This window comes from Pinus tabuliformis, chromosome 3_2 (genome assembly GCF_031772625.1).
Source record: "Pinus tabuliformis cultivar Carrire ecotype Pingquan chromosome 3_2, CPIR1, whole genome shotgun sequence".
In the NCBI taxonomy this organism is placed as follows: Eukaryota; Viridiplantae; Streptophyta; class Pinopsida; order Pinales; family Pinaceae; genus Pinus; species Pinus tabuliformis.
Window position 1 is genome coordinate 897,309,018 of NC_142302.1, and position 144,179 is coordinate 897,453,196.

The window sequence follows — 144,179 nt, forward strand, 5'->3', positions numbered from 1 at the left end:
TGCCACGTCACCGCCATACTGGGACCCACCTGCTGATGTCATGCTGATGTCACCATCAAAAAGTGCGAAAGGCGCAAATCGCAGCCTAGGAAGCCCGGAATCAGAATCTGAGGCAGTTTTTCATGCGCGATTAGCGCCTAATCGCGCATGGCTACGGGAAATAGGCTGAAATGGAAAGCCCCTTCGTGACTCGGCCTCCAGCAGGCCCAAAAGGCACAAAATGACCAAAATTTCTTCGCGAAGCATTCAGAAAGGGGCAAACACAGTTTTTAAAGCAACAGAGGGCCGAGCAGCTGCCATGAAAGGTCGATGGGACAGTCTAAACCACTCAGAAGACATTAAGGAGGCCAGGTTCAGCGCCAAAGAGTATCAGAGGAAAGATGAAGCGTCAAAGAGTATCAGTTCAACAACATCAAAGCAGGTGAAAATTAAAAACCTCCATCAAATTTACAAAAAATATTTTTCGGCGAAGATCACATGAGACATCATTTGTCGATGCGTTTCGAACCAACTAGTGTGGTTCATCGTCAAGACAAGTTGAAGAAACAGATCTAGCTTAGCATGTTAAATAGACCGTGCAGAGCCTCCAACGGCTAATTTGACCAACCGCTAATATTGACTATTGGACCGGGATCAAAACTTTTTTAATAATAAAAAAAGAGATAAGTTATACAGGGGACCAATCCCTTAATAAATAAATAAAATAATTTAAATTAGTGATAATAGTTAGTTAAAAGTTATTAATAAATAGTTAAAAATTATAAGTTAATTATTATTTAAAAGGAAATTAGTTGTAAAGGACCTCGCCTATGAATAAATTAATTGTGAATACAAGTTAAAATATATATATATATATATATATATATATATAAAAATAAAAATAAAAATAAAAATAATAATAATAATAATAATAATAATAATAATAATAATAACAACAGAAATAACAATAAAATAAATAAATAAATAATAATAATAATAATAAGAATTAAAAATAAAATAAATAACAATAAAAATAAACAATAAATAGATAAATAAATAAAGATATTATTATTATTATTATTTTAATTATTTATTTATTTATATTGTTATTTAATTTATTTTTATTATTATTATTATTAATAAAAATGAGTAAAAAATTTTAAATAAATAAATAATTAATTAAATTAAATAAATAATAAAAAAAAAAAACGAGGATTAGGACGAGAGTGCTGGGACCCAACATCGACTGATTTTCCAGCCATCATCTCTATTGAGATTACACGGCCTCTTTTCAATCTCAAGCGCCTCCCTAAATTTCCGATGATGGAAGTGCGAAACTTTAGCAATAACACTAGCTTCCTCAATACAAACATGATGATTGGTTTTCTCGGCGTGCTCAGCCAAAGCGGAAGACTTAGTACGCCTATGCTTAAGATCAGCAGCATGCTCACTAATCCTCTGGTTAATGGAGCGACCAGTTTCCCCAATGTAGGGGGTCCCACAAGAACAGGGGATCAAGTACACACCTTTCATATCTTTAGGGTCGATAGGATCCTTTGCTGATCTGAGGGACATGCGAATGGTGTTCAGGGGCCTAAAGGTCACAGGAACATCATGCGACCTGAGAATCCTACCAATCTTATCAGTAGTCCCCTGAACATAAGGAAGAAGGACACCAGGAACTCGCTCCTTCGGTTCTCGATGAGATAGCGAATTCTTCGAAGCTTTAACGAAAGCCCTCTGACCCAAGAATCTACTATAACCGTTCTCAACAAAGACATCAAGGAGATGGGATTTTTCATTCTCTAAACTCTCCTTATCCGAGATCCTTAGGGCCCGAGTAGCCAGGGTATTGAGAACACCCAACTTTTGAGCCGGGAAATGATGGGAACTGGCATGAAGATACTGCTCAGTATGCGTTTTCTTCCGAAAAACTCAGTGGCCGAGGGAACCATCACTATTCTTAGAAATAAGAATATCGAGGAACGGAAGGCAACCATCGACCTCTTGCTCCATGGTGAACTTAATGGCAGAGGATTGATTATTGAGATGAATGAAGAAGAGATTTAATTCCTCTTGGCCGTGAGGCCAGATAACATTGGTGTCATCCACATATCTTCTCCAAAGCTTCGGCAAGAGCCTGGAAGAGTTTAGAGCCTTGGACTCAAAATCTTCCATGAAAAGATTAGCAACAACAGGGGAAAGGAGTGAGCCCATGGCAACCCCGCAGGTTTGCTCAAAGAACTCTCCCTCAAAATAGAAAAACGTAGAGGTGAGACAGATCTCAACTAACTTGGCAGTGTCAGGATCTGTTAGGCGGTTGATCGCCTCCATGGCCTCACTAATAGGGATGCAAGTGAAGAGGGAAACAACATCAAAACTGACAAGAATGTCCCCAGGGTCAAGCTTAATGCCCTTGAGCTCCTTAATGTAGGAAGCCGAGTCCTTTACGAAGGACTCCGAACGACCAACCAAGGACTTAAGCTTTAACGCAAGGAACTTAGCAAGAAGGTAGGTGGGACCACCAATGGTGTTGACAATGGGCCTCAAGGGAGCCCCATCCCTGTGAATCTTGGGGAGACCATATATTCTAGGCGTGATAGGGTTGCTTTCAATGAGTTTATGGTGCAGGGAACTCAATGAGCTAATGGATTTAATGGCAAGCGCCACCTTCTTAGCAACCTTCTTTAATGGATTCTTAGGAAGCTTTTTGTAGCTACCACTATTATGAAGATGATCCAACATCTTGCTACGGTAATTAGCTTTGTTCAGAATAACGGCAACGCCACCCTTGTCTGCTTTTAAAACAATGATATCCTTGTTCTGGTTCAAGGATCTGAGAGTGACAGATTCTTCCTTGCTAAGGTTGCTCTTAGGGGGTTTAGCCTTTCTCAAGACAACCGCACAATCTTGCCTGATGGTGTCCTTGACTCTATCAGGTAAATTCCGGATCCCAAACTCGATGTCACAAATAATATCATCTACCGGGATTCTCTTTGGAGCCAAGGCAAAATTTAAACCTTTGCCCAAAACTTTAAAAACAGAAGGGGGAAAAGAGAAACTGGAAAGATTTAAAACCTTATTAGAACGAGAAGGAAAGCACTGATTAACAGCCTCATTCTCCAAGCTAGACGAATTAGCCTTAAAAGATGAAAACTTATTATGCGAATTCTTATTATGACTGAATCTATTACCATTATATTTATTAATAAATTTATTATTATTGTTAATATTCTTATTATGAATATTAATATTATAAGTATTCTTATTATCCATAATAATATTATTAATAATATTATCATAACCATTACTAATATTACAATTATTACTCTTCTCAATACTATTATTAATACTATTATTTATATCACTAATGATATTATTATTATCATTACTAACCTTAATATTATTAGTATTCTTATTATCCATAATAATATTATTAATAATATTATCATAACCATTACTAATATTATAATTATTACTCTTTTCAATACTATTATTAATACTATAATTCATATCATTAATGATATTAATATTATCATAACTAACCTTAACTATATCGTTGTTATTATAATGAGAATTATATTCATCGCTTCTATTTAACATGCCAAGCTAGATCTGTTTCTTCAACTTGTCCTGACGATGAACCACACTGGTTGGTTCGAAACGCGTCGACAAATGATGTCTCATGTGATCTTTGCTGAAAAATATTTTTTGTAAACTTGATATGGATCACAGAAGCATAAACTCTACAACCTCCATCAAAGTCAGCAAAACAGTTAAGGCCATTTAAAAACTTATTTGGTCGGGATTAGTGCACATTAATGGCACCGAACAGCAGCAGAATCAAGTTAGAGGTGGAGATAAAAGACAAATCACAGTTATTACAGAAAGACTGCAGCAAGCCACCCCGGACAGACATTAACTCAGTTTGATATGGCTGCCCTCAGTGCAACTCAAAGATATTTTCATGCATTTATTTCTGGATAAGATTAGGTTAAAGTAATCATTTTCTTTCAGACCCGTTTAGGTCGGCTATAATAGATTAATTTTTGGATAATTTTCCCTATTTATACTGACCCTCTGTATTGTTTAAAGGGTTGGTTGGTTGATAATCTTCATTAGAGACTCGCACTGGATATCTGAGATGTTTTACTTAATCAAAGATTGTTGAAAAGCTTTGGAGGAATGACTGTCTGCTCTGTGTCTAATGGTTTGAAGAATTGAATGCGGAATTCTTGTGCTGCAATATGAATCAATAAGTGTTCCTTACCTCTGTTATTTCGATTTCACATATGCTCAAGCCACAGAACAAAGGATTGGTTTAGAATTTGCTTAGCTGCACTCTATGCTCAGTTTTTGTGGTTTCTTAATGTTTTCCTCTTGAATTAGGCATAAATATGAATTCTGTTATGGCTCATGTTTGACCTATTTCACATATGAATGACTGTTATCTAGGAATTCTTAACTGCTCCCAGATAGGGCTCATTTATCTTCTTTCTGCTAACCTGAATGAGAGATTCTTAATTGCCCCTCATTCCTTAGCCTTTAATCCATCTCTTTTACCTTGAATGATTGTTTCATAGGCAACTAGCTTGCTCCATATTCCTTCTTATGACCAAGAAAACGCACCAGCAGTCCTACTCCTTGACTCCACGCCCAATGGTTCTAAAACTTTCATGCTATCCCTGCCTCTTTACTTGAAAGCATCATCCTTCCCACCAAAAATCAAAACCAAACCCCTTGAACTCAATAACTAGCCTAAAAACCTTATCAACAAAGCTAAATCTAAAAGAGAGAGCCCTCTCTGATTGCAGGTGGGCTAGAACCTGCAGTCCAAAGATTGGTCTATGGTTACCTCAGCCGTATCCTTTTGGGCCGACCAGAAGGACAACCTGAGTGATAACATAATGGCGACTCCACTGGGGACCATCCTCAGTTAATTTCACAAATCAAGTTGGAAAACTCCATAGGAACAAAAATCAGTGTTGTCTATTCCTTAAAACTACAGATGAAGTCTGAATGTCGGCCAGGAAGCCTTTGAAACTGTTCTTGCTTTGCATTTACAGGAGTAAATAAATGCTGCTTCAGTCAATCTTCATGCTAGTTTTAAACTACAGATAGCTGTTCCAAAAATTTGATCAGTTCCTTGCTAATTCTAAAACAAATTAGAATCTGGCTCCCAAAAAGAATTCTCGTTATACTAGGTCAAATCCAGACCCAAATCCCCCAGCTGCTTTTGAAAATCCGAACTTAATCCCAAAGATCCTTAGGAAGCAAGAACAAAGAGAAGATTTTACTGATAATAGTCCTGAAGCAGTTCACCCAAGCAGTATTCCAACCCCTGTCAAATTTTTATTCCGTTCAACCCCTGCTTCCCCTTGTTCATCATCTACTTCCCAAAACACTCCTTCCACACCTCCATTCACTGCACATACTCCCATTACCACTACTGTTGTTACAGCTGTTCCAGTTGTCCCTGTGAATATGGCTAATAGATATGCACCCCTGCAATTACCTGCAAATCCTGGGGCTATGCCTCAGGATTATCAAACTAAAGTCACATATTTTGATGGAACTGGTACTTGCACAGCCCTTCAGCATACCAAAAAGATGCAAGACTATTTTGAGAACTACGAAATAGATGATGATAGTGTGAGAATGAAAATCTTTGTTCAAAGTTTAACAGGTGATGTAAGAACTTGGTTCAGATCACTTGCTGCAAATTCTATAACCACTCTGGATGAGCTTTATCAATCCTTTACCAACAGATGGGAGAAAAAGAAAGACCCCTTCCACATACTAGCTTAATATGATACAATAAAAAGAGGCCCTCAAGAGTTTGTCCTAGATTACAGTGCAAGATTCAACAATGTCTATAATGCAATACCACAGAACCTAAGACCTCCACCTGACCTTGCCTTGTATAAATTCCCTGATGGATTTGACCCGGATATGGCATACCAGTTAAAAGAAAGAGCTCCTCAAACCCTTGCAGATATGCAAAATGTTGCTATTAGTGTAGAGGCCAACCTAATTGTCAAAAGAAACAGAGCTAGAATGGAGTGAAGAACCACCTTCAAAGAAGAACCCTCAGCCTTAGATCAGAAACTTGATGCTATTATCAGTGGCATGCAAAGGCTGGGAGACAGAGTAGAAAGTGTTGAGAGGAAGTCTTCATGGGAAGCACAACAACCCAATACCATAAGGAACCCAAATTTCAGGAAAACTCAAAACGCAAATGCTGGCAGGTCTAGCCCAGACCATGACATAAGGCCCCCTTTTCATGAAAATTATGCGGAAGCCTCTACATCTAGTGAACCCCCAGAGGACACTCACATAAACTTGGTGGATTCAAGGGCTGAGCAACAAATTTTCCTAACTCAACAAGACCAAGATGAGCATGACTTTAATCAATTTCAGACTAAGTCTGGTGAGTCTTTTGATTTTAAACAAGGCTATGATACTGCTGTGTATGAGGTCCACAAACAGTATAAACTGAGAACTAGGACCATTGATATTTCTGAACCTAGCAAACCAAAGGATGGCAAACAGCCCAACAAGACTAAAGGCAAGGCCGTCATAATAGAACCAGCTGATATACCTGTCCCAAACCCGCATCAAGTGAGTGTAGAGGACATAACAGAAATGCAGCCTTCTATTGACCAGCCTCTGCCACCTCTTTCCTCGGAAAAGAACTCGAGCAGTGTTCCAAAAAGCCCTCCTAAAGCTGAAAAACTGCAAGCAGTCACTTCCCATAACACTGATAAACAAGACCAAATTGCTGATACTCCAATGGAAAAAGGGAAACCTGCCTCTCACAATACCAAAACCCAATCTGAAAAATCATTTGACTTAGAGGTAGAAATAGGTAAGTTGAAGATATCCATCCCCTTGTCCGAACTTGCTAAACATGATGTGTATAGGCAACAAATTCAAAGATCACTTCAAATGCCGGAGGTTAAGGATGATGTCAATGTTCTTGATGATCAGCCTGAGCTGCTGTTCAGTCCAGAAGTTAATGGAAAATCAACATATGGATCTGTTCTACCTTTTTATGTCAGTTTACATATACATGACAAAGTCTTGCACAATGCCATGTTTGACTCAGGTGCCTCACACAACCTTATGCCCAAAGCTGTAATGGAAAAACTGAACCTTGATGTTACAAGACCCTACAAAGATCTATTCTCCTTTGACTCAAGTCAAGTCAAGTGTTTAGGCCTCATCAAAGACTTGTGTGTCTCCTTAGTCCAATTTCCTAACAAGACAATCCTCATGGATGTGGTGGTTGCTGACATTCCACCAAAGTATGGCATGCTATTGTCAAGATCTTGGGGAGAAAAACTCCAAGGGTCCCTCCAATTAGACCTCTCTTATTCCACTATATCTGTCTTTGGGCAACCAAAGAGACTATATAGAGAAACACTGATGAAGTATGTGGTAACTAGTGAGAGCAAGCTTGAAAATTTTCCCATTTACTCAATCCATTCTGATATGGATTCTTTTATTTTTGAAACAAGTCCTCCCATTGATGGCAAGTCGTTGGCTTTAGAACTGAACACACACATCAATGAAGAATCGGTTGCCCATACTGATGAAACTGTCAAAACAGTTAATGCAACCAACATGCCACAAGAACCTCCCCAAACAGAAAATTCAAATCTGTCCACTGCAAGAATGACTGAAACTCTTGACACTAACCACAAGCAAGAAATCACATGGTATTTAGAGTTTGATGGCTCTGTCAACAAGTTAGGAGTAGGGGCAGGCGTCTGGATTCACAATACACATAACAATCATGCAGAAGGCCATGCCTACAGACTAAATTTCAAATGCACCAATAACATGGCAGAGTATGAGACACTCCTCCTAGGCCTTAAACTGCTCAAAGCTCTAGGAGCTGCAAAAGTGTCCATTTTAGGTGACTCCGATTTAATCATACAACAGATGAAAGGTAACTTTGTTACCAATGACAATAGAATGAGGGCCTATAGGACTGCTACCACTAGTATACTCAATGCATTCACTGAATCCAAGCTTGCCAAGATTTCAAGAGAGCATAACATTCATGCACACAGCCTAGCCACTTTTGCTAGTACATGCAAGCTTCCCTTTGAGCCAAATCACCACTTTACTGCTGAGATAAAACATAGGCCTGCTGTCCCAAATAATGTTAAAGATTGGCAAGTGTTCGAAAATGATGCCCAGATTAACAATTTCCTCACTCTTGAGCATGAGTTTTCAAATATTAACATTGACATGGATGCTATGACGGATAAACAACAGCAAACAAATGAAAGTCAACAGGCTGTAACTGCTGTAACAGCCAAACAAATGTTAAGCCCAACTGTCTTTGATAATACAAACATAGAAAAGCTGAAACAGATGCATTGGGAGGAAATAGCCGAAACAGAGGCCGAAATCATTGATCTGAAAGATAACCTTCTCCCTGCTGGCCTCACTCCCTTAGAAGACATGTTTGATGCTAATGATGTTCCCAAAAAACCAAAAATGCAGCCCTTAAACACTAATATAGAAGAGCACAACATTGGAACAGCAGAGCAGCCCAAAATGATCAAATTATCCAAAAATCTGCCACCTGATCAGAAGCCCAAATATGTTGATTTGTTCAAAGAATTCCAAGATGTATTTGCTTGGAGTTATGAGGACTTGAAGTCCTATGACACCTCAGTGATCCAACACACCATTCCTTTAAAACCAAACCAAAAGCCCTTCAAACAGAAACTGAGGAGAATCAATCCTATGCTTCTCCCTTTGATTGAAAAGGAAGTGAAAAGAATGTTTGAAGCAAGTATCATAGCACCCATCAGATTTTCTGAATGGGTATCCAATCTTGTTCCCACAAGAAAAAAGACAGGTGAGATTAGGCTATGTGTAGACCTAAGAAATTTAAACCAAGTCTCCCTAAAAGACCACTACCCCTTGCCCAAAATGGATCATATTCTGCAGAGAGTAGTGGGGTCATCTAGAATTTCTTTGCTAGATGGCTTTTCAGGTTTCAATCAAATACTGGTTCACCCGGATGACCAAGACAAGACAGCCTTTACCACACCGTGGGGAACATTTAAGTATGTGAAGATGCCTTTCGGACTTAAAAACGCTGGTGCTACCTTTCAAAGAGCAATGGACATTGCATTTTCCAAAGAAATACATGATTTCCTAGTTGTCTACCTCGATGACTTAACCCCTTTCTCCAAATCTGATCAAGAGCACCTAAAACATTTGAGGCAAATATTCATGACATGTAGGAAATATGGCATTTCCTTGAACCCCAAAAAGTCCCTCTTCGGCCTTGAAGAAGGAAATCAAAGGACGAAATTAGAATTGATCCTAAAAGAATCCAAGCCATCCTCCAAATCCCATATCCAAGAAACATAAAAGAGTTGCAAGCATTCCTTGGGAAGATCAACTTCCTAAGGAGATTTATCCCAAATCTAGCTGAGCTGATAAGACTGTTAAGTAACATGTTAAAAAAGGATGCCAAGGTAAGATGGTATCTTGAAACCAAACAAGCCTTTGAGGGCATAAAATCTGCCTTAACCCAAGCCCCTGACCTCACAAGTCTACAATTTGATAGGGACTTTATCATATTTTCTTTTGCATCTGATCACACCATAGCTACTGTCCTTTTGCAAAAGGATGATCAGGGAAATGAAAATCCAATTGCATTTTTCAGCCGAGCCTTAAGAGATGCCCCTTTGAACTACCAAATCATGGAAAAGTAGGCCTATGCCCTTGTTAAAGCCATCAAGGATTTCAGAGTCTACATTTTATATTCACATGTGATTGCCTCTGTCCCAAATGCTGTTGTAAAAGACATATTAACCCAAGAGGGATTAGAAGGCAAAAGAGGCAAATGGATTGCAAACATCCTTGAATATGACATAGAAATAAAACCAACCAAGCTCATAAAGGGACAAGGTTTAGCCAAACTGATGTCCGAAACAAACTTTCAAGCCTTAGACATTAACCAATTGGACAATGAATAGGAGCTGGCGACTCCACAAATTAGTGAAACCTTTTTGCAATCCCCATGGTATGCTGATATATGCTTTGTATTGTTAAACCTGTTTGCTCCCCCAGGATTGTCCAGAACCAAGAAAATATTTTTAAAGATGAAAGCTTCGAAGTTTTGTGTCATAGATGGTGCTTTATTTTGGAGAAATCATGAAGGTATATTACTTAATTGTTTAACCATGAGTGAAACTAACAATGTCATGAAAGAATTCCATACAGGTGACTGTGGAGGACATCTATATTGGAAGTCCACTGCTGATAAAATTTTAAGGGCTGGTTTTTATTGGCCCTCTCTTTTTGCAGATATAAATAAATTTGCCATTTCATGTCACAAATGCCAAATATTTGAGGGCAAAAGAAAGCTATTTCCCCTGCCCCTTAAACCCATCTCAACTGAAAAGCCTTTTCAACAATGGGGTCTTGACTTCATTGGAGAAATCCAACCCTCCTCCTTAGGCCAGCACAAGTGGATTCTAACAGCCACCGACTATTTCACTAAGTGGGTTGAAGCCATCCCATGCAGGCAAGCCAATGACACCATCATTATCCAATTCCTTGAGTGCAATATCCTTTCTAGATTTGGCTGCCCTGAGAAGATCATTACTGACAATGCCACTGCTTTCAAATCCAAAAAGATGATCAACTTTTGCCATAAATTTCACATTACCTTGGGTCACTCTATGGCCTATTACCCTCAAGGTAATGGCTTGGCCGAATCCTCAAATAAAAGTCTCATTAATATTATCAAGAAGATCTTAGAAGAAAACAAGAAGAACTGGCATAAAAAGCTCACAAATGCCCTATGGGCAGACAGACTTTCAACAAAGAAATCCATTGGGATGAGCCCTTATGAGCTAGTATATGGCATGGAGGCCAGGTTTCCTTCATCCTTGGGCCTCCCTACTATCAGACTGTTACGGGAGATCCAGGCTGAACCAAATGACATTCAACGAAGAATCAATCAGACCATTCATCTTTAGCAAACCAGAGAGCAGGTCTATGATAGAGCTCAAATATTGCAGGAAAAGCTCAAAAAGATGTTTGATAAGATAGCTAAGGATGAGGATTTCTACATTGGCGGCAAATTTCTAAGGTGGGATTCACGAAGAGAAGACAAGGGAAAGCATGCAAAATTTGATTTTTTATGGAAAGGGCCATTTGTTATTTCTGTTGTTCAGGGGAATAACACATATTTTCTCAAATCTGTAGAGGGCAGCACTGCTGAAGAAGGCCCTGTTAATGGCCGAATGTTAAAACATTACCATGATCCCTTTTGTGAGCTCTGTACATATTTATTTGTACATTGATATGTGTATATATCAGTACTTTGTTTTTATTTTTTGTATAAGCAGTCTGAGGGTTAGAGAAGCAGCAGCAATGTTTGTGAAGACACAGCCAATGCCAGTGTTCCATTTTTGAGGCTCTATCTCTGCATTAATCTCAACAAAACAGCAAGAGTAGCATTGTCATATCATAGCAATTTATGGTAAAAAGAAACTGTTTGCAGCTTGCAGTCTTCAGTCAAACAGTATCAATAAAAGAGGAGCAATTTTTTGGTTTCACATCAGCAACTATTTCCAGATCAGAGGCTAAGAGAAATACATCAGTTTTGATCCATATTCTGGATCTATTTTCAAAGATAATGCTCAAGCAACAGTGTATATAATATCAAGCACACAGAAGAAAGCAGGCAGTGCTTCATTTTTCATAACAATTCAGTTGAGTAGAGGGTTGTTCATATTTCAAAGTTTCACACTCTAAGCAGCCAGCACAAAGAAGTTTTTTTAATCCACAGCAACAATTGAAAATCAAGGCAGTCTGACCTACTGTTCTTGGCTTTTCACAAGGAAAGCCATCCCCAAGTGGAGCCACTGTTAGCCTCCTGTTGCAACAGGTGTTCATCTTTCATGATTGACAGTTTTACATGCCAAATATGTCATACTTTGCATGCTGCAATACTCCATATTTCCTAAAGAGGTCAAAGAAGAGGCCATGAAAGTGTTCCAGTCTAAATTCCACTGTTGTATTCCAATTTTGATGACTTAACCATTTTTGAAGAATGTTCTGTAAAAGGGAAGGCCAAACAGCTTAATCTTGGCCTCCCTAGGTTTCAATTTCTTGCTTTAGAAATAGAGAATGAATATCTGTCCAAACAGCTTAATCTTGGTAGATTTGTAGATAGGTAGAGAATAAAGGGAGCCCAACTGCTTAATCTGGGCCCTTAGCAGGAATAAGGTTTGATTTAGATAGGAGGGCAGTCAAAAGAAAAATTGTAAAGCTGGGTCTGCAAGTCTAAGTGCACCCACCCAAAAAGAAGAAAAAATGTTAGGAAGGTAGGTTGGGTAGGTAGCTGTGTGGTTGCAGAATCATGGCTTGTGATCCATTTCATGTTGTCAAGTGTCATATTTATTCAGATCACAAGTTGGAGGCAGTTTTCCATTTGGAGGAGCTCAAACTGGACATCTCTAACCTCCCCTTCTTCCTCTTTCCCCAAATCACTTACTAACTTCCCTGAAGAGGTCAAGATCTGCTTGATAACTCTTGAGTTCATCATCTCCCATTATATTTGCCTAAGTAAAGGTCCTCTTTGCTTAGGAGCACTATTGTTTCACTCTGTGAGTCCTGTTCCCCTTCAAATAGCCTAAGGTCTCTCACCTTAGCGCTTTCTTGTCATTTTCACATTAACTCCTAACTCTATTATTTAGCTCCCTAAATCATTTCCCTATCCCCTAATATGTAAAATTATATAAAAAAAATCCCAAAAATAATAATAATACCCCCTTCCCGGCATTATAGCCATATTTTCCTAAGTCCGGGAAATAACAGTCCATCTGGGGCTATTTTTAGCCCATCCGTGTCCTAGCTGGAGTTAGTCTGATATCCAGTCAGACTAACAACCTTTTCCCCTAACCCTAGCCCTACAAAACCCATGTTTCGCCCTTATTCCAAAGTCTCAAATGTAAATATTTAACCCGCTCGCTCATAAATCCATAAAACCCACATTTCCTATGTTTAAACCCCCTGCAGCGCTGTATAAAAATTCGAATATTCGCCACGGGCCCCGTCCATTATCCCTCCGCCACCTCATTTGTTCCACCAGCCGTCCGATCGCTCGCGCCACAGATCTACAGTGGGCGGGTGTTTTCATGCCCCGACGTGTCGAAGGTTAGCGTCCGGGAGATCGGCAGTTTTCTCGCCGTACACCCGCCACGCGTTGCCCTCTCGGCTGTGGCGAAGCCCCCTGTGCTGAAACCACTTCTGCTCAAAGGCGATGCGCCCAAAACCAGATACTGCCTTCCCCCCTCCTGCTTCAGTGCCATGTCATGCTGACGTCACCATCCCGCGTCGGCCTCCCTGCCGCCGTGTCCTTGCCATGTCACTACCACGTCACCTCCTCCGCCGTACCGCCACATCATCCGGCCATACTGCTGACGTCACCCTGCCACATCACCACCGTATTGGGACCCGCCTACTGACATCATGCTGACGTCACCATCAAAAAGTGCGAAAGGCGCAAGTCGCAGCCTAGGAAGCCCGGAATCAAAATCTGAGGCAGTTTTTCATGCGCAATTAGCGCCTAGCGCTAATCGCTCATGGCTATGGAAAATAGGCGAAAATGGAAAGCCCCTTCATGACTCGGCCTCCAGCAGGCCCAAAAGGCGCAAAATGACCAAAATTTCTTTGCGAAGCATTCAAAAAGGGGAAAACACAGTTTTTAAAGCAACAGAGGGCCGAGCAGCTGCCATGAAAGGTCGATGGGACAGTCTAAACCACTCAGAAGACATTAAGGAGGCCAGGTTCAGCGCCAAAGAGTATCAGAGGAAAGATGAAGCATCAAAGAGTATCAGTTCAGCAACATCAAAGCAGGTGAAAATTAAAAACCTCCATCAAAGTCAGCAAAATAGTTAAGGCCATTTAAAAACTTATCTGGTCAGGATTAGTGCACATTAATGGCACCGAACAGCAGCAGAATCAAGTTAGAGGTGGAGATAAAAGACAAATCACAGTTATTACAGAAAGACTGCAGCAAGCCACCCCAGACAAACATTAACTCAGTTTGATATGGCTGCCCTCAGCGCAGCTCAAAGATATTTTCATGCATTTATTTCTGGATAATATTAGGTTAAAGTAATCATTTTCTTTCAGACCCGTTTAGGTCGGCTGTAATAGATTAATTTTTGGATAATTTTCCCTATTTATACCGACCCTCTGTATTATTTAAAGGGTTGGTTGGTTGATAATCTTCATTAGAGACTCGCACTGGATATCTGAGATGTTTTACTTAATCAAAGATTGCTGAAAGGCTTTGTAGGAATGACTGTCTGCTCTGTGTATAATGGTTTGAAGAATTGAATGCGGAATTCTTGTGCTGCAATATGAATCAATAAGTGTTCCTTACCTCTGTTATTTCGATTTCACATATGCTCAAGCCACAGAACAAAGGATTGGTTTAGAATTTGCTTAGCTGCACTCTATGCTCAGTTTCTGTGGTTTCTTAATGTTTTCCTCTTGAATTAGGCATAAATATGAATTCTTTTATGGCTCATGTTTGACCTATTTCACATATGAATGACTGTTATCTAGGAATTCTTAACTGCTCCCAGATAAGGCTCATTTATCTTCTTTCTACTAACCTGAATGAGAGATTCTTAATTGCCCCTCATTCCTTAGCCTTTAATCCATCTCTTTTACCTCGAATGATTGTTTCATAGGCAACTAGCTTGCTCCATATTCCTTCTTATGACCAAGAAAATGCACCAACAGTCCTACTCCTTGACTCCACACCCAATGGTTCTAAAACTTTCATGCTATCCCTGCCTCTTTACTTGAAAGCATCATCCTTCCCACCAAAAATCAAAACCAAACCCCTTGAACTCAATAACTAGCCTAAAAACCTTATCAACAAAGCTAAATCAGAAAGAGAGAGCCCTCTCTGATTGCAGGTGGGCTAGAACCTGCAGTCCAAAGATTGGTCTGTGGTTACCTCGGCCGTATCCTTTTGAGCCGACCAGAAGGACAACCTGAGTGATAACAGATTCTAGCCTATATCCTCTAGGTATTGTTACTATACACGAGCCTCATCCACCGATATAGGTTTGAACAACATAATTTGCTTGCTTAGATGGCTAAGTAGGCCCCCCAGGTACTTGAGGAGTACATTTGGGTTCTTTAGGGAGATACCAAACATTATGGCCTTCTTTATAAACTTTGTGGTGTACAAATATACACTCTACCCCTGCTTCTACTTGATAGGTAAAATTGTGAATTTATGAGGGTTTTGAAATCCTACCACATAGTCGCTAGAGGACCTCCCTCTAGCCACAAAGTATCCATGTGGATTTCCCACAAGGTCAAGGCATGACCCTCTAATTTTAACCAAGAAAATGAAATATATTATTCTTCCTCTATATGATGAACATTAAAGTAAAATTTTGATTGCTACAAATAGTGATTTAGCTTCAAAGCATCAATATCACCTTAATACAACTTCTTGTCTTCCAATTTGAATAGAGAATGTGAATAATTCATGGCACTCAAATTCGGTTGATGTTTCTTGGGTTGTTTCTTTGGGTCCTTCTCTTTTTCTTCTCAATCTCTAAATCTACCATCTTCTCTGAATAGCCTAAACTTGTTGGTCTTGGTTGCCATGAGGAGGATCACATTACAATTTATATTTTCAACTTATGCGTCCATCCATGGAAAATTCTCCTCTACAAGATCATGCATATTAATCACAAATTCATCAATCATGACTGGGGTTTTGCAACTTTTTCATTGATTGGTTTGGATTCCCTAAAAATCCCCACAATATACCTAAAGAAACCTTCTATGATACCAATATGATATGTAACCATCATGGATATTCCAGTGGACATTTTGTCACAAGATATCTGGTAAAATTATGACTAAAATGTGAAATGTACTCTACGAGGGTTTATTTCTCCTTAGATTTATGGATCTATAAATTATTATTTATTGCTTATTCATGCAAATTATAATTATGAAAAAAATAGAGAAAAATGAAACAAAAACTGACAAACCACAATTGATACAAGATATATCCTAGGAAACCCCTTTAGGAGAAAACCCAATTGGAAGGTGAGGCCACTCTAGTTTCTTCCTCTAAATGGAAAATGGGTGAAAGTACAAATAAATGAGGCTTGTGGCCCATGGGTTGCTATAGTGCACAAATCCTCTTTGTTTTCTCTCTTTCTTTAAATGGAAAATGGATGCAATTACAAATAAGTGAGGTTTTTTTCCCATGGGATATTGTAGCGCACAAATCCTCTCTATTTTCTCTCTCCATATCCAATCTTGGCTATCCTACTCATCTATGGAACAAAATTCACTCGAATAAAATGGAAACTCTTTCCCTCCTAGTGGCCTCGTTATAACACAACCTTATAACCTACTAGTGGTTACCTTTGAATCCTTCAACTTGAAGCTAGAGTTATAATATGGTTAGGTAAAATAAAAAAGTTTTAACCCCAAAAATTTTCATTTTATGCGTTAAACTACTCATTGAAGGTTTTAGACCCCAATTTTCCAAACTAGGTCTTGTCGGTAAAAATGGTCCTTTGAGTTGATTTCTCCACTTTTCCACTTTGTAATCACTGATATGGATGACAAACATTATAATGATCCAATCCATATCACCACCAATGAGGAAAATGGAACCCAAGATATTACAGAAATCCTAATGTGTGATAATGTAAGTTGACACTAAACATAAGGGAAAACATTCATTCAATAACCAATGACGAGAAATCACTTCTAGATACAAGGTTAATTATCAATGATGGAAATAAGGCCAAGATGCTACTATATCTCCACTCTGAGAGTAATTTCTCATAGTCCATAATAGTAGACCCATCAACAAGATGTCAATGGGGACCTCGTATATAGACACGACTAGATGATACATATGCTTTTGATATTGAAAATGAGTTGATAACGAGGAATATATAACATAATGAGTCAAGAGACAACTTTAGAATGGCCAAGAAAAAGCTAATTTCCATTAAAAATAAGAATGATATAATGAGGACTTGGGTAGCAAAGACTCAAGAATGAATAATGATATAAGTTTACAACATAGGACGAATCAATAGAATCTCCAAGTGATTGGAAGAGTAACCAAATGGAGGAGAAAAAGATCAAAAACAAAGTTTGGTTTCTTAAGTCCATACTAAAACCCAACTTGTTGAGGACACGATTCATAACTTGGTGCATTGTTTGAGGGTGGCATGACTTAATACTGCTACTAAATAAACGAATAAAACCCATTATCCCATTCCATATTTTTTTAATATTTGTTTTTTTTCCTTTTTCATATTATAAATAAATTAATAAAAATAAAAGAAACAATTTTAATACAATGGATGGAATGAGTGTCATGAAAAAACAAACTAGTTTCAATGCTTCAAACATTCATGTACTTAATGGAGGAAAAGTGTGTATGATATGGGCACTTGAGGAATTTTCTTTCTAGGGATAAGGGCATCAAGTTGAAAAGGAAATGATTCAAGGCTAATACTTAAAAGAATTCTTATGAAATATTCTTATAAGGGAGAAATTTGGAACCAAAATTAGGCTCAAGAAGCGCAAGTGATCATATGAAATGCAATAATACAACTCAACAATTTCGGAGTCCTTTAGGTAATATTGAGAACACAATTTGAGAATAAATATGAGGCTTCATAGAAAGTCATGGTGGGACTAAATATAGTTTCCAAACATAATATTATAAAGCAACATGAGCACCAAATGGCTGGTGATTTACTAACTAGGGTTCCCATGTAAAGGGAGGCTCTACCATAAAGTTATGACATAAAACAATGAGTGAAGGTGGTGTCACAAAGTAGTGGGATCGATCCTATGGAAAAATTTTATAGACAAGATCATAATACATGGTGAAAAGGATGGAAAATCAAAACCTATATGAAATATTTTTGAAAACATCACTACCACAATTGATCTATTATGCATAAAATGTAGAAAAATGTCTACAAGTTACAAAAACGTTGCTAGAATCCTAAAGAAACAATGGGAAAACCATTCAAAGATAGATTAAAAGTTAGCCCAATATGTAAATAGGTGAAGTAATAATAGAGATCTATAGAAAAGTGGGTTTAAAAACTTGAATATAATGGTTAAAAATTCATCTTTACCACACCTTTTCACATTTTACCCCTTTAGAGTGCAATCTAGAGAAAAGGTATGCCAACTTCCAACATTAAATTTGAGATATCTAGGACACCAAATCACAAATCATTTGGACCAAGTTATTATAGACTCTTTTTACTTTCATTTTATCTAATGAGATTAGAATTTTATGGAATTTTGAATTAGAATTTTTTAAGTTAAAAAGAGACATGCGCATATGCAGGTCCTGTTAAGAAAGATCATGTATGTCTAGCCTTATACGCAAGTTACTAAAAGTATAATTACATAAATATGTAGTTATCCATATTAAAAATCATGTATGCATAAACCCTCTTTGAAAAAATGACATGTAACTCAAATTTTTTTATTTGCAATGTAGGATGCCCACACATTGCATTTGACAGTGATGGGTTAGAGGATTAGGAAGAAATGGATTCCCTCCAAGACTATGGATTACTCAAATTCTTCTTAATTCCAAATATGGATTCCAAAAGGTCATTACTATAGACCTTAATCAATTTTTGGGGCCTCAATAATGTGTCATGTTGGATAAGATGCCCTCTGGATTGAGGTGGAGGACATCTACTTCATAATATTTATCTCCTAATGAGGATAGGTAGTGAACCTAAAGATGATGACTAGAAGAGGATTATCCATATAGGTCTACATTGATGTGTATTTCATTGAGGGAAAAGATAAAATGGGGACCCAAATCTTAATCCAAAACATCGAGGACCTAGCGCTTAATATTATTTGTTAAGTTTAGGTATGTTCTATGCTAAAGAAATTTATTTCAATTTTCACAGTTAGCAATCACATCAGCATTAAGATAAACTGCAGATAGAATATAGATATAAATCACAGAAGACAAGCCAAGACAAGAGGACACAAGATGTGGCGTGAGCCAGGGACAAACCCCACAATGTGTGGGGAAACCCTTTGATCAAATCTTCTTTTATCTTCAAATTTTAGCAGAGAAAGAGAGAGAGAGTACATTTACAACAGAAGTCAACACTTTGACTTATCTAGATCTAGCATAAATCATTTCGTATAACGATGAGATCAGTTGAAGACATTCTGATTCAACTGATTCTCAAGGTGACTCCTTCACCTATCATCATGTTGCATTTGGTCCTCTAGTTGCACCACTGCATACTGCACCATACTGTACTAATCATGATTATCATCATGATGCCCATGTCCATGATCTTATCCATCATCATGCTGCTCAAACTAATGTGCATCATCATCATGTTGCTGCCTCTGCTCCATGTATTATTGTGTTGCCCATGCACATGATCTCATACATCATGCTACTCATAATGTTGCCCATGCTATCTTTCTTTTGCTTCATTATGGAGTTCATATACATATCAGCCTTAGCTACTTGCTATGGCTTGCAACCTAGCAAATCAGCTTACGCAATACTCCATGCAGTCCCATTGTTTTCCGAATAGGGTTAGCTGTGTGAATCAGGGATATGACTGTCTATATGACTGCATTCCATACACAACATATATATATATATATATATATATATATATATATATATATATATATATATATATATATATATATATATATATATATATATATATATATATATATATATATATATATATATATATATATATATAACTGCGTTCCATCATGAGCCTTATATATGTGACTGCATTCCATTTAAATGACTGTGTTCCATACATATGACTGCATTCCTTTGATATGACTGCGTTCCATACATATACATATGGTTGCGTTCCTTCTGCGTTCCATACATATACATATGGCTGCGTTCCTTCTGCGTTCCATACCCCATATATATGACTGTCTGGTACTGCATTCCAATATATTTATTGCGCATATGATTGCGTGGTATATTATATGACTGCATGTATAGAATTGCTGCGTATGACAGCGTTTAATTGCAACGTATTCCATGTATGACCTGTGTTGCTGCGTACATATTTCATGTATCTCTACCACGCTGCCAGATCTAGGGCCTGCGTGTATATGAGTCTACAGGACAGCATATAAGGTTTGAGTGTTGCTGTTAAGTTTTCTGCCATGACTGCGTTCCTTCTGCGTGACTGTGTGTACCTTGTATGGATTGCAAGGTGTGGTCCTTCATTACAGCGTTGAGTTTCCACTGCAGCTACCCTTCACGTTACTACGGCTACCCTTTGATGTTACTGCGGCTACCCTTCACGTTAGTGCGGGTTATATAAGACTGCGTTACAAACAGCAGGTTCTATATATGACAATGTTCATTCCACGAGCAGCGTATCTTTGCATGAACTGTGTATATAACTCAGGAATGAACAACGCGTGACTGCAGCTCCATGCATAGACTTCAGCTATCATGCATTAACTACGGCTATACCTCAGGAATGAATAGCATGTGACTGCAGCTCCAAGCATTGACTGTGGCTATCATGCATTGAATCATTCATCACAGCATTTAGGGCTTCATGTGCCTGGGATCTTCTCCCCTCATCTACATCTAGACTTCTTCATGATTGTTGCTCCTGCATTTTAGATCTAGGGAATTATTTGTACAAAGGCCAATGTATCCTGTATGTGTTTTTCCTTCTCCAAAAACCCAAGACGTGGAGAGGAGATCACACATGAAGAGGATGTGTCTTCAAATGACTTCAAATCCTCTTCTATTTATACTAAAATGTGGATGATGAATAGACATGTCCATTCGGCTACTTGAGCCTATGTAAGAGCTGGTTGGCTTGATAATAATTACATAATCAAAATAAATTCATATCTCCATAAATACTTATCGGAATTGGATGATGTTTGGATCAATCCTACACCTCTTAATGAGAGGGATCCAATAAAAATATTAGCTTCCATAAATAAGCTAACCCACATGGATTTTGGCCCTAGTTGCAAATTTAACACTCCCTCCCAACTAAGGAGAACTCCATCCATTTATCTATATGTCTGACTGTACTATCTCTGTCATCAGTGCTCTACTCTACTCAGCTTTGCTGGCTCTGCTCAGGTCTGCTGGCTCTGCTCTGCTCAGCTCTGCTGGCTCTGCTCTTCTCAACTCTGCTGGCTCTGCTCTGCTCAGCTCTGCTGGCTCTGCTCTGCTCTGCTTTGTTGGCTTTGCTCTGCTATGCTCAGCTTTGTTGGCTTTGCTTTTCTCTACTCAGCTCTGTTGTCTTTGCTTTTCTCTGCTTAGCTTTGTTGGCTTTGCTCTGCTCTGCTCAGCTTTGCTGGCTTTGCTCTACTCTGCTCAGCTCTGCTGGCTCTGCTCTGCTCAACTTAGCTCTGTTGAACTTTGAAGAAGAAGAATTCATTGTGAATGTCTCATACCATTTTCTACTGACCCGAAGTTAGTCTCAAAGTGTGTACCACTGGTCCCAGACCAGTCTCAACCGACCCAAAGTCAGCATCATAATGAGTACCACTCCTACCACTGGTCCCAGAGCAGTATCGCAGGCTCAGAGAGTGTACCATTGGTTTGAGACCAGTCTTAACCGACCTGAAGTCAGCATCATAGTATGTACCACTCTCACTGGTCCCAGACCAGTCCTGCACTAACACGAGGTCAGTCTCAGAGTATGTACCACTGGTTCCAAACCATTTTCAACCGACCCAAATTCAGCGTCATATTATGCTACAACTCCTACCACTGGTCCCAGACTAGTATCACAAGCTCAGAGAGTGTACCACTGGTCCTAGACCAGTCTTGCACTGACACGAGGTTAGTCTCAGAGTATGTACTACTGGTTCTTGACCAGTATCAATTGACCTGAAGTCAACGTCATAGTATGGTACAACTCCTACCACTGGTCCCAGACCAATATCATTGATCCCAGATCAATGGAGGTCATCCTAGCGTAGGGAGTACGGTAGATACAATGATGCGTCCATCGGTACTACTTGGTCCCTAACTTCATTTCCCTGCACATTGATCAGATGAGAGGTACTTCCCATGAGTCCCAGACTACATGGGTGTTACACTAAAAAATGTCACCTTGACTACTTACAGTTAGTATGGCTCAAATCAACAGTCATGCTACCCTCTTAGGCAAGTCTCATGCCTCTGTTATCCATCTCAAACTCAAAGAAGAGAGAAAGTCTTGTAAAAATCATGTTTATCTCTGGGGTCGCAGGTTCTCTCTAGTCTTACCTGCGGGGACGCGGACCTTGTTCACAAAATCTGCGTCCATGGACGCTCTGTATGTTAAGGGACAGGTGCGTCCCTCTGTAAAAGGCAAAATGCGCGAGTTTTATCTTGAAAAAGTTACTTGTGGTTACTTCTAGAACATTCTAGAGGTCGGTTTGATGAAATGGATGCGCCTCCAGTTGGTTCATGTATCTCTATTAAGAGGGAACTTATCCCATCAATAAGGGAGCTATCCCACCCAAAGAGGGGGATGATCCCATTGATAGTGGACCTGAATAACCTCTTTACAGCACTATAAATAAAGGCATTGAGCCAGAAGGAGAGGAGGTTGGAGCTATACATTTTCTTTGGGTAAATGCTGCAGGATTTAGGTCTTCCATTAGAGCCTTTGTGAGGAGAGATTGTCTTCACTTGATTCTACTTGGGAGAGGGTGAGCTTTGTCAAAGTAGAGGAAAACCCTTGATGGACCCTGGGAGGAACTTGCACAACACCAAGGCCAGGTTGTAAGAGTTTCTTTGTTTCGTTATTAATACAAACTGGTTTATTTTTCTCAATAGCTTGTGTTAATGAGTTATTTCATGTGTTCCTTGGTCTGCATGTTGAATATATGTTTTATTATATGAAATGCAAGTGCTTGGTAATTGTTTGATTGTTTGTGGTTGCAGGAATTGACTTGAAGGAGGAGCTCATCCGGATCGTCAAGAACGGACTTCAACAACAGCGTTTTGGAATAAGGTAAGCCTAAACACTTGTAGTTTTCATGTTGTAAAAGGTGTATTTAGAGAAAGATCACTCCATTTTGTCTTGTTTGTCATTAGAATGTCTTAGACTTCTAGGAAGGTCAGTCGTGTCCGCACCCTTGACAGATTCCGTGTGACAAATTGGCGACTCCGCTGGGGAATCCATTAATGAGAGAGTCTTTTCCTTTATATGAACTTTGCTTTGAGAAAATCATTTTTATTTTCTGGTTTTTGACTGTGAGAATTAGTATTTGGGTGGCTTAGCTTTAGATTTAGTTGGCTTTAGTTTTTCTTCCTTTTTCCAGAAGGACGCAGTCTCTGTGTGCTGCACAGTGCGTCCTTGGACGCGCTGTTGTCGACTGCACAGTGCGGGGCCGCACCTGTGACAACGGGTGGCCTGCGTCTTCCTGTAAAAGTTAAGAAAATTCCATTTTTGCTTTAAATTACTTTTAGATTTTGTTTTTCTTTAGTGTTTTCTGCCCAGATCCTTTAGTACCCTGTCAAGAATTCTCACCTGAACTAGTTTTGTGAGCTTTGAGTGTTTTAGTGGTTTTCAACGAAGTTTAGACCTAGGGTTTGATTTTTGGAAAGGCTTTGTAGTGACTTTGATAGTAGAAAGTTGTCCAGCCTTAGATATCTCTGGTTAGTCAACCTTCTTAGAAGTTGAGCCTGTCGTAAAGTCTCCTTGTTTGAGCAACTTGTCATTTGAGTTGTTTTGGGTCAAATTTCGCTTTGCTTGTTTTTAAAGTATTGATTTCCATTTTACAAAAAGAACAAAAAGATTAGAGTTTTGTTTTGGCTAGTTTTTGATTCTGCAATAAGCTAGTCCTTGATTTGATTGTGATCAAGTAAAACACCTTAGAAATAATCATTGTTAGTTTTGGCCTCGTTAAGATTGCTTAGAGTAAATTTGCCTTTAGTTTGCTTATGAGTGCATTTTCATAGATTTTAAGAGTTGTTAAGATTGATTTTTGGTTATATTAGATTTATTTGTTTATTAAAAGAAAAATACAAAAACATCTTCTTAAAAAGTCTTGTTTCAAGTAGCTTTTTGTTTTCAAAAGAAGAAAAGAGTTTTTTCGTGCATGTAAAGAGAAGTTATGTTTTTATGCTTGGAAAAGAAAAACGAATTGTTTCTTTGATTGTCTTCAATTAAGAAGTTGCTTTTATAAAGATTGCATTCTCTCAACTTTTTAGTTAAGCAATTCATCGAAAAAGTAAAGTAGTGGATAAATCATTTTAGGTGCATTTTGTAGTGGTTTCGAGTCGAGTCAACACACCACTAGTTTCACTTCCATCACCTTTTGACTTAAGAAACAACCTTAAAAGTAACGCTTAAATTAAAATCAATCTAGTAATCTTTATTTTTCTAGGGCTCTGAAGCACCAACATAGCTTAGGCTAGGGTCTTGGAGTAGGTGAGTACTTAACTCTCCAAGACTACAAAACCAAACAGATAGTCTATCTTGAGTAGAACAAATCCAATTGTTTCAGTTACATTCTGGGAAAGCTCCTCTTAAAGGAGAAACACGAGCTCGTGTCCGAACCAGTGAGGGGATCATTCCTCCCTCGTTGGGAACGACGCCAGGCAGTACGTATTACAAACGGTAAACCTCGGATTAACCATTGTCGAGGAGCCAGGGGTCACTTATCGGTAAACCTTGGATTGTTGTCAAGGAGCCGGTAAGGGGATTGGAGCTTGCTACTCTGCCCTTGCGTGCTGTCGGAGTTTAGACTGTTCCCCCAGGTGTAATTGTTGTGATTGGTAACCTTAGTGGCCATAATATCTAGGATTCTACCCAAGGTGACGGTGGAGGGAAGGTCCCACTGTACCTGGAGCAGACGTCGGTTATACTCACTTGGATTTTCTGGGGGGTTCGCTTCACTTCGAGACGGTTAAAGTGGAGGAACTTGGTCCAGTCTATTCATTAAGCAGGTTGCCGGGGTAACTGTTCCACCCACTATTTCTGTACTGAATCCTGCGAGGTTGGGCCTAATCACCAACTAGCGCTTTTGGTCCGGAAGACTACTGTTTGTGTGTGGTTTGACGCTCTAGATTATTTAGGCGTGTGCTTCAAATTTGATTGGTTCTTTAGAAGACTTTAGGTGGTTTGATTTGAAATTTTTTACTTTGATTTCGTGTGTTGTAGTTAAAATCTTTAATTGTGGCGGAATTACCGAGAAGGTCCCGTCGCATTGCGGGCCAGTCTCCTGAAGTTGTTTCTGTGGCCGAATTGTTGAGAAGATCCCGTGAACTTAGGGGTTCACCTCCTCGAGACGACCCCAGTTATTTAGAGGGTTTAAAGGTCCTTGTAACTCCTCCTAGTGGCAGTAGAGTAGGTTCACCTGAAGAAGGAGAATCTTCTTTGGTAGTCCATCCAGATTACCAAAGATTAGAAACAGGTTACAATCCCGAAGCTGTTACAGTTTCCGAGCTTGCTGGTAGTTTTTCATCTGCCAGTGAAACAGGCGAAGAACCTGAAATTTCAGAACCTGTTACTCCAACTCCTAGTGTTCCTGATTCACCAAGAATAGAAAGAATTATCACCGAAAATCTTCCTGTTGGATTAATTGCTATAGAAGAACTTGTTCCAGAGGAAGAAATAGGCGTTTCTGATTCTGAAGATCTAATTACCCTTGATCTAAGGGAGCGTGAATCCATCTTTTACAGTCCTCCTAGAAGTGAATCTTGGTACCTTGCATTAACCAATTTTTTAGACAACTCAGTAGGTTTTTCTACACCTCGTACTCCGGTTCCACCTAGAGGAATTCATTCTCCTGTAAATATGTCTGGTCAGTCATCTGTGTTTTCACAAAGTCCTGAATCATTTTTACATGGCGGTCCTTCTGTTCCTACTGGGTATCAATCACTTTCTGGTACCTTTGCGGGAGCATCTCCTCAACCTGTTGATCATGGGTTATTAGTTGGAAACAGTGGTAATGTACCATTGAGTATAGGTGAAGTTTATATGATGTCAGGTTCAACTCCCATTAACCAACCTCAAGGTACTTCATTTGTGACTGGGGGGCAACCTCAAGGGTATCAACCCCAAGGGTATCAACCCCAGCCTCAATATGTACCCCAAAGTCAACCTCAGTATCAGTATCAACCTCAAGGATGGCAACCTCAAGGATGGCAACCCCAAGGGTATCAACCCCAAGGGTATCAACCTCAAGGATACCAACCTCAAGGTCAAGGTCAACCCCAGTATTCGTATTTACCTCAAGGTTATCAACCTACGGGTCAATACCCTGGTCAAGGTTATCAACCACCTCAAGGGCAATCATATGGGACTACACCTTACAGTTATCAACCCTATCCTCAATACGGCTATGGATCTCAGTATCCTCAACCTGTTACGAGTCAATACCCTGGAATGTTAACATGGGATCCGTCACAGGGTCAACAGATGTCGCAACCAAGTATACAGTCGGTACCTCAAGCAGGACAACCTGCAGTTCCTGGTCCACCCCAGCAACCGCAACCTGTCCAGTCAAGTGTTCAGACCCCTGTAACTTCTGTAGTTACTCAGCCGCCAATTGCACCGAGTACTCCTCCTCACACGGCTGCAGCAACTACCGCTTCATCTACCATGCTTACTTCTGGAGTATCGGCAGCTCCGGTTTCTACTGTCCCTGTAACCGCTCCTCAGACATCTGTACCGTTGTCTGGACCCACGGTTCAAACCACAGTCCAGATGCCTGCAGGTCAACCTGGTACAAGTACGGTTGTTACTACTCAACCTCAATTTGTTCAACCTCCGTACCAGGGACAGTATCAACCTGGGCAAGCTGCCCAACAACCGGTTTACCAGTATCAACCGTATCCTGGGTACACTTATCAACCACCTCAGCAACCCCAGTACGGTCCGGTTAATCCTGGTTTTCCAGGAGGATATAATATCCCCAATGCGAATCCTGTTCCTAGTTATCCTGGATATCCTCCTCCTGGGGCTGGTATTGTGACTCAGAGTTTCAGAGATCCTAACCGGCAGTTACCGTTTATTGCGACTTTAGATTTACCCGACTTGACGCGCCTAACGAACGATCCAATTCAATATCTTCCGTTCTGGCCGCCAATGCCAAATAAGTTGCCCAGCGATATACCCAAGTTCGAAGGTAAGTCTGGAGAGGATCCGTCTAATCACGTGATGACTTACCACCTCTGGTGTGCATCAAATTCCATCTCAGATGATTCTATCCGCTTACGTCTTTTCCAGCGTACACTCATTGGTCTCGCAGCCAAGTGGTACATTGAGTTGCCACGGGCTTCTTTTTACAACTTTAGCCAGTTAGCTACTTCATTCTTAACTCATTTTCAGTTACCAGTCAGATACGATAATGGTACGGAATTATTAACTTCGCTAAAACAATCGACATCCACGTACATTTCTGATCACATCCATGAGTGGAGACGTCGAAGAAGATTAGTGAAAGTTTTTATCCCGGACCAAATTTTAGCTGAATGGTTTGTAAAATCATTATTACCAAGAATTACTGAAGATGTAGCTAAGGCCGGCGTAGTTACTGAGGAGCAAGTCATTGCTCAGGCACAATACCTTGACTTAGTTTACACTCAGTCGGGTACGTTACACGAGAAAATTCCGGATCTTCCAAAGTCAAACCAAATCGCTGCTGCTCCTTCGGGATCTCATGCCGCTGATGGTATGATCGGTATCGTGACTACGAAGAGTAAGAAGAAGTCTTCCAAGACCTCCAATACTCCAATTATCACTTTGCCTGATTCTCCGACAGGAGAGTCTTCTCCTCCTGAACTTACCGCCGACATTCACGCTGTAGAGTCATCTACGGCCAAATCCAAAAACGGTGGAAAGAAGAAAGGAAAGAAGAAGGCTAAAGCAGACAAGGCTCCAAAGGAGAAAACGGAAAAGTCGGAAACCAATGACGAAAAGCGCAAACCTCGTTATCCTTGTCTCATTTGTGAAGAAGATCATTTTACGAGAGACTGCCCTCATCGGGCCGAGGTAGTGAAAATAGTTAAAGGTTCTCCCACTCCTGCTGTGTTAAAGAATCCATTCCCCGAGCAGGAAAATAAGATGATAGGTTCTTCTTCGAATGCCAGTGAAGAACCCATTTTGATGATGTCTCATGTCAGGATTGCGACTCGATCGCAAGATTATGGTAGTAAGGCTCCTGTTGATGGTAAAGAAGCAGAATCTTCTCACTCTAACCCATCAACCTCAGCTCCTGGTTCCGATCCACTACAGATCGAAAAACCTAACCCAGACTTAGTGATTAAGCCGCCCGCCAAGGGTGTACTTCGAAGGTCTGCTTTCAATCCACATGCGAGAGCAGCCCAGAATTACAACATTGTTGAAGACTTAGCTGTTTCACCTTCAGCAATGTCGGCACTCGAAGTGCTGCAATCATGTCCAGCGCAACGAAAATTGCTTTTGTCGGCTATTGGAGCTGTCGATGTTCAGGACCCGAACCTAATGATCTTTGATCTAGAAAGTAGTACACCGCGTCTCCCCCATCAAATGGCTTTCCAAATTCCAGTGATAGTCAAAAACAGGCCTATTCATCGGACTGTGATTGATGAGGGAGCTTCTACGTGTATTATGTCGATTCAATGTTGGAGATCGCTTGGTTCTCCTTCGTTGAACCAATCCCCCACCATCCTTAAGGCCTTTGATGGCCGTGGGTTCCGTCCGTTTGGTATTCTACAAGAATTGCCTATAGGGGTCGAAGGTAAAACCGTTAGTCTGGATGTGGAAGTGGTTGATGCCCCTCTAGACTACAACCTTCTTTTGGGTCGAAGTTGGTCATATGCTATGACAGCGGTCGTTTCATCGGTCTTCAGAGTCATTAAGTTTCCACATAACGGTAAGATCGTGACTATTGATCAGCTGACATACTTTTCATCCGACCCAACCTCTTTAGAAACTATCCAGCATGTTGGTAAAACGACAATCCCTTATAGGGACATTGGTGTAGGTTTAGTTAAGGATTCCGGTTTACTGGGAACTTTTCCTCTCCCTCCACTCAATGCAGACCCTTCGTTCGCAACAATTCATATGATCACGTCAGAAAACATTATTTATGATGATCCTTGGTATGTTCCCTCTGACTCTGAGCTAGACTCACTCGGTGATGTTATGCCGTTGAGTCCGTATGAGATTGCTTATGAAGCTCTTATGTCTTTTACCGACTTTCATTCAACCGACCAAATGAATGTGGTCAGTGAAGAGTCACTTTTCACCTCACCCTTAGAACGGATAACGTTTCCCGAAGAAGTGTCATCTGACGAACAACTTCGCGAAATCCTAAGTGTAGATGATCTACCATGGGAAGATCTCCATCACAGATCTTCGTTTTTACCTAAGGATGATGCATTTGAAAATGATTTTTCATCTATCTTTACCGCTGAATATGTCAAAGACGCTCAGGATCCAACGAAACATTCTGATTCAGAGCTGAATTTAGGGAATATTTCTCGTACTATTCCCATTGATATTTCAGTGAAGCCCGGAATCGAGGAGAACATTCATATAGGTGCCGCATGTACTGACGAAGAAATTGAAACTTACAAGGCCCTATTCCAAGAATTCCGCGACGTGTTTGCCTGGTCCTACGAAGAAATGCCAGGAATCGATCCTGCCATTGTTGTTCATGAAATCAAAACCTACCCGGATGCTAAACCCATTCGGCAACGGTTGCGTCAGATTCACCCTCGAAAAGCAGCTGCAATCAAAGCCGAAGTCGAAAAGCTGTTGAAAGCAGGTTTCATTTATCCGATCCCGTTAACGGATTGGGTATCGAATATTGTTCCCGTCAATAAAAAACAAGGAACAATAAGAATCTGTATCGATTATAGGGATATCAATCGAGCTTGTCCAAAAGACAACTATCCTACGCCTTATATCGATCAAATTATTGATGATTGTGCCGGAAGTGAGATGTTTTCCTTCATGGATGGTTTCTCAGGTTATAATCAAATCAATATTCTACCTGCCGATCAACCAAAAACGGCATTCATTTGTCCATGGGGGACATTTGCTTATTGCAAATTACCTTTTGGCCTTAAGAATGCCGGTGCTACTTTTCAACGGGCCATGTCTTATGCATTTCATGACATCAAGCACATTGTGCAACCCTATCTCGATGATTTGCCTGCTCATTCTTTACACCGAGCTGATCACCTTGTCCATTTACGAGCAATCTTTATGAGGTGTAGGCATTATCGAATTCGGTTGAATCCCCACAAGTGTGTTTTCTGTATAGAAACAGGTCGATTGCTGGGATTTGTTGTTTCCAAAACCGGCATTCGCGTCGATCCCTCGAAAGTCGAGGCTATCATCCAATTGCCTCCTCCTTCGAGTTTGCGCCAACTCCAAAGTTTGCAAGGGAAAGCGAACTTTTTACGCCGATTCATCCCTAACTACGCCGAGGTCACTAAAGGTTTTACACGGTTGTTGAAACAGAACGTACAATTCTTTTGGGACGAGATTGCTCAACAATCTTTTGATGCACTGAAACACGCGTTGACCCATGCACCGTTATTGCATCCTCCCAACTACAACCAGGACTACTTCTTATACCTCGCAGCTTCGCATTCCACCATTGGAATGGTGTTAGTTCAAGAAGATGAATTCAAGGCAGAGCATGTGATATATTACCTTAGCAGAACCTTAAATCCAACTGAGTTAAAATATTCACATGTGGAGAAATTGGCCCTGGCAGCCGTTCAAGCTGTCCAGCGTTTTCGTCACTACATTCTTCTCCGCAAAACTACTGTTATTTCGGATTGCAACCCTATGATTTATATCTTGACAAAACAACTGCTAGGGGGCAAGTACTCTAAATGGATCGTCATCCTGCAAGAGTTCGACTTGGAGTTTGAGAAGTCCAAGTCTAAGAAATCTTTAGTCTTCGCGGAATTGATGTGTGATTTCCCGAGTGCTGACACAGAGACTGTGGCAGAGGAGTCCATTGCGGACGAATCTTTGTTTCTTATTAGCACTGTAGATCCGTGGTATGGGGATATAATCATCTATCTCCAAACCCAAACCTTTCGGCCTGAAGCTTCCAAGGAAAACCGTCGAAAAATTCGGTTTCAATCCCAGCAATACAGAATTATTGGAGATACACTTTATCGCCTGGGGGCAGACTTAGTTTTTCGACGTTGTTTAACTCACGATGAGGCTGAGAGAGTTTTGAATGATTGTCACTCTGGAGCATGTGGCGGTCATATGTCTGGGTATGCCACAGCTCAGAAGGTGTTGCGCGCTGGCTATTTCTGGCCGTCTATGTTTAAAGATTGTATCCTTGCCGTCAGAAAATGCCACAACTGTCAAGTGTTTGATCGCAAGATGCGCGCTCCACCTGCTCCTCTCCACCCTATAATTGCCGCTGGTCCATTCGCCAAATGGGGCATTGACTTTATTACTTGTAACCCTCACTCGGCCGGGGGGCATGCGTATATCATCCTTGCGGTTGATTATTTTACTAAGTGGGCCGAGGCGATGCCTACATTCGACGCAAGCGGCAAGACAGCTGCACTTTTCGTATTCAATCATATCATAACTAGGTTTGGTGTCCCACAAGCAATCATTACGGACCATGGAAGCCATTTTCGAAATGTCATGATGACTGAACTTACAAGCCAGCTTGGTTTGCGCCACGATAGCTCTACACCTTATTATCCGCAAGCCAACGGTTTGGTTGAGTCAATCAACAAAGTTCTAGTCGTCATGATTCGACGGATCATTGGTATCCATCGAACGAATTGGCATAACATGTTATTTTCGGCGCTATGGGCATATCGAACTTCAGTGAAAAATTCAACAGGTTTCACCCCTTTTCAGCTAGTTTATGGCTTAGAAGCTGTGTTACCTATTGAGTGCGAAATCCCATCACTTCAAATGGCTGTCGAATTACTTCCAGCTACTTCCGAAGAGGAGAAACGGTTGTTATACTTAGCTAAATTAGATGAGACTCGACGTGACGCTACTTTAGCTATCGAGACTCACGCGAAACGAATGAAAGCTCAGTACGATAAAAATGTAACCCCTCGAAGTTTTTCGGAAGGAGACCTAGTACTATTATATGATCAAGCTAACGATAAGCTAGGTGCCGGAAAATTCGTTCCCATGTGGCATGGGCCCTACATTGTAAAGCGAAAGCTAGCAAAAGGGGCTTATGAGTTAGTTGATTTTGATGGGGACTCTTTGGGCAAACCCAGAAATGGACTTTACCTAAAGAGGTATTATGCTTAAAATGATGGATGGAGAAATTTTTAGATAGGTTAGATTTCCTTTCTAGCTAGCAAGTGTGTTAGTTTAGTCAGTGTGCTTAGCTTAGCAAGTGTGGTTTTTCGTCATTATTTTGGCTCATCTTGGTTTTACTCTTGATATTGTAGATGTCGACGCCTCTCCAAACATACATTGGATTTGCTGATGGTGCTTGTCGTAGTACACGGAATATCTCTTCCGCAGCTTGGGTTATCTATTCGCCCTCTGACGAGTTAGTTTCTATGCATGGGGTAAGCCTCGGTCAAACAACGAATAACATTGCAGAATACAGTGCAGTGGTTGAATTATTATCCGAATCTATTTCATTTGGAATTCGACGTTTGATAGTGAGGTTAGATTCTGAACTTGTTGTATTACAGCTTAATAGAGTTTATGCCATTAGAAATCCTGTGTTATTAAGGTTGTTTTTGAGAGTGCGTCTCTTGGAACGTGAATTTGATTACATTGAATATCAACATATTCCAAGGTCTTTGAATACATTAGCAGATGCAATTGCTTCTCGAGTGTTGGACAGACATTTATAATAATCATGCAAGTAAATTTAAAGACATTTCATCATACATGTTAAACAAGATAAGCCGGTAATAGTGATATATAGATATAGATAGAAGTGTGTCCAAAAATATATACATCGTCTTCGATCATAGGTTTAACACACCTTATGATCGGCAAAATGATAGTGCAAAAAGTCAAAAATGTCACATGTGACTACAAAAGTGACTAGTCAATCACTGGTGGTGCTCTCTGTACGACACCACTGCGCGGGCTATCTTGCGCAGAAATCTCCTAAACGGTCCAGGGACCGCGACCACGAAGCGCTGAAGCCTCATTGGAATATCATCCATAGTAGTCTCAGGTATATCTGCCGTGAGACGCTCTAGATCATGCTCCAAATCGGCTAGTACTTCTGCTGTCGCATCCTGTAGGGCCGGTGCCGGTGCAGCTGGATGTCGTCTGTCGTAAGGCCGGAGATTGGCTGGACGCTGTGGTCCAACATCTGCATTTTTAAAATTTTACTGTTACTTTGAGACGATATATATAAAAAATAAAAAAATACATAATTAGAAAACTTGTGAAAATGAAAGTACCTCTGTCATCCCATTGTTCTCCCTGTGGAAGAACCATGTCCGGATCACCTCTGAAATCCATTCCGGCATATGGAAAGTCTTGTATCACAAAAAGCTGGCCCTCTAGCCAGTCGAAGTAACTGTCTGAGAATCGAACCACTGCAGCACCCTCGTCAGGATGCCGGGCCATCACCGCAACCCATCGAACAAGCTTTGGCTCCCGAGGACCCAAGTCATCAACAGTGAGTTGCTGAGGGATCAGCATAGGAACTCTCTCCAAGGCAAAGCTCACGACTAGAGGCCCATATCCAAAAGTCTTTAGTCGTCCGTTCTTTGCCTTGGTTAGTTGGCTCTTCATATGAGCCGACACAGCTTCGCACCAGTTGAAGATGGTGCCTTGGTAACAGTCAACTGCCATCCGCATTTGGGATCCGGAGGCAATGTGCAAGGCGGCCGCGCCACAAATCCTAGTGACCGTAAATGCAATAACTCTAAGTTCCGCCAGAGCGATGTGCTTTATCTCCACGCCTTTTTTATGGCGAGTCCCTGGTCTGCACCACTCCTCGCGGAGATCATCAAGGGATTGGCCACCCGGCCTGGTCCCCGCAAGGTTGAGTTGCTCACCTCTGTTTGGCAAGCCAGTGAGAAAGTATACATCCGAGGGCTCTATCTCGAGCTGGTGCCCTCCAATGTAAAAACATTGATCTTGAACGTTCCATCGCTCAACCAGCCATTCCAAAAATCTTACCTGGCCCCTCATGCCCGGTATGGTCCAATATTTGTACAATCCACATGTTCTTAAGGCATCCAGAGAGGGTTGGTGGTTAATCGCAGCTTCATCGTCCTCTACGTGCTCTCTCTCTCTCCAGTCTAACATGTTTTAGGCCCTGCACATCAAAAGAGTCAATTAGAAATTAATTTGAGAAAATTTGGTGGTTTTTTGAGAGAGTTAGGGTTTTGAAATGCGCCCTTTGCGGAAGACGCACCCCGGCTTTGTAGCACAGGGCGTCCGGACGCAGCTCGCCTGAAGGCGGACTGCGTCCCCCGACCTTTTTCCCGTGTGAGAAAAAGTCGGGGGACGCAGGTCACCCGAAGGGCACCTGCGTCCGCCGAGGGGCGCATTTTGAACCCAAAACCCCCCCAAAAAATGAAACAGAGACCGAAAACAAAAAACTAAACGGATAAAAATGAAGAGTGGGATGTGTAAAATACCTCGGTGAAGCGGCGTTCGATTCCGACGGTCAGATTTTCCGCAGCAACCACGGGAAGTTTCTTGTCAAAAGCTCCTTTTTCAACCTCAACAGTGAAACGGTAAAAATGACATGGTAAAAGGTCTTTTTATAGGTTTTTTGGATGAATTAGTTCATTTTTTACCATGAAAAGATGTTTTCAAATGTATTTTTGCCTATTTTAAACAGGTATGAGTAATGTGTCGCTTTTGTGCAGGACGAAGGGATTTCGAGGGAAATTGTAATTTTTCACAAACAAAATTTTAGAGTCATCTTTTAAGCCCTTTTCTGACTCCTAAAACATGAAAAGATCGCCGAGTGTTTCTTTTTCACTCGTTAAAACGGAATTAAAAGACGGTCCCCTTTTAGCTCTTTTCTGACCGCAAAATCAGGAAAAGATTGCCGGGTTTTTGTCGTTTCAAACTCGATAAGGAAATAAAACGACGTGTCTTTGATCGCTTTTTACTTTTCAGGTCAACGACACTATTATGAAAGTACTCCTTGGTCGCAAGATCAAGCGGTTCCCCCAGGTATTATTTTATACTTTTTCGGGCTTGAGGGACACAAATATACGAAAAAGTTCAACGTGGAGTTTCCTTAAGTTTTTCAGACTCTCTAAAAATGAAAAACGCCGAGTTTCTCCTATACTGGGCTCGTTAAACTTTTACAGTAAAGGACCTGTTCAATTACAAACAGGAACGAACCACTCCTTCCTAGGGTTCGAATTTAAACTAGGTTGGACTCGTCCGAAGGATGAGCTTATAATCAAGCATATGTTATCCTCCTCAAGCTTGTTAAAAATAAAGAGGTACTTGCCAGAAATGGTGGGGGAAAAAAGAGAAGAATGAACCTATTTGTCACCTTTTGCCTCAGAAGAAACTTTATTACCGCTCTTGAACACGACACTTTTCATTCACCTGGGTTGGGAAATCTTTTACCTCACAGTTGACTAAATCACTTTGAAAATCTTTAACCGGGTTCAGGGATCAACTTTGAGTTATTCGTCACCAAACCATCTGTTGTGTCGTTATGTGTTCAAGAGGTCTGCAAGCAAAACTTTCATCTGCAAAATACTTGTCATCCATTTGACCATCCCTGAGTCAGTCCTTACAGCAACATTTCTTCAACTTGAACAATGATTTCGTGTTGCGGGCTTGCCTGCAACGGGTCGCTTTCTATCGACATCGACACATTATCTAGAAAGATGACTTAGGAATCGACAGTACCTTGAAGTCTGCATGCATCAATGGCAGGTTTCTCGCCTTTGACGTCAGTTTACATCATTGACTTTCGATCAGAGGATTCCGTGAAGTGTTCGACATCAAAACATCTATTCACATTTCACGGGTTGTGCTTGGTACTTTGAGGACCATTGACATTACTGGTGGTTTCTCTCACGCTTGTTAACAGTTTACATCATTGACTGGTAATCAAGTGGTTTCTACCATGTTCGACATCGAATCATTTAATCACATGGCTAGAATCGTACCAATTCGGGAAGTAGAAGTGAAGACCCTGGATCTAGTTTCTACCATCCAGGCTGCGAGGAGTTTTGTATTCATTGTCTATGTAGACTTATCATAAACAGATGGCTGCGTCCATACTGTGTCTACAAAAGTCTATAAAAATAATGTACTGCAAGATCATTCCTGTATCAGAATAGTTAGTCCATTAGTTAAAGTTTTGAATCTGAGTATGGGAATGCCTACCTCAGTGATGATATAATCTTATCCATGTATTTTGTGTTGAAAATTGCAGGTTCCAACCAGGCCATCCACAAGGCAATCCTTGAAATGATAAAGCGCTTCACCCTTCCTAGAATTACAAAACCCTATTCTATTCCAGGCTTCGCACTTTAGGGGGCAATCTGTTACACTAAAAAATGTCACCTTGACTACTTACAGTTAGTATGGCTCAAATCAACAGTCATGCTACCCTCTTAGGCAAGTCTCATGCCTCTGTTATCCATCTCAAACTCAAAGAAGAGAGAAAGTCTTGTAAAAATCATGTTTATCTCTGGGGTCGCAGGTTCTCTCTAGTCTTACCTGCGGGGACGCGGACCTTGTTCACAAAATCTGCGTCCATGGACGCTCTGTATGTTAAGGGACAGGTGCGTCCCTCTGTAAAAGGCAAAATGCGCGAGTTTTATCTTGAAAAAGTTACTTGTGGTTACTTCTAGAACATTCTAGAGGTCGGTTTGATGAAATGGATGCGCCTCCAGTTGGTTCATGTATCTCTATTAAGAGGGAACTTATCCCATCAATAAGGGAGCTATCCCACCCAAAGAGGGGGATGATCCCATTGATAGTGGACCTGAATAACCTCTTTACAGCACTATAAATAAAGGCATTGAGCCAGAAGGAGAGGAGGTTGGAGCTATACATTTTCTTTGGGTAAATGCTGCAGGATTTAGGTCTTCCATTAGAGCCTTTGTGAGGAGAGATTGTCTTCACTTGATTCTACTTGGGAGAGGGTGAGCTTTGTCAAAGTAGAGGAAAACCCTTGATGGACCCTGGGAGGAACTTGCACAACACCAAGGCCAGGTTGTAAGAGTTTCTTTGTTTCGTTATTAATACAAACTGGTTTATTTTTCTCAATAGCTTGTGTTAATGAGTTATTTCATGTGTTCCTTGGTCTGCATGTTGAATATATGTTTTATTATATGAAATGCAAGTGCTTGGTAATTGTTTGATTGTTTGTGGTTGCAGGAATTGACTTGAAGGAGGAGCTCATCCGGATCGTCAAGAACGGACTTCAACAACAGCGTTTTGGAATAAGGTAAGCCTAAACACTTGTAGTTTTCATGTTGTAAAAGGTGTATTTAGAGAAAGATCACTCCATTTTGTCTTGTTTGTCATTAGAATGTCTTAGACTTCTAGGAAGGTCAGTCGTGTCCGCACCCTTGACAGATTCCGTGTGACAATGGGTAGGATGCCTCAATAGGAGAACTAATCAATCCTTTCCACATAGGAGAACACATCAATCCTGCTACAATCGCCATGGAGAACACATCAATCTAGGCCTCACAGGAGAACACATCAATCCTACTACAATCGCCATGGAGAACACATCAATCCAGGCCTCACAAGAGAACACATCAATCTTGTTACAATCACCATGGAGGACACATCAATCCAGGCCTCATAGGAGAACACATCAATCCTGCTACAATCGCCATGGAGAACACATCAATCTAGGCCTCACAGGAGAACACATAAATCCTGCTACAATCGCCATGGAGAAAACATCAATCCAGGCCTCATAGGAGAACACATCAATCCTGCTACAATCACCATGGAGAACACATCAATCCAGGCCTCACAGGAGAACACATCAATCCTACTACAATCGCCATGGAGAACACATCAATCCAGGCCTCACAGGAGAACACATCAATCTTGCTACAATCGCCATCGAGAACACATCAATCCTGCTACACAGGAGAGCGAATCATCCTATTCCACAAGAGAGTGAATCATCTTGTCCCACAAGAGAGCGAATCATCTTTTTCCAGGTGTGCACCACCAGGGGAGGGTGAGTCACCCTGTGGTCGTATGATGCTCCAGTAAGAACCACAAGCCCCCAGAGCTCCATGTATGCAACATGCAGGACCCTTGTACAAGGGTCTCTTGACGACTCCAAGTCGTTCGGGAAAATCACAGATTTGATCTTTCCCTGGGGCTTTGACAAAGTGTATCGACTTGTACATCATCTTAATGCGATGGAGCCTCCTTGCTCATCGAGTTGCCATATCCCAGATAAGGCAATATCTGATGTATATCTGCTAGAGCAATCGTCAAATACGGGATTCCTCAATAATCGAATCCTACCACTGGTTGTTACAGAGAATCACAGTGGTATTCATTATGTGCACAAACAACTACCTGAAGAGCTTCCCCAACCAAGCAGCTTCATATGAGATCATACTCGTAGATATGTATCCAGTCCCAGCGATGCTTTCAATAACCGACTTCTGCTTCCTGCTCATCCATGATATCGAAGTAGAATCCAAAGAGAAATAGCACTAAGAAGTGCTCCAGTGATCCTCCACACTGTCTGCCCAATCAGCATACGAATAATCATTCATTTTCATATTTTTGGCAGTGTATCTCAATCCATGAGTGATTGTGCCTTGAAGACATTTCAGAATATTCTTGGCACCAATCCAGTGAGGCTCAACCAAATATGAGCTCACCATGCTAACTGCAAAATATATGTCCGGATGGAAGTTCACCAAGAACATCAACGTGATTGAGTTTATGAAACTCAGAGGCATTTCCCAAATCTGGTCTGACATCACTACCATATAGATTCTAAAAGTTAATATCCTTGAGGTAGTCATAGGCTTGTAGTTTATCATTACACATACGGAATCCAACTCCCTATGTCTCCTACAAATGAGAGGGTCTGCACCTGTCAGACATAGGTGTCGGTATGAGAGGTCTGTCATCCACAACCTTCGAATGGTTTGGATCAATTTCGCTCCTAGTGAATCTCAGCTTCATCAGATAGCTACTGATCCTCTCATACCATATAGGGATTTCTATCACCTGCATGCATGAGATTCCCGATCATGAATCAAAACTCCTCGGTTTGTTCCAAACCTATGGACCTGTGGCATGAGGGGGATGGTCCCCTTCTAATATTTTCCTTCGGTACATCTTAGACATGTACCTTCATGCTCTTTTTGAATTCAAGCTTCCTTGTCACCATTTGACTCACAGACCTCTGGTGCTATGTGTCAATGGATTTCCTGTAACTTAATACAACCCTGAACTCAAAAGCATCTTTGAAAATTCTATTTTTAAACACGTGCCTTTCCATCGATGAATTCCACCTTAAAACCTTCAACATCCATTCCTAGGGTTCCTTGCTTCCTTGAAGAGTCGGCTGTGTCCTTGATGAGCTGCATCTCTGCCATTTGGACGCTCCTTCGCATAAGGGCCAAAATTATAACCAAGACATCTGCCTTTCCATCCACCCTTAGATCTGAACTTCCCAATGAAGTGATATTTAAGTATGCCATCAGAAACTTCCGCTGCGTCATTCTGATAACGTTCTCTGCTTCAACTTCACTCTAGGTGAATTATGAGGAACCCATTGATCCTTATGTCTTGTCCCAACTATCTTCGGTGATTTCTCTTTCACTCTTGCCTGGGCATTGTCTTCACCTCAGCTCTGATTCCATGTTAAGTTTAGGTATGTTCTATGCTAAATCAATTTATTTCAACTTTCATAGTTTAAGTTTAGGTATGTTCTATGCTAAAGCAATTTATTTCAACTTTCACAGTTAGCAATCACATCAGCATTAAGATAAACTGCAGATAGAACATAGATATAAATTGCAGAAGACAAGCCAAGACAAGAGGACACAAGATGTGGCGCAAGCCAGGGAAAATCCCCACAATGTGTGGGGAAAACCTTTGATCAAATCTTCTTTTATCTTCAAAGTTCAGCAGAGAAAGAGAGAGAGAGTACATTTACAATAGAAGTCAACACTTTGACTTATCTAGATCTAGCATAGATCATTTCGTATAATGATGAGATCAGTTGAAGACATTCTGCTTCAACTGATTCTCAAGGTGACTCCTTCACCTATCATCGTGCTGCATTTGGTCCTCTAGTTGCACCACTGCATACTGCACCATGCTGTACTAATCATGATTATCATCATGCTGCCCATGTCCATGATCTTATCCATCATCATGCTGCTCAAACTAATGTGCATCATCATCATGTTGCTGCCTCTGCTCCATGTATCGTTGTGCTGCCCATGCACATGATCTCATAGTGCTGCAGATCATGCTGCTGCCCATGCACATTATATCATACATCATGCTGCTCATAATGCTGCCCATGCTATCTTTCTTTTGCTTCATTATGGAGTTCATATACATATCAGCCTTAGCTGCTTGCTATGGCTTGCAACCTAGCAATGTAGCTTACGTAATACTCCATGCAGTCCCATTGTTTTCCAAATAGGGTTAGCTGTGTGAATTAGGGATATGACTGTCTATATGACTATATTCCATACACAACATATATATAAAACTGCATTCCATCATGAGGCGTATATATGTGACTGCATTCCATTTAAATGACTGTGTTCCATACATATGAATGCGTTCCTTTGATATGACTGTGTTCCATATATATACATATGGCTACGTTCCTTCTACGTTCCATATATATACACATGGTTGCATTCCTTCTGCGTTCCATACCCCATATATATGATTGTCTGGCATTCCAATATATTTATTGTGCATATGATTGCATGGTATATTATATGACTATGTGTATAGAATTGCTGCGTATGACAACGTTTAATTGCAATGTATTCCATGTATGACCTGTGTTGCTGCATACATATTTCATGTATCTCTACCACGCTGCCAGATCTAGGGCCTGCATGTATATGAGTCTACAAGATAGTGTATAAGGTTTGAGTGTTGCTGTTAAGTTTGCTGCCATGACTATGTTCCTTCTGCGTGACTATGCATACCTTGTATGGACTGCATGGTGTGGTCCTTCATTACAGCGTTGAGTTTCCACTGCGGCTATCCTGCACGTTACTGCGGCCACCCTTTGATGTTACCACAGCTACCCTTCATGTTACTGCGGGTTATATAAGACTGCGTTCCAAACAGCAGGTTCTATATATGACAGTGTTCATTCCACGAGCAGCATATCTTTGCATGAACTGTGTATATAACTCAGGAATGAACAACGTGTGACTGCAACTCCATGCATAGACTGCGGCTATCATGCATTGACTGCGGCTATACCTCAGGAATGAACAGCGTGTGACTGCAGCTCCATGCATTGACTGCGGCTATCATGCATTGACTAATTCATCACAACATTTAGGGCTTCACGTGCCTGGGATCTTCTCCCCTCATCTACGTCTAGACTTCTTCACGATCGTTGCTCCTGCGTTTTAGATCTAGGGCATTATTTGTACATAGGCCAACGTATCCTTTATGTGTTTTTCCTTCTCCAAAAACCCAAGACGTGGAGAGGAGATCACACATGAAGAGGATGTGTCTTCAAATGACTTCAAATCCTCTTCTATTTATACTAAAACGTGGATGATGAATAGACACGTCTATTGGGCTTCTTGAGCCTACGTAAGAGCTGGTCGGCTTGATAATAATTACATAATCAAAATAAATTCATATCTCCATAAATACTTATCGGAATCGGATGATCTTTGGATCAATCCTACACCTCTCGATGAGAGGGATCCAATAAAAATATCAGCTGCCATAAATAAGCTGACCCACATGGAGTTTGGCCCTAGTTGCCAATTTAACATTATTTTATTCACTATAGCATGAGTAGTTGATCTATTAATGAAAAAGTTATTATAGACTATGTGTGAGTTTGCTTATGTTACTTAGTACAATGGATAAAAAAGATTGCGAATAACATAAACACATAAACAATTTAAAAACACATTCAAACACATCAACATTGCCAAATTTAATAAAGGAGTTCACCAGACTTTCTGGCTACGTGTCCTGGTCCTTTCGCTTCCAGTGTTGACCTCTTTATTTTATCTTCAAATTGTTGTTACAGGTATGAGCTTGAAAACAGAGTCTCAAATAAGAAAATGAACATCACCAATGTGTTCAGCTCAAGATTTTGAGTCAAACGAGTATAAACTTGGCCATATTTGGCCTTTGTCAGCTCCAAACCCCCTGGAATGGTCCAAAACCATAATCCTATTATCTTTCGGTGATATGATATTAATATGCCACATGTAGTTGCAATCTGCGATGAATGTGGGATAATGCAATAACATAAAATCAGAGGACCGGCAGTTGTGGGGTTGACCCCGACGTCTGGCCTTTTTCTGGCAGTAATCCTGATATAACATAAATATAAGTTTATCATATCCATTAAATCTCCACCGTCAATCTGTCCCATCTAATCCAATGGCTATCGTGTCGTCCACTCGCCAACTATCCTGGACGATCTCCACCATTGATGTGACCCATCCAATTGAACGGCTATCGTGCAATCTCGTGCTCCAACTAGCACGATGGTTAATACTCCGAAAGCACGCGAGAAAAGTTGTTTTCCTGTGCTACGTGTCAACCACTAAGGTTAATCGCGTAGAATTTAGAAAAATCGTTTACCACCTTTCGGGTGCACGAGATACCACTTCCCATTTTCCTACTAGAACTCAAAGAATTTAAAATTCTTTTTAATCACCACATCCCGTTCGTTTAGAACGTTAACCTGATTGCATATTATGATGCGATATGTGTTGATCTCCTCTGATCGAACAATCACCACTTCCCTACGATTTCCGTCAATTTTAGCAGAATACCAAATTTCTTTCTTATCTGCCACATTGGGATTTCATGCCAACATTAGGAAAATCCAGGCTACCATGTGTCATCACCGGATTGGCTTGTGTGAACCAATCACAAATTTCCATGTCACCTTCTCTGCTGACATCATCCAAAACCCGTGACTCATTCTCAGGTTGCCACATGTCCTGCTGACGTAGGGATTGACCATTGACCGTTAACCGTTGACTTGGTTCCACTTTCATCTGCATTTGAAGAATTTGATCTGGAGGCAACAATGAATCCATTTTGGATCACTCCTCCCCACTGGAAACTTTTGGTCCACCAAAAGTTGGTTTTAGCTATCGAGTAAGTGAGGATAAAGTTCCCTCACTTTTCCAATCTCTATCCATCATGCTTTACTTGAATTTGTACCTTTGAGTCCAACTTGAAGATACTCAACATTTCCCCGTTGTGAAGTCCTTATCCTCCTATCAAGAATTGTGTCCTCCTGTAGCTCATTGAGATACTCAGGGAAAATATCTTCAATGGAAGGTAACTAACCTTGCTCTTCGAGATCTTCAATCAATGAAAGTTCATACAACCGCAAGTTCTCAAAATTTACGATAGAATAGATTTGCATATAAGTTGGTAGATCTAGGAGGAAATCATTTTCACCAATTTTGTCAAGTATTTTGAAAGGACCATATCTAATTGGTTTCAAATTTTTACCTTCCCCTTGCAGTCTTTCTTTGCTGATGTACAACTAGACTTGATCACCAACTTGAAAACTATGCTCAACTCGATGCTTGTCATGTCGTGGATTATACTTTGATTGGCTTCTTTCTAGCTGTTCCTGTACTTCCTGGTGAATTTCCTGGATTTGTTCAATGAACTTGGTTGCTTTGTCCACATCACTGTGTCCATCAACTGCTATGTCTTTACCAAAGACAAAATCCAAGGGAGACTTTGGTATAAAACCAAAACAAGTCTCAAAAGGAGATCTCTGAGTAGAAGAATCTTTTAGATGGTTGTAAGCATGCTGCACATAACACAAATCCTCGTCCCAAAGTTTTGGATGCTTGCTACAATATCCTCGAAGCAACTGTATCACTGTCCTATTGACCACTTCTGTCTGACCATCTATTTTTGGATGAAATGTTGTGCTCTTCTGTAACTTTGTGTCCATTAACTCCCATAGACTTGACCAAAATTTCCCGACAAATCGAGAATCTCGATAGGATACAATAGAAGTGGGTAACCCAAAATGACCCCATACATTTTGAAAGAACAACTTTGCAGTTTGTTTAGCTTATTGGCATTATGATGTATGTATTGTACTTGATGGCAACCCACTTATAGCAGAACAACTCTCTTGTATATGGTAACTAGATGAATCTACAGAAGAGATATCAAATGTGATGAAATTCAATATAGGAGTGTGTGATGAAACGCATGGCAGCTTCAAGGAATCAGTTCAGAAAGAAACTTACTCAGATGACAGATCACAATACTGCAGGTTAACAACACAGAGTTATAGATTAGACAATCCAAAATGAAGAAAGAGAGGTATACGCAGGTTCACCATTGACCAAGTCGCGTATACATGTGGGTTCACTGTATACAAGTCGCGTATACATACACGCGCACTTTCACAAAAAGAAAAGCGTGTATACCTTGGAAAACTAATTTTTTGGTCCAAAGTATTTGGTCCATGGTATTTTGATCCATGGTATTGGTCCAAGGTATCAGGTCTGAGGTATTGACCCTAGGTATTTGATCCAAGGTATTGGTCCTAAGTGGTTTTGGTCCATGGTATTGAGAAAGACCTAAAACTATAAAAGGAGGAGAAGATCATTAGGCCAAGTGACTCAAGCATTGAATATCTGATGAAGAGTGAGATCTAGAATGTAGGTTATTGGGTTATGGTGCATTGCTGGATTTGAACCAAGGAGGAACCTTAGTGGTTGATGGAGGATAAGATCTAATGATGGATTGGGATCTTAAGGCGTAAAATAAACTATCATTATGTGTTTCTGCTCATGGATATTCTAGATCTGAATACTGACACATCTATTATTCTGTAAATGATAAGATCTGGGTATAATTGAAGTTTGGTATAGCTGCAGAATTATGAATTAATAATTGTAGATGTATACGCTGGTTGGCCTTGAGGAAAGCGCATATACATGCAGGTTCGGCACAAGAAAGTAGCGTATACCTTATAATCTATGTTTTAGTTGTTGTTGTTTGTTGTTGCAGTGTTCTGTGTTTTGGCTTGGGTTCTGGTTACTGTATTCTGGTGATAGCACTCTGAAAGATCAATTTGATGGGTTGTCAAAGTGATTGATTGATTTGGTTGTGGTTGGTTCAATAGGAGATTGGTTGATGCAGATATATTTGATGATTGAATGATGTTGTTGATGGATCCAGTCTAAAAATTTATGAAACGTGGTCCCTGGAACAAAGGAGAAGGTTGTAGCTTTCTGTAGGCCCGCACCTACGTATTAGTAAACATACCAGCTAGTACAAGAGCTAGGGGGGTTGTAGATCCCTTCCAGTAGAAGCTAGAGAACGAGAGAAGGTTGTAGCCTTCTGCAGGTAGAAGCCTGCGTACTGGTATAAGACTGCACCAGTACAAAATTGTAAATAGAATTCTCTTATTATTAAAATAAGATAGAAACGATTACAGCAGGTGGTTTTCACCCACATTGGGTTTCCACCTTATATCTTGGTGTTCATGTGTGTTTCGTATATGTGATGATCTGTTCTGTTTTTTTACTGCACCTGGTTAGTGTTTATATGGTTCTGATGCACTGATTAAAGATCAATATATGATGAATTAACTGAATCATAAGTTTGTTTGATATATGCTAGTTGCTCTAAACATAGTTGAATGTACACGTGAGTTCCCTTAACTGAAATAGCATATATGAATCTGATTATGGAAATAAAAAAAATTATTGTTAGATAATACTAATTCACCCCCCCTCTCAGTATTATTTCCAACAATTGGTATTAGAGTAGGTCCTTCAAAAGAAGCTTGATCGCTTGAAGGAAGATCCATCATCATGAGTAATCAAGAAAGTGGGGGATCCATCAGACCACCAATCTTTGATGGGAGCAACTTTATTTTTTGGAAGGTAGGAACCACAACCTATCTTCAATCTCTTGGAACAGATGTCTGGGAAATCGTGGAAGGATGATATACTTTTCCATCAGTAATTCCTACAAATACAGCAGGTAAAAAGCAATATGAAACCAATGCCAAGGCTGTCAATACATTATTGGGAAGTCTGTCACAATTAGAATTTTTCAAAGTTATGCAGCTCAAATCAGCCAAAGAAATATGGGACAAAATTGTTTTAAGCTACGAAGGAAACTCTCAGGTAAAATGTGCTAAACTACAAACTCTCATAATTCAATATGAAACTCTCAAGAATCACAATGATGAAAGTATAGCTAGTTACTTCTTACGTATAGATGAGATTGTTAATTGCATGAAGAATCTAGGTGAAGAGATAAAGGAAGTTACCTTAGTTGAAAATTTTTTAAGATCCTTATCTACTAAATTTGAATCAAAGGTATCTGCCATAGAAGAAAAGCAGGATCTATAGACTATTACTATGGCACAGCTTCACGGAATCTTAACTACCTTTGAGATGAGAAAAAAAGGTCCATCAGATATGAGAGAAGCTGCATTTAAAGCATCAGCAAAAGGAAAAGAAGAACTTAATGAATCAGGACATATTTCAGAAGAAGAAGAGGAAGCAAACTTTGTTAAGAATCTTTAACGGGGTTCCAGTGGATTCAGAGGTAAACTACCTTTCAAATGTTTTGCCTATGGTAGAGTCGGTCGTTATGCTGCCAAATGTCCTCATAAAGATAAATATGATAAAGGGAAAGAAACTGCAAAATGGAATAGGAAACAAAACTTAAGTAAAAAGAGCTACTATACTCATGAAGATAGCGATGGTTTATCAAATAGTGATGAAGATGAAAATAGTAATGACTATAGACTTATGATGGCTTATGAAGATGATGATTTTTTGGATGCTTTAGATGAAGATGACCTTTATGAAGAAATCTCTAAACAATCTGTTTAGAAGAAAAGAATATGATTATAGATACATTGACATACCAACTTGCTGAAAGAGAAAAACACAATGAAAAGCTAGAATGTGAAATTGTGGGTCTAAGAAAGGATCTTGAGAAAACAAAAGCTCTCAATCTTAGATTTGCTAAAGGATTAGAAACCAACCTTAAATGAAATTATCAAAGTGTAGCGCTCTCCTCTGATAAAGACAAGTCTTGTATATAATGAATAAACATCTCAATCACAGAAGCCATCAACCTCCACTAAAAGCTATCTTGATGCAACAAAGAGCAGTGAATTAGAAACCAACCTTAAATGAAATTATCAAAGTGCAGCGCTCTCCTCTGATAAAAACAAGTCTTGTATATAATGAAGAAACATCTCAATCACAGAAGCCATCAACCTCCACTAAAAGCTATCTTGATGCAGCAAAGAGTAGTGAATAGTTCGACAATCGTCAGCAAAGGCATAAAGCAGATCACCAGGTGAATCAGGCTCAATTTACTTCAAGGATGAACAGAAGCCACGATCAACCTCAAGTAAATCGTACTCAATTTGCTTCAAAGAATATCAATAGAAACTACAATCAATAGGACAGTAGGAGGAACTTCAACTACAATCAACAGGTTAGTAGATTCGATAATCGCAGGAACTTCTTTAATGGTCAATGTTTCTCATGTCATAATTTTGGACACAAAGCTGCTCAATGTGTTGCTTACAAAACTATCATGACTAGAGAAGCACAAAATCAAAGGAATGTGACAAGGATCAAGAAAAGTTCCTATAATAACTTTTCTCTTCTTGAAAATGAAATAGAATTCTCAATCTGTAACAACTTTGGCATTGAAGAATCTGAATGTAGGAGTAAACTTCGGCAAATAGCTCAAAAAGAGAAAACTCCATTAAATCCCAAAATATCGAGAAAGAAAGAACCGCAAACAGAAAGATGTGGTATAGCCTTGTATGCAGAAGGACAAGAAAACCAGTGGTACATCAACAATGGATGCTCAAAACATATGACAGGTGACAGAGAAAAAATACACTCATATAATGCCTTAAAAAAGGAAAAGAGTGTCTCATTTGGAAACGACACTCCTTCTGTCATAAAAGGTAAAGGTTCTATTTTCTTGAAAGAAAAAGTTAAAGCTAGAAATGTTATGTATGTTGATGGCTTAAATCATAATCCGTTGAGTGTGAGTCAAATGTGTGATCATGGATATGAAGTAGTGTTTCGATCAAATGGATGTGTTGTTTGTGAGCTTGATATAGGAGAAACCATGATCAAGGGGACAAGAACTCCAAACAACCTATACATACTCAAGGGAGGACAACAACAGTGTTATCTAAGAAAAAATGATGAAAACTGGCTATGGCACAGAAGATTGGGACATTTGAGCTTTTCTAAAATAAGAAAAGCATGCAGATTACAGGTTGTTCGTGATCTTCCAAATATCAACATTCCTAAAAATACTATATGCAGATCATATCAATTCGATAAGAAAACCAGATCTCAATTCATCGAAAAGGAAGGGTCAGATAGTAAGCCTCTTGAACTTGTTCATACTGATTTATGTGGTCCATCAAGGAAAAATTAACCTCATGGAGCAGAATACTTCATACTGTTCATTGATGATTTTTCCAGAATGTGTTGGATAGGTCTTCTAAAGCATAAAGATGAAGCATTTGAAAAATTCAAAGCCTTCAAAGCTTTGGTTAAAAATGAGTCAAATCGCAAAATCAAATGCCTCAGATTTGATCAAGGAGTGGAATTTACCTCAGACGAATTCTTTGACTTTTGTGAACAACATGGAATAAACAGGCAACTCTCCACTGCAAGGACTCCTCAACAAAATAGAGTAGTAGAAAGGATGAACATAACTATTCAACAAATGGCTCGTGCTATTCTAGATGAATCTGGAACTCCTGCAACCTTCTGGGGTGAAGCTACATTCACTGCCATCACTATTCTCAACCAAGAAAATGTTCGGGTAAACAACACTCAAACTCCACATGAACTTTGGTATGGTAAGACTCCTACTGTAAAATACTTCAAAATTTCTAGAAGCAAATGTTACATCAAAAGGACTGATGAAAAACTTGGTAAGTTTGAACCCAGAGCAGATGAAGGTATTCTACTTGGCTACTCCTCTCGAAGTAAAGGATATAAATGTTACAATAAAAGACTTGGGAAAATTATTGAAAGTATTGATGTTGTGGTTGATGAAGCATGCAAAAATCCAAAACTAATAAAAATCGAAGATTATGACAATGAAGAAGATGAGGATCATTTTCCCACATCAAATCACACTGATTCTGAAGAAGAAACCAATGAAGCACCAGAAGAAGAAATAACGATAGAAGAAAAGACTCCATCTAGGTATGTTCAGAAAAATCATCCAAAAACTCAAATTTTAGGAGAAAAAGGAGCAGGCGTGCAGACTAGAAGAACCATTGCCGAAGTTTCAAGCTATCTAGCATTACTATCTTCCACTGAACCACAAAATGTAAATGAAGCATGTAGAGATGAATGTTGGGTCAAGGCCATGAACGAAGAACTTGAGCAAATTGAAAATAATAATACTTGGGAATTAGTTCCTAGACTTCATGATGGGAATATCATAGGAACTAAATAGATATTCAAAAACAAGTTGAACAAAAATGGAGAAGTTATTAGAAATAAGGCCATACTTGTTTGTAAAGGATATGCTCAACAAGAAGGTATAGATTTTGAAGAAAATTTTGCACTTGTTGCTAGATTTGAAGCCATCAGAATGTTGCTTGCTCTTTCTAGCTTTCAGAAATTCAAAGTATACCAAATGGATGTAAAATCTGCCTTTCTTAATGGAGATTTAGAAGAAGTTTATATTGAACAACCAGAAGGATTAATTCTTGGAAATGATGCAAAACTTGTATGCAAACTCAGAAAATCTCTCTATGGTCTAAAACAGGCTCCAAGGGCATGGTATTACTGTCTTGACAAATATCTCCACCAACAAGGTTTTTCAAAGGGGTCAGTAGATAGCAATCTATATACAAATATGGACACTGATGAATTGCTAATAATTGTTGTGTATGTTGATGATATCATTTTTGGTAGCAATGAAGAATCCATGAGTCAGAATTTTGCTTCAGTAATGCAGCAAGAATTTTAAATGTCCTTGCTTGGTGAGCTTACCTACTTTCTTGGTGTACAAGTGCAACAAAATAAAGATGGTATTTTTCTCTCACAAACCAAATATCTCAAACAGATCCTAAAAACGTATAGCATGGAAGATTCTAAACCAGTATGTACTCTAATGGTAACAGGATGTAGTCTCAGCTCAAATGATGAATCAGCAACGGTACATCAACCAACTTAGAGATCCATGATTGGCAGTCTGCTTTATCTAATAAGTACTCGACTGAACATCGTGCATGCAGTGCGAATAGTTGGAAGATTCCAAGAAAATCCAAAGGAATCACATCTTCAGGCAGTCAAACTAATTTTCAAATATCTTCAAGGAACACAAAACTTTGGTTTAGGGTATCCTAGAGATACAGATCTTACACTTCATGCATATACAGATGTAGATTGGGCAGGAAGTGTTGATGACAGAAAAAGCACTAGTGGTGGTGCATTCTATATGGGTTCCAGGTTAGTGTCTTGTTTCAGCAAGAAACAAAGCTCAATTGCATTATCTACAGCTGAAGCAGAATACGTGGCTGCTACATATTGCTGTACACAATTATTTTGGGTGATGCAAACCTTGCAAGATATTCAGATCACATGTACTCCACCCATCTCCATTCTATGTGATAATACAAGTGCCATCAGTATTTCAAAGAATCCAATGATGCACTCCAAGACCAAGCACATACCCATCAAATATCATTTCCTACGTGAACAAGTGCTTGAACAAAAAGTCAAATTGGATTATGTTCCCTCCAAAGAACAGGTTGTTGATATATTCACTAAAGAACTTCCTAGAGAGACATTTGAATAGCTCAGACAAAAGATGGGAGTAGTTTTTGCATCATCCTGCTGTTAAATCCTATTTTTTTAGAGAAAGGTGGTTATACGCGAGTTTCATGAAGTGTAGTTGCCTACATATATGATTTTCTATGGACACAGTCACGTATATGTTGGTTTGAAGAAAAACAGTGGGCCAAACTTAGAGAAAAAGGGGGTCTGCTATGGGTCTGTCAATTATCTGCTCTATTTGATGATGATTTCAATCTGCTTATATATTGGTCCTCATAGTGTTGTTGATCACTTGATGTATATCTGATTGATGATGATACTTTGATATCTCTTACTAACATATGCAATGATCAGATCTGACAGTGAACAGGTGGCACAGGGTCAGGGGGAGAACATGGTTAACGATATTGATGGACATATACAGGTTGCTTGCCTGGATACTGTTGACAAATGCTATTGATGATCGTTGTTGATGACTATCATGGTCCTGTTTAAGACAATTGATCTCTGTTATATATGTCATGTATATCTTTTAGTGTAACTGCCATGAAAAGACCTAATTTGTAACCCCATTATGCATGGGAGGAATGATGTAATGTTTCTTGTTTTTTACTTGTATAAACATTTGATATATCCCCACTTGGTTGGGTAGATGAGTCAAATTTGATATATCCCCACTTGGTTGGGAGATGGATGCATGTATGAGTCATTGATGATAGGAAGGTCATTTGTGATGTATGTATAGAGTCATGTTCTTCTATAGAACATCTTTTTGCAAACTTTGCTTATGCTCAGGGGGAGCATGGACTTGATCATGGGAGCTCAATCAGTACTTCTATGTATCAGAGAATTTAGCATGCATTTAGGGCGAGCATGACCCTTTGCCCTTGATGTCAAAGGGGAAGAGTGACTTGGTTGTTTCCATCAAGTCCAAAGGGGAAGATTCTTGGCATTGTGATGTATTTATTGTACTTGATGGCAACCAATTTGTAGCAGAACAACTCTCTTGTATATGGTAACTAGATGAATCTACAGAAGAGATATCAGATGTGATGAAATGCAGGACAAGAGTGTGTGATGAAATGCAGGGCAGCTCCAAGGAATCAGTTCAGAAAGAAACTCACTCAGATGACAGATCACAGTACTGTAGGTTAACAGCACAGAGTTACAGATCAGACTACACAGAATGAAGAAAGAGAGGTATACGCAGGTTCACCATTGACCAAGCCGCGTATACACGCGGGTTCACTGTATACAAGTCGCATATACGTACACATGCACTTTCACAAAAAGAAAAGTGCGTATACCTTGGAAAACTAAGTTTTTGGTCTGAAGTATTTGGTCCATGGTATTTTGATCCATGGTATTGGTCCAAGGTATCGGGTCCGAGGTATTGACCCTAGGTATTTGACCCAAGGTATTGGTCTTAAGTGGTTTTGGTCCATGGTATTGAGAAAGGCCTAAAAATATAAAAGGAGGAGAAGATCATTAGGCCAAGTGACTCAAGCATTAAATATCTAATGAAGAGTGAGATCTAGGATGCAGGTTATTGGGTTATGGTGCATTGCTGGATCTGAACCAAGGAGGAACCTTAGCAGTTGATGGAGGATAAGATCTAATGATGGATCAGGATATTAAGGCATAAAGTAAACTATCATTATGTGTTTTTTCTAATGGATATTCTAGATCCGAACACTGACGCATATATTATTCTATAAATGATATGATCTGGGTATAACTGAAGCCTGGTATAGCTACAAAATTATGAATTAATATTTGCAGATGTATATGCTGGTTGGATTTGAGGAAAGTGCGTATACACGCAGGATCGGCACAAGAAAGTAGCGTATACCTTATAATCTACGTTTTAGTTGTTGTTGTTTGTTGTTGCAGTGTTCTGGGTTTTGGCTTGGGTTCTGGTTACTGTATTCTAGTGACAGCACTCTGAAAGATCAGATTGATGGGTTGTCAAAGTGATTGATTGATTTGGTTGTGGTTGGTTCAATAGGAGATTGGTTGATGCAGATATATTTGATGATTGAATGATGTTGTTGATGGATCTAGTCTGAAAATTTATGAAACGTGGTCCCTGGAAGAAAGGAGAAGGTTGTAGCTTTCTATAGGTCGGCACCTACGTACTAGTAAACATATCAGCGAGTACAAGAGCTAGGGAGGTTGTAGATCCCTTCCAGTAGAAGCTAGAGAACAAGAGAAGGTTGTAGCCTTCTGCAGGTAGAATCCTATGTACTACTATAAGACTGCACCAGTACAAAATTGTAAATAGAATTCTCTTATTATTAAAGGAAGAAAAAGATGATTGCAGCAGGTGGTTTTCACCCACATTGGGTTTCCACCTTATATCTTGGTGTTCATGTGTGTTTCATATGTGTGATGATCTGTTCTGTTTTTTTACCGCACCTGGTTATTGTTTATATGGTTCTGATGCACTGATTAAAGATCAATATATGATGAATTAACTTAATCATAAGTTTGTTGGATATACACTAGTTATTCTAAACACAATTGCATGTACATGCGAGTTCCCTTAACTGAAACAGCATATATGAATATGATTATGGAAAAAAAAAAAAATTGTTGTTAGATAATATTGATTCACCCCCCCCTTCAGTATTATTTCCAACACAGCTGTGACATGTTTATTACATGGTGTCAAAATACACATCTTACTGAACCTATCCAAAACTACATATAAATAATCATGACTCTTTCTAGACTTTGGCAATACCCCAACAAAATCCATGGAAACACTTTCCCAAGGAAGAGAAGGAATTGGAAGTGGAGTATATAGGCCTAATTTTCTATTACTTAGCTTGCTTGTAGCACACATAGTACATCCTTTAATATATCTAGAAACTATCTCATTCATTCGTGGCCAATATCAGAATCTTTGTAATTGTGCAACTGTTTTACTTACACCAAAATGACCTGATATGAGAGAAGTATGTGCTTCTCTAATTATATTAACTCTTTCAGTTTTTGGAATGCATAGCTTTCCCAAATGATATAAGAGTTTTTCCTTTATAAAATAATCCAATTCTTCTACCTGCTTGCCATGACTTAAAGTTGCATAAAGATCCTTAAAATTTGTGTCTTGAGCATACTGTTCAATGTAACTTTCATGAATTACTGAGTTATGCTTAAGTATTGTGGATGCATTTATAATTGGTGTTGATAACATGTCTACAACCTTATTATGTATGCCTTTCATGTATATGATAACAAGATGAAATTGTTATAGAAAACCCAGCCACCGATAGTGTCTTTATTGTTGCAATTTAGTTTGTGAGTGTAAATATTTAAGTGGTTGATGATCTATGTGTATGATTGTTTCTTTACCCATTATGTAATGTTTCCACTTTTTAACACTCTAAACTAATGCATATAATTCCTTATCATATGTAGGATAGTTAACTACTATTGATGTGAATGTCTTAGAATGAAATCATATAGGCTTCCTGTGTTGCATCAACACTGTTACCGGGAATAGTGTCTATGCAGAGCTGCTAATCCCACAAAGGTTGGTAGCTAACTTAGAAACAAACAAACTAAAACTAATTTTGTTTTCATTTATGAAAGATAGATGAGAGAAGAATAAAGGAGACCAACCTCTGTCTTGCGCTTGGTTCCTTGTTCGATTCCTCTCCCTTCTGATAGATCTTTTGCTACTCGCTTCCTTGTCCACCCAGCTTCACAGGGTACCTGTAGAATCAAAGTAGCATAATACTATCCAAGAACATAGATCTATTATCATAAACAATATAGGATCAGATGTACATTGACCACACAAATGCATAAAACATTAATCATATAAACATGTGGAGGAAAACTTGAATAGCTTTATTGATAATCAAGAAAGAGCCAAGAGAATTACAACCAATTGTTCTGACCCAGCATCATCCTCTCAGCAAGAAGCCCTTCTTCACCTCATGAAAAGCTTAGATCACCCAACACTATGATATTGCACCAAGAAACCAGCAGCACTTCCTTACAAGATGCAAAATTCCAGCCTCTGGATCTCTGGGATGAGGGATCCATATATAGATGTTTGCAAGGGGGGTGAGTCAGCTTTTGAGATTTGACTAGTGTCTTCTCTCTGATATTTCTTGATTCCACTTGGAGATTAATGATCTCTTACTCATCCCTGGTCGAATTTAGAGAGGCAAGTGTCACATGAGAAGTTTCTGGAAGATTCCATGCTCCTCCACCTTGCAGATTGACCCTGCCATTTGTCCCTTCTCGCCCATCGCACCCCATAGAAGGGATTTTTGACATGCATCGCACCTACTGTGTGTATTCAGGTGGGATGCAACGCACTTTTCCTATGGAGCAGGTGAAATGGTCCAGTTTTGACCAGTTCTGAGTAGTTTTTCATGGAGAACTTCTCGGAGAAGATGTAATCAGTTGACCTTGTTCTTTTAGGGGTCGGAATAACACTTTTAGGGACTTAAGAGCCCTTGGTTTATTGACATTTATGATTGGGGTTGTAGTGCCCAAAAATGTCTATAACAGTTTCCCCCTAAATCATGGGGTCGTTAATTTGTTGATGTCGGGTGAAATGCTTTATCATGAGGATCTGAAGTTCTTTCAAGCTGGAAGGAGACCTGTAATAAGATACAATACAATACATTATCTTCCTAATATTTTCATGATCTAGCTGAGGCGGGCATTCCCATGCTCAACTTTATAAATTCATTTTTCATGTACATGAGATGGACAATCGTCTAAGTGTAGACTGATGATTCTAGTAGAGCCATCATCCCTTAGATTGGATGATTATCTGTGCAGCAATGATGTACATTTGATGTCTTTATTTTCCTGAATATATATCACAGCCCGGATGGATGAAACTAGATCCGGGGTCTTCAATCTCATTTGATCTTCACTCAAAGTACAAGTCGATCCATGTGAGAGATGTTCTGGAGTTGAACATGGAAAGACATCGCTTGATTACCAGCCAATGATGTAAGCCGTTAACAGGCGCGAGAGGAATCACCGATAATGATGATGACCCTCAAGGTACTAAAGTATAATTCATGTGGTGTGAATAAAGGACTTGGCGTCGAACACCACGCAAAATCTTTCGGTCGAAGGCCATTGATGTAAACCTATCACCAGAAGTGAGAAACTTGCCATTGAGGCATGCAAGCTTCAAAGTACTGAAAGGGTTGTTCCTAGATCGACTTCTTGGATAATGTGCTGATGTCGAAAAGAAGGGATCCGTCATAGGAGGGCCTTAGTGAATCCCACATCAATGACACGGAATGGAGCAAATGATTTTAGTGGAGGTGAAAACGATCTGGTGATATAAGGTTCAAGGTGGCGGTCATGAAATAATGGAGCGTAAATGTATTGCAGTGGGTGAGACACAGGTGAATTCTCTGAGCGACTTCTCTTGAACATATCGGCGACACTAACATGATGGATCGGTAGCATTAACCCCAAATGTGGATGGTGTGATGGAACCATGGTGATGTGACCAGTGAATGGAACAACCCAACCCGACTTGGATGCGGAGTGAAAGTGTCATGTCCAAGAGCGACTTGCTACCAACAAAGTTTCTTCAAGTTTTCTTCCCAATTTTTCCCCAGTCATTGTTGACCAGTACCTCTTTATCTTTGTCAAGCTTGAGGAGTATAACATATGCTTGTTCTATAATTTTCCCTTCGGGCAAACCCATCGCTATGTTTTAACGAGCCTAGCGATAGTGAAACTCGTTCTTGTCTGCTATGTACAAGTTTGTCGCTATTAGGTTTTAACGAGTTTAACGACAAAGATAACTCGGTCCTTTTCAATTTTAGAGAGTCTAAAAAGGGACGTAAAGGAAAATCCAAAAATCCTTTTTCGTCATATAATCCCTTAAGTCTGAAAAAGTATAAAATAATACAGAAGGGATGAATTTTCGGTACTTTTAACGAGACGAACAAAACAAGCGCTCGATCTTTTTGTGTAATAATCCCTCAGGTCCAAAAAGATTAAAATCTAAAGGAGGGATAGCACTTCCGGTCACTTTAACGAGCTAGAGAGGCTAATGGCTCGACAATCTTTTCATATTTTATGAGTCAGTTGAAAAGAGCTTAAAGGAGACTCGTCTTTGAGGAACGAGTGATAAATTCGGGTAGAAGCTGATTCCAGGTAAGGTTTGGAATTTTTCAATCATGGCAGTGTTACAAGGATGGCTAGCAGGATCACTCTTCGTAGCTGTTCCTCAAAAGGGGTAAACAATCAAGTGGAGGTGAATGATCGGCCAATACAGAGTGGAGGTGATGATGAGAAAATGACCAAGGCTTTAAAGGCTGAAGTACTACATTCACGACGGTTATTTACCGGAAATTGGTTCATTTTTTAATGAGCTTAAACGCTAGGGGAAACACTTGCTCATTGCTTATGTTTATTTTTTAACGAGCTTGAATTCCACATTAAAACTACTCGATCCAGTCATAAAATAAGAAAGTCTCATCTAAAAACAACATTTTTCAAAGCTTTGCCCCACATCCTTTCTTTATGCAAGTTACGAAACGACCAATCCTACGAGTTTAGAGGGTTAGAGAACCCACAAATTTAAAAAATAAATGGTCGCTCTTCGCTTGCATGCCAAAAGGTTTGCATGCCCCCAGGTATAGTGAAATAGAGTTTCGAGGTTACCCCTTAATTTGCAGACAAAACATTTGTTTTATCGGGAAAGGCCTACCTTTTTAGGTTACCCCTCAATTTGCAGACAAAACATTTGTCTTATCGGGAAAGGCCTACCTTTTTCAAGTTACCAAAGATTGTTCTATCTGTGTTACAAACAAAAACTTCTCCGGCAATGTCTACCGAAATAGACAAAGGTGAGTGGCACAGACACCTCCACTCACATAACTTTGACGAGGGAATCTTATTCTAGTCTAATCCCCATTTTCCTAAATGGACGGGTGTGTCAGACTAGTCATATATCCCTCGTGGAAACCTACCCTATACCTGAAGTTTTTTTGCCGAAGCAGACCAGGGTGCATGCCCCCTGGGTTTCAGTCATGTCCCCTGAATCACTCGCGCTCATCAGGTGGACGGACTGGGGATTGACGAGACATTCCTTGCGTGCAAAGACCATTCAGGGATGGTATATGACTATTTGCTATGCGTGAACCAGGGAATGAAAGCTGGTCTACGAGCTTCACCACTCTTCCTTCGTGCGGAAAACACATTACTCTAAAGAGTGAGGAGACAATGGCTCCCATGCAATAAATATAGTCTCGTCGAAGGAGTAGATTATAATCCATGGGTCCTTGGACTACCATTACGTTCATGTGAACAGTTTTCCCTCTCAATGTTATGGGCCCATCGGGAAGGATCCCTAACGGTCGACTGGTTCCTTTGTCAAAGCCTGTTAGATTTCTCATTTCAGGCAAAAGCGATGGCAAACCAAGCGCTTTCCAAGCAGTTGAGGAAAGGATACTCATAGAAGCCCCTTCATCTATGATGGTACCATCCATGACCATTCTATATACTTGAGCAATAATTCGAAATGGTACACTAGCCGGTAAACGGGGTCTGCCTAGTAGATTCCAGTCAAAGGAAACAACTAGGTTGCTTGGAGGTGGGACCGAATAGACGGCCGGATATGACTCTGAAGAACTTCCTTCCTGTGGTAAAGGAATGGGTAGACTGCCCCCATGTTCATTGGAGTCTGTGTTTATGAAGAGAATTTGAACGGTGTCGTTCTTGTTCTCTTCGGTGATTGTATCATCTGAAGATGGATCCTCTGAAGGCAAGACCGGGTCAACTGCCGCCTCGACCTTTTGACTTCCGTCTGGTATGGATTCAGATGGTTTTTCTTCAATGATAGATGCTTCGGCCAACCACAAGGGCGTGTCAGCCGGATTTTCAACTAGTGACGGACTCGGCAAGAGTTTCTTATATCCAGGAGGGAGCCGTAATGGTGAAACCGGACGGTCGTCCAAAACTCTTTTAGCCTCATCTAAGAAGGGACAACGGTGGACGACGTGATCGCCTTCACACAGTTTACAAGGAAATTTACATTTTCCTTTTTGTCCAGGGGCTTCACTTTCACTAGTTGACGGTGTATTTTCAACATGATCATCAGAGGTTGATGACACCGGGTTGTGCAAACGAGGAGACCAGTCCCTTAAGATCCGAGGGATGCAAGGACAATCTCGATGATAGTGGTCTCCTTTGCAAATGACACATAGCGATTTAGGCCTGGTCGGTGCAGTGTGTGGATTTTCGCTAAACGATGCTTGGTTGCCCCTTTTTGCCTTTGGCTCCTTCTTCTTCTTCTCTTTCTTCTTCTTTTCCTTCTTCTTCTCAGGTACTTGATTTTTGGCTTTACCAGCTTCATCAAGCGAAGAGGAAGGAGGAGAGGAAGAATTGGACGAAGTAGAGGGTTCGGGGGTAACTTTGGAATCGTTTAGTTGCTGACTTGATTGTTCAGGAGTCGCGGTGTTCTGAACGACGGAGGTTGAGAAGAGCCATACGGGCAAGCCAATTGTCAATCCTAGAAGCGACAATGTGGCCATATGGGGTGCACCAACATCTCCCCAAGAGGAGAAGGGACTAGGATTTCCTCCAAGGGGAACTCCTTGGTTGGTGGACTCCATTTTCTTCAAACTAAGACCAACGTAGGAAAGGTGATAATTATTCCGTTTAAAATAAATTTTAGATGCTTTGACACAACTTGTTTTTTCAATTTTTAAGAGTCGAGAAAAAACAAAAGATGACTATAGTCGCCTTCGATTTTTAATGAGCCTGAAGTGACAAGTGCTCAGATGGACCTTTTCCGTTAAGGAGTCTGAAAAAGAACGAAAGGGACTGCTTTGGAAATCTAGACAGAGGGATTACCAAACCAATCGCAAAACTGTAGAATACTTTTTACGGTACGGCAGTCAATCTTCCCGAATGCTGTGTTCAGTGCATTGCGATCGATAGGGCGGCAGACACGGCTTCTTGTGGATAAAGGATTAAGCCTATTGTGGTCTCCCAAAATATACTCGACGGTACATGGGAGCACAAGTCTATACTGGCACTTATCGTCTAAAAATGGAGGAATCACCCAACCAATAGTGAAAACAACAGTTACCAGGCTTTACGACGCCGGAATACGTCTCTAGCCTAGACTTCTAGATGTTGTGCGTTAGGTTCCAAAGCATTTTTAGATTCATTAAATTTATTTTATAGTTGATCTTGCTTAAGAAATTTTCCTTTCAGGTTCACCGTGTGATGTAGATGTACAATTCCTAAAATGCAATCTAAGATGATAAACAGTCGTTTAGTCTTCTTTTTGCAAATGAAAATCCTAGCTACTAAGGAAAGAGAGATGGCGTTCTTTCAACAAAGAGCAAAGAGCACACACTATATGCACTATCCTAAATCAAACCAACAAACAGTCTAAATGCAAATGCACATGCATGTATTTGTTTTCAGCCTTCTTAATGTGTAAATGATAAAAAGAAATCTAAGCTCAAATCTGAATTATTTTTCAAAGTGACAATTACTAACAAGTTTCTTTTCAAGACAAAATGAGGACAATGACAACACTTTGCAATTTGGAATTGAAAAATTGCTTTCGACACTAGAAAAACTACTAATTCAGATCAAATACAAGAGTAACAGTGTAATCGACTATCAAGAACAATTAGATTCTCTTCTATGACTGAAAACGACACTTGCAACACTTTCAAATCAAGAAACGACAGTACAATTACGCTACTTCTTTGTAAAGGAGAACTGAAAATTACTCAAAAAATACATAAAAACATTTACATTTCTTTGCACAATGGAGGAGGAATAACGACAAGGAAAGGGGTTTCAAACAGAGGTGTACTGACTACAGGCAGCAAAACTCCTGAATAGATCTGAAAAGAGTGAACACAGAAACCAAAATTTAGGAACAAGGCCTTGTCTGATCAGCGCACCTGTAACACAGTGAAACTGAAATGCAACGCACCTACTACACTTGGGAAGTGCGCTGCATTTGAAGTTCATAGAACAGATAGTGTGCTGGACCAGGGACGAGACTTGGATTGGGTTTCGGGTCACAGTTTGCAGTTCAGTTCAGGGATTTAGTCCGAGCAAGTGGTAATCAGTAAATCAATCACAGGGGTAGAACTAAAGAGGTTACTAGAGCCACCACGAGGGCAATTATAGAGCTTGTAAATCAATTGTTTAATTCATAAAAAAAACCTGGAGATTGACTGAAGCAGCGTTGATCTACTTTGCACTTGCATAGCAAATGCAGTTCAAAGGCTAGTTGGCTTGACTTCAGGCTCCGTCTGTAAGTTTATAAAGTAAACAAATGTAGATGAATAAACAATCTACTCGCTCCCCAGTGGAGTCGCCATTTTGTTATCGGGAATAGTGTCTATGCAGAGCTGCTAATCCCATTAAGGCTGGTAGCTACCTTAGAAACAAACAAACTAAAACTACTTTCATTTTCCTTTATGAAAGATAGATGAGAGAAGAATAAAGGAGACCAACCTCTGTCTCGCGCTTGGTTCCTTGTTCGATTCCTCTCCCTTCTGATAGATCTTTTGCTACCTACTTCCTTGTCCACCCAGCTTCACAGGGTACCTGTAGAATCAAAGCAGCATAATACTATCCAATAACATAGATCTATTATCATAAACAATATAGGATCAGATGTACATTGACCACACAAATGCATAAAACATTAATCATACAAACATGTGGAGGAAAACTTGAATAGCTTTAATGATAATCAAGAAAGAGCCAAGAGAATTACAACCAATTGTTCTGACCCAGCATCATCCTCTCAGCAAGAAGCCCTTCTTCACCTCATGAAAAGCTTAGATCACCCAACACTATGATATTTCACCAAGAAACCAACAGCACTTCCTTACAAGATGCAAAATTCCAGCCTCTGGATCTCTGGGATGAGGGATCCATATATAGATGTTTGCAAGGGGGGTGAGTCAGCCTTTGAGATTTGATTAGTGTCTTCTCTCTGATAGTTCTTGATTCCACTTGGAGATTTATGATCTCTTACTCATCCCTGGTCGAATTCAGAGAGGCAAGTGTCACAGGAGAAGTTTCTGGAAGATTCCATGCTCCTCCACCTTGCGGATTGACCTTGCCATTTGTCCCTTCTCGCCCATCACACCCCATAGAAGGGATTTTTGACATGCATCGCACCTACTGTGTGTATTCAGGTGGGATGCAATGCACTTTGCCTATGGAGTAGGTGAAATGGTCCAGTTTTGACCAGTTCTGAGTAGTTTTTCATGGAGAACTTCTGGGAGAAGATGTAATCAGTTGACCTTGTTATTTTAGGGGTCGGAACAACACTTTTAGGGACTTAAGAGCCCTTGGTTTATTGACATTTATGATTGGGGTTGCAATGCCCAAAAATGTGTATAACAAACACTACCCCCATGGCATATTCACTTGCATCTGTCTTGATCTCAAATGGATGCTGAAGATCTGTCATTGCTAGTACTGGCATTGTACTAATGCTTTCTTTCAATGTGTCGAAGGCTTTCTACTATTTTCCTCCCCATTGAAACACCTGTTTCACACTTGTCAAAGCATGTAAAGGAGCTGCAACAAAGAAAAGTTAGCAATAAACTTTCTCCAATATTGTGCTGCCCCTAAGAAACTTCTAACTTCTGTAGCAGTATTGGGCTTAGGCAAATTTACAATGACTTCGACCTTAGAGGGATCTATCTTCAGTTGACCACCTCCTGCAATATAACCCAAATAATTCAAAGATGTTCTACTAAATTCACATTTTGACAGTTTTACATAGAGATTTTCTCTTTTCAAAACATCTAAAATCTGCTTTACATGCTTTACATGTTCATCCCATGTTCTATTGAAAACAAGAATATCATCTAAATAGACTATTAAAAAATCATCAATGAATGGTCTAAATACATCATTCATGACTCACATGAATGTAACTGGAGCATTAGTTAAGCCAAAAGGTATAACCATCCATTCATAGAGTCCTTGCTTCGTTTTGAAAGCAGTCTTCCATATATCTTGTTCTACATCTCTGATCTGATGGTAGCTGCTTCGCAAGTCCAATTTATAGAAGTAAACTACATCTTTTAACTGATCTAACAAATCATCAATATGAGGAAGAGGATAATGATTCTTTATTGTGAATTTATTTAATGCTCTAAAATCAATGCACATTCTCCACTAACCATCTTTCTTTCACACTAACATAATAAGTGATCTGCACGGTGATGTGCTTGGTCGAATAAACCCTTGATTGAGAAACTCCTATACCTGCTTCTTTATCTCTGCATTCTCTAGAGTTGATAACCTGTACATTCCAATGTTAGGTAGTGGAGCATCTTGTTGCAAATAAATCTCATGTTCTATCTCTCGCTTGGGTGGAAGCTCTTTAGGATCTTGAAACAAAATATCATAATCGGAAACAACTTTAACTAGATATGCTTTCTATTTAGGATTACATCCTTGGAAAGCATCGGATTTATCAATATCCTTTGCTTTTACAATCATAAGTAAACATTTTTTACTTGAATTTATAATTCTTTCCATCTGTCCTAAATTTATGAGAGAGAAATTATCTTTGAGTTTATGAGCCCTCACAATATATTTAGTTCCATCCTTAGTGAGTTGATACTTATTTTTAGTTCAATAGAAGATAGCATTTATATCGTACAAGTATGGACTTCCTAATACAATTCCACATATGTCCAATGGGACTATGTCTAACTCAACCTCATCTATAAACTTTCACCCAGTAGAAAAACAAAGTTTACATTGTTTCGTAACTTGTAGCTTAGTTTTATCACACACCCAACCTAATGGATATGCCTTTTTATGAGGTTTTGTTTCTAGACCTAACTTCTTTACAATTGCTTCAGAAATCAAATTAACTTGTGACCCACTATCAAATAATGTATCAATTTTAGTATTCTTTGAAATGACTCTAATATGAAATATCTCATTTCTTTTCCTTTCATCATTATCATTATCAACAGAATGTGAAGAAGTAATTGTAGATGCTTTAGAATTTTTACCTTTTATACTTGTCGCTGTAACCATTGTCTCGTCACCTAGATCTAACCCCAAGTCCTTTTGAATAGCAGCATCATTCTTTCGCTCTTTACTCCCGAACTTCTTCGGCTTCAATTCCGGATGCAATGACCAGCAGTGTGCCTCATCATGTCCTTCCTTCTTACAATGAGTGCATGAAGTTTTATCCTTCTTCACAGTGTTTATTTTCCTCTCCTTCCATTTAAGTTTCTTCTTGCATTTATTCTTGCTTTCAATAGGTTTGGATCATTTCCAAACATCTTGGGTTACATTTTTACCTCTAGCTTCTAGATGAGTTTCTTGAACTGATACATCATCTAAGCTAGTTGTATTAAACATAAGTATGGTATGCCTCAAATAACTATGAAGACCACCTATGTATTTCAACAATGTCTCTGGTGAGTCCAATGATATTCCTAATGTTAAAGCTCTCTTATGGAATTCCTGAGTATAACTTTGAACACTTTGACCTTTTAATTAACGTAGTGTTTGCCAACTCATAATTGCTTGTTGCATATAAGACAAAGGATAAAATTTATTTTTAATAGTAGAAACAAATTCATTCCAAGTTGAAATGATTTTACCATGCTTTTGGAGATTTTCTTGTGTCTTGCCTTCCCACCATAAAAGTGCAGTTCCTCCAAGTTGAAGGCTAGCAAGCTAGATCTTCTTCCTTTCTAAAACAACTTTCTACACCCTGCAATATACTTCAATTTTTCTTATCCAATTATCAAGCTTTTCAACATTAAGTTCTCCATCATAAATTGGCAAATCAAATTTTACATCTAATTTGATCAAAGATGATTTCTTCTTTTTCTTTTTAGAAGAACTAGTTTTATGAGAAGAAGACGATGATGACGATGATGGTGATGATGGAGGAGATGGTGGAGGAAGATTTTCCCTTGTCTCTTTATCTGGAGGAACAAAAAGAAAAGGTTCCTTTGTTCCTTTATCTGGTTTAGGTGATGAAGTGCCTTCACCTTTACCCTTTTTAAACTCATTATACATCTCTTCCACCATTGCACGTATCGTCATGAAACTATCCAATAATTGGGATTCTAACCCAAGTGGAGTTTCATCTGCCATCCTTCTTTGTGAAAAGACCCTTCCAATCTCTAGATTTTCCTCAGCAAGTTCATCTTCACCTCGTCCGAGCCTCAACCTAGTAAGCATTCAAATCTCCACACAAACTTGTCAAACCTTTAAGACCTTGCTACTCTAATACCACTTGATTCGTTAATGAAAAAGGTATTATAGACTATGTGTGAGTTTGCTTATGTTACTTAGTGCAACAGATCGAAAATATTGTGAATAACATAAACACATAAACAATTTGAAAACACATTCAAACACATCAACACAGCCAAATTTAATAAAGGAGTTCACCATACTTTCTGGCTACATCTCCTTGTCCTTTCGCTTCCAGTGCTGACCTCTTTATTTTGTCTTCAAATTGTTGCTACAGGTATGAGCTCGAAAAAAAGTCTCAAATAATAAAATGAACATCACCACTATGTTCAGCTCGATATTTCGAGTCAAACAAGTATAAACTTGACCATATTTGGCTTTTGTGACCTCCAGACCCCTTGGAATGGTCCAAAACCATAACCCTATTACCTTTCGGTGATATGGTATTAATATACCACATGCTGTCATGCGGAAAGAGTCAATTTTGCGGACAAAACCGACCTCCCTAGAAAACAAGGCTTTTCTAGTGACAAACAAAACAATCAAGCACTATCTTTCCCTAAATATGCATTTAAAATAAAAGCAACCAGGTGTTTAAGGCTTACCTCTAGTCCAACACTGTTTGTAGCAGCCAAACCTCTCCGATCCAGATGAGATCCTTCTCCTTGAAGCCTGCATTCACTAACAAGCAAACGATTACATAGCACCTGAATAACTCATATAATAAAACATATTCATCATAAAGACCAAGGAGTTTATGAAACAAATTATATATAACAACTTGTTGAGAAAAATGAACTTAATTGTATTAATTGGAAACAAAAGAAACCATTACAACCAGCGCCTTGGTGTTGTGCAGGTCCCTCCCAGGGTCCAGCAAGAGTTCTCCTCTACTTTGATCAGCTCACCCACTTCCAAATGAAGCTAAGAAAGGAATGGAATCTATCCTCTCAAGCTCTATAAGGGAGTCCTAATTTCAACAGCATCTACCCTTAGGAATGTTAAGCTTTCAACCTCCCCTCCCTCTGGCCCAATGCCTGTATTTATAATGCTTTGGAGGAAGTTAAACAGGTCCACCATCAATGGGATAAGCTCCTCTTTCAAAGGGATAGCTCCCCTCTTCATGGGATAAGTTCCTCTTTCATTGGGATGCATGAACCATCTGGAGGCACTCAATCCAAGTCAAACCATCTTCTAGAATGCTCTAGTATCGACCACAAGTAAGTTTTTTGAAGTAAAACTTGCGCCTTTTGACTTTTACAGGGGTACGCACCCACCCCTTTACAGACAGAGCGTACAAGTACGCAGGTATTATGTACTTGAGGTGCGTGCCCGTAGGTAAGAGTAAGAGAAACTGCGTAGCCAGAGTTATATTGATTTTTTAAAGACTTTCTCTCTTTCTTGGAGTTTGACATGAGGAGCAGAGGTATAAGACTTGCCAAGGAGGACAGTATGGTTATTGATGGAGCCATACTGACTACAAATAGTCATGGTGACAAATTTTAGTGTAACAGATTGCCCCCTAAAGTGCGAGGTCTGTAGTAGATTAGGGTTTTATATCATCTAGGAAGGGTGAAGCACTTTATCATTTCGAGGATTATCTCGTGGAGAGCCCAGTCGGAACCTGCAAATATTCAACACAAAATACATATATGAGATCATATTATCGCTGAGGTAGGCATTCCCATACTCAGATCAAAAACTTTAACTAACAAACTAACTACTGCTCTAATATAGGAATGATTTCGCAGTACATCATAATCATAGACACATGTAGACACAGTATGGACGCAACCATCTGTTTATGATTAGTCTACTATATAATGAATACAAAACTCCTCGCAGCCTGGATGGCAGAAACTAGATCCAGGGTCTTCATTTCTACTTCCCGAAATAGTACGATTCTATCCATGCGAATAAATGAGTTGATGTCGAACATGGTAGAAACCACTTGATTACCAGTCAATGATGTAAACTGTTAACAAGTGTGAGAGAGACCACCAGTGATGTCAATGGTTCTCAAAGTACCCAGTACAATCCGTGAGATGTGAATGAATGTGTTGATGTCGAACATGTCACAGAATCCTTCGATCGAAAGTCAATGATGTAAACCGTCGTCAAAGGCGAGAAACCTGCCATTGAGGCATGCAGATTTCAAGGTACTGACGATTCCTAGATCATCTTTCTAGATAATGTGATGATGTCGATAGAAAGCGATCCGTCGCAGGCAAGCCCACAACACGAAATCATAGATCAAGTTGAAGAAATGTAGCTATAAGGACTGACTCAGGGATGGTCAAGATGGATGACAGGTATTCTGCAGATGAATGGTTTATTTGCAGTGACCTCTTGAACACATAACGACACAACAGATGGCTTGGTGACAATTGACCCAAAGTTAATACCCAAAAACCGGCTGAAGACTTTCAATGTGGTTTGGTCAACTATTAGGCAAAGGATTTCCCAACCCAGGTGAATGAAAAGTGTCGTGTTGAAGAGTGGTGATAAGGTTTTTCTGAGACAAAGAATAACAAATAGGCTCATTTTTCTCTCTTTTCCCCCACCATTTCTGGCAAGTACCTCTTTATTTTTTACAAGCTTGAGGAGGATAACATTTGCTTGATTATAAGCTCATCCTTTGGATGAGTCCAACTTAGTTTAGATTCGAACCCTAAGAAGGAGTGGTCTGTTCCTGTTTGTAATCAAACAGGTCCTTTACTGTGAAATTTTAACGAGTCCAGTATAGGAGAAACTCGGCGTTTTTCAATTTTAGAGAGTCTGAAAAACTTAAGAAGACTCCAGGGTTGACCTTTTTCGTAAATTTGTGTCTCCCAAGCCCGAAAAAGTATAAAATAATACTTGACAGAACCGCTTGATCTTTACGACCAAGGAGTACTTTCATGATTAGTGTCTCTGATTTGAAAAGTAAAAAGCGATCAAGGACACGTCGTTTTATTTCTAATATCGAATTTGAAACGACAAAAATCAGGCAATCTTTTCATGTTTTTACGGTCAGAAAAGGGCTGTAAGAGGACCGTCTTTTAATTCCGTTTTAACGAGTGTAAAAGAAACGCTCGGCAATCTTTTCATGTTTTAGGAGTCAGAAAAGGGCTTAAAGATGACTCTGATGTATTTGTTTGTAAAAAATGACAATTTTCCCTGAAAATTCTTTATCCTGCACAAAAACCAACACATTACTCATACCTGTTGAAGATAGATAAAAATACTTTGAAAAATACCTTTTCATGGTGAAAAATAAACAAATTTACCATTTATTTACCCAAAAAACCTATAAAAGGGGCTTTTACCAATTCATTTTTACCATTTTACTGTTGAGGAGAGAAAAAGGGCTTTTGGCAAGAAACTTCCCATGGACATTGTGGAGAATCTGACCGTCGAAATCGAACGTCGTCTCTTCCAGGTAATTTTCAACATCCTCCTCTTCAATTCCATCCGTTTAGAATTCTTTTTTAGGCCCTAGATTTCATTTTTTGGAGGCTTTGGGGTTTCAAAGACCGCCTCTCGGGGTACGCAGGCACCACACTAGGGACCCGCGTACCCCGACATTTTCTCAGTTGGGAAAATGTCAGGGGCACGCACCTTGCCTTCAGGGACCCTACGTACCCATGCTATGTTCCTAAAGGCGGGGTGCGTACTCCGCGCAACAAGTTTTTAAACCCTAAATTCTCCAAAATGGACCAAAATTTTTTGATTTCATGGAATCTAATGGATGTTTTATGGTGTGTAGATTGTTCACCATGCTTGATTGGCGCGAGAGAGAGAACAAAGATGTTGATTTGGCCGCCATTAATCATCAACCGTCAATTGATTCTTTGAAGGCATGCGGCCTTTATAAATACTGGGCCATACCTGGCATGAGGGCCCAAGTGAGCTTTCTAGAGTGGCTGGTAGAAAGATGGAACGTTCAGAACCAGTGTTTTTATATTGGAGGGCACCAGCTCGAGATGGAGCCCGCAGATATCTATTTTCTCACTGGTTTGCCCAAGAGAGGTGAACACTTGACTCTGTTCGGGACTAGGCCGGGTGGCTAGTCCATCGCTAGTCTCCGACTAGAGTGGTGTAACACTCAGTCTCAGGAGAAGGGGATAGAGATCAAAACTATATCCCTTCCTGAACTTAAGGTGATTGCCTTTACAGTTACCAGACTTTGCGGGGCTGCCGCTTTACACATTGCCACTAGATCCCAGATGCGGATGGCGATTGATTGCTATCGAGGTACCATTTTCAACTGGTGTGATGCTGTGTTGGCCAATGTAAAAGGCCAACTGACTAGAGCCAAAAACAGAGAGCTAAAGACCTTTGGGTATGGGGCTTTAGTTGTGAGTTTTGGCTTAGAGAGGGTTCTGATGCTGATCCCACATCAGCTCACTGTTGAGGCTGGGCTTCCTCGAGAGCCCAAATTGATGCGATGGGTTGCGGTTATGGCCCGTCATCCTGATGAGGGAACGAAGGTTGTCTGATTTACTCCGGAGTACTTTCGCTGGTTAGAAGACCAGGTCTTTTCTATACAGGATTTTCCTTATGCCGGAGTTGATTTTCGTGGAGATCCGGACATGGTTCTTCCACCGGGAGAACAATGGGATGACACAGGTAACTTCATTTTCCACAAGTTTTTTAAACTATCTATTTTTTTTTTTTTTTTTATATCGTCTCAAAACTGATAGTAATAATTTTCAAAATGCAGATGTAGGCCCACGATGTCCAGCCAATCTCCAGCCTTACGAGAGGAGACTACCAGTTGCACTGGCATCGGCCCCACAGGACGAGGCCATAGAGACTTTGGCTAAGTTGGAAAGTGACCTAGAGCGTCTTACAGCAGACATACCGGAGACTACCATAGATGATATTCCAATCAGGCTTCAGCGCTATGTAATCGGGGTCCCAGGACCTTTTAGGAGGTTCTTGTGTAGGGTGGCCCATGCAGTGGTGTCATATAGAGATCATCACCAGTGATTGGATGGTCGTTTTGTAGACACATGTGACATTTTGGTTTTTTGTACTTATCATTTTTGCCTATCATGAGGTGTTTTTCAACCTATGATCGAAGACGATGTATTTTTTGACACACTCCTATCTATATATATCATTATTACCGGCTTATCTTGTAAATCATGCTATGGAATGGTTTTAAATTTACATGTATGATTATTGCAAATGTCTATTTAACATTCGAGAAGCAATTGCATCTGCTAATGTATTTAAAGACCTTGGAATATGCTGATATTCAATGTAATCAAACTCACGTTCCAAGAGACGAACACTCAAAAATAACCTTAATAACACTGGATTTCTAATGGCATACACTCTATTAAGCTATAATACCATGAGTTCAGAATCTAACCTCACTATCAAACTCCGAATCCCAAATGAAATAGATTCAGATAATAACTCATTCACTGCACTGTACTCGGAAATGTTGTTTGTTGTTTGACCGAGGCTTACCCCATGCATAGAAACTAACTCGTCCAAGGGTGAATAGATAACCCAAGCTGCGGAAGAGATATTCCATGTACTACGACAAGCACCATCAGCGAAACCAATGTATGTTTGGAGAGGCATCGACATCTGCAATATCAAGAGTAAAACGAAGATAAGCCAGAATAATGACGAAAAACACACTCTCTAAGCTAAGCACACTGTCTAAACTAACAAACACACCAGCTAGAAAGAAAAACTAACCTAACTAAAGAATCTCCATACCCATCTTTTAAGCATAATACCTCTTTAGGTAAAGTCCATTTCTGGGTTTACCCAAAGAGTCCCCGTCAAAGTCTACCAACTCATAGGCCCCTTTTGCTAGCTTTCGCTTGACAATATAGGGCCCATGCCACATAGGAACGAATTTTCCAGCACCTAATTTATCATTAGCTTGATCATATAATAACACTAGGTCTCCTTCCGAAAAATTTCGAGGGGTCACATTTCGATCATACTGAGCTTTCATACGTTTTGCGTGAGTCTCGATCACCAATGCAGCATCACGTCGATTCTCATCTAATTGAGCTAATTATAATAAATGCTTCTCCTCTTCGGAAGTAGTTGGAAGTAACTCGATGGCCATTTGCAGTGACGGGATTTCACATTCAATGGGTAGCACAGCTTCCAAACCATAAACTAGTTGGAAAGGAGTGAACCCTGTTGATGTTTTCACTGAGGTTCGGTACGCCCAAAGCGCTGAAAATAACATGTTGTGCCAATTCGACCGATGAATACCAATGATTCGTCGGATCATGATAACTAAAACTTTGTTGATGGACCCAACCAAACCATTCGCTTGTGGATAATAAGGAGTTGAACTATCGTGATGCAAACCAAGCTGGCCTGTAAGTTCTGTCATCATAACGTTTCGAAAATGGCACCCATGGTCAGTGATTATCGCTTGTGGGACACCAAACCTAGCAATTATATGATTGAACACGAAAATTGCAGCTGTCTTGCCGTCTGCCTCGAATGTAGGCATCGCCTTGGCCCACTTAGTAAAATAATCTACCGCAAGGATGATATACGCATGCCCCCCGGCCGAGTGAGGGTTACATGTAATAAAATCGATACCTCATTTGGCGAAAGGACCAACGGCAATTATAGGGTGGAGAGGAGCAGGTGGAGCGCGCATCTTGCGATCAAACACTTGACAGTTGTGGCATTTTCGGACCGCAGTAATACAATCTTTAAACAAGGACGGCCAGAAGTAGCCAGCGCGCAATATCTTTTGGGCTGTGGCATACCCAGACATATGACCGCCACACGCTCCAGAGTGACAGTCATTTAGAACCCTTTCAGCCTCTTCGTGAGTTAAGCAACGGCGAAAAATAGAGTCCGCCCCACGGCGATAAAGAGTATCTCCAATAATTTTGTATTGTTGGGACTGGAATCGAGTTTTCCGATGTTCGGACTTTGAAACTTCGGGCCGAAAGGATTGGGTCTAGAGATAGACGATGATATCCCCATACCACGGATCTAAAGTGCTGATTAGAAACAAAGATTCGTCCGCAATGGGCTCCTCTGCCACAGTTTCCGTGTCAGCACGCGAGAAGTCACACATTAACTCTGCAAAAACTAAAGATTTCTTAGACTTAGATTTCTCAAACTCCAAGTCGAACTCCTACAGGATAACAATCCATTTAGAGTACTTTCCCCCTAGCAATTGTTTGGTCAAAATGTAGATCATAGGGTTGCAATCCGAAATGATTGTAGTTTTACGGAGTAAAATGTAGTGACGAAAACGTTGGACAGCTTGAACGGCTGCCAATGCCAATTTCTCCACATGTGAGTATTTTAGCTCAGTTGGATTTAACGTCTGACTAAGGTAATATATCACATGTTCCGTACCGAATTCATCTTCCTGAACTAAGACCATTCCAATGGTGGAATGAGCGACGGCGAGGTACAAAAAGTAATCCTGGTTGTAGTTGGGAGGAGGCAACAACGGTGCATGGGTCAACGCGTGTTTGAGTGCATCAAAAGATTTCTGAGCTATCTCATCCCAAGAGAATTGAGTGTTCTGTTTCAACAACCGGGTAAAACCCTTTGTAACCTGGCGTAGTTAGGAATGAATCGTCGTAAAAAGTTTGCTTTCCCCTGCAAACTTTGGAGTTGGCGAAGACTCGAAGGAGGAGGCAATTTGATGATAGCTTCTACCTTCGAGGGATCGACGCGAATGCCAGCTTTCGAAACTACAAATCCTAGCAATCGTCCCGCTTCTATACAGAAGACACATTTGTGTGGGTTCAACCGAATACGATAATGCCTACGCCTCATAAAGATTGCTCGTAAATGGACAAGGTGATCAGCTCGATGTAACGAATGAGCAGGCAAATCATCGAGATACGGTTGCACAATGTGTTTGATGTCATGAAATACATAAGACATCGCCCTTTGAAAAGTTGCTCCGGCATTCTTGAGCCCAAAAGGTAATTTTCAATAAGCAAATGTCCCCCATGGACAAATGAAAGTCGTTTTTGGTTGATCGGCAGGTAGAATATTGATTTGATTGTAACCGGAAAAACCGTCCATAAAGGAAAATATTTCGCTGCCGGCACAATCATCAATGATTTGATCGATATAGGGTGTTGGGTAGTTGTCCTTTGGACAAGCTCGATTAATGTCCCTATAATCGATGCATATTCTTATTTTTCCCTGTTTTTTGTTAACCGGAACAATATTCGATACCCAATCCGTTAACGGGATCGGATAAATGAAACCTGCTTTCAACAGTTTTTCCACTTCTGCTTTAATTGCAGCTGCTTTTCGTGGGTGAATATGACGCAAACATTGCCGGACGGGTTTAGCGTCCGGGTAAGTCTTGATCTCATGAACAACAATCGCGGGATCAATTCCTGGCATTTCCTCATAGGACCAGGCAAACACGTCGCGGAATTCTTGAAATAGGGCCTTGTATGTCTGAATTTCGTCATCTGTACACGAGGCACCTATATGAATGTTCTCAACAATTCCAGGCTTAACCGAAATGTCAATGGGAATAGTTCGAGAGATATTTCCCAAATTCAGCTCTGAATCAGGATGTTTCATGGGATTCTGAGCTTCCTTGACATATTCAGCTGTAAAAATTGATGAGAAATCATTTTCAAAATGATCATCCTCGGGTAAAAACGAAGATCTATGATGGAGATCATCCCATGGTAAATCATCTATACACAGGACTTCACGAAGTTTCTCGTCAGATGAAACAACTTTGGGAAACGCTATTAACTCCGAGGTTGATGTGAAAAGTGATTCCTCACGGACCACATTCATTAGGTCGATTTTGGTTGAAAACGGGTCGGTAAAAGACTGCACAGCTTCATAGGCAATTTCATATGGACTCAAAGGCATAAAATTACCAAATGAGTCTATTTCAGATTCAGAAGGAACGATCCAAGGATCGTCATAAAAAATAGTGTCTGATGTAATCATATGAATGGTTGCAAATGAAGATGATGCGTTGAGTGGAGGAAAAGGAAAAGTTCCTAGTAAACCGGAATCTTTAATTAATCCTACTCCAACATCCTTATATGGGATAGTCGTTTTACCGACATGCTGAATACTCTCTGAAGAGGTTGGGTCAGATGAAAAGTAAGCCAGCTGGTCTATTGTTACGATATTTCCATTATGTGGGAACTTTATGACTCGGAAGACCGATGAAACGACCGCTGTCATAGCGTAAGACCAACTTCGACCCAAGAGAAGGTTGTAGTCTAGAGGGGCTTCAACCACCTTCACATCTAGACTAACGGTTTTTCCTTCAACCCCTATAGGCAAATCCTGTAGAATGCCAAAAGGATGAAACCCACGGCCATCAAAGGCCTTAAGAATTTTCGGGGATTGATTTAGTGAAGGAGAACCAAGCGATCTCCAACACTGTATCGACATAATACACATTGAAGCTCCCTCATCAATTACAGTCCGATGAATAGGCCTGTTTTTTACTATCACTGGGATTTGGAAAGCCATTTGATGAGGCAAATGCGGTGTACTATTTTCTAGATCAAAGATTATTAGGTTCGGGTCCTGAACATCAACAGCTCCTATAGCCGACAAAAGTAATTTTCGTTGTGCTGGGCATGATTGGAGCACTTCCAAAGCCGACATTGCTGAGGGTGAAATAGCTAAGTCCTCAACAATGTTATAATTCTGGGCTGCTCTCGCATGTGGATTGAAAGCAGACTTTCGAAGTATACCCTTGGCGGGCGGTTTGATTACTAAGTCTGGGTTAGGCTTCTCGATCTGTAGTGGATCGGAACCGGGAGCTGAGGTTGATGGATTAGAATGAGAAGATTATGCTTCTTTGCCATCAACAGGACTTTTACTACCATAATCTTGCGATCGAGTCGCAATCCTTACATGGGACATCATCAAAATGGGTTCTTCATTGGCACTCGAGGAAGAACCTATCATTTTGCTATCTTTTGGAAATGGATCCTTCAAGACAGCAGGAGTTTGGGAACCTTTGACGATTTTCGCAACCTCTGCTCGATGAGGGCAGTCTCTTGTAAAGTGTTCTTCTTCACAAATAAGACAAGGATAACGAGGCTTGCGCTTTTCATCATTGGATTCCGACTTTTCAGTTTTCTCCTTTGGAGTTTTGTCTGCTTTATTCTTCTTCTTCCCTTTCTTCTTTCCACCGAATTTTGATTTAGCTGGAGATGACTCTACAGCGTGAATATTGGTGGAAAGTTCAGCGGAAGAATCTCCTGTCGGGGAGTCTGGTAAGGTTATAATAGGAGAAGAATTCTTTGAGGATTTCTTCTTGCTTTTAGTGTTCACCGTACCAATCATGCCATCAGCAGCATGAGATCCCGAAGGAGCTGCAGCGATTTGATTTGACTTGGGAAGATCAGGGATCTTTTCGTGTAACGTACCTGACTGAGTATAAACTAAGTCAAGGTACTACGCTTGAGCAATCACTTGCTCCTCAGTAACTACTCCGGCCTTAGCTACGTCTTCAGTAATCTTCGGTAACAATGATTTAACAAACCATTCAGCTAAGATTTGGTCCGGGATAAAAACTTTCACTAACCGCCTTCGACGTCTCCATTCATGAATATGATCGGAAATATAAGTGGACGTCGATTGCTTTAATGAAGTTAGTAACTCCGTGCCATTATCATATCTAACCGGCAACTAAAAATGAGTTAAAAACGAGGTAGCTAACTGGCTAAAATTATAAAAAGAGGCCCGTGGTAACTCAATATACCACTTGGCCGCAAGACCAATGAGAGTGCGCTGGAAAAGACGTAAGCGGATCGAATCATCCGAGATGGAATTAGAGGCACACCAGAGGTGGTAAGTCATCACATGATTCGACGGGTCCTCTCCAGACTTACCTTCGAACTTGGGAATGTCACTGGGCAACTTATTTGGCATTGGCGGCCAAAACGGAAGATAATTAATTGGATCGTTCGTTAGGCGCGACAAGTCTGGTAAGTCCAAAGTTGTGATAAATGGTAGCTGCCGATTAGGATCGTTAAAACTCTGAGTCATTATACCAGCCCCAGGAGGAGAATATCCAGGATAACTAGGAATGGGAATCGCGTTCGGGATATTGTATCCTCCTGGAAAACCAGGATTAACCGGACCGTACTGGGGTTGCTGTGGTTGTTGATAAGTGTACCCAGGATACGGTTGATACTAGTAAACTGGCTGCTGGACAGCAGGACCGAATTGGTACTGTCCCTGGTACAGTTGATAAGTGAATTGTGGTTGACTTGTGACAACCGTACTTAAACCAGGTTGTCCTACAGGCATCTGAACCGTAGTTTGAATCGTGGATCTAGACGATGGTAAAGATGTCTGAGGAGTAGATACAGGGACAGTAGAAACCGGAGCTGTCGATACTCCAGAAGTAAGTGGGGTAGATTGAACAGATGTTGCGGCAGTTGCAGCAGTCGTTTGAGATGGAGTACGAGGCGAAATAGGCCCAGACTGAGAAACTACCGAAGGTACAGAAGTTTGAATATTAGACTGGACTGGTTGCTGGGGTGAACCAGAAACTAAGGGTTGTCCAGTTTGAGATGACAACTGTACATTTGGCTGCAACACCTGTTGAATTTGCGATGGATCCCACACTATGTTCATTCCGGGGTATTGACCCATAACAGGTTGAGGATATTGAGATCCATAACCGGGTTGAGGGTAGGATTGATAATTGAAAGGTACATTTCCCGTACCTTGAACATAAGATTGACCTTGGGGTGGTTGGAAACCTTGATTCGAGTACTGACCTTGGGGTAGATACCCTTGAGGCATGTACTGATACTGGGGTTGACCTTGAGGTATAAATTGATACTGGGGTTGACCTTGGGGTACATATTGAGTCTGGGGTTGACCTTGAGGAATATATTGTACCGTAGGCACGTACTATCCTTGAGGTTGCCCCCAGATGCAAATTGTGTACCTTGAGGTTGCCCCCCAGGCGTTAATTGAGGCTGCCCCCCAGGCGGTAACTGGCCACCTTGAGGTTGAGAATTGGGAATAGAACCTGACATCATAAGAATGTCTTCTACGCTCAACGGCTTTGCACCATTGCTTCCAGCGAATATTCTTTGTTCAATGGGTTGAGGAGATGCTCCCGAAAAAGTACCAGCAAGTGACTGATACCCAGAGGGAACAAAAGGACCGCCGTACAAAAAAGATTCAGGCGATTGAGTAAACATGGACGACTGACCTGACATATTTACGGGAGTATAAAAACCCCTAGGTGGATAAGGAGCACGAGGTGGTGAAAAACTTAACCCTGAGTTGTCCAAATAATTAGTTAAGAAAGATACCAGGTAGTACTTCTAGGTGGACTGTAAAAAATTGATTCACGCTCCCTTAGATCAATAGTAGGTTGATTTTCAGGGATGGGGATGCCTATTTCTTCTTCCGGAGCAAGTTCTTCAATAGCTATCAAACCAGAAGGAAGATTTTCGGTGATGACTCTTTCTACCCTAGGTGAATTAGGAGCACTAGAAGTTGGAGAGACTAACCCCGATGTTGGAGTAACAGGTTCAGATATCTCAGGTTCTTCGCCTATATCACTAGTAGATTAAAAGCTACCAGCAAGTTCGGAAACCAAAATAGCTTCAGGATTATAACCTGTTTCTAGAGTTTGGTAATCAGGGTGAACAACCAACGAAGACTCTCCTTCTTCAGGTGACCCTACTTTACTGCCACTAGGAGTTACGAGGACTTTCAAACCTTCGTAATGGCCCGGGACGTCTTCAGGAGGTTGGCCCCAAAGTCTACGGGACTTCCTCAACAAATCAGCCACGATTACAACCTCAGGAGACTGGCCCCAAAGTCTACGGGACTGTCTTGGTAATTCAGCCACAGCTAAAAACTTTTAACTACTGCACACGCAAACAAAGTAAAATCTCAAAGCAAACCACCTAAAGTCTCTAAAGAACCAAACAAATTCGAATCACACGCCTAAAGAATCTAGGGCGTCAAACCACACACAAACAGTAACTTTCCGGACCGAAAACACTAGTTGGTGATGAACTCCAACATCGCAGAATTCAGTACAGAAATGGCGGGTAGAACAGTTACCCCGGCAACCTGCTTAATGAATAGACTGGACCAAGTTCCTCCACTTTAACTGTCTCGAGTGAAGTGAACCCCCCAGAAAATCCAAGTGAGTCTAGCCGACGTCTGCTCCAGGTACAGTGGGATCTTCCCTCCATCGTCACCTTAGGAAGAATCCTAAAGATAATAGTCACTAAGGTCACCAACAGCAACAAATATACCTGGGGGAACAGTCTACAATCCGATACCATGCAAGGGCAGAGTAACAAGCTCAATCCCCTTGCCGGCTCCTTGACAATAATCCAAGGTTTACCGACAAGTGACCCCAGGCTCCTCGACAATGGTTAATCCGAGGTTTACCGTTTATAGTACGTGCATATCTGGCGTCGTTCCCAATGAAGGAGGATTGATTCCCTCACTGATTCGGACACGATCTCGTGCTTCTCCTTTAAGAGGAGCTTTCCCAGAGCATAAATGTAACAGTTGGATTTATCCTACCGCAAGATAAGCTACTTGTTTGGTTTTGTTGTCTTGGAGAGTTAATTACTCTCCTACTCCAAGACACTAGCCTGATCTATATTGGTGTATCAGAGCCCTAGTAAATAAAAAGTTACTAAGTTAATTTTACTTTAAGCGTTAATTTTTATGGCTTTTCTTTAGGACAAAAGGTAGCGGAGATGAAACTTATGATGTGTAGACTCGACTCAAATCCACTAAAAAGATGCACCTAGGATGAAAAAACAATCTTTTCTTTTCAATGAATTCCCTAGCTAAGAGAGTTGGAGAATGCAAAATTTATAAAGACAACTTTCTTGGAAATGAAAAACAAAGAAACAATCTCTTTATCTTTTCCAAAGCACACAACACAAGACCACTAATTATTTCACGAAAACTTCCTTTCTCTTTTCAAAGACTTCAAACGCTACTAAAACAAACTTTCCTCAAAAGATATTTTGCATTTTTCCTATTTTAACAAAGCATGTAAAACTACTTAACAAAAATCAATTTTAAGATCTATGAAAATCTAAGAGAAATTTACCTAAAAGCAAATCTAATGAGGTAAAAGCTTACAAAATATAATTCCAGGTTGTTTTACTCAGTTACAATTCAACCAAGGACTAATTCATGCAGAATCATAAACCAGTCAAAAACAAAAATAAAAAGCTTTTGTTATTTTTCTTAAGAATGAAATTCACAGCTTTACAAACAAGCCTTCTCGAAATTCCGCAGAGAGACAACACAACGGTAGGTTTCTCAAACAAAGGTGGATTTTACGAAAGGTCTAACTCCTAAGAAGACTGAAAAGACCAGGGATATCCAAGGTTTTTACAACTTCTAAAGCCAGAGTCACTACAAGACCAATACAAAAATCAAACCTAGGGCTAGAATTTCTATGAACTTCACTAAAACCCTTGATGCTAATGAAACAAGCTTAGATGAAAACTTCTGACAGGTAACCAGTGGATCTGGGCAGCAATAAATAAACTATAAACAAAATCTAATAGGTAAAAAGGAAAAAATTGAAATTTTCTAAACTTTTGACAGGGTACGCAGGCAGCCTGTTTGCACAGGTGCGGCCACGCTCTGTGTACAAAGCAGAAGTGCGTACAGGTACGCACTGTGCTTAACGCAGAGGGTGCGTACTTCTCTCAAAAACAAGAAAAATAAAAAATTAACTCAATCCTAAGCTATTCCACCCAAATTCATAGTCAATCAGTCAAAAACTAGAAAGAAATCAACTTTTCTCAAATCAAAGTATCAATCAAAAGAGAAATCAATCAAATCCATGGATCCCCAGCGGAGTCGCCATTTTGTCATGCGGAAAGAGTCAATTTTGCGGACAAAACCAACCTCCCTAGAAAACAAGGCTTTTCTAGTGACAAACAAAACAATCAAGCACTATCTTTCCCTAAATATGCATTTAAAATAAAAGCAACCAGGTGTTTAAGGCTTACCTCTAGTCCAACGCTATTTGTAGCAGCCAAACCTCTCCGATCCAGATGAGCTCCTTCTCCTTGAAGCCTGCATTCACTAACAAGCAAACGATTACATAGCACCTGAATAACTCATATAATAAAACATATTCATCATAAAGACCAAGGAGTTTATGAAACAAATTATATATAACAACTTGTTGAGAAAAATGAACTTAATTGTATTAATTGGAAACAAAAGAAACCATTACAACCAGCGCCTTGGTGTTGTGCAGGTCCCTCCCAGGGTCCAGCAAGAGTTCTCCTCTACTTTGATCAGCTCACCCACTTCCAAATGAAGCTAAGAAAGGAATGGAATCTATCCTCTCAAGCTCTATAAGGGAGTCCTAATTTCAGCAGCATCTACCCTTAGGAATGTTCAGCTTTCAACCTCCCCTCCCTCTGGCCCAATGCCTGTATTTATAATGCTTTGGAGGAAGTTAAACAGGTCCACCATCAATGGGATAAGCTCCTCTTTCAAAGGGATAGCTCCCCTCTTCATGGGATAAGTTCCTCTTTCATTGGGATGCATGAACCATCTGGAGGCGCTCAATCCACGTCAAACCATCTTCTAGAATGCTCTAGAATCGACCACAAGTAAGTTTTTTGAAGTAAAACTTGCGCCTTTTGACTTTTACAGGGGTACGCACCCACCCCTTTACAGACAGAGCGTACAAGTACGCAGGTATTATGTACTTGAGGTGCGTGCCCGCAGGTAAGAGTAAGAGAAACTGCGTAGCCAGAGTTATATTGATTTTTTAAAGACTTTCTCTCTTTCTTGGAGTTTGACATGAGGAGCAGAGGTATAAGACTTGCCAAGGAGGACAGTATGGTTATTGATGGAGCCATACTGACTGCAAATAGTCATGGTGACAAATTTTAGTGTAACACATGCAGTTGCAATCTGCGATAAATGTGGGATAATGCAATAACATAAAATCAAAGGACCGATGGTCATGGGGTTGACCCTGAAGTCTGGCCTTTTTCTGGTAGTGATCCCGATATAACATAAATACAAGTTTATCATATCCATTAAATCTCCACCATCGATCTATCCCATCTGATCTAACAGCCATCATGTCATCCGCTCGCCAACTAGCCAAGACGATCTCCACCATTGATGTGACCCATCCAATCAAACAGCTATCATGCAATCTCACACTCCAACTAGCATGATGGTTAATACTCTAAAAGCACGTGAGAAAAGTTGTTTTCCCGTGCTATGTGTCAACCGCTGAGGTTAATCGCATAGAATTTAGAAAAATCGTTTACCACCTTTAGGGCGCGCGAGATACCACTTCCCATTTTCCTACTGGAACAAAAAGAAGTTAAAATTCTTTTTAATAACAACATCACGTCCATTTAGAATGTTAACCTGCTTGCATGTTCTGACGTGATATGCGTTGATCTCCTCTAATCGGGCGATCACCACTTCCCTACGATTTCCGTCAATTTTAGCAGTCTGCCAAATTTCTTTCTCATCCACCACATTGGGATTTCATGCCAACATTGGGAAAATCTGGGTTGCCATGTGTCAGCACCAAATTGGCCTATGTGAACCAATCACAAATTGCCACATCACCTTCTCTGCTAACATCATCTAGAACTCGTGACTCATTCCCGGGTTGCCACATGTCCTGCTGACGTAGGCATTGACTGTTGACCATTGACCATTGACTTGGTTCCACTTTCATCTGCATTTGAAGACTTTGATCTAAAGGCAACACTAAATCCATTTTGGATCAGTAGTGGGATTAGTTTCCTTGCGTCAAGCATCCATACCATATATGTTTGTTGCAATGGAGTTCCTGCACCCTATAATTTTTTACTAGTGTACTACATTACCAACTATCCTGAAGAAAAAATGTTGGGTGTGGAGCCTGATTATCTTCTGTATTCAAATGTCTCATCCAAATGTATACCCCAGGAAGACTGTACACCCCTCTACGTGGGGGGGTGTGGGGGGGACTTGTCCCCCCTGCGGGGTTCCGGGGGGGCTAATCCCCCCCCAGATGGGGGGTCCAAGGGCCAACAGTCCCCCGGTGGGGGTTCGGGGGTAGTGCCCCCGAAGCTAAAAATAGATGTAAAATTGCCTTGTAAAATTCTAGTAATTTCTAGTCAATCTGGGCCATTCATTAGGTGGATGATCTGACGGTGGAATTTATGTTTAGTTTAGGGTTTTTTGCTCTAGAAGTCAACCCCTCACTATATACGAGGGAATTGTATTGTGTCTATGTAGATCTATATTCTGAGTGAGGAAGAGAGAGGAGATTGAGAGCGAAGAGGGTGTTACAGTGGATCTGCTATAGGTTGTATCTCTTCAATTTACTGGATAATATAATAAAAGAAGGACTGGTTGTTTCTCTATGGACATAGCCCAAACTAAGTGAACCACGTATATCTGTGTCTCTCTTGTTTTATGTGTGTTCTGTGTTTATATTTCTGAAATATTTTATGTGTTCCATTGCTCTGTAATATATAATTTTCTAACAACTGGTATCAAAGCCAAAGGTCTATTTGGCTGATAAACTCGCAGGAGAGAAGGGTTCCTAGTTCGAGTGGGAGCAATGGCAGAAGATGGTAGGTTTAGGGTCGAAAAATTCAACGGCCAAAACTACCAGCTGTGGAAGATGCAGATGAAAGATTATCTATATTAGAGAGATCTGTACCTACCATTGAGCGGAAAGACAAAGAAGCCAACAAGTATGACATACACAGAATGGGATATTCTTAACAAAAAGGCACTTGGAACAATACAGCTGTGCCTAGCGGCGTCAGTAGCATTCAATATCTCAAAGGAAACGACAACACAGGGTTTAATGTCGGCATTAGCCAAACTATATGAAAAACCCTCGGCGTCAAATAAGGTATTTCTTATGAAGCGTTTATTTAATATGAAGATGTCAGAGGGTGGATCTGTTGCTGATCATTTAAATGATTTTAATACAGTTACAAGTCAGTTAAGTTCTCTAGGGGTAAATTTTGATGATGAAGTTAGGGCTCTATTATTTCTGTGCTCATTGCTAGAAGGTTGGAATGGTTTAGTTATGGCCATTAGTAACTTTGTCTCTGGATCAAGTACTTTAAAGTTTGATGATGTTGTTGGTGCAATCCTTAGCGAGGAAATGCAACAGAAAAGCTCTAGTGAGACATCAGGTAATGCTTTGACTGTAGAGACTAGGGGAAGAAAAATGGAAAGAGGAAAGAGCCCAGGATATCCCAGTAAGTCAAGAAAAGGCAGATCCAAGTCTAGATCGGGGATAGTGTGCTGGAAATGTGGGAAGAAAGGACACCTGAAGAAAGATTGCAAGTCTCGGAAGGGAAAATAAGGAGACACGCAGCAAGAAGCTAATCATGAAGTGAATGTAACAGGTGATGTGTTGCAAGATGATTTGATTCTTTCACTAGAAAATATTATTGATGCCTAGGTGGTAGATTCAGGGGCCTCATTCCATGCCACACCTGATAAGAAACATTTTCATGATTATGTTCAAAGAGATTTTGGACAGGTCCAATTGGGTGATGATAAACCCTATAAAATCATTGGAATGGGTACAGTTTTCATAAAATAGTAGAATGGAATTCAATGGCTATTGAAGGAGGTAAGGCATGTTCCAGATCTGAAGAAAAATTTGATTTCAACAGGGCAGTTGGGAGGCGAAGGTTGTGTAACTACTTTCACAGATAAAACTTGGAAGGTCATTAAAGGATCCCTCATAATAGTGAAAGGAGCAAAGATTGGTACATTGTATTTATGAAATGGTATTTCTAATTCTGTTAATGCTTTAACCTCTACAAGAGAAGATACGGCATTGTGGCATCATAGGCTCGGGCACATGAGTGAGAAGGGGATGCAGATTCTTCACTCAAGAAATTTGTTGCCAGGTTTGAAGCATGTTGATTTAAAATTCTGTGAGAATTGTGTTTATGGAAAACAAAAGAGAGTCAGATTCCTTAGAGTTGGGAAAGAAAAGAAGAGCAAAAAATTAGAGCTTGCGCATACTGATGTATGGGGACCTGCTCAGGTATCATCTCTTGGTGGCTCTCATTATTATGTTACTTTTATTGATGATGCAACCAGAAAAACCTGGATTTATTGTATTCGAAATAAATCTGATGTATTTGATACTTTCAAGAAATGGAAATCTTTGGTTGAAAATGAGACAGGAAAAAGGTTGAAGTGTCTTAGATTAGATAATGGAGGTGAATATTGCAGCAAAGAGTTTGATAGGTACTGTTCAGAGAATGGAATTCGCAGAGAGAAGACAGTTCCAGGAACACCACAAGAAAATGGTGTGTCAGAAAGGATGAACAGGACAATCATGGAGTGTGCAAGGTGCATGAGATTGCATGCAGGATTACCTTTACAATTTTGGGCAGATGCTGTAGATACTATTGTTTATCTAATAAACAAAGGGCCTTCAAGTTCCTTGGATGGTGGTATTCCAGAGGAGGCATGGACAGGTAAAAAGGTAAACTACTCATTTTTAAAGACTTTTGGTTGTGAAGCCTTTGTCCACATTAATAAAGAAAATAGAACAAAACTCGAGGCAAAATCAAAGAAATGTACCTTTATTGGATATGGTGTTAATGATTTTGGTTATCGCTTATATGATTATGAAAATCACAAAATCATTAGGAGCAGAGATGTAATATTCAATGAAAAGGTCTTGTATAAGAATCAGTTGCAGGAAAAGAAACAAGAAAAAGAAAACAGAGAATACATAGTGCTTGATGATATCACAGGAAAAGTGATGGTGCCTGAAAATCATAATGATCAACAGCTAGAACAGAAACCACAATAGCAACAAGCACCTCAAACACCGAAAAGTGGTGTTAGAAGATCTACCAGGATAAGTAGACCCCCTGAACGATACTCTCCTTCATTATATTATGTATTATTGACTGATTCTGGTGAACTAGAATGTTATGAAGAAGTAGTGCAGGTAGAAACCAGGAAGAAGTGGGAGAAAGCCATGAAAGAAGAGATGGACTCCTTAGCACATAACCAAACTTGGGACTTAGTCAGGTTTCCTGTAGGTAAAATAACATTGCAGAATAAATGGGTTTACAGGCTAAAGGAAGAAGATGGAGGAAAACAGAGGTACAAAGCTAGACTTGTGGTGAAGGGGTTTACACAGAAGAAAGGTATTGATTTTGATGAAATATTTTCTCCTGTTGTTAAAATGACTTCAATTAGAACTATTTTAAGTCTAGTAGTAGCTGAAGATTTGCATCTTGAGCAGTTAAATGTAAAGACGACCTTTCTCCATGGGGATTTGGAGGAAGAGATATATATGCAGCAGCCACAAGGATATGAGGTAAAAGGGAAGGAGAAACTAGTGTGAAGGTTGAAGAAGAGCTTGTATGGCTTAAAAAAGGCTCCAAGGTAGTGGTATCTAAAATTTGACAGGTTTATGTCTGAACAAGGCTATACTAGATGTCACTCTGATCATTGTGTTTATCTCAAAAGGCAAAATGATGGCAGCTATATTATATTATTATTGTATGTAGATAACATGCTTGTTGCAGGTTCTAACATGCAGGAACTAAATGTGCTCAAAAGGAAATTGGCAAACACATTTGCAATGGAGGATTTGGGTGCTACAAAACAAATCCTTGGTATGAGAATAACTAGAGACGGGAAGAATCGCAAATTAACATTGTCTCAAAGTGAGTACATAAAAAGGTGTTGAAAAGGTTTAATATGTAGAATGCAAAACCAGTTAGTATACCTTTGGCTAGCCATTTCAAATTAAGTAAGGAGGCATGTCCAAAGACTCAGGAAGAAATGGCTCATATGTCTAAAGTTCCATATACATCAGCAGTTGGAAGCTTAATGTATGAAATGGTCTGCACAAGGCCTGATATTGCACATGCAGTGGGAGTTGTAAGCAGGTACATGAACAATCCAGGAAAAGAACATTGGATGGCAGTGAAGTGGATTCTCAGTTATTTAAGAGGTACCACAAATCAAGCATTATGCTTTGGTGGTTCAAACAATGCTCTATAGGGATATGTTGATGCAGATATGGCAGGTGACAAAGATAACAGGAGGAGCACTACAGGATATGTATTTACTATAGGTTGAACAGCTGTCAGTTGGGTTTCAAAAATCCAAAGTGTTGTTGCACTTTCAACAAGAGAAGCAGAGTATGTTGTTGCTATAGAGGCTAGTAAAGAAATGATTTGGTTACAAAGGTTTCTGGATGAATAGGGTAAGAAGCAGGAGTTGGGCAGGTTATACAGTGACAGCCAGAGTGCCATACATCTTGCAAAGAACTCTGTATTTCACTCCAAGACTAAACATATACAACTCAAGTACCATTTCATACAGTCAGCATTGGAATATGGACAGTTGAAGCTGGAAAAGATACACACTAGCTAGAATCCTGTATATATGCTAACAAAAGTTGTAACCAAGGAGAAACTGAGAATCTGCTCAGTTTCAATTGGTCTTCAAGTATGATGAAGAAGGTGAGAAACAACCACTATCTAGCAAATGAAGCAGTGGTGGAATTGCTATAATCAGTATCCAAGTGGGAGATTGTTGGGTGTGGAGCCTGATTATCTTCTGTATTCAAATGTCTCAGCCAGATGTATACCCCAAGAAGACTGTACACCCCTCCGCATGGGGGGGTGTGGGGGGGGACTTGTCCCCCCTGCGGGGGTCTGGGGGGGGGGGCTAATCCCCCCCATCTGGGGGGTCCGGGGGCCAGCGATCCCCCGACAAGGGTTTGGGGGCAGCGCCTTTGAAGCTAAAAATAGATGTAAAATTGCCTTGTAAAAGTCTAGTAATTTCTAGTCAATCTGGGCCGTTCATTAGGTGGATGATCTGACGGTGGAAGTTATGTTTAGTTTAGGGTTTTTTTCCCTAGAAAGCAACCCCTCACTATATATGAGGGAATTGTATTACATCTATGTAGATCTATATTCTGAGTGAGGAAGAGAGAGGAGATTGAGAGCGAAGAGGGTGTTACAGCGGATCTGTTGTAGGTTGTATCTCTTAAGTTTGCTGGATAATATAATAAAAGAAGGACTGGTTGTTTCTCCATGGATGTAGCCCAAACTGGGTGAACCACGTATATTTGTGTCTCTCTTGTTTTATGTGTTTTCTATGTTTATATTTCTGCAATATTTTATGTGTTCCATTGCTCTGTAATATATAATTTTCTAACAAAAAACTCATATATTATCGATTATGGAAGACAAATAAGTTTGGATATAGGATCATCGTGTGCTCCTTCTTCCTTTAGAGGATTCCAACACTTCAACCATGAGTAGATATATGAATCTTACACTCGAGAGAACCTTTGATGGTGAGATGGGTAGACTTGGAGGAGGTTGAGTCACATTATCCACATTTGATGATGAGTTCTCTTGTTGGTGAGAGTTATAGGTCATTGTGATTGAAAATTATCCTAATGCAAGGTTGGACTTCTGAGGAGATCCAGATATTTCCCTCCCCCCTTTTGCGACAACTTTATTCTTTAGATTTATTTCATTTTTAAGCATTTTTAAATTTATTAATTCACTCGAGAAGGATTGAAATATTTTTGATGTGAAAAAAGGTTATGATAAATATACTTGATCATGCATATATTGGACCAATTTTATGAGAGGTGTTGGTTGTGTGTTATATTATTTCCATGACTAGGACCCTATATTAGGTGGGTGGACCTATCTATGGTTTTGTGCATGGGTTTTTGACATGGTTTTGGCATGATGGTTTTCTTCCCATGGTATCTTGTAGATACGATCAAGGGAACTATGGTTACGTTCTAATCCAGGGATAATGGATTTGGGTTTATAAATGCTTCAGCTTGTATATATATGTTGTATCATTGGAAGGGATATAATGAAAAATCAATCTGGGGTCCCAGTTTTGGGATCTAGGGGAAAATCTCTTTGTATTTGTTTTGTGTTTCTAGCCATTGCATATTTTCTATTTTTAAGAATTCATTTATAGGTAATTGTTGTATAGGGTTAAAACCTAAAAGAGGGCTTTCCAAGTCACATATTAGGGTAGAGGAGAGGGGAAAGCCCGTTGAGATGTAAAGAGGGTTCTTCAATCATTACAGAGGAAATTGGAGGGATGTACCTAATAGATTCCCATGGATCATATCAAGAATCCCCCTTAGGGTACCAAATATTGAGTAGTACGAGTACCACAAGAGTGGGTACAGTTATTATGATGGGTAGAAAATTCCATTGTATGCTACCATGACACTCATAAGGACCTTAGATCTTGAGACTAAATTATAGTTATATAATTGCAATGTTTAGCTAGAATAGAGACTAAATTTTAGCTACTAGAAATATTTTTCCATTAGGAAATAAATCCACATCAAAATATTTCTCATTCCCCCTGGGGAGTTCCTAAATTAACTTTGCAAACACTAAAGACTTCTTGGATTTTATTGATGTAAACTCAAGATCAAATTCTTGTAATAACAATCCATTTGTTGAATTTTCCAACAACCACTTGTCTATTCAGGAAGTATTGAAATGGATTGAAGCTAACAACAATTATGGTTTTCTTTAGAAAATATAATTCTAGAGTCTCTACAAAACATTTACTACTACCAAAGCTATCCTCCCCACATGCATATACTTATGTTTAGGACACACAAGACCATGATTTAGGTAATATATTTACTCATTAAGCTTTTCATCTTCTTGAACCATAACCATAGTGATGATCAGTTCTTCCATAGCAAGATTCAAAAGGATATCTCTACTATATTCTAGAGGGCTAAGTAGTGGGGCAGAGACCAAGCCCTTTTTTGAGGCATCAAAATACCTCTATGAAAAAACATGCCAAATGAAAGGGACTGCTTTAATCAAGCACATAAATCCCTTTATAATATAATTTGGTATAATTCATGATAAAATTTTGTAATAGGTTCACTTTCCTCTATAAACTTTGACATTGATTGATATTATGTTGTGGAGGAAACCGAATTATTACATCAACCTTTAATGAATCAACCATGATCTACTTGTCTGAAACTATGAAACCTAGAAACCACCTAGATACCACAAAATATACATTTGTGTGGGTTCAACCAAATTTTATAATGAAGACATCAATTAAAAATTAAACATTTGTGTTTTATGTGATCAATCCTCTTTTGAATTTGAGCAGTAAGATCTTCTAGATAGGCATCCACAGTATGTTTGATGTCATGGAAGGCATATTTCATGGCCCACTAGAATGTGGCTACAACATTTTTGAGGCCAAAATGCATCTCAGAGTATGCAAATGTAACCCAAGGGAAAACGAAAACAATTTTGGTTTAATCCTCAAGTTGGAATTATATATAGTTATAGCCTAAAATTCCATCCATAAATGAGAAAATATCACTCGCAACAAAGTCATCGATAATATGGTCAATAAAAGGTGTCAGGAAATTATCTTTTAGATAAGACTTATTAAAATATATATACCCTAATATTTTCTTGCTTCTTATCAATTGGAATAAGGTTAGAAACCCATTCCTTTCAAGGAACTAGTAAGATAAAACTTTCATCAAGCAATTTTTCTACTTCAACCTTATTGCCACAAATTCCTAGGATTGACTAGTCAAAGCTTTTGTCCATATGATTCAACATTATTGCGTGTTTTAATCGCATAATAAACTATCCTAGTGTCATGCTAGGAATATCCTCATACAACCAAGAAAATAAATCGCTAAAATATTTAGGGCGATCAATATAGATATGGACCTTTTTCAGTAGAAAAATATTCTATAATAAAAACATTTTCAATGATGTGAGAATTCTTAGAAATGTTAACGGTATGGTTTTGGAAATATTTTCCATGTTTCCTTCAATGTGTATATAAGGTAATGCAAAATGGTTAATGGGAAAATATTCATTTTCAAACATGATCAAATGAAATTTGTCATTTTATACTCTATTTTAATTATGGAAGTAACTAATTGGGATTAAATAAGAGTGATAATGAATGTCCTCCCATGGTCTCTTAGGAAAATCACTTCTTCAAGGATTTCCTTATCAAATGGTGAAACAATATCTAGGAAATCCATTAAAATGGTAGAATTAATTTTTGAAATTCAAATTCAAGGTGTAATTTCTTAACATGATAACTACTTGTGACTTGTTTAATTAAATTTTTCTTTTAGAAATCTCTTCTTCTTTTTTGCTTGGCAGGATCCTTCATTTTTTATTAATAAATAGAAAGTTTACACCACTTATGTGAGATAGGTGGCCTCAACTTGCTCGGTGGGAAACCAAGTCTGTTGGCCACCTATCCTCATTAAAATCCATCCAAAAAAAGTAAAGTATCAGCCTTTTTCACCAAGCTAAATATGTTTCAGTATCATGGTAAGACGCTATATGTCTATCTATCATAAGCATGCATATTCTAAAGTAAATTATACCCGCAAAAACAAAAAGATACCAGATTAACTAACTATTCCTGATGGTCTTCTGAGGTTGACTTGACTGGTGTCGGGTCCTTGACAGATTCACCTGGAATCTCAGATAATTCAATGATGCAAGGGATGTGCCTTTAGATTCTATCCAGGTGGATGTCCTGCTTATGAAGCTTGAATTGAATTCGCTACAAATCCTTTTTGTAATTGGGCATATCTTGGAGGGTCAGAGCCATTCCTACCAAAATTTGTTCCATCGCATTCCCCATCAGGCTTTTCATAAGCCAATAGAGATATAGGGTCTGCTTAAACTGAGTTATTTTGCCTCTAGTAATCTTGGGGTCTAGGATTAAGGTCCTCCAATCGTCCATCTCCTCCTCGGTCTCACTATGCTTCTTAATTTCTCCCTCACATTCTTCCAACAACTTACAGATACCTACATTTGTTCCCTCCCTGTAAGCCACGAAAGCTTCACTAATGAGGTGTTCAACAGGTTTTCTTCCTCTTCACGGTTCTGAAGTGCTTGGGTCTTTTGCCCTTGTAGGCTCCCTCCCACGTTTTCCATGCCCTCTTCCTCGTGCAGGCCGAGCCATCTCCACTTTGTACACACCTTGTTCTAGGCATGATGTGTTAACTTCTGACATTGAGTTTCATTGCCAATGTTAACCTTACTCCTTTTACTATCCCAATTTCTCTTCGAGAAATACACAGGTTGGGTGACAGCCTGTTCTGGAACTAAGGCTAGTTTCCTTGTCCTGGAACACTTCTCTCTGCTCCCTTCCTATTGCCACTCATACCCAGGTTGGTTGATAGTCCCCTCTCTCAGCCAAGCAGGGGTTCCCATACACAAGTGAGCCTTCCCATTCCCCTTTGCCCAGTCAAGTTGTGCCGCTCCTCTATAATCCTTAAAGCCTACCATATCCCAATGCATGGATTCTCCCATTCCACCTCAATAATCTTGTGGGTTCACACTTCTATTCGCAAGAGGGGCTTCCCAACCACTGACCAAGCCAACACTCAGGAAACTTGTAGCCAAGACACTAAACTAGATAATAGCCATACCTTCCCTGCAACGTTTTCCCCAACTAGCACCCCAATTCCCCTCCCAGGTTTCTCCCAAACCCTCTAGCCATAAAAAAACCATGTCAATGTAATACAAAGGGGCACCACCTGAATTGCCAAAGAAAACAAGGAAACATGCAGAGTTAGAGAAAGTGCAAGTGCAGATGATCATTGAGAGAAACAAACAACTTGCCTCTTTCATCACCAATATTAAGGCCTCATATGCACAATTATAAAATAGTGTGGATTTCATGGTGAAATAGCATACGATCCCATCAATTGGCTCACTCACTAAAGCCAAACATAGGAATCCAGTCAAGCAAGAGATTGAAGAATACTTGGATTAGTTTAGAGAGATCACTACCAAAGAAGATCTTGAAGTAAATAGACAAAAAATGTAGAAGTACATTGGTGGCCCTGTCTAAATCAATACTATGATGCTCCTAGTAATGAAGGAAACCCATACTGGTCCCAAATCAATGTACCTGGATTCCATGGAGGCTAGAGTCCACTTCTAGCCTAATCCCATCGCACATTTTTGGGAAGTCATCATGCAATACAAAGCTTAGCACCATCATGTGATTGTGAACCTACAAGTCAAGGTTGCTGAGCTCGAGTTTCCCCAAACTCAAGCTTGAATTTTTTTCTTAATAGGATGTCTAGTTGGCTCTACCCAATTTTGTCTTATATGTGTACGAGTATATTGTAATATTCTTTTGTAATTAATTTCTAAGTGAAGCTCACATCTACAAAAGTGTAGTCTCAAAAAAGTCTTGGATTCATAGAGATATAATGTCACATAAAACTTTTCTCCACAAAAGTGTTGATCACATAAGTAAAATCCATAGGAGACTCACATTTCATAGAGAGAGAAGGTGCAATCGAAAATTCTCTTTTGTGCTTCAAATTCAGATTCCACAAACCCAAGTTTTTATTCACATATTATCACTGAATTGGTTTTTCAAATGGTGCAGTTGTGATGAGACACGTCCTTTGGGTAGGCCAAATTGTCTTTCTCAAGGGCTAACTTGGCAAGTTGGAGGGACAAATAACACTTACAAATTTCAAATTTTATTCTTTTCACCAGGGTCATGAAGACATTCCCTTTTACATTTTCTTTTGAACAAAAAAAAATCACGAAGAAGATGATTGACAATAATAATAATAATAATATTTTTTTCAAACATGAAATATATATTGATACAAGTATAATTACAATTATGAAGACCGAACCAAGTTACGATTTAAACACTCCCTCTTAACTAGGGAGGTATTCATAATGACTTATCGAGATATTCTCATGTTGAGAACTTCTATAAGAAGAGATATAGATTGATAAGAATCAATGAGGATAACATCATCATAACCAAAATTGTTAGATTACCAGGGCCTTCGCAATTATGTCCTATCTTTCCACTATATCAGAGCACAAAGATAGGAGGTATTCAATAGGACACCACTGCCTGTTAAGGAACATACCCCACCTAGTTTCAACAAGGTATGTCCTCATAGGACCATTTCCTTCTAATCCCAAGAAAAAACTTGTCCACTAGACCATTCCTTTAACCAAGTCCATGTACTTGACTTGCAACTATTAGTCCTCATCATATTACATGACTCAAGAATGTTCATCCATAACAATCTCCCCTCTTACTTTGACTATCATTTCATTAATTCAAATATGTGCATGTATCTTTGTTCCAGCTACAACTAATATGATCTGTCTTCCAATTTTCCCAGGAAGATCCTTGAGGGTATTTCCACCATAATCACCTGTGCATTAATCCCTATAGAAGAATTGGTGACTCCACTAGGGACTAAGTCCCTAGTTTTCTCCTTGAAAGTTCCAAAATCTTTCTTTCTTCCAGGCCCTCCTGTACTTCTTGATTCCCTTTCTGACTAATCAAGACTATACAACACCCTTCTCACAATGCTCAGCTTTTGATCTGATCCCAACAACCTTGTTTTAGAGCCTCTTCCACACTAATGCACTCCAGCAGTGAAACTGGTGCTTTATAAAGCACTTTTGCCTTCCAAACAGAGTGTTAGTGCAGCCACTAACTCTTTGTGTGCTTTGTTGAAGTGTGTTAGCTAGTGAAATCTTGGTAAACAACCAGTTCTATGAACTCTTGTGTTGGGGAAGCTTCTTGTAGGCTAATCAAGGATCTGTAGTTGTGCATGTTTGTTTGGTTGTCTGTTTCCTAAACAATTTTTTTCTATTTAGGAAAATATCTTTAGTGCTTATGTTTTTCATAAAAAAGAAAATACAATTTTTTTACATTTTTTCTACTTAGTTGGTTAGATTATACATTTATTTGGTTTTAAAAGTTGTTAGAGAGCATTGCATGTCTGTTATTTGTGCTTGTGTTTTACTATACTAGATGCATGGTATATTGATGTATAAATTATCCTTTCCTTGTAGAAGCAACCCATTCATCGAAGTGAAATTAAAAGCATTTTTCTACATGGTTTGTGTTAGAGTCCCACATAGCTCCATATGTCAACACCCCCCCCCCCCCACACCCCCTGAATACATTGACAAAGTACATTTAAAATTTACATCATAATAAAATCAATCAACAAATCTTTTATGAGTAAACATACATATTAGTCTAGGCTAGGATCTTGGGTTAGGCAGTTGTGAGTTAACTGCCCAAGATCTAAAATCGAGACTAGTGTCATTAACGAGGGAAATCCTTCTGCACTCATACTATCCGGGACCACTCTAGTCAAAGTGGAGCTAAATCTGAGACAACATTGGAATGTAAAAGAAGGTAGCCCGCCTTTGATTACATCTCCTTTGGGTATTTTGTGTATCAGGGATCCCTTCGAGGATATTGGAGCTAAGTCGGGGACTCAGGTATCCTGCCCACATAGCGTACTACCTACGACCATGTCCCCCCCAGTAGTGTCTGTGATTTGCGGTAACCATAGTGGCCATACTTTTTAGGGATGAACACAAGGTGACTGGGGCGAGTTGCCCTGCTACCTAAACAGACAAACCTACTCTGTCTTCAGTTTTTGGGAGGTTGCTCATTTTCACGAGAGTACTTGGCACCTTAATCTGAGGTTCAGGCAAAGCTCAGGAGTAATCATAACTGTAAATTTGGCCAACTCTCTCTTTTATCCATTGTGATACTAGGTTTCATCTCTAGAAAATGGTGGTTATCAGACAGAGTCATACCCTCTGCTTGCTAAGTGACTTGTTTAGAGTATTCTTTATTTTTTAAGTGCTAGTTTGTTATCATTGAGACTATAATAAATATCACTATAAAAATATTTTTATAAAATATATCAATCACCATGTTTACATACAGCCCTCGTCGTCAATATATACGACCATAGGGTCTTCCTCCACTAATTGTGGAGGATCCGCTGAGCCCTAGTGAGCCGGATTACCCATCTTCAGGTAATTAGTCTCCAGTATCTAGCACTGAATCAGTCTATACATCCCACAAATCAAGTCTACCGGAAGATTTATTTACTGGTTTCTTCCCTCCATATAATCCTCTGATCACTAATCCATTGGGACCATTATTGATTCAAGTTGTACCTGTACCTTCTATGTATTCCAATGTACCTATACCCACCATCCTAGTGACGACTAATGAGCCATGGGCTTTTGTGGACACTTTTGGTCCACCCTGACTTCCCCAGTCGACAGTCTGTACTACACCGCTGATTGCAAACCCCTCTATGCAAACTATGCTAGGTCTAAGCACTATAGTTACACCCAACATGAGCAGAACCCAGTACATACCAGTTGTTACCCTTTTGTTTCATCCCCTAGACCTTCGGCAAGCGCTCCATATAGTGCTCCTTATAGTGCTCCATATAGCGTGGTTAGCACAGGTCCCTTCAGCAACCCTTTTGGTTGGAATCCTTCTCTTAGTTCTAACCCCCAGGTTCAAATGCCTAGGGGCACTATTCCCATCATGGACATACCAGCCGGAAACATTACAGTTCCCCCTTCGTTTATAGGAAAAATTGGACAGTCATTAATTGATATGAATTCTCCATATGTCAGTCAAGTCTGACGGCGAACTACGTGGTTGGTGGGATCCCTCAACCTGGTCTCGCTCAATCCATTTGGGCACCCCATTCTCAACCTCAAATGAGTCAAGGGGGCACTTATTATCCTAGGGGAAATCAAGCTTATATCCCCCAACCTAACAACCCCTATGGACAACCACAATATACAACTGTGCCCCAAGGAAATTATTATTCTGCAAATCCTATGTATAATGTTGGGAACAATATGATGGGAGGACCGCAAGGACCCTCAAGTCATTTGTCATCACCTTGGTCTGAATCAGGGGCATCAAATACTTTGCCTTTCTTGGAAACACTTGACATCCCCGATTTGAACAAACTCACCAATGACCCCATCTACCATAACTTACTTTGGCCTCCAATTCTGCATAAAATTCCTACCGACATCCGAAAGTTTGAAGGGAAACAAGGGGAGGATCTGGGTACACACATCACCACCTATCATCTATGGTGTGTCTCTAAATCCATGGTGGATGATAGTATCCACCTTCGTCTCTTCCCCCACACCCTTATTGGCAATGCATCCAAGTGGTACATTGAGTTACCATGCGCGTCAGTCAATACCTTTGGCACTTTAGCAATGGAATTTTTAAAGCACTTTCAGCTACCCATCTGCTATGAAACCGGGACGGAACTCCTTACTACTTTACGCCAAGATACCGCCACCCACATCTCCGATCAAAATCATGAATGGAGATGTAGGTGGAGGCTAGTAAAAGTGCCCCTTCCGGATTATCTATTAGCGGATTGGTTTTGCAAATATCTTCTCCCCCAAATCGCTAAGGACGTTTCCTTAGGTGGTGCGGTCACTAAAGACCAATCCATTCATCATGCCCAACACTTAGATTTGATTTATTCGCAGTTTGGCACATTATACGACATCATCCCCAATGCCCCTAGAACTTCCAATGCTCCGGCTACTCAACAACCTAGCGCACACGCTAATGGTATTATCAGTGCTACCTCTGGGGTTGTTGTAAAACAACTTAGCAGACACATTTCCCAATTGTCTATTGATCCTGCTACCCAATCGACTCCTCTACCTACTACCGTGGTAAACTCTATGCAGTCTACACAAAAACCCAATGATCCAAATAAGAAGAATAAGAGAAAGACCACTCCTTCTGAAGAGCAGTCAACCAAGCATTCCAACCCAAAGCATAAAGCTTCTACACCACCTAATAGTGGAAATGAAAAAGCTCTCAAGTTCCCTTGCAAGATCTATGTGAAAGACCATATGACACATCATTGTCTACACCTCCAATAATGCACAGATCTCCTTGCTCAAAAGGACTCTGGATGGACCCCTGCGGTCCTAAACAACCCTTTCCCTGCTTAGTAACAGCAACATCTTATTGCGAACCAGCCTCAACCCCTGTAGGGAGACAATGGGAGTTCACATCATCCTTTAGATGGTGAAGGACCATCCGCCATTTACACCTTTGAAACAATCGATCTTCAAACGAGAGCCAAAACTTATGGAGCCCCAGTCGTTAATGCTAAGGAAGCTTCCTCGAGTTCAAAGCCACCACCACCCAACGATCTTCATATCAAATAGTCAGTTGCTAATCTTGTGATTTCCCCCCCAAAAGAGGTACTTCATCACACAACACATAATACATATGCACGTGCTGCCCAAAACTACTGTATCATAGAAGATTTAGTGCAAGCACCGTTAGCTATGCTGGTGCTCGAAGTATTGCAAGCTTTTCCAGCATAAAGGAAAGCTTTTCTTTTGTCTATTGGTGCAGTTGACCCTCAGGATTCCATGCTAGAAATATTTGACATGGAAAAATGTAAACCTCCCCTTTCACACCAGCTTGCATTTCAGGTGCAATTTTTTTCGAAAGGATGAAGGGTACATAGAACTGTCATTGATGAAGGCACTTTGACATACGTCATGTCAGCTTCATGTTGGATCACCTTGGGTTCTCCAACCATCTCACCACTATCAAACTCCCTTAAAGCTTTCGACAACCACACTTTCATCCCAAAATTTTACCTTGCCAGCTACCCCATCACTTTGAGTGGGAAAATGGTAACGGTGCATGTTGAAGTCATGGATCAAAAACTCAACTACAATCTATTGTCGAGTCACAATTGGACTTATTCCATGACTTCCATTGTGTCTATTGTCTTTCGTATCATCCTATTTCGATTGGATGGAAGAATAGTCACAGTGGACCAGCTGTCCTTTTGCACCCAAGATTACTCCCCGTTGCCTAGTGGCTCTGTACCTTTAGTGCGTGGCATACCTGACTCTTATGTCAATATCGATACCAGTCTTTTGAAGGGTTCTTCCTTGATGGGTTGTTTTCCTCTCCAGCCACTCGTGGTTCCACAAACAATTTCTATGGTCTCCACTATTCCTCAAGACCCAACCAATCCTTGGATCCTTCCACCCGTTCAGACATTGACTCTTATGGAGAAAAAATGTCACTGTCACCAGTCGAATTGGCCTATCAAGCCATTCAATCTGCATCAGATTCTCCTGTCACTTTGGTCATGACCAATGGTACCATCTCCTCTCCCACAAATGCTCCCTCTAACGATCTCCTCAATCAAGTCCTACCTTCGGACAAAGTTATTCGAGAGATCATGTGTTTAGAGGAGAGACCATGGGAAACCTCTCCCATCATGACTCCTTCTAATGATCTCCTCGATGAAGTCCCACCTACTGACTAAGTTATTCAAGAGATCATGTCTCTAGAGGAGCGACCCTGGGAAAAATCTCACCATCGCATTTTGATATCTGATTCGGACGTGGCCCTTATACAAATCCTATCCTTTGAACCACCTAAGATCGTTCCCTCGAGTTATACAACATCCAAACTTTGGATTTGAAAGGGAACATGGGCAATTTTCCAAAGATAATACTCATTGATATCGTAGTCAAGATAGGCATCATGGAAAATATTCAGATTGGAGCCGATTGCAATCCTGAGGAAATTGCAAGCTTCACCTACCCTTTTAAGGACTTCCTCAATGTTTTCCCTTGGTATTATGAGGAAATGCATGGCATAGACCCTTCTATTGTCTGGCATGAGATCAAGAAGTATCGAGCATTCTTTTTATGGTATTTTTTTTCTTGTTAATCTAAAAAAACTTAGATTCTCCTTCTTCAGGCTCGTTAAACTACTACGAAGAAGACCGAGCATTCCTTTTATGGTATTTTTCTTTCTCGTTAATCTGAAAAACCTCAATTCTCCTTCTTTGGGCTTATTAAACTAGTACAAAGAAGATATGAGCATGATATTTTTTGGGACCTTTTTCTCGCTCTTAAAATGAAAAATCCCCGAGGTACTTCTTTAGGCTCGTTAAAATATTATGAAGAGGATCTGAGCAACTCTTTTTTCTAGCTCATTAAACTAAAAAAGATAGTCTGAGCATTCTTTTTAGGGAATTTTTCTCACTTGAAAAATTGAAATAACCTCGAGATACTTCTTCAAGCTCATTAAAAACTTATGAAAAACCTTCGAGCATTCCTTTAAGGAATTTTTTCTCACTCATAAAATTGAAAAAATCCCGATTTTTCATCATCGTACTCGTAAAACTCCTACGACGACGTTATGAGTGCTTTCTTTTTTAGGACTCTTTCTCGCTCTTAAATTGAAAAACCCCCAAGTTTTTCCCTTCTTCAGGCTCATTAAATCTACGAAGAAAGCATGAGCAGTTATTTTATCTCTTTTTCCTCACTCATTAAATTAAAAAATATACCTTGATTTTTCTTCATTTGACTCGTTAAAATTTGATGAATATCTATTGAGGTTGTCATTGTGTGACTCATTAAAATTTCATGACGAATATCAAGTTTACTCTGTCCCCTCGTACTCGTAACAAAATGAGGCAAACGTCTATTGAGCATAGGTTTATCACTTTATCCTAACTCAGTAGAATAACTAACGAAAAAGGAACTATGTCGGGTACACTATTAAACCTTTTTTGCACTCGGTTAACAACTATGATAAAGGAACCCCATTGGAGTCGCTCCTTAAGATCTTTTCAGACTCTCTAAATATGAAAAGACCATCGATTTTACTTGTCTAGACTCCTTAAATTAATCAAATGGGGAAAATTGGACAACACAATTGCTTTATGTCAGTATTTTGGAAAGAATTTTTTGGTAGCATCGTTCCCTTAACATGGCACTCCCTCAGCAAAACCTTCTTTTTTACGGCCTCTCAAAATGAACCTTACCATCCTATGACTTTAGCCTATATAACCCGATGTTCTTGCATCTTTGTATCCTAACACTCTTTGGTGTTCATGAGTCTAATGCTACTTGGTTAAAACCTTTGTGCCGTGCCATCTATTGTTCAAGGGATACCTTTATCCTCTATTTCCTCCATAAAACCATCAAACATATAATTCCATCACACCCTCTGTTGACTAGACCCAATGCTCAAGCTATTATTCAAAAAACAATCATTCTTGTCTTGTTTTGTGTCAATTGATGTAGGACACATTATTCCCTACCTTTCGACAGATATCTTCCTATTGACTTCAACACTCTATCTAGGAAGCAGATCCATAAACACATCAGTTCCTTGGAACTTGCAGACATCAGTGGCAAGTTACCTTTTGTTTGATCAGGGGTTTTCATTATTGGCTCCTGGTTGAACGATTCTATGATTGTTCGACGACAAAAACATTATTCACACTTGCTAGATTGTACTGCACATCTTGGAGACCATCATCATTATCATTGGTCATCCTCGCGTCTGCTAATATTTGTCATTATTGACTGGTAATCAGACGATTTCATACATGTTTGACCTCAACGCCTTTATTCACATGTATAGAAATTTGTTTTTAAGATGAAGCAACAATCAATACCTTGGGTAGAGGCTTATCACTCAACCTTGTTTCCTCTCCCAAGCCGCGTATATTATTTTTTGGAGACATCTCATTAGGATGATCCTATTATGACACAAGTTCCACATTGTGCTTATCGGTGGACATGATAGTCATATCTCTTTGTTGAGGAATCACTCTGACATAGCTACTGAGCGTGGGAATGCTCGTCTCAAGACATGATTTTAGATTTTTTATATATGTGGTTGTATCAATTTTCTCGTAGTCCCGAAGCTCTGATCCTCTCTATTTTTTTTCCATACACGAGATTTATAAAGTATTTCAGCCATCATCTTCGCCTTTGATCTCACACTTTAGGGGACATATGTTATACATGAAAATGACCTCCTCATCAATTCAGAGGAGAAAGGCAAGATGACTGAAATATTGACCAAATTCACAGGCCTATTTTCCAAGCTAATGCTCCCCAGGAACTAGCAAGGTGCTTTATAAATATTCCTATCCATGAAACAGGTACGTTAGTCCCTAGGGTAACTCTCTGTGTTTCCTTGGGGGAAACGTTAGTCAACTTTAGTGAGTTTCTGGAGGTCAAAGGAGTGGGTTGACTGAATAATATCCCTATATTCACTCATATGTCAGCCCATAAAGTAGGGAAACATCCAGATTCAACCTGTTTGAGGAATTATTATTCCTAACAGAGTCTAACAAATAGGGAAAGAGAGATAAATCATGGAAACATCTCATCTTTTGCCCAAAAGAACTCATGAAAGAATTGGAAAGGCTTATCCTCTCATGCTATATATTTGAGGCTTGGGGCATTGTGAAAGAGGTCAAAAGTATTGAAAGGATTTCCTATTGACTGTCGAAACTTTGTATTAGACATTGGCTCATCAAGAGGTTAAGAAGAGAGAGAGAGAGAGAGGATCTGGAGGAGTAAGGGAAGCTTGATGCAACTGATGGTTGTAATCACTCTTTCCTATCATTAATATAGACTTGCAGTTGTGTTGTCTACTCCATGGCATTGGTATTGTGATTTATTTACATGTTTATGCAACACTATTGATTATGAGTAGCTTAGGTATGTGTAGTTAGATATCCTTATGTATTCTTGTATTGATTCTCAAGGATATATGTTGTGATATTATGCCTCATCTTCTCTATGTGTAGGTATTGATCTAGGATCTAGCTGAGAGGTATTCCTCTCCATTACTTTTAGTTCTCCAGCAACACCACACCAAGATCTAAGCTGACAATATCCCTTCTTACTTTGATTATCATTTCATTAATATGGATATGTGCATGTATCTTTGTGTGAGTTCCAACTAATCTCATCTATTTGCCAAGGATCTTGGGAAGATCCTTGAGGGTATTTCCACCACAATCACGCATGCATTAATCCCTAGAGAAGTAACCTCAAGTCCTAAGTTGTAAGATCCTTCATGTCAATTTATTTTTCAAGCTTCCTTTGAAGTCAATATTTCTTCATGAGTCCTTCCTTAATAGGTATTCTTTAATCATGAAGCTTCCTCAAAATATGGGGTAACTCTTCTAACTGAGGTAACTCTCTTTAACATAATCCTTTCCCTCCTACTAGGAAAAGTTTCATGTTATTATCTAATGTATACTTCAAGGTTTCTCGATCTTTCTACATTCACTTCTTCTATAATTTAAGTCATCATGCTTTGTTATGTTCTTCCAATTCTTTTATTAGTTTTCAAAGCCTAGGTAGGTCTTATCATTAACTTGCAAACTTGATTAGGAGGCTTTGAAAGAAAAAATGTAGTTAAGTAAAGTCTACTTAAACATAAAGATAATAGCAACAGTACTAATCAAAGAAGAGGGTATAGAATACTTATCTCTTGAGAAAATTTAACACCCTCTTAATCTTGGTCCTTTTGTAATTTTCACTATTCCTTCCCTCACATCAACATGATGTCATATTTACCATTTTTAAGAGCTATAAATTCTACTTAAATATTACCTATCCAACCTTACTTTTTCTCCATTGTTGCCTTCAAGTATGGTACCATAGTATATCTTCCATGGGCTACTTCAAAGAGATATACTCACAGTAAACTTGTGCTTCTCATCATGGTAGCTTAGGTCAACTCTTCAAATTTTTCCATAATAGCTCGTTTCAATTATTTCCATAAGAATTATGTAACCTAGTCTTTTGTATGGTCTCCAAAAGGTTTGAACATCAATATTTGTGTAAGTGTCATAATCCTTCATATGAGCCAAGGGTACATACCTTAAACTATGCTTTTGGAGATACAAACTTTAAACATTAGATCTGTTGCTTTCATGTTTGTGAGAAGAAAAGATTCTATGGTTATTTGCACATAGCATATCTATTTAGGAAGAAGAATATTTGTGCTTGAACGATGCTACTTCATATATCAACTATAGATCTTCAATCTTGAGGAAGAACTTGACCTCTTGAATTCATCTTGAGATCGTGACTGAGTCTTTTGTCCTTGATGAACTTTTTCCCTTGGCCTTTTGAAATATGATCTTAAACTTATTTGATCTTACTAAGACATACTTTAAAGAATTTTTCATACCTTTTTTTGACCTTTTTAGAATTTTCCACTATCACTTATGTCATCTTCATTAATAGCCTAAAAAAATCATGAAAATTTTGTCAATAAATATAATCACAAGATGTCATATTTTTATTCTTAGATGACATGTTCTTAGGTAGCTCACATTCCATGGTAGTAGTAGTATCATAGTAGAATTGGATACCCAAAATTATATGATCATAGTAAGCTCAAATGTCACAGAAAGGTATTTCCACAATAAGTTTGGATACCATAGAAAATTGTTGCCAGAATAATCTTTGATGTTCAAAAAATTGTTGCACAGTAAGCTTGGATGTAATAGAATTTTTTCAAAGATATTTGTATTATCCTTTGTTATTATTTTGTTTCTTAAGAGAGGGCACACAAATCTTTTACTATCTCTCTTTACTTTGGCCTTATATTCTCCTTGAGTACTTCATAGATTGAAAAAATGATGACTTGTGTTATGTTCTCCAGTTGAGGGATGATGTTAGGCTTATTTTAGTTCTCTTCTTCAATAATAACTATGTTGTCAACTATAATCTTGGCTTCTTGTGTATATTTTTTTTCACAATTTTGGCTAGATGAATTCAAACCTTTTTCCTAGCTCTAGTTCCATGTTGAAATTCAAATGCAAGGTGGAATTTATTAACATGATAATTACTTGTGACTTGTTTATATATGTTTTTCTTTTAGAATTCTCTTTATTCACTAGGTCATAAAAGAATTATACAAATAAAATGCACAAAAGAAAAGAAATGTCAGAAATTAGGCTAGAGGTCAAAGAAAAATCCACAAGGGGGAAACCTATCAATCCTTTCCTTATAGTCTTCGTCAACAAGAGGAATACAAGTCAAACTAACAAATGATCCAAGTGCCAATTCATCCATCTAAACAGTGATGAAAATATTTCTAAAGCTCGTATTACATAGGATGGTAGTCTTTTAGAAGCTTGCATTACATAGTGATGACAATATTTCTAAAGCTCACATTACACAGAGATGATAATCTTTTTGAAGTTCACATTTACTAAAGTGTAGTCTCATAGAAAGATTTTATTCATAGAGATATAATGTCACAAAAAACTCTCCTCCACAGAAGTGATGATCACAAAAGTACAATCCATAGGAAACTTGCATGCCATAGAGAAGGTGCCACATAAAATTCACTTTTTTTCTTCAAATTTGGATGCCACTAGCCTGATTTTTTCTTCACATATGATCACTGAATTAGTTTTCCAAATGGTGGAGGATAGGTGCCAGTATATAGTTTTTTATTTATGTGAAGAGACACATCCTTTGGGTAGGATGACTTGTCTTTCTAGAGGTTTGACATAGCAGCTTGAAGGGACAAAGAACACTTACAAAATTCAAATGTTCTTCTTCTCATAAGGGTAATGACGAGCATGATTTCCCTTTTATATTTTCTTTTGACCAAAGCAAAGCATGAATAAAATGCTTGACAATAAAGAAAATAATATATATATATATATTACATGAAATACACACAGATACAAGTACAATGATAATTTTGAAGATCGATTCTAGTTACAATTTCAACATCGACATCCCAATTTGGTATCATACCAATATCTATGTCTTCCATGGGAAGTGGAGTTTGATTAAAGTTTGCAATGTTATTAATTATAGATTGATATGTAATTGCTGGTATAGATAAAGGAATAACCATTCATGCTTGCCAACTTTCTTCCATCATGGTAGAAGGAGAAGGTAAGAGCCATGGATCCTTTAAATAAGAGGTGCAAAAGTAACAAGTTTGATTGATTAGCATGGAACTAGAAGAAATGGTGTTTATATATGCAATATTAGGTGATAAATTAAATGTTCCCATAAGAAATAGGTACATTCTAACACCTAAATTCTCATGGGCCTTTTTGGATTGATCCACTAAAGGGATAGTGGAATCTAATGAAGCATTTGGGTATATTTGGAAATAAGGCAATTTATTGATTATAACAATTTCCCTTCATGAAGGAAGTGTAATAAGTAAAAAATGGTGTAAACCATAGATTTCAGTATGTATACCCAATTACGTCTAAACAAAATATTGTATTTTATTTTTCATTAACTACTTCCACTTCCACTGAAACAATTTTCCTTTGTAACTTGAATAGAAAGGAAGGAAAAATCCCATGGGGCTAATGAGTATTCTTATGGGAATAAGTTAGAAGTTTTATGATATAACCAATTTGGTAGACCCAATTTCTTTCCAACATGGCATGCCCATGATGCGTGTGGAAGTATCCTCATCAATGATTGTTCAAAAGATTGATTTTGACATGATAAGAAACTTGAATTTGAAAAATAACATGGTCAGGGAGACATGTTTTGAAATTAGAAGTGTAAAACATAATCATTTGCATGTTCTTTAGCTCAACAAATCTAATTGTAGTGATTAAGACTCCCCTCTTTGTTGGAAACATCTAGAGCACCTATAAGGCAGAAATAGAATAAGGGGTATATGACAAATCCTCTATGATAGAGTAATTTCGAGTGGTTTGAGCATTATGGTTATGCATCGGCCTTTTTTTGATGGTGTTGGACCCGCCAATATTCAAGGGGTATCCCTGATATGAAGTCCCAATTATACCTCACAACGTTTGGTGTAGGATCCCCTTTCAGAATATGACTTGGTTGCTGAAGTGGTGGGTTTTAATGATTTGCCTTAGCTACAATAACGCATAGAGTGGTGTGATCATGACTTTGGTGAACAAGTGTATGAATCTGCGGAGGGTCTAGTGCAATGTATTAAAGGTTATAACACACGAGGGGAAAATGAGTGAGCCCCTTAGAAGCATATAATAGTATGCAACTTGAAAGGAGCACATGAGCATAAATACATCATGAGTTAGCCAGTGAAATCGTTCACATGTTACCCATGACGGAAATAAAAAAACAACATTCATTCAACTAGATTCATACTAATGCAAAAGAAATAGTTCATAAGCATTAACGTAAGTGAAATAACATATATTTCAAACATAACAAGAATAGTCCTACTATATTCACAACATATGCATGAAAACGTGTCAGATCTAAGCTTTTATTAAAGTGAAAGTTCCAAGAATACATATATCGTTGATGAACCACCATTCCCAATAGTGGAACATGAAGTATACACTTGCACCTTCAAAGAAATATACTCCCTCTGTGTTACGGAGAAGCCAAGGCTCTCAACAAACTCCCAAGTTCCTGATTCTAAGCTAAAACCCTAGCCAAAAGATTGGCTCCCAAAATCCCCTTTACATGAGTTATGAGGATATATTTATAGTAAAAGGGGTGACTATTCACCTCCCCTCTGTGACTCTTGGACTTACCTCATGACTCTTAAACTTTTTTACAAAAAGACTCTTCAAATCCATTACATCATGACCCTTCACATTCCACAATTGACACTTGGAATTTCACTTAGACATTAATTACAAAAGAATATAACAATATACTCATACCCATATAAGACAAAATTGGGTAGATCCAACTAGACAGCCTAATAAGACAAAAAGACAAGCTTGAGTTTGGGGAAACTCTAGCTCAAAAACCTCGACTTGTAATTTCTTAGTCACATGATGGTACCAAGCTTTGTACTACGAGATGGCCTCCCCAAACTGGGCAATGGGATTAGGATAAAAGTGGACTCTAGCCTCCATGGCATCCAGGTACACTAATTTGGAACAAATCTAGATTTTTTTCTTTAGAAGGAGCATCATAGTATTGATTTGGACAGGGCCACCAATGTAATTCTGCATATTTTGCCTCTTTACTTCAAGATATTACTTGGTAGTGATCTGGCTAAACAGGTCCAAGTATTCTTCAACCTCCTGCCTGACTTGATTCCTATGTTTGGCTTTAGTGAGTGAGAATATGGATGGGATCTTGTGCGATTTAACCATGAAATCCACACTATTATACAACCATGCATATGACGCCCAAATATTTGTGATGAACGAGGCAATTTGTTTGTTTCTTTGAATGATCCTCTACACTTGCTATTTCTACAACTCCTCATGTTACCTTGTTTTCTTCACTGATTCAGGTGGTGCCCCTTTGTATTGCATTGAAAATTCATGCATGACAACAATAGTTGTATGAACAACCTTAAGAGCTTTGTAATTATCCTTACACTTCTACTACATGTCGTGCAAGTGGACAACTGCCTTATCCATGGTGAGAATTTCTTCATACAAGCTCTACATAGTTTCTCCCAATGTCGATACTTCACCAAGTATTGTTGCCTTAAGTTCTCCCAGATAAACTTGTGTGGGACTTACGTTTTGAAACTCTGCTTGGAGCTTTTTAACTTCTTTCCTTTCCGCCTACAAGTTATTTGCCAATTATTTGCTCTTTTCCATCAAATACTCTGTGTTTGACTTTGTGGCACCTATGAAGGACAAGTTGGTTGCGACAATGGCATTCAAATTCCTTTTGGTGTTTGTCACAATCACCCTTTCTCTGATGAATGCAGGAGATGTGAGGTTGTCTAGAAAATGTTTCTTCCTCACTCATACAATATTTTCCTGAAGCTCGTCATAAGTCAAATTGTATGTTTCCATGACCAGACCATCATTAAGAGGGATAATTTCTTCTTCCTCACTTCAGGCTTTCTCTACTAATGGAGGGTGGCGAGACTAAATGGTGACCTATTATGTACTTGGCATCAGATCAACATCTTGGTTTTGCGGCTCTCATTCCACTTCCATGTATTGGATCTCGATCAACTCCTCCATATATTGAGTGAGTTCCTTGTCATGCATCTATTTTCTCACCTTCTCTAGCTTTCGGTTCTTCTCTTGTTCTTCGACTTGTCATCGTGTGAATTCTTCTTCTTCTACTCTTCTCCTTTCTTATTTTCTTGCTTATTCCTTTCCGTTGGTACTACATTTGGAGTAACTTCTTTATGCGAATTAACCTACGATGTTCTAGCGAAGTTGACTGGTTGATGGGACTTGGAGGCATGATAATAATTCTTCCATGCTTCCTCCTCGAGTTTGTGAAATGTCCTGCTTAGCCACTAAAAATGAATCCTCGCACAATGGTATTTACAAACATTTTGAGGATCGTACAGATTGAAGTCCAAACAATCAAATGCAAATTTATCTATTGCCTTACCTTCGATGTCTGCAACTTTCAATTTCTTAATCTCATACGATTCAATCTGCAAAGGAATAACAAACCAAGGTTCTTTCTTCTTCCTGTTCAAATCTGTTGAAAACCCTATGGAGAGATGGTACACAATTTCTTGCATGACTAATTTATCAATGGCATACCTCGGTAGAATATACAAAGACTTTTGTTCATCGAACACTCTAAGGAAAGTTCCATCCAATGAGGCAAAGAAAATGCTATCTCTGACACTACTTCCATTTCCCAACATGACATGTAAGGTGGTTTTTCCACAAAGATAACCTTATACAACGAAATGAGGAAGTGATCAATTAGATTTTCCATTACTCCTCAATGGCTACACTCTGAAAGTAGCTTGCAATGAATGTGCACCATAGGGTCTTGTGGTTTTCAATTCCAATTCATGCCAAGAATGCATTTTGGGCATAGATTACATCTAGTAGATAGGCATACATGTAAAATTTACCTTTATTTCCATTGGGAGGACTAAGGGCATTAGCTACATGGATCCTCTATTGTTGAGGGAATAATTTTAACCAGTTGAATGGTGTTCCTTCTTTCACAACCTGGTTTAGTAAGAATGCCCACCCTTCAGGGAAGGCCTTAGTACTCTGCTGACCATATATTCTATAACATAAAACTATCAAGAGATGATAGGCCCTCCTGAGATATTTTGTCTTGTAGGTGTTGGTGGGTTTCTAATGGAACTTTGCTGGCTCTTTCATCGAACTTTTGACTATTTCCTTTGTGCTCAAGTAATTGGTGGAAACATATAAGTAAGAATCCATGAACAATTCTAGCTTCGTCTAATGGTACATGAGATGATAATCCAGTGCCAGGAAATAAGCAAGCCTTTATCTGCTGGCATTGTTGAGGGTCATAGTCTTTTTATCTATATGAGACAATATCCAACTGATGATGTATGTACATGGGAAAGTTAGGTACCTGCATGCAACCATATGTAACCTTGACCTTTGGATATTGATATACACATGTTGGTCTTCAAGGTATTCTTTGAATCTTCTTGCTGAGAATGCTTCATTCACTTTCTTCCATGTGATATATGATTCTTTCTCTATGAATAGTTCAGTATCTGAGTAAATTGGAAAGTTCATTGGCATACTCTCAACTGCCTCCTAAATGTTTCTCTCATTGGTGTCCTTTAAAGTATATATATTTGGTTCCATGATGTCAGTGACTGATGAAGAGAAGTGCTCAACAACTGCAATACCTGTAGAGGAAAAACACTCATGACCGACATATATAAGCTTCAACAAAATGACTCACAAAGCAAGATCACAACAAAATCCACATGAATGAAGGGAAGTATTGTGCAATTCGTGAGGTGAAGGGAGAGGGACTGGTTGCATGAACAAAGAATTGTGTAGTCTCATCATCTAGGGGAGCATCTTGAGGCTAGATATTACGCAATGCACAGGCTCAGCCTAGGAAGGCTACAAGAGAGATTGCACATTGCACAGTCTCAGAGGCCAAGGGATAGGCTTAATCCCTCGAACTGCTTAATGTGTGGTTTGATATCTAGGTACGATGCATTGTGTAGTCTCAGAGGCCAAGCATCAAGGTTGAGCCTTGAACTTGCACAATGCCCAGCTAGACAATGCAATTATTGGCCAAGGGAAGGGCAAATCTTCCCGGAAAGAGTATGGGAAACTAGAAGATCTAAGTGATGGTGAAAGTTAAAGTGTAGAACTAAGTAGGAATATATGGATCAATGAAAATCAAGTGTAGAAGATAAACATTCAAAAGGAAAAAAAAACATGCATGGAGAGTCACCAAAACGATGACTGCTAATAGGAAAAAACAAGAAAGTTGATGTGACACTTGTAAAAGGCGAACGAAAGACCAAACCAACACTTGTACAAGATAATAAGTTAAAACACCAACAACCATGAAAATAAACAAGAAAAACAACACTCACAGAACCAAAACAACGAAAAGTGACAGAAAAGCGACGAAAGACAACAAAAGCAAAAATCATCCAGAAAAGCACCGCAAACTCCACCGAAGGCTCCTTGATATCCGCGGGAAGGCTAGAGAACCAGTATTGAATGTAAAAGTGATATATAGGGGCATTCATTATATATATTTAGACCTTTTAGGATTTATGAAATGCATGCCTAAACTGAAGGAAAAAGTGACACTTGGCGGAATTCCAAAAATAACAAGTTGTGTCATCCTTTGGGAAACTAATTATCCACTCCCTGTTTTCTAGGAATGATTTTTATTTTTTGATTTTTTGATTTTTTTCTTTTTTATGAAACTAGTCATTGACACTACCAAGGAATATTGTGCAGTTCCCAACAACTGGGAAACTCCTTGACTCAGTGCATTGCACATTTTTTGAGAGAAAGGATGCTTTGTGTAGTTTCCGAGCTCAAGGTTGGGTTGTCATCCAGGATTACATAGTTCAGAGCTCAAGGAAAAAATTCCATTCTAGATTGCACAGTTCATATCATCAAGGCTAGCCCACCTTCTAGGTTTTTCACAATTTCTAAGGGCAAGTCCAACAATGTTGTAAGGTCAATTCAAGAGATATCTTTTGTATAAAAGATATCAAATCACGATTAATGCATCATAAGAAAAGCATGAAAAGATAATTCTTTATCATAGCATGAATACTTGATGATAGTGAAAGATAAGCTCATGTGGACCAAAGGGAGGCTCCAAAATAAAAGCATGGGCAAAATTTTGGAGGGTGGTTGTATCGGCTACAACACTTGGTGACACACTGGTAGAACTCCGTCTCTCTATATGGATCTTAGTTCGTGTAGAACAAGTCTAAATCTTCGGGAATCATTGTTCAGTTCATTGATCACCATAGCTTCTTTACTTAGCTTAAGTTAAAGATATAGTCCCTACCATTCTCTTGATTTGCAGAACACTTCCAACGTTTGTCAAACTGAGTTGTTTTGATTGGGGATGGGGAATGTATAGTTACACAAGTGAAGCAGGATCGTTAGTGCCTTGATTTTCATCTCTGGTGTTGGTTTGCTACCAGCAGATCTGGACAGTACCCCGACAGAGTCACTTCAGGGACAGAAACATTGCTCTGCTTCCATCGAGCCTAGACAGTACCTCGGCGGATTTGCTTGCTTCACCTCTCTACATAGGAATCCTTTCTCTTCTTTCACCCTTTATTATTTTTCTATTTTTTTTTTTTTCAAAGAACTGTGCATAGGCACTTATTGATTTAATGAGGTAGAAGAGGGATCCTAACTTATTGAGAACAATAGAGGTTTTCCCTTCATAGAAGGATGTTTTTCACCTTTGAAATACATTTCACTTGTTAAATTTCCTCCCCTCCTTACTCTACTCGACTTAGTTGAAAAGACAAAACCAAACAATTAAAAGACTGAGTAGAGTAGGTGGTGCTAGTTATATATTAAGAATCAAAATTCCACTAAGGTTTTCTACAAAAATAATGTATTTTCCATTAGGGTATCATCGACTAAATATGAAAGATCCACAAAAAGAGAGGGAATAAATAGATAACCAAGTATTGACAGTAGCACAACTTCCTCCCAAACTTCACCATGATTGCTTCAAAAACCAAACATGGTCTCATGTGAAGAATATCCTACGACGAAAGGAAGTCAAAGAGCAGGGTTGAAGGTAAATGAAAAAAAAAAAAACAAACAAACTACTCCCACTCCTAAAGTAACTAAGAATAGGCCTAGCTTGCATAAAATGAAACTTCCAATGTAACCACAGATGCATATGCTCACCTATATGGGTGAGGGAATCCGTATCGGGAAAGATATCCAAGCACAACAACATAAGATAAATATAAATAAATACATACCTTAGCATTCGAAGAGTGAAAAAAAACACAGAAAAATAGAAAAATAAAGCACATGCAAAACATTATGTAGATGCATGATGGTGTTTGTGCACATCACAACAATAAGACATGCAAGAGAAATATTTCAAACTTCTAAACTTGGAAAACATAAATAAAGAGAAAAACTCACTTTTTGCAAGAGAGCTTTCTAGGTATGATTCCTCTAATGATCGAGTGATAGCATCGTGCAAGCATATGGAGGCGGTGGATAATGTTGAAAGGATTGATTTTCAATTTGCATAATCAACTGATGAGGATCCTTGGAAGATACAGGAATATCCTGATCATGGTGGGAATTGGCCTCAAGACTACGAGAACCTGACATAACCATCAGTTCAGGCTGAAGTGCCTCGAAAACTTGCGGAAGTTCCAAGATATCAGAAGGTGGATCATCAAAAATCAGTGACTTGGAAAGATCGACAATAGAAAAATCAAAGTATTGACCAGATGAATAATGAAAATATCATGACAACCATGATCAAAAATTTCGTCATCATAAACAAAGGAATCCTCTTAATCTGGTGAATCATAAAGAGGGGAATATTTAAAACAAGAAATTTCACCCTTTGTTTCTTCAGAATGATCAGATGATTTATGGGAGGGATCGAGAAGAGAAGGTTCTTCCTCTCCATGTTTAGATGTAAAAATGACATTCCACAAGTTCTGAGTATGATTACAATTATCATCATTAGAAATTGATTCTTTGAAACATTTAATAGGTGTGATAGAATTGCGGAAGATGTTAGGGTAATGAGGGAGAGGTGAACAAGGAGAAACATCAACTTGTATCACAAACTCTTGTTCATAAATATAATCTCATACATACTCATCGTAAATGATATTGCAAGTTGGTTGGTAAACACTAACTCCTTCCTTAGTTTGATCCTCATGAACATCAAAAGAGACGATTGAAACTGGTGAACACAACAACTCACAATCGAGAGGACTAAAAGAATGAACAGATGGAGGGCAAAGAGAAAGAACATCACCAGAAAAATCAAACTCACAATCCAAACTTGTGTTTGAATTCAATATATGTGAGGTGGGAGAAATTGGTGGTGGATCAATGGATGGACTCTCAAGTTCTCCAACCTCATCCTTCGTAAATGGATTTGTTTGATGAGGGTAAGACGAAGAGTCACTCAGAACAACAACTTGCTTCATCGCAGATTTAGAAGCTCCATAATTAGTGTATGTTGGGAGATTTTCGAAAGATTCATATTCTTTTGGATTCATTGAAATATGAACAATAAATTCAAACTTATATTTCATTAAATTCCAATCAATATCATCTTTAGAAAATTCCAAATAGAAATGAATAAAACGATCTTGAAAATAGTTAAGAGATTCATCAGGTGCTTTTCACAAACTCATGATTTTCTTGGAAATAGATTTATAATCATACCTGTCAAAGACACGGAAGAGACCTTTGATAAGATGTTTGAAAGAGTGTATAGAAGTGGTTGGAAATGTGTAACACCACTATTTGACGCACACTTCAAATGTGAGAATGAACAACTTGCAAGAAACATCCTCACAATGAATATTGTGTTTAATGCAAAATTCAAGAAAGCGAGAGGTGTGCTCGAGAATGGTTATTTCACCCTTGCCATTAAACTTCAAATTCAACAAGTCATTGATTATTCCTATGGGCACTTTCAGATTTTTGGTTCTGGAAAAACACGTCGAGGTTAATATATGGGAAGAAGGGATTAAAGATACGGAAACATAAAACATACTTCATGGGCTCATCTTGTGATCTCACCCTCCTTATAGTGCTAGAGATGTTGATGGTGTTGGAATCGTCAACATTTAGGGGGTCTCCCTGATATAAAGTCCCAATTAGACCTCACACTGTTTGGTGTAGGATCCCAATCCGAAATACGGCCTAGGTATTGAAGCACTAGGTTTTAATGATGTGCCTTGGCTGAAATAGTGCATAGAGGTGTAATCATGACTTTGATGAACAAGTGTATGGATCTCTGGAGGGTCAAGTGTAATGTATGAAAGGTTCTAACATACGAGGGGAAAATGAGTGAACCCCTTAGAAGCCTGTAATAGTACATAGCTTGAAAGGAACACACGAACATAACTACATCACGAGTTAGCCTATGAAATAGTTCACACATTACCCATTACAGAAATAAAAAAACAACACACATTCAACAAGATTCATACTAATGCAAATGAAATAGTTCATAAGTGTTAGCGTAAGTGAAATAACATATATTGCAAACAGAACAAGAATAGTCCTACTATATACACAACATATGCATGAAAGCGTTTGAGCTCTTAGATTTTATTAAAGTGAAAGTTCCAAGAATACATATACCATTGACAAACCACTAGCCCCAATAGTGTAACATGAAGTCTACACCTTCTCCTCCAAATAAATATACTCCCTCTATGCTACGGAGAAGTCAAGGCTCTCAATAAACTCCCAAGCTCCTGATTCTAAGCTAAAATCCTAGCGAAAAGCTTGGCTCCCAAAAGCTCTTTTACATGATTTATGAGGATATATTTATAACAAAAGGGGTGACTATTCACCTCCCCTTTGTGACTCTTGGACTTCCCTCATGACTCTTCAACTTCTTTACAAAATGAATCTTCAACTTCATTACATCATGACCCTTCACATTCCACAATTGACACTTGGAATTTCACTTAGAAATTAATTACAAAAGAATATTACAATATACTCGTACCCATATAAGACAAAATTGGGTAGAGCCAACTAGACATCCTAATAAGAAAAAAATTCAAGCTTGAGTTTGGGGAAACTTGAGCTCAGCAACCTTGACTTGTAGGTTCACAATCACATGATGGTGCTAAGCTTTGTATTGCGTGATGACTTCCCAAAAATGTGCGATGGGATCAAGCTAGAAGTGGACTCTAGCCTCCATGGAATCTAGGTACATTGATTTGGGACCAGTATGGGTTTCCTTCATTACTAGGAGCATCATAGTATTGATTTAGACAGGGCCACCAATGTACTTCTACATTTTTTGTCTATTTACTTCAAGATCTTCTTTGGTAGCGATCTCTCTAAACTGATCCAAGTATTCTTCAATCTCTTGCTTGACCTGAATCCTATGTTTGGCTTTAGTGAGTGAGCCAATTGATGGGATCGTATGCTATTTCACCATGAAATCCACACTATTTTATAATTGTGCATATGAGGCCTTAATATTGGTGATGAAAGAGGCAAGTTGTTTGTTTCTCTTAATGATCTTCTGCACTTGCACTTTCTCTAACTCTGCATGTTTCCTTGTTTTCTTTGGCAATTTAGGCAGTGCTCCTTTGTATTACATTGACCATTCATGCATGACATTGATGGTTGTATGGACAGTTGTTGTAGCAGCTACAACCACCCTCCAAAATATTCTTTTAGCCTCATTTTGGAACCTCCCTTCCAACCTTCACAGCAGCTTTCCTTGCTTCATCAAGTTCACAAGATTCAGTGTCTTTCTTGCATAAAGGCAACCTGTTGGTCACATCTTGATCCATTCCCTTCATAGGCTATTCACCCAGACATGGTCCAGCTACAGGCTAAGCAGCTTCCCCTTGAAAATTGCGCATTTCTAGAGGGCAACCAACCTTCCCTCCAGAAATTATGCAATCCTCTCTGGCAACCTACTGAGCTCTAGGATTGCACAATCCTACCTACCAACACTTCCAACAGGATTTGCGAAAATTTCCCTAGCAAGGCTACTCAGCCTATAATTTGCACAAATTTAGGTAGCAGTTAGCTGCTCTACCCAGAAATTATGAAAAACTCCTGGGTAACCAGCCCAGCTCCCAACTAGAAATGCGCATTTTTCTCCAAAAGTCGAGCAATCTCTTGCATGTGCAGATGAGTTAGTTAGTTCCCTCTGGGACTAAGCAAAAAAGACTTGCATGCATGGGCTACTTCTCCCAAGGCAGCGTGCAAAGGCATCCCTTGTTTCAAGGATCTATGTTTAGTAGTTGGAGTTTACATGCAAGGAGCATTTCGAAACCTCCCACCAAGTGTCACTTCCCCTAGATTCGTGGCATGCGTGTCACAACCTCAATTTTATCAAAACTCATCAACCGAACACTTCAAATATCATTCCTCACATCAACCTTGCAACTCTAACATCCCACATCACATCTAGGAGCAAATGGCACATTCAACTCAGTTGTTTTGGGGCAAGCCCGCTTCCCATGCCTTGTGCTGCATTTCTGTCACTTTTTGTGTTTTCTCTTGTGGGAGTATTGTTTGCTTAATTTCTTTTAACGCTTGTTGTCATTTACATATATACTAGCTTGTCCTAGCTCTGTTTCATTTTTCGTTGCTATCTCACTGTTGTCGCATGCATGAAACTGTTTTGCATGGGCGTTCACCCAACTAGTGAACTGCCTCACCCACATGCATGTTGATCTGTTTGTTGAATATTTCATTCATGTTTTGCATGCACTGTCAATCACTTTCGATATCACTTAGTGTCACCATGCATTTACTATCTTAGTTGCTTTCAGTTGCCTGTCAGTGAGTCGAGCTAACCTTGGCCCGAAGTCTGCCTTCACCAAGGCTGCATTGCACAATCTGGGGAAGGAAGGCACACCTTCCTCTCCATATTTGTGCACTCCTTCCCAGCACTGACCTCCAAGACTATTTTGTGCATTTCTGGAGGACAGTGGTTTCTTGGCCCAAGAAATTGTGCAAATCTGTCCCTAGGCCAATAATCCTTCCCAGCTGGAATTGTGCATTTCGCAATCCTAGCGGTTAGCAGTGAGACTGGACTATGCATTACGCAATTCCAGCAGTCATTCAGTATCCCAGTAGCCCAGACTGTGCCTTGTGCAGTCATGGAAATTGGTCTCCCAACCTCCCAGTCTAAATTGCGTAACCTTCATGATCATTCACCCAAGTATGTTGCAAGTCAGTTCTCATGTTCATTTTGGTTTTCGACTGACAAATTGCTTGCCACGAGTGTTGCCATGTTTCCAGGTATCACAGGTGTTCATCTACCTCTTAGCAATACAAGTACAATGGTTTCAAGGAGAGCAGAGACGAAGACATCGTTCAGAGCACACTTGGGGATGCAATCGATCAAGTGTATATGGACTTGCCTACCCACGAAGACATCAAGTTGTTCATAGAAAAGGACATCAAGATATGACATTGGCAGCATCACAGTGAGCAGCATCATGAACAACAGCTGAAGATAGCATACCAAATGCAACAAATGCAAGAGGAGTGTTTTTGACAACATGGAGGCAAAACAAGGTTGCAAGCTCAAGCAGATCCATTGATGATGAAAGAAATTTTGGAGACTCCAGCTATGAGGTGACAGTGCAACATGAAGATCGTGTGAAGACAAAGAATGGAACAAAGAAGGAGTTGAATGTGCTGAAGCAAAAAATCATGAAGAACATGAATCTGTACAGACAAACGAATGAGTTGCAGCAAGAACAAGAACAACAGTGAGCACAACATGCACTCACAGATGAAACTGCACCCATACAAGTTAAAGATCCATCCCAGTAGCTGACACAGAGCAGACAAGGTGAGTAGTGTTGTTGATCGCATGCAAGGGATTCAGCATCATGCATGACATTGAGCGCATGCATGCAATCCAACCCATTCAACACACTCACCAAGGCGAAGACAAGAAGAAAGTCCAACTGGAGCTGAACATGTACTTCGGCAAGTTGATGCGCATGACCACTAGCACACACTTGAAGATCAACATGAACACTGTGCATTAGTGTGTTTCCAGTTCAACTGTACCCAAGAAGACCATGCACATGTTAGCAGACGAGTTGGATGAAGGGGCTGAACCAATGCATCGGTTGCAATGGAGGCAATATTTCGCTTCAGCAAGATGTCACCATGAGGTGCATGCACACTATCGCAGACGACCAAGCATGACATCAGCTCACCACCTTCACCATCACAAGCATGTCAAAGAGTTGGTCTCATCACAGCAGACCGAGTGTCAGTGATGTCTTGCAAGGCTTGCTCAAGCCATGTTGTCTCACATGAGTACATGTGAATTACAATGTTCAGTCGTGTCAAGTGTAAGCCAAGTGTCAATAGTTGGATGTAACATTCATAGAGTAGGCAAAGAGTCATGAGGGTAGTTGAACTTTCACAAAGGGGAATGTCAAGGGTCACCCCACCCTTTTCTATAAATAGTCCCTCATAACTCATTGTAAAGGCTTTTGGTCAGCCAAGCTTCTACTAAGACTATCTTGAAGAAGGCTTGGACAGTATTGTAACGCGCCTTGGCTTCTCAACTGCACGGAGCTAGTACATCTCTTTGGAGGAGCAGGCGGATTTGGCTATAATGTTTCACTGATGGGGCTAGAAGATTTACATGGATGTATTGTATGATTGGAACTTACACTTTTATATAATAAGAGCAAGCACATTTTCATTCATATGTTGTTATTGTAGTTTGACTGCTCCAGTTGCCTTAATGATATATGTTGTTTAACTTACGTATTTGTGTATGAACTGATTCACATGAAATTATATGAATCTTGTTGTTAATGTGTTACATATTTTGTCAATGTTGTCACCGTCCATGTCGACTGCTCTATCAGACACCAGATAGACCTTTCACATGAACCTTGTTATAACAACCCTTGCACTCGTTTGGACTAATCTGTGAGTGTTGTACATGTTATCTTACCTTGTATGTTGTGACTACTGCATCCGAGTGGAATTCTCCGCCGGAAGCTGTGTATGTCCTTTTGTGTTGTGTGTTCCTAGCCAAGTTAGGACTGATCCATTTCAACCTGGAACTCACCTTCACCCTTTCTCCCCTTTTTTGTTACAACCTCTCATACATCTTCCTTGACTCACTGCAGCAGTCACACCCTTGCTACTGACAGAGTTATCCTACTTTCCTCTGTATAGTCAAGGCATTACCTTACGACCCATTGTTGGGACTCCTACACCAAACGGTCTAAGGTCTAATTGGGACTTCTTACCGGGGAGATCCCCTTGACATGTTGGCGGGTCCAGCACCATCAACAACAGCCTTAAGATCTTTCACATTATCCTTACATTTCTACTACATGTTGTTCAAGTGGACAACTGCCTTATGCATGGTGACAAATTATTCATACAAGGTCCATATAGTTTCTCCCAATCTTGATACTTCACCAAGTATGGCCGCCTTAAGTTCTTCGAGATAAACATGTGTGAGAGCTACATTCTAAAACTTTGCTCAAAGTTGTTCAACTTCTTTCCTTGCAGTCTGCAATTTCTTTGCCAACTTTTTGTTCTTGGCCATCAAATACTTTGTTTTCTACTTTGTGGCACCTGCAAAGTCCAGGTTGGTTTTGGAAATGGAATTCATATTCCTTGTGATGTCTATCACAATCTCCCTTTCTTTTATGAATGCATGATATGCAAGGTTGTCTGGAAAATGTTTCTTCCTAACTTGTACAATAGTTTTTTGAAGCTCGTTGTAAGTCAAGTTGTATGTGTCCATGTCCAGACCATCATGAAGAGGGACAATTTCCTCTTCCTCGCTTGGGGCTTGCTCTAGTACTAGAGGGTAGGGAGACTAAACGGTGACCTATTATGTACTTGGAATTAGATCAAAATCTTGGTTCTACAGCTCTAGTTCCACCTCCATTTCTTGGATCTCGATCAACTCCTTGATCTCTTGAACAATCTCCTTACCCTACATATTTTTCCTCTCCTCCTCTAGTTTTTGGTTATGATATTGTTCTTTAACTTGGCTTCATGTGGCTTGTTATTCTTCTACTCTTCACCTTTATTCTTCTTCTTGCTTCTACCTTTCTTCTTGCAATCTCCTCTTCTCTTATTCTTCCCTTTGTATATGTTCTACTTCTTTCATCCTTTGTTTCCTATTCTTCTCTACTACTATGGCCAGTTTCAGAATGACTGGATCTGCTTTCATCTTGCAAGTTCACTCTCCCCCTAGGATATATGCAACCTTCCTCTTTCCCCTTTTTCACATTGGATTGCATATTTCTACTGGTACTGTCTCTCAAATGACTTCTTTCTGCGGAGTAACCTATGATGTTCCAGTGAAGTTGACTGGTCCGTGGGACTTGGAAGCATGATAATGAATTCTTACATGCTTCCTCCTCAGGTCTGTGAAAGGTCCCTCTTTTCCACTAGAAATGAATCATTGCAAAGTGGTATTTACAAACATTCCAAGGATCATTTATATTGAAGTCCAAAAATCATAATCATAATTTCTCTATTGCCTTTCCTTCATTGTCTGAAACTTTCAAGTTCTTGATCTTGTACAATCTGATCTATAAAGGAAGAATAGGCCAAGGTGATTTCTTCTTCCTGTGCAATTTTTTTGACAACCCTGTGGAGATATGGTATGCAACTTCTTGCATGACTAATTTATCGGTGCCATGCCTCAAAAAAATATGCAAAGACTTATGTCTGTCGAACACTTTGAGTAAAGTGTCATCCAGTGAGGAAAACCAATCTACTATATTTGACATTTCTTCCATTGCCCCGAGTGACATGCAAGGTGGTTCTTCCTGAAAAATCAACTTATACACAAAATGAGGAAGTGATCAGACATCTTTTCCATTACTCCTCTATGGCTGCACTCTGAACACAGCTTGCAATGAATGTGCACGACAAGGTCATCTGGTGTCCAATTCCAATTCATGCCAGGGAATGGATTATGGGTGCAGATGGCATCTAGTAGATAGGAAGACATGTAAAATATGGCTTACTTGCACTTGGGAGGACTAAGGGAATTAGATACATGTATCCTCATATGTTGAGCCAACAAGTCTAACTAGTTCAATGGTATTCCTTCATTCACAACCTAGTTCAATAAGAATGCCCACCCTAGGGAAGGTATCAGTACTGTGTTGACCATAGATTTTACAACATGAAACTATCAAGCGCTAATATGCCCTCCTGAGATATTTTGTCTTGTAGGTGTTGGTGGGTGTCTGAAAAAATTTTGCTAGCTCTTTCACCCAACTTTTGAAATTTCCTTTATGCTCAAGTAGTTGATGGTAGCATAGAAGTAAGAATCCATGGGCGATTCCAACTCTGGTAAATGGTAGATGAGATTCTAATCTAGTTCCAGAAAAGAAGCAAGCCTTTGTTCACTAACATTGTTGAGAGTCATAGTATTTTTATATGTATGAAACAATATCCAACTGATGATGTCTACAAATGGGAAATTCGGGTACATGCATGCAACCTTATGTAGCCCTGACCTTTGGACATTGATATACACCTTTCATTCTTCAAGGTATTCTTTGAAGCTTCTTGCTAAGAATGCTTCATTCACATTATGCCATGTGATATCTAATTCTTTCTCTATTAACAATTGAGTATCTGAGTAGGTTGGAAAGTTCATTGGCATACTCGCAACTTCCTCCCCGATGTTGCTTTCAGTGGTTTCCTTTGAATCAGATCTCTTTGGTGACATGATGTTAGTGATTGATGAAGAGAAGTGCTCAACAACTACAATAAATGTAGGGGGGAATGCACTCATCACAGACATAAATTAGCTTCAGAAAAATGACTCACAAAGCAAGATCACAATGAAAACCACATGACTGAAGGGAACGATTGTGAAATTGTTGAGGTGAAGGGAGAGGGATTGGCTACATGAACTTTGCATTGCATAGTCTTAGACTAGAGACTGTGCATTGCACAGTCTCGGCCTAGGTAGGCTAAGGGAGAGACTGCGTAGTATTAGAGGCCAAGGGACATGCTTGAGCCCTAGAAATGTGCAATGCGTAGTTGGAATAGACAAGTTCTATGAATTGCACAATCTTAGAGGTTGAGTATCAAGCTTGAGCCTTGAACTTGCGTAATGTCCAACAAGACAAAGGGAACTGTTGGCCAAGGGAAGGGAAATTATGCCCAGAAAGAGTATGGGAAACTGGAAGATCTGAGTGATGGTGCAATTTAAAGTGTAGATCTAACTAAGAATAGATGGATTAGTCCAAATCAAGTGCAAAATATCAACATGAAAAAGGAAAAACAAACATGCATGGAGAGTCGCTGAAATGGCAACTACTAATAGGCAAAAACAAGAAAGTTGATGTGACACTTGTAAAATGATAATGATGAACCAAACTAATGATTTTACAAGATAATATAAGTTAAAACACCAGCAACCATGAAAATAAACAGGCAACACTCACAGAAGAAAAACGACAAAAAGCGACAAAAGATGACAAAAGAAAAACTCACCCAAAAAAGTATCTCAAACTCCACCGAAGGCTCCTTGATCTCCTTATGAAGGCTAGATGTCCATTATATAGATTTAGACCAATTAGGGTTTATGACGTGCATGCCTAAAATATGGGAAAAAATGACACTTAGTGAAATTCCAAAAATAGCAAGTTCTATCATCCTTCGAGAAAATAATTATACACTCCCTATTTTCTAAGGATGTTTTTGATTTTTTTCCTTTTGATTTCTTTCTTTTTTGAGAAACTGACCATTCACACTGCCAAGGAAGATTACATAGTTCCCAACCACTAGGAAACTCCTTGACTCAGTGTGTTGCGCAGTTTCTAAGAGAAAAGATGCTTTGTGTAATTTTTGAGCTCAAGGTTGGGCTGACATCCAGGATTGTATAGTTCAGAGCTCAAGGAAGACCTGCCATTCTGGATTGTGTAGTTCAGATCATCAAGGTTGGCCTACCTTCCAGGATTGCGTAGTTTTTGGAGGAAAGCCCAGTAATGTTGCAAGGTCAAGTCAGGAGATAACTTATGTCTAAAAGATATCAAATCGGGATTAATGCATCACAAGAAAAGCATGGAAATATAAGTCTTTATCATAGCACGAAAACTTGATGACAATAAACGATAATCTCTTGTGGACTGAAGGGAGGCTCCAAAATCAAAGCATGGGAAAAATTGTGGAGGGTGGTTGTAGTGGCTACAACACCTCTTTAGAGAGGCTTTTAGCACGTGAAATATAGAATCAACCATGGGTTTCTCAACATGAAAAGGTTCTTGTGGTTCAAAATATTGTTTCACCTTGGAAGATGTAGGATATCCATAATTGTGGCCTCAAGTTGATAAATCCACCTGAGCATTGAACATATTTTTGATGGAATTTCCCCCACATATAAATAACCTTATTTGCCCCATTATTGAGGACTATGGTTATAAACAACACCAACAACTGGTTGTTTACCTTGATGGAAAGGGTTATTAGCATGAAATTTTTTACTAGAAGAAGCCTCATTTTCTAACAACTGTTGAGCACCTTATATCTTAGGGAAAAAGTGAGTGATATTTTTTTCGTTGCAAATCTTGCAAGGGAAATACACTTTCCTCTTTTGTTCCTTCTTTTCCCTCCCCACACTTGAATTATTATTTTCTGCATTATCTTTATCTTTCCCCTCCACATTATTCTTGTTTCCTTTGTTCTTATTCTTCCCTCTGAATTGTTAGTCTTCTTTCAGGGTTGGAATATTGGGCTGCATTTACAAGGGAAGTTTACATAGGTGGAGGATTCATTCTTGATTCTTCCTGACATACAATGGATGTAAACGCATATGTTTTAATTGCCTTACAAGAAAACTCATTGTGGTAAAATCAATTGAACTAACGACATCATTAAAGTGAGGTCATCACTTTAACTTGGGCAGATTTGGATTAGTTCATGATCCATTATGCAAGATCTCATCAAGGAATCCTAAATGTTAGTGTATCAAATTGATTTGTTGAGACCTGAAGTTGGTGTGCTCTTTGGTGTATACTCTCAAAATAGATACATACTTTGACAGATAAGGCTACAATGACTGAAGAAACCATTCCAATAGGAATTTATTAGGAATGTGTTGTAGCGGTTATAACTACACTCCAAAAATTTTCCTTCTCTTTGTTTTGGAGCCTCCCTCCTCAAAATCTTAGTAGCGTGTCTTGCACTTCTCAAGTACTTATGTTTCATTCAAGTTTATCATTCACTTTGCATCTTGTGTTCGCTTACTTGCTTTGCTGACTAACCATAAGTTGACCCCATGAATTGGTTTACATCCAATTCATACACTATCTTGGAAAATTGCAGTCATAGAGGGCAGCCTACCTTGCTCTCAGGAATTGTGCAAAGAAGCCCAACACCCTGCCTTGCTCTCAAGAATTGTGTAGAGAAGCCCGACAGTCAGCCTTGCTCTCCAAAAATGTGTAGAGCATCTCGGAAGTGAGGTTAGGCTCCAAAAATTCACAATCCCAGCTAACATCTTGTCTTCAACTGGGAAACTACGTAGAGCATGAGAGGCAGCTAGAGCCATTCAACCCAGGAATTGTGTAGAATAATTCCTTCATCCGTTTTCCAATGCATGTGCCAGCAAGCTTCCCAATTCCCTCCGGAACTGTGAAATTTCTCCATGCATACATGGAAGCCTTTCCCGAAAAAAGTAAAAAGAAAAAAAGCAAAAAAGCATCCCTAAAAAATACGAATCTACTTTTAGCACTAGGAGTTATACTCAAGTCAATTTTAGAAACTTCCCGTCACTTGTTTCTTTCTCCTAAATTTTTGGCATGTACCTCATAAACCCTAAATACACTAAATCTATTTAATGGATGCCCCAGAGCTCATTCTAGACATTCGATCTTGGAGCTCTAGCATTCCCAAGGCATCTAGGAACGTTCGGAATAGTCGAAGTAGCTTTTCCGAGTAAGTTTTGATTTTCAAGACTTTTGCTACTATTTATGTATCTTTTGTTTCCTTGGCTTGTGTGAGTGTTTTTTTGCATGTTTTATTGAATTACCATTGGAATTTTAGTTTGTTTTAACTTGTAGAAGTGTTGTTTCAAGTCTTTCATTGTCTTTCTTGAGTGTCGCATGCATAACACTATTCCACTAACGGTCGTCGTTGCGGTGACTCTCCCCACCAGCTTCGTTGTTCGTCCATTTGACTGATTCATGCATTATTTTTGATTGCATGCATGATCATTCACTCATATTTGCACCCTCCTTCACTCATGCATTCAGATCTACTCGTTTTCAAGTTTCCCTTAGGCAGATCTAGGCTACCTTGGCTCAGATCATGCTTCTCCCGGCATGCACTGTGCATTTCTAGAACTCAAGGCTTTACCTTGGCTCCATGAATTGCATAGAAGCTTCCTCACACTGGCCTCTAGCTATGATCTGTGAAGTTCTGGGAGATAGTGCCCAGTCTTTCCCACTGGGACTACGCAATGCATGGTCCCAGCCAGCAATCAAGCTAGACTTAACTATGCATTACATTGTTCGAGTTCAGAGCAAGCCTAGTGGAATGTTCTCTACACAGTTCCAGTCAGCACCCCTCTCACTGGCAGCTAAGACTATGTAACGCGTAATTCTAGCTAACAGTCCCTTAGCTCTAGGAGTCACAACTATGAAATCTTGCCCAACAGTCACCCAACTTATTGCATGATCGATCCTTGAAGTGCTTTATGTTTTTAAGCTGACATTTGCTTGTCGTGAGTGTCCACTCTATCTATAGGTACATTAGTTGTTGAGCAGTCTCTCAATAGTACAGGCATCATGGTTTCCAAGAGAGATGGATCAAAGGTAACTATAGAGAGCAACACTAGAGATGTGGTTGAACAAGTGCCATTGAACTTTCCCATCTATGCAAACATGTAGCTGTTCTTAGAGAAGGACATGAATATCGCATGGTAATAAATAAAGGACATATTTTCAGGCATTTTCAAGGAAGATCTAGAACAATATGGAAGATCGACATGTCTATGTCAACATTCACAAGTCAAGCTTGTATAGGTTTGCACGCAAGTACCTCATCTTCCTATGCGTAGATATCATTCATTGGGTTGTCTCACATACCGATCCCGAGATGATTCCATTGAGCAATACCAGTGTGACACAACTTTCCACCTTCAGGTCAAAAAACTACCATCAGATGTATCGCTTGTCACAGTCAGTGAACCACATGGATGCACTGTTCTTCACTCCCAGCAATAATGTAAACACTAGAGATATGTTGTGGCAGCTACAACCAGCCTCCCTACCAACCATCCTTAGCATCATGTCTTGCACTGTCAAGTACATAAGCTTCATTAGTTTTTCAGCAGCTTTCCAGCCTCTACATGATAGCTTGCTTCACTCCCCTCACAGGCTACCATTCTGAACTTTCGCCAACTACTGGTTGAGCATCTCCCTCAGAAAATTTCACAATTCTAGAGGGGAACCAGCCTTCCCTCCAAAAATTGTGCAAATCTGACTGGAAGCCTACTGGGCCCACAAATTTCACAATGCAGTCAACCAACCTTCCTCAAGAAAATTGCGCAATCTGGCCCAGCACAGTAGCTTAGTCCAAAAATTGTGCAATTCTGGGTAGCAATCAGCTACTCCTCCCAGAAATTGCGCAATCCCTCTGGATAGCCAACCCAGCTTCTCCCATAAATTGCGCAAAAAATACCTCTTAGTCAAGCAGGTTGTTGCATGTTCCTTCGGGTTAACCAGTTCTGCTCGGGACCAAGAAAACTTGACTTGCATGCATGGGCTACTTTTTCCCGAAATAGAAAAAAGAAACATGCAAAAAGAATCCCTATATTTTAGGGATCTATTTTTGGCAGCTGGAGGTTACATACAAAGATCGTTTTAGAAACTTTCCTCCAAGTGTCGCCTTTTCCTAGTTTTGTGACATGTGCATCATAAGCCTCAAACTTATTTATTTGATGCTTCAGAGCTCATTCTTCACATCGATCTTGGAGCTCTAACATCCCATAGCACATCAAGGAGTCTTCGACACATCCAACTTAGCTATTTCTGGGTAAGTCCTCTTTACTTGTATTTTGGAACATTTCTGTCACTTTTTGTGTTTTCACTTGTGTGAGTGTTGTCTGTTTGATTTCTATGAATACTTTTTGTCCTTTGCATTCATGTTAGCATGTACAAGCACCATTTCAGTTTTTGTTTGCATCTCACTGTTGTCGCATGCATGACACTGTTTTACACGAACGGTCGCCGATTCAGTGACTCACTTCACACACATGCATGTTGTTTCATTTTCTAAATATTGCATTCATTGTTTGCATGCAACATCATTCACTCCTACTTACAATCATTATCACCATGCATTCACATCTTCATATGCTTTTAGTTTCCTATCAGCGGGTCTGGGCAACCTCGGCCTAGACTCTACCTTGCCCAGACAACATTGCGCAGTTCTAAGAAGGAAGTCTCTGCCTTCCTCCCATAAAATGCACAAATCTGGCTAGTCAGTGCCCTCTAGTCTTGCTTTGCGCAATTCTGAGAGGCAGTGTCTGATGGCCCAGAAAATTGCGCAATGCAGTCCCTGGGCCTACATCACTTGCTAGCTGAAATTGTGCATTGTGCAATCTCAGCACCCAGCAGGCCAGTCTAGATTACGCATTATGAAATTCCAGCAATAAACCAACCTCCCAATAGTTTGGATTGCCTTTTGTGCAGTTTCGGAAGTCAGTCTCCCGACCTCCCAGTGAAAATTGCACAATCCTTACCAGCAGTTCCTTGGGTATGTTACATGTCAATCCTCAAGTTTTATTTGGTTTTAACTGAAAGATTTCTTGCCATGCATGTCGCCATGTCTCCGTATATAACCATTTTTCGTCCATGTCTCAAAAGTTTAGGATCAATGGCCTCTAAGAGAGCAGGGTCAAAGGAAACCGATAGAAGCACAACTAGAGAAGTAGTCGAGCGAGTGTTTATGAGTTTGCTGATATACGAAGACACCAAGTTGATCGTAGACAAAGACATCAAGCTGAAAGGGAAAGATGTCAATGATGCATTCTCAGGAAAATTTGGGGAAGATCTTGAAGACCACCAAGTATATGTGAACATTCACAAGTCTGGCTTGTACCAGATTGCATGCAGATACCCCACGTTCCCATGCACGCATATGATACATTGGATCATCTCGCACATTGATTCCAAGATGATGACATTGAGCACTATCAGCAGGACAAGGATTTCTACCTTCACAGGACTATCAACAAATGTACTACTTTCTGAAGCCAATGATCACCATGGAGACACCCTTCAGCATTCCCAGCAACAATGCCAACTCCAAGGATATCTTGAAGAACTAGGTGAAGGAAACAACCAAATTTAGGATGACACCCAACTAGATTTACAAGACGAAGATACTACGGAAGGCGCATTAGTACTTGGTCATATTTGCATGTTGCTTGTATGGCCAAGAGAGGACGAAGGCCTTCCTGCAGAGTTGGGTGATCACGTTGGATCAACTGGCTAGTGAAGGCAAAGCATGCAAATGGTCTGACATGTTGGCTTACAGGCTAAAGGACCAAGTAATAGGACCTCAGCAGCCACCCAAAGGTCAGTAAGCAGAAATCTACATGTCTGCATACATCTTGGATGCAATTTGTGCCCATCAGGAGTTCCTGGGCTTGGAGTGGACATGGATACCAGTAGAAACCTCTATTAATACTTATTGTAAACTATTTTCTGAATTCATCTTTCGAGGAGTCATCACACACCTGTCAGATCATTTTGTCACCCCAGTGCACAAGATGATATTTGAGTAGGATCTACCTTGCATGTCAAAGACAACAATGGAGGCACTGATCGACATAGAAGATTGGTATACCTCACCTCTTGGCACCTTCATATGGATTTACAATATGGAGAAGACTTCACATGTTTTGCTGAAGTTTTCCATGGACAAGCTCGTCATGCAAGATGTATCGTAACACATCTCGGCAGGACTATCAGCTAGGCTGCACCGGAAAAAGAAGGCACCTTGGCCCACTCTTGCATTGTGGATCGGGTTGTAAGAGATATAGAATCTCAAGCATGCAGATGCTGAAACAGAAGAGTTCAAGAAATGTCCTTTCGGCACCAAAAGCTTTAATTTGTATGATCCGCATTTTTTTGTGAAGGATCACTGTGTGAGAGTACAGTTTCCATGGATCCACGGGGCATGTCATTGGGCTAAGGAAGACCCATGGAGATATTGTCAAATCTTCTCCATGCCCAATGAACCAATCGGCATCACTATGGAATGGTTAGCAAAGCAACGTGAAGCAGCATCCAGGAGAGCGCCAGCAACAGAGGTAAACATACTGGTGCGCGACAAAGGCAAGAGAAAGATTGTCAACAGTGCAGAGGTAGAACAAAGCTGCAAGTTCAGAGTAGACCCACTTGTGCAGAAATAATCTTTGGCAATAGAGGCAAAGAGGCAACAGCACGATAGGAGGACATCATAAAAGGCAGAGAGAAAAGTAGAGGTTGGAGGAAACAGTGAAGGAGAGGCATGAGTTGAAGGAGAAACTCCGGAAGGAATAGGAGTTGTACCGATAGGTTAAGGAAGAATAGAAAGGACTGATACATCAGGGGGTACAACATACACTGATTGATGAAACTACACCCATACAGGTAGTAGACTCATCTAAGTAGCTGGTGCAAAGAAAACAGGGTGAGCAGTCACAGGAGAAGGACTTCGCTCAAGATATCGAATGAGTACTTCAGCAAATGGATACAGAGATGGAGTAGCCAGAGTTAGAGCAAGACATCGACCTCATGCTTTACCACCAAGAGGTTGACCCACTAGCTTCACTAGATCCGAAAGCAGAGCAGGTCCCAAGTGACAAAGGAGATACTGAGATCGTTAGAGACAATCCAGAAGAAGAGATGCACAACATATCATTCGATGAGTCGCAACATAGAGTTGTGAAATCGCGCAAAGTGTCTACTCTGGATGACCACATGTCTCCTGCATAGTTTGAGGACCAAGTGATCATATCTAAAATGTGCAAGCATCCAACAACATTGGCCAATGCTACTAGAGCATATGCCAAAGCCACTAGCTTGAGTGTTTGCTTTTTGATAGTGGAGAATGAGTGAACGGCTAACTAGTTACAGACGGCCAAGTAGGGAGGAGAACTGGTTACATCATCTACCTGAGCAGAGTTGAAGAATGCGATATTGGATGAAGTATCATCCCTTGAGACAGTCATGCAAGCGTTGTATTATAGCTTTGGTACCGTGCATAAGCAAGTTGTCCATCTCAACGGTTGATAGCAGTGATGTGTTAGGAGAGCACGTATCTTGTAAAACTTAGACACTGTTGTTGACCACATGCAAACATGAAAAATGAGATACAAGGGAGCCCTATTACACTTTCCCAAGATGATGAAGCCCATAGTGGCCGAGATGAAGGCATGCATCCAGATTCAGATCCTGAACTATGAAGAACTCTCACAGCTCATCACTAGTTTGCAAGCTTACCATGCATGGGGATTCAGAAGCATGGATGTTGTTGTGCACGCACATGCAATCCCATCTATAGGGACACTCACCAAGGTAGAGATAAAGGCATAAGGCTAACTGGATCTTGACTCGTACTTTGATGAGTTAATGTGCATAGCCACTAGTGTAGACCTGGCGATCAGTGCAGACACCATGCATCAGTATGTTGTTGGTCCAATCACACTCAAGACAATGATGCACATGTTATTAGAAGAGTTGGAAAGAGGAGCCAGAGCAGTGGACCCAGATGCAACAGAGGCAAGAGTTTGTTTTCAGAAATATGTCACCACAAAGTACATGGACACCATCGCGGATTACCGAGCTTGGAATCAGTTCGCCACCGTCGACCATCATGAGGATGTCGAAGAGCTGGTCTTCCCATAGTTGTCCAAGTCATAGTGATGGCTTGCATGGCTTTCTCAAGCCTATTTTGTCTCACATGGGTACATGTGTAGATTGTATGTAGCGTCTTGTCAAGTGGAAGTTCAAGTGTCAACAGTTGAATGTAACATCCATAGAGTAGTTGAAGAGTCATGCGGGTAGATGTACAGTCACAAAGGGGAATGTCAAGGTTCACCCCACCCTTTGCTATATATAGTCCCTCATAACTCATTGTATAGGCTTTTGGTCAGCCAAGCTTCTGATAGGAGTATCTTATAGAAAGCTTGGAGAGTATTGTAACGAGCCTTGGCTTCTCCACAGTGTAGAGCTAGTACATCTCTTTGGAGGAGCAGGCAGCAGTGATTGTAACGTTCTGCTATCGAGACTAGTGGTTGGTCATGGTTGTACTATATGATTGGAACTTTCACTTCTTAATATAATAGAGCCAACACATTTCATACATATGTTATTATTGTATTTCAGTTATCTTGTTTACTCTGATGATATATGTATCTGTTTGCTTACGCATGCATGTATGGACTCTTTCTATATAAGTATGTATGAATCTTACTAAGATGTGATGTTGGTTTAACCATCACTTTGGATTGTTAGCTTACTTTCTCTCCAGTTTTTTATGGATCTTCGCTCGTGTGTTCCCTTCCAAGTTGTGTGCTTCCACAAGTTTCCAAGGGGTGCACTCACCTCACTTTCCATGTGTTAGAACCATTCATGCACCTTCCTTGTCTTGCTGCGCATGTCATAACCTTGTTACCAACAAGGACATCTTACTTGCCTCTGCAAGCAAATGCGGTCAAGGCGATACTACACAACCCACTACTAGGACTCCTACACCAAACGATCTGAGGTATAGTTGGGACTTCTTACCAGGGAGATCCCCTGACATGTTGGCAAGTCCAGCACCATCAACAAGATATCATGAAGCACTGGGTAAAAGAGCCATCAAAGTTTAGGACGAAACCCAACCAGGTCTACATGACGAAGTCACTCAGGAGGGCTTACCAACTCCTAGTCATCTTTGCATATTTCATGGTTAAGAGAGCATAAAGACCTTCCTGAAAAGTTGGGTTGTTATGTTAGATTAGCTAGAAAATTAAGGAAGGCCTTTCAACTGGCCAGACATGTTGGCTCTTTAGTTGAAATTGCATGTGTCTAATGCCCGAAGTCCACCTAAGGATGGAAAAGCAAGATTCTTTATGTCCGCATACCTGCTTAATGCAATATGTGCCCAACAGTAGTTCCCTAGCATGGGTTAGACATGGACACCATCATATGATGCTTTGAACGTCTATTGCGAGTTGCTCTTTGAATGTAGCTACCAAGGAGTCATGGAAAGGTGGTCTAACCACTTGATCACCCCATTGTATAGGATGATATTCAAACAGGATCCACCTTGCATGTCCCAAGAAGCAACGCAGGCGTTGCTTAATATTGCAGATTGGTATGCCTCACTCGGTGGCACCTTCATCGGGATGTTTGGTGCGGAGAATCCTCCGCATGAGTTGTCGAGATTTTCCAAAGACAAGCTGATCATGCAATATGTTTCGTATCAAATTTCCACAGGGTTATTAGCAGGACTGCATTGGGGGAAGAAGGCACATGGCCCACTCTTCCTTTGCAGATTGGGTTGTATGAGATCTGTAACTTGAAAGATGCGGATGTTGAGGCTAAGGACTTCAATAATTTTGGGTTTGGCACCAAGAGCTTCAATACGTATGATCCCCACTGCATACACAAGAACCACTCTATGAAGGTGTATTGCCCATGGATCCACGGGGCATGTCATTGGCCAGAGGAAGATCCCTGGAGGTATTTCTATAACTCTTATAGGCTCAACAAACTGATCAGCATAGCTGTAGAATGGAAAGAAGCACTGCAAGCAATAGCACCACAGGAAGTAGCAACAACAATAGTAAGAAACAAAGCCACGCAAGACAAAGACAAGAGGAATATTTTCGAGAGCGTAGAGGATGTGAAAAGCTACAAGTTCAAAGAAGATCCACTTGTTGAGAAAGTAGCTTTAGAGATAAAGGTGAAGAGATGACAACATGAAAGGAGAGTAGAGCAGAAGGAGAGAGAGAAGAAAAGGTTGTAAGATACAAAGAGGAGATTGCAGGAAACAAAAAGGAATATGAAAGCAGAGAAAGAGCTCAGGAGGAGAGAAAGGGAAGAAGAGAAGAAATAGGAACATGAGCAAAGGTAAGGCACACTGACAAAGAAAACTGCATAGATACAGGGTGAAGAAGTAGAGCAACCAGTAGATGAAGAAGAGGGTGAGAAGGTGCAGGTTCAGGAACTTTCTTAGCAGGTTGAGCAATTGGTTGAGGCAACAAACATGGAGACGGAATAAGAGCTATAGGACCAAGACATCGATCTCATGCCAAGGGAATCTGAGGTCACACCACAGTCTTCACCACCTCTAGAATCACAACCAGTCCTGAGCGAGCAAGGAGAAGTTTTTCTCCTTGATGATGATCCGGAAATGGATGTGTACAATATATCATTTGACGAGTCAAAACAGAGGATTGTATAGGCATGAAGAAAGCAGCTCCTGGATGATCATACATCACCTATGCACACAGAAGAAAGGGTGATTGTACTAGATGTTAGAAGACATCCAGTTGCCATGGCCAAGGCTTCTAAGGCTTATGCAAAAGCCATAATTTCGACAATCAAGTTCTTGATAGCATAGAAATATTGGATGGCGAAGGAAATGCAAGAGGCCAAGCAGAGAACAGAGCATTCCACATGATCCACTATGGTACAAATGAAGAATAATAAATACTAGAAGAGATATCAACTTTGGAGACCACCATGCAAATAGTGTATAACAGATTTGTCACCATGCACAAAGCGGTTGTCCATCTATACAGCTTTTAGCAGTACCGTGCGCAGACAACACAAACTCTCAAGGACATCCACACTGCTATTGTGCATGTACAGAAATGGACAATGAGGTACAAGGGGGGCCCTATTTACTTGCACAAGATTATGAAGCTGTAGGCAGAGCTAAAAAAAGCATGGATTCAGATGTTGATCCAGAACTATGAATAGCTCCCTCTGCTCATCACCAAAACTGAGGCTTCCTATGCACAGTTGTATAGGATTCTGGATGTCAAAGTGAGGAAATACAAGATCCCTTCCATCAAAACCATCACTCAAGCCATGAGGAAGAACTAAGTCACGTTATAGGTTGATGGGTACTATTGATGGTGCTGGACCCACCAACATGCAAGGGGATCTCCCCAGTAAGAAGTCCCAATTAGACCTCAAACCGTTTGGTGTAGGAGTCCCAGCAGTGGGTTGTATGGTAATTCCTTGACCAAAATTTCACACAGAGGCAAGTAAGATGTCCCTACTGGTAGCAAGGGAGGCAAGTAATATGTCCCTATTGGTAGCAAGGGTGTGATAGTTGCAGTAAGTCAAGGAAGGTGCATGAGAGGTTCTAACACAATGAGGGTGAGGTGAGTGCGCCCCTTAGAAACTTGTAATAGTACGTGGCTTGGAAGGGAACACACGAGCGAAGATGCATCACAAGCTGGAATGCAAGTTTGAAAGCAATCCAAAGTGATGGTTAAACCAATATCACATTTCAGAAATATTCATCATACTTATACAAAATATTCCAGACATGAATGCGTGAGAAAACAAATACATATATCATTTAGAGTAAACCAGATATCATAGAATACAATACAACCTATGCATGAAATGTGTTGGCTCTATTATATTAAGAAGTGTAAGTTCTAGTCATACAATACATCCATGTCTAACCACTAGTTCCGATAGTGGAATGTTACAGCCACAACCGCCTACTCCTCCAAAGAGATATACTAGCTCTGCGTAGTGGAGAAGCCAAGGCTCATTACAATACTATCCAAGCTCTCTCCAAGATAGTCTTATCAGAAGCTTGGATGACCAAAAGCCTATACAATGAGTTATGAGGGACTATTTATAGCAAAGGGTGGGGTGACCCTTGACATTCCCCTTTGAGATAGTTCATCTACCCTCATGACTCTTCACCTACTCTATGACTGTTACATCCAACTATCGACACTTGAACTTCTGCTTGAAAAGATGTTACATTACAATGCACATGCGCCCATGTGAGACAAAATTTCTTGAGAAATCCATGCAAGACATCACTGACACTCGAACCATTGTTGTGATACCAAATCTTTGACATGCTTGTGATGGCGAAGGTGGTGAGCTAATTCCAAGCTTGGTTGTCTATGATGGTGTGCATGCGCTCCATGGTGACATATTGCTAAAGCAAACTCTTGCCTTCATTACATTTGGGTGCATTGGTATGGCTCCTCCATCCAACTCATCTGCTACATGTGCATGGTCTTATTGGGTGCGGCTGAACTGAAAACACACTAATGCATAGTGTTCGTGCTGATCTTCTAGTGTGTGCTGGTGATCATGCGCATCAACTATCAACTGCATGTTCAGCTCCAGTCGGACTTGCTTATTGTCTTTGCCTCGGTGAGTGTGCTGAATAGGTGGGATCGCATGCGTACGCACAATGACATGCATGATGTTGAATTACCTTGCATGCGATCAACAACACCTATCACCATGTCTGCTCTGTGCCAGCTACTGGGATGGATCTATAACTTGTACAGGTGTAGTTTCATCCGTGAGTGCATGTTGCGCCCCCTGTTGTACCTACTCCCTACTCCTGTTGCAACTCATTGTCTCATCTATGTAGCTCCTATTCTTCCTTGAGTTGCTACTTCAGCACATGCAAATCCTTCGTTGTTCTGTTCTCTGCCTTTGCATGATCTTCATGTCGCGTCATCACCTCATAGCCTGAGTATCCAAATTTTCTTTCATCACAAGTGGATCTGCTTGAGCTTGCAACTTTGTTCTGCCTTTGTGTTTTCAACAACCTTCCTCTTATGTTTGTTGCATCTGGTATGCTACCTTCATCTGCTGTTCATGGTGTTGCTTTCTATGATGTTTCTGCCATCATATCTTGATGTCCTTGTCTACAAACAACTTGATGTCTTCATGGGTAGGCAAGTTCATAGACACTTTATTAACTGCATCCCCAAGTGTGCTCTGAATGGTGTCTTCGACTCTGCTATCTTGGAAACCATTCTACCAGTACAGCTGAGAAGTAGATGAACACCTACGATACCTGGAGACATAGAAACACTCGTAGCAAGCAATATGTCAGTTGAAAACTAGAAAGAACTTGAGAACTAATTTGCAACATACCTGTGTGACTGATCATAAAGGTCGCACAATTTCTGCTGTGAGGTCGGGAGACTGACTGCCAAAACTACGCAAGGCACAGTCCGAGCTGTTAGGAGGTTGACTGATAGTTGGAACTGCGCAATGCACAGTCCAGCCTGGCCTACTAAGGACTAAAACTGTGTAATGCACAGTTTCAGTTAGCAGTGACATGCAATGGGGCCAACAAGACATTACCTCCAAGAATTGCACAATGCAAGCCTGGAGGTCAGTGCTTGGCTAGACTTGCGCAATTTCTGGAGGGAAGGCAAAGTCTTCACTTCCGGAAATGTGCAGTGCTAGTCGGGCAAGGCATAGTCTAGGCCAATGCAGCCTAGTTCGACGAACGGGTGATTGAAAACATGAGAAGTCTGAATGCATGGTGAGACGAGTGCAAACGAGAGTGAATGATAATTCATGCAAACATCAAGTGTATGATTTGGAAAATGGGAAAGCATGCATGTGTGTGAAGCGAGTCACCGCAACAGTGACCCTCCATGCAAAATAGTGTCATGCATGTGACAACAGTCAGAAGCAAACGAAAAATGAAACGGTTCTAGTACAAGCTAGTATGCATGCAAATGACAGCAAGCACTCACTAAAATCAAGCAGACAGAATTCATACGAAGTGAGATACAAAAAGCGGCAGAAACGCAACGCAAGTCATGAGCAGTGGGCTTACCCCAAGACAGCTGAGCTGAATGTGATGATGACTCCTAGATGCAATGTGGGTTGCTAGAGCTACAAGGTCGATGTGGGGAATGAGCTCTGTAGTGTCCAGTTGATGAGTTTTGATAAGATTGAGGTTGTAACGCACATACCACAAATCTAGGAAAGGCGACACTTGGCAGGAGGTTTCTACCATGATCCTTGCATGTAACCTCCAGCTGCTAAAAATAGATCCTTGAATCAAGGGATGCATTTGCATGATACCTTGGGAGGAGTAGTCCATGCATGCAAATCAGTTTTTCTTGGTCTCGGAGGGAACCGATCAACTCAACTGCACATGCAACAGTTTGCTCAGCTAGGAGGAAAAAAAGTCCATTTCTGGGAGGGAGCTAGGCTAGCTGCCAAGAGGGATTGCACAATTTCTAGGCAGAGCAACTGACTGCTACCTAGAATTGCACAATTTTTGGGCTGAGCAGCCCTACTGGGAGGAATTGTGCAATTTTTCCAGTGAACATTGACAGATAGATTTGCGCAATTCTGGAGCCCAACAGGCTTCTAGATAGAATTGCGCAATTTCTGGAGGGAAGGTTGGTTCCCCTCTAGAATTGTGCAATTTCTTAAGGGAGTTGCTCAACTTGTAGCTAGACCAAGTCCGGTGAAACATCCTATGAGGGGAATGCAACCAATTTTGATGGGCAGGCTGTCATTCTACAATAAAATCACTAAAGCTTGTGTACTTGACAAGGCAAGACATGCTGCCATGAAAGGTTGGTAGGGAGGCTCCAAAATGAAGCTAAGGAAAAATTTTGAAGGGTGTTTGCAGCCACTACAATAGGGACATAGAGCGATTGATGTGTGAAGCCACTAGTGATGACTTGCAGCCGAGTGCAGAGAATATGTTGAAGTATATTGGTGGTCCAGCCACACCCAAAACAATGTTGTGCATGCTTCAGGATGAGCTGGACAGAGGTTTCAAAACCATATGCCCAGAAGCCATGGAGGCAAGAGTCCTCTTTGATAAAGACATCACCAAACAGTACAAGGACACAATAGCGCAATACCAAGCTTGGTATCAGTTCATCATTGAATATCACTGCAAGGAGGTTACCGAGTTGGTCTCTCCGCAAGACCCCAAGTGATGTTTTTTGTCTTGTTAGGTTGACGCAAGCCTATTTTGTCCCACATGGGTATGTATGGAAATTGTATTATTGTAAATATGTTGTACGTGAAATTCCAGTTGTCACTATTGGAATGTGAACAATCACTGTGTAATGTGAAGAGTTATGAGAGTAGTCCAATAGTCAAATGAGAATGTCAAGGGTCATCCCACCCTTTGCTATATATATAACCTCATAACTCATAATATATGCTTTTGGGAGCCTAGATTTTGGCTAGGAATTTCTTAGAGAAGGCTTCGAGAGTATTGTGACGAGCCTTGGATTCTCCAAATTGTAGAGCATGTACATCTCTTTGGAGGATCAGGTGGTGTTGACTATAATGCTCCACTATTGGGGCCAATGGCTGTCAATGGTGTATGTATGGATGGAACTTTCACTTAATAATATATAATAGAGCCATCACGTTTTCATGCATATGTTGTTATTGTAATTGGACTATTCTGGTTGCATTAGCAATGTATGTTATTTAATTTACGCAATTGTGTATGAACTATTTTGTATGCAATTGTATGAATCTTGTTGCAGACATGTTGTTGGTTTAACCCATCACTTTGGTTTGTGGACTATTCCTCTTTCCAACTTGTGATGTCATTCCACTCGTGTGTTCCTTTCAGGCTGTGTACTATTATAGGCTTCTAAGGGACACACTTCCTTTTACCCTCTATGTTTTAGAACCCCCATGCATCTCACTTGACTCGTAGGTCACACACTTGATTCTGACAAAGTTATCACACTTACCTTTGTGCGCTACCGCAGTCAAGGCATTAATTTACTACCCACCGTTGGGACTCCTACTCCAAATGACTTGAGGCCTAGTTGGGACTTCTTACCAGGGAGATCCCTCGACATGTTGGTGGGTCCAACACCATCAATAGAATGCCATCCTTGATAATTCACTTCCTCCTCTTCCACTCTTGAATGTGATCAAATATATGGGTAGCTTTTTCCTACCTAAAATTGGCCTAGAGTTTATCCCTATCATTATATTTAACATGAAGTTGTAGATGGCTCAAAAATACTATAGCCAATTCATTAAATGTAGAAAATGAGCCCCCCTTCAATTCATTATATGGCATAGCATGTTCCTTATAAGGATACATTGGAAGATCCTCAATATGGTTGAATCCTCAATTAGGGAGTTCAAAGAACACCATAAATAATAATCAATATTATGGTTGGTCAGGTCCTTTCTAAATTTTCCTTTACACTTTACAATACTTGAAGGAATTTTGGTAGGATTAAGAGCTAGTTTTGATCATATTGTGAAAATTTATGAATCTACACATCAGAAATCCTACTGCAATCACTGATTTATCATCTCCTACATGTTATTACATTTAAAAAGTTATTTAATTTATAAACAGTGATGAAAAACACTACTGTGGACTACACTGACATGCAGATCATAAACTGAAAATAGATACGAGACAAACACACAAGGGACACTGTTATTTTTGGACAAACGTCCCCGAAAAAACCCAATGCGGGAAAACCATTGCAGCAGCTATGAGGTTTTTCTATTATTAAGTATTAGTTCTAAATACAACTCTGGATGCCCTCTTAGCTATCAACTTACAGAGATTAAATATATTGGCAGAAACCTAAGTGATATTACCTCACTTCATCTAGCAAAATCCCTCTGATCCGCCAACTGGAATTACTATCCCCGGCTACAACTATGCTGCCCCTTCATAGTAGCTATGTGGGCCTGCGTGGAGCACTCTAAGACACTACGTTAGCTCTACACTACCTCCTCTTCCTCCTGGAGATCTGACGCCAACCTTCTTGGCTGATCCTATTGCTCCCCGGCTGAATTCGGACTTCTGCAGGAGGGGAACTCTTCCCCTACGTTGGCACTATGTCAAGCAATGTGTGGGCCCTCCTGGCCCAACATCAACCTCCCTTGGTCTATGTTGCCTCATCTGGTATATATCTACCTCTCTCTGTTGAGTATTCGAGGTCTCGAAGAAGATCCTCTAACCCTAACTATCCCTGCCCCTTTACTACAACTCAAATCACCTGTTCGATTTTCTCAGCAAACAACGCCTCAGAAAATCGAACTGGCTAATCAATATGGTGTATCTCCAACTGACCCTCAAGCCTCCTCTTAAACTTTTCTTGTTGATGAATCAACGACTGAGATTAAATCCCTAATCAATGGCTAAGATTAAAATAGACTTGATCCATGTCTATTAGAAGCTTCTCATCCTTTTTTTAATTAATACCCATTAATATTTTTATTTTCCTAACTTTAGACGTAGGAACCTCATTAAAAATATTAATTATTTTAATAACTCACAATCTGGGTGGAATTTCTCCAAACTATTTTTGGGTCTTGGAGATCTTATGTATTATAGCCCCTCCACAAACTTTTGAAGCTATAGCACATCTGATGCTACCCCAAAATCAACACTCCCTCTTAACTAGGAATGTGCTCTGGCAATAATGCCAATAGAAGCATCACACTAATCCATGACATCGGTCCTCTGTGTTGTTGATGCTTGGCTTGCTTCCCTTCATCCACTACACTACTATATCCTGTACTGCTACCCACGACACTTCCACTATCACTGCTACATTTGTACTACAGCTCCCTCTCAATATGCTGCAACTCAGTTGCTGAGAAGTAAGCAACTGAAAAACTCAAATAAAATATGACATGCTAGTCAGTCTGGATGCCTCGTGATGTTGAAGCTATCTCTATTGATAATTTGTGTTGACCCTCTACTACTACTACACTGCTGCAATTTGTTATGTGTCTCAAGCACTACTGCAACCTCCACTACGCTGCTTCATACTCTGGCACTCTAGCTCTCCCACTGTTGCCCCATCATCCCTCGCACCAACTAACTCCTGTCAATATGCTACTCTCATTAAGGGCTCCTGTAGCCGAATGTGATCCAAGAGTTTGGGCACCTCAAGGATCCTACACATGTGTAGTCCTCCCGACTACAACTCGAAGTCGCCCCACTTCCTTTCCCTTCTTCTGAGGGCACTAAGTGGCGAAATGTCCCAGTTCCCCACACCTGAAGCATATGATTTTGGTTATATCCTTTCTCTTCATTTTTTTTTGCCCTTCTTGTCCTGTTGATGTGAGATTTGCATCCTCTTCTCCTCCTTCTTGGCTCTGTCTCCTTTTTTGTGACTCCCTACCTTAGTCAACCTCCTGATCTCTTCCTGTTGAAGAGCTGCCCGTATCTCCTCCCAACCAGGGAGAGAAGCTCTACCCAAGATACTCTAGAAAAATGTCTCACAGTCTTTGGTGACTACATTTAGGGTAGTCCTGACCATGAACTCAGGATCCGATGTAGACCCCATAAAAGTCAACTAGTCTCAAATCCCTTTCAATATGAGGAGGAAGGAATCTATCTCTTCTCCCTTCTGCATCTAGTACTGTCTCAGTTGATTCTCCAATAGCATCTTTAGTTGAACGGAAGTCCCCTGGTACAAGGTGGTCAGCGTCTCCCACATCTCCATTGTTGTTTCCTTCTTAGCAATGTGTGGGACCAAATGATCTTTGACCCCTTCTAGAATCATGCATTTTTCCTTCGCGTGGGCCTCCTCGTACTTCTTCAGCGGATCAGTGCTGACCGGTATAGCCACTACTTTCATGGAATAATAATTGATGTGATTCTTGTCTAAGACTACTAGGATCTTGGCCTTCCAGATGACAAATTTGGATGCTCCATCCAATCTGTCGTGATCCCTCAGTCCATTGACTGCCATCTGTTCTCAAAAAAACAGGACTAGTTCTCTTCTCCCTCTCTTTCTGTTACTCCAGCAAGACTCAGATATGGATTTCTTCGGCACTAGAAATACTCTAAGGAACAATCTCCTCTAGACTCCCTCTGAGACCTAATTTCCTTCATGGAAATCCTCCCACCAAATGTCGAATCATTCCTCTCCAATCCTCCTTTTCTATTGCAATCCGAATCTAGATTTCTTTGGCTAGAAATATATCAAGGCAGTGGCTCCCTCTTCCTTGGCTTTGTCTCCATAGACAACGTTCTACACCAACAAAAACAACGTCCCACTAGCTCCTCAGATTGATTTTGCATTGTTTCTCCATCCTTGACAACTAACTGATTTGAGCCTCTCAAGATCTGAGCTGGCCCAGATAGTTGACGCAGTCACTGTGTGAGCTCCTCTCGGGTATTGCGTCACCCTCTATAGGCTTGAAATGCTGACGTAAGCAATGCGTGAGCCTCTGTTTCACTTCTTTGGGTCTGCGTCACTCCCTTAGTTTCTCTTCCACCTCTCAAACAACAGTTTCACTCAGGACAATTGCTTCTCTGTAGCAAATTCACTGGATCTCCTGGCTAATGTCTTAAGTGTCCTATGATCTATAATCCTCTAATACCATGAGAAAAATTATGAATCTACACATAAGAAATCCTACTACAATCACTGGTTTATCATCTCATACTTGTTATTACATTCAACAAGCTATTTAATTTATAAACAGTGGTGAAAAACACTACCACAGACTACACTGACATACATATCATAAACTAAAAATAGATATGAGACAAACACACAAGGGACACCGTTATTTTTGGACAAACATCCCCGGAAAAACCCAATGCGGGAAAACTAGTGCAGAAGCTATGAGGTTTTTCTATTATTAAGCAGGAGTTTTTAATACAACTCTAGATTCCCTCTCGTCTATCCAATTATAGAGATAAAATATACTAGTTGAAACCTAAGTGAGATTACCTCACTTCACCCAATAAAATCCCTCTGATCCGATAATTAGAATTACTATCCTTGGTTACAACTATGCTTCCCCTTCGCAGTAGCTACGTGGGTATGCGTGGAGCACTCTGAGACACTACGTCAGCTTTGTGCTGCCTCCTCTACCTCCTGGAGCTTTGACATCAGCCTTCTTGGCTGATCTTGCTACTCCCCTACTAAATTCAGACTTTTGTAGGAGGGCAGCTCTTCCCCTGTGTTGGCACTACATCAAGGAATGCGTGGGCCCTCCTGGCCCAGAGTCAGCCTCCCTTGGTCTGCACTGCCTCCTCTAGTGTATCTATGCCTCTCTCTGCTGAGTATTTTGGGTCCCAAAGAAGATCCTCCAACCCCAACTATCCCTGTCCCTCCACTGTCGCTGAGATCACCTGTTCGATTTTCTCAACAAAACACACCCAAAAAAAATTGAACTAACTGATCAATATGGTGTATCTCCAACTGACCCTCAAGCCTCCACTTATACCTTTCCTATTGATGAATCAATAGCCAAGATTAAGTCCCTAATCAACGGCTAATATTAAAATAGACTTGATCCATGTCTCTTAGAAGCTTCTCACCCATATTTTTATTACTACCCATTAATATTTTTATTTTCCTAAGTTTAGACTTAAGAACCTCATTAAAAATATTAATTATTTTAATAACTCACAATCTGAGTGGAATTTCTCCAAACAATTTATGGGTCCTGGATATCTTATGTATTATAGCCCCTCCACAAAATTCGAAGCTAGAGAACATTTGATGCTACCCCACAATCAACAAATAGAGCACTGGATCATTTGTGAACTTCAAAATATCTTGTAAATTTAAAGTTTCTAGAAATGGTAGTCATGGTTGTGAGATGGATTCCAACCTCTAGAAGGAGGACCTCTTGTTTGGTTATATTCTAGAAAAGAAAACCATGGATTTTGAATGGCACCAGGTTGCAAGTGGTTGTTTGCAAAGAAGCCCAATTTCACATTAAAGTGTTGATTTCCATGGGAAAAGGAAGGGAAAATACCACTTCTAGGATTTTCATATGCTTGATAGTGGTGTATCCCTGCTAACATCCCATATGGTGGAACATACCGTTATGTGGGATTCTAAAAATTTTCAAAAGGAGTTAAACTTATTGGCGTCCCAGAAGATGGAAATACATTACTCCCCTACTGACCAGCTAAAGAAAATGGGATACTATTATTCATAATACTAGAGGCTGGAAACATTGCATCCATCTAATTTTAGTGTTAAGGAATTTTATGGATTTCCCCAATGCTCTAATATAATAACACTTGGATATAGAGCTTACTTATATAACAAGGGCATAAGTATAATCACCTAGTCTGAGAATTGGGTGAAGGAAGTACCTATATTGTAAAAATGCTTGGTTATAGTGTTGGTAAGGAAAGCTAGCATAGGGTGATAGAGAAGCATGATTATAAAATCGTAGTTGTAAGTGCAAAGGCTTTAGAATTAGGACTGAAGAAAGTGTTTATCCTGATAATGCAAAGGTATCACACTAGTACAACATAGTTACGATTTTTTTGAAGAAGGAAGCACTTGGTTAGCACTATAAGGTGAAAGTTCATATACCTAGAATACATAAGAAGTTAGGTAGGAGA